This window comes from Natator depressus, chromosome 13 (assembly GCF_965152275.1).
Source record: "Natator depressus isolate rNatDep1 chromosome 13, rNatDep2.hap1, whole genome shotgun sequence".
NCBI lineage: Eukaryota > Metazoa > Chordata > Testudines > Cheloniidae > Natator > Natator depressus.
Genome location: NC_134246.1, coordinates 27,772,341 through 27,915,029, shown reverse-complemented (window position 1 = coordinate 27,915,029; position 142,689 = coordinate 27,772,341). Strand labels below are relative to the sequence as shown.

General features: G+C 47.3%; 4 protein-coding genes and 1 non-coding gene across 6 annotated transcripts; 3 read left to right on the top strand and 2 right to left on the bottom strand.

Annotated features, from left to right (window-relative positions):
- The first annotated feature begins 12,968 nt into the window (after positions 1–12,968).
- TRNAW-CCA (transfer RNA tryptophan (anticodon CCA)) lies at positions 12,969–13,040 on the top strand. The gene has a single exon. It is a non-coding gene; the product is annotated as a tRNA-Trp (tRNA).
- Positions 13,041–16,143: 3,103 nt separating this feature from the next.
- On the bottom strand, positions 16,144–35,472 carry E2F1 (E2F transcription factor 1). The gene is made up of 7 exons (XM_074970325.1): positions 35,150–35,472; positions 29,250–29,340; positions 27,836–28,055; positions 25,518–25,670; positions 23,602–23,716; positions 22,913–23,117; positions 16,144–20,129 (listed from the first exon to the last, which is right to left on the bottom strand). The coding sequence occupies exons 1-7, from the start codon at positions 35,378–35,380 to the stop codon at positions 19,879–19,881; spliced, it is 1,266 nt and encodes a 421-aa protein (XP_074826426.1). The 5' UTR covers positions 35,381–35,472; the 3' UTR covers positions 16,144–19,878.
- A 15,251-nt stretch (positions 35,473–50,723) lies between these two features.
- On the bottom strand, positions 50,724–60,716 carry PXMP4 (peroxisomal membrane protein 4). Its single transcript, XM_074970323.1, is given in 5 exon segments — positions 50,724–55,454; positions 56,319–56,517; positions 57,261–57,323; positions 60,477–60,628; positions 60,630–60,716. Coding segments are annotated over 5 exon segments (765 nt in total). The 3' UTR covers positions 50,724–55,190.
- A 6,841-nt stretch (positions 60,717–67,557) lies between these two features.
- Positions 67,558–96,030, top strand: ZNF341 (zinc finger protein 341). The gene is made up of 15 exons (XM_074969777.1): positions 67,558–67,632; positions 75,300–75,410; positions 76,401–76,588; positions 80,012–80,164; positions 80,956–81,195; positions 82,339–82,534; positions 82,825–82,909; positions 83,793–83,983; positions 84,886–85,079; positions 87,090–87,298; positions 88,362–88,458; positions 90,456–90,588; positions 91,991–92,102; positions 93,434–93,504; positions 94,986–96,030. Exons 1-15 carry the CDS (start codon positions 67,602–67,604, stop codon positions 95,495–95,497), a joined length of 2,523 nt encoding a protein of 840 aa, XP_074825878.1. The 5' UTR covers positions 67,558–67,601; the 3' UTR covers positions 95,498–96,030.
- A 6,844-nt stretch (positions 96,031–102,874) lies between these two features.
- On the top strand, positions 102,875–137,073 carry CHMP4B (charged multivesicular body protein 4B). Of its 2 annotated transcripts, none has more exons than XM_074969776.1 (5): positions 102,875–103,292; positions 128,524–128,701; positions 131,050–131,164; positions 131,578–131,704; positions 136,112–136,152. In XM_074969776.1, exons 1-5 carry the CDS (start codon positions 103,103–103,105, stop codon positions 136,135–136,137), a joined length of 636 nt encoding a protein of 211 aa, XP_074825877.1. In that variant the 5' UTR covers positions 102,875–103,102; the 3' UTR covers positions 136,138–136,152. The 2 variants fall into 2 exon arrangements, with proteins under 2 accessions (XP_074825877.1, XP_074825876.1); XM_074969775.1 differs by lacking the exon at positions 136,112–136,152 and adding an exon at positions 136,304–137,073 and having other exon boundaries at positions 102,877–103,292.
- Positions 137,074–142,689: the final 5,616 nt, after the last annotated feature.

Here is a 142,689-nt window from a genome sequence, read left to right as displayed (position 1 = left end):
GGAGCTGGCCTGGAGGGAGAGTCAGTTAACATGTGTGAGAAGAACAGGGTCCTTCCTAACTAATTTTCAGCATCGATAACATCCTGGCCCTCTCCTCCAGGAGCTGTTGCCCAGCGCCTTGTGTTTGTCCTAGATCAGTAGTTCTCAACTAGGGGTCTGTGGTGAGCCAGTTTCAGGGGGTCCATGGGGCCCAGCACCCTACAAGGCAGAAGCCCCGAGCTCCAGCGCCCCACAGGGCTAAAGCCCCAAGCCTCCCCCAAGCACAGTGGCTGAAGCCCGGAGTGACACCTCCCACCGCACTTGGGCCCTGGAGTTTTTATAGCATGTTGGGGGGCTCAGAAAGAAAAAGCTTGAGAACCCCAACCTAGAGTATGAGCTCCCCAGGGCAGGGAAGATCTAAAGCACCTGGTAAACACATGGCAGCACCACAGAAGTGACTCTGAATGAGAAGAGCACCATCAGGGACGTGGAGCTGCCGAGGACAGGAACCAGGCTGGACCACAAGCTCCAGCAGAACCCAAGAGCAGCTGGGGACACACACAGAAAGACAGACAGAGGGAGGCACCTGGGCAGATCCGTACCAGACCAGGGCCCGGCTACTGTCTCGCTGCACAGCGGGCGTGAAGGGCTGCAATCACCATGTGTTAAATAGAAGCATGAAGGAAGCTGCTGTCCCCACTTCTCCCTCTCTGTCAGAGCTGCAGCTGCGTGGGAAGCAGGGAGGAACGGAGCCCTATATATTCATCCACTGACTAGGTTGTTCTCCCCAGTGGTAACTAGTGAATTCTGAGGAGTTGTGAACAGATGCAGGGGGCAGCACTCCTCCTTGGTGTGGGGATAAGCCATGAACACCACAGCAGGAGAGACCCAGGTACCCACCCGTGTTAGGGACAGGACTCCGACTTGTCCACAGAGATTGGCTCTGCAAAATGCTGGTATTCCGGTAGCACCTAGGGACCGCCACTGGGCTCGGAGCCCCATTGTGCTCCGTGCTGCAGAAAGACATGGAAACAGTCCCTGCGCTAATGAGCTCACTATGGAAAGAGACAAGAAACAGAGGTGCAATCATCTCCACGGTCACACAGCATCTGCTTTAGACCCCAACCCCATCTCCTCTGCCCATGACCCTACCCACTAGACCACACAGCCACTCCGACATAGCAGAATAGTGGTTTGGGTCCTATGTAATCAGGACTATTTCCACATGCTTTATTTTTCCCCTCTCATTATTAATGGAAAAAAGCTAATCTAAGAAAGCGTTCCAGGGATCGTTATCTCAAGCCTTGCATTAGCCATCTCTAGCTGTACGTTGCCAAGGGACCCTGATTAGCCGCTGCCAGCTTTCAGACAGCACAGATTTCTAGCTCCCCAAAGCCAGGCTCTGGAAGGGGCTTTCACCCTCTGCAAATGGATAGGAAAACAGATGTAGATTAGACCACAGCATGAGCCCAAATGTAATTAAAAGCGAGAGAGGGCTAATCTCAGCGTGGGGGTGACTCCACAGACTTCAGGGAGTTTACGCCAGGGATGCATTTGGCCCCAAAGGCATGCTAGAAATACATGTAGAAGTTGGGCAGACCTGGGACCTTTCGGACGGGCACCGGCATAACTGGGCTGCATTTCCTTTGAGGTCTAAGTGGTTTTTCCTCTCAAGCAGCTGAGTTCTAATCAGAGCATTTATCACCACCTCGTACAGAAGGTTCCCAGTGCTACCCTGTGGCGTGCACGGCTATCACTGCAGGTCATTCCCATAGGCATCATTAAGGGCCTGATGCAAACCCATGGAAGGCAGCAGGAGGACACCTGATCCCTACATCGGGAGCTTGAGCAGACCCTGTGTTATCATGATCAATAAGCAATTGGTACATGGGATGCCAGAACAGCCCCCTAGACCCCACCTTGGGCAGCAGCTCAGGCCTGGCGCTTCAGCTGAAGGGGAGACTCCCCTAACACACCCAGCCAGTGGCATGCTGCTGCAGATGGAGGAAGGGAAATATCTCCTTGGGACCCCTCTAGACATCAACTGTTGCCCCCAAGCATGAGATTGCTGACTGCCCTTATCTCTTAGCATTTGAAACTGCAGGCAGGATCAGTCATCCAGTCATTTCTCCACTAGCAGGGCCAGTGCAGCCAATGCCTAGAGCTCCGCCCCACTCAGGGCTGGTAGCAGTGTGTCATGGTTACTGCTCACGATGGCGTCAGGTGGTGTGAAGTGCCTGCTGACTCGGATCCATGGCTCCAAGGCCAGAAGGGACCATGTGACCATCTAGTCTGACCCCCTGTAGAACAAAGGCCAGAGACCTGCCCCAGATAGTCCCTAACGCTTTTAGAACAACATCCCATTTTGAGCAAAAAATGGTCAGCACTGGAGAATCCCCCATGCCCTTTGGTGCCGTGTTCCAGTGGAGGAGCGATAGCAGCTCGAGTCTGCACCCCAGAGGATCAGTGCCCTAGCCCAGGGGGGAAGCATGGTCCAGTAGTTAAGATGCTTTCTGGGAAGCCACAAGACCTGTGTTCAATTTCCTGCTTTGCTACTGGCTTCCTCTTGCCTTAGGCAGGTCTCTTGGGGCTAGGCTCACAAAGGGGACTTAAGCACAGCAATGCCTCACTTCTAGGCACCCTGCTGCCCAGTGGGACTCACAGCCAGAGCTAGGTAACCAGCTTCCCTGTATAAAGCCTGGAGAGCATGAGGTGCCTAAGAATGGGATTCACAAAGGCTGCCTATGGTAGCGGATAAGAAATGCCAAGGAGAGGGGTGGGGCTTTGTCTGATTTGGAGCAGCATCATAGGGTGGAGATGGGCTTCAGCCCCACAGGTAACAAGATCTGCTCACCTCCCAGGTGGGAAAATTATTTTAGTCACATGACCAGAAAGATACGTGTCTCCCTTAGGCCGGGCCTGGGGTATGCAAAAGAGTGAGGGTGCCAGGCTGGACAGATGCTGGGGAAGCCGCAGCAGGATGCAGAATGCAAAAGGCTCCTGCAGGGAAGACCTGATGCACCAGGAAGTTGCACCAGCTAGGAAGGGCTGGGAGCGGCCTTCTAAAGCAGGGAATTGATTTGAACTGTGCAGACTTTATTTTGGGACTTTAAGTTATGTTCTGAGCTTTCATGTTAATCAACCCGGATGCTACAGAGGGCATTTAAACAGGTGAGGGGAAACTGCAGACAGGCTACTGCGGTGCAGAGCCACACCAGGCCACGAGGGAGCGCTCAGGAGGCAGTGACCTGGTTACACTCAAGGACTTGAACCCAGGTTTCCATTCCCCCAGATAGCAGGCCATTGGTCTGACTTGAAGCCGGACCGTCCTGTTTGTGTGTGGTTTGTCCCCTGCCTGGTACCGATATAAAACCAGACATGGTTTTGTCCTGTCTCATGCACAGAGGATTCTGGTTTGGAGAGTGCACCGCTCCAGCATGGGTGGGGTCACGCAGGGGGGGCAGGGACAACTGAGGGGAGGTTGTCCTGCGTTCTGGGGGTGTGTCCGTGGCCACCCTACTCCAGAAGAGTGCCCAAACCACTGGGCTACTGGCTAGATTAAGTGGGGTAGGGCAGGGTCTCTCAGTCTCTCCTCTGATGCTGTTTGACTTCTGTCTCAGTGCTCCAAGGTAGAGAGGCCAGAGCACACGGCTCAGGGTTGGCTTGCACATTTGTGGACAGGAATCCCTTGACATCCCTGGCTGCCTGTGAAAGGGGGGATACTGTAGAAGGCAGGGAAAGGCCTCAGCCCAGATGGCAGGTTAGGCCAAAGCCTTCACGTTATAAGGCCTCAAATCTGTCACCTTCAAGAAGCAACGCTCCTGTTCTTACACACACACTACTGATCAAGCACGAGCTGAAGGGACTGCAGCAGATAGACTCCATTAACGCAGACCAGACAGAGCAGTGCTGAGAAATCCCAGTGCAAGCTCTGCTGACACGCATGCTCTTATCGAGTACTGAGGCCCAGCCGTTGATTGCCTCATTGCACATCCCTTGCCTACGTCTGGGGCTGAATATCAAGCCTGGGAGACGGGGATCCCGCACGCTGCTCATTTAGCGAGGACACAGGCCGTGCAATGAGGCTGTGCCAAATATCAAAAGGCAACGATTCATGATGGCTGCTCATTAGCCACAGCTTGCGCAGGAGAGCTGAAGAAGTGCTGCCAACTCTCGGGATTTTAGCATGTCTCATGCTCTTTTCATTACAGTCTCAACTCCAGGAGTCATGTGATTATGTGAGACTCTCAGCTCTCATCTAAAAAACAAAACATGTTTCTAGCCCTCGTGGCTGAAGGGAAAAAGCTGAACATGACTCCTAAGGGCTCACAAGACCCCCACATTTATTATTTTTTTAAGTCTCATGATTTGGGGAGTTGGCATTGGCGATAGTAAGTTCCAGCCCGCAGACTAGTGGGACCCCTGGAGCCAAGTAATAATCACTAGAGGTTTCTCAGGTCATTTCTCTCCTCTTCCTTCTCTCTTTGCTATAGTATTCTTTACTGACTAGATTTCAGACATTGTGCTATTTCCCAGCACATTGCACTGCAGGGCTTCATAAAAGAGGCAGGCCCAAACTCCTCTTCTGAACTCCCACAAACTTTGGGGCAGTGGGGAACGGTCTAGACTCCGAACACACGTCTAGATTATGTGGCTGGCTCCTTCCTTCCAGCATATCAAACCAAACCCCCGGATCTGAGCACTCCTGAAATATAGGGGAATGAAATCCCAGATCATGCTTCAGGCCGCTTGTACTTCACAAGCAACAAGCAAATCAGTCATAACTGTCTTCCACCCAGACCCCCTTATCCTCCTCAGTGCATGATGCAAACCGCCCAGATTCATGAGTCTCTAAGAGAAACAACCTTGCTGTTTGAATGAGTAGCAAAAGGAAGGCAGGCTTGGCCATTCCATTGCCTAGAAGCAGGGCTCACCTTGGTTTGGATGCCTCTCACAATGACTCCCTTTTTGTCTCCGTTACCTTGAGCCTTCTCTCTGGTCTGGCGCACCTTGTAACGAATAAACGGCTCGCAGCCGGCGTTAGACATGCCTGATGTATCCTGCGGTTTCTAGGGACATTGACTCTTTCTCTGTCTCCCTTCATGCTATTGACCATTTTGTTTCTGTGACTTCTCCTACCAGGGGCTTCACAGATGCCAGTCCAGGTTTATCCCACAGCTGTCTTGTCCGCTTTGCCCAGGAGCAAATGGATCCCAAACACTCAGGGTGACATGACCATAGCAGTCAATGGGAGTCAATGGGGGCTGAGTCAGGCCAGTGTAGATGGCTATGGAACCACTCCCTTAATGACCAAGGCCAGGCAGACTAGACTGGCCACTTCTGCACAGCAATCACACAGCTTTCCCCTAGCAACGAGCAAAAAGAAAGGCTCTTTTGACGCCTTTCAATAGCTTATTGCAGGGAAGAACGAGTCAAGTGGACAGCACAAAGCTCATCCAGAGGGAGCAATTCTGAATTAGTGTCTGCCAGATGGACTGTCAGACCTAAGAGGACTTTTCCATCCTCACGAGTCTATGAGCTACTAGTTAGCAGCTCCCTCTGGTTTCCATGCAGCATGTGGCCGAGACTCCCTCAGAGCCACCTCAATATTCATTGCGCTAGGCGGGGCTGGTCCGTGCACTGCCAGGCAAGCCACTAGGGCCATCACCCCCATCCTTCCAAAAGTGCCATGGAGTCTTTAATGGCCACAAGTGCCCAGAACCTCCAGTTCCGGTCTCCTCAGAAATAGGGCACCTTCCACAGCACAGCACCCCCTAGTGTTAGGCTGGGGCATTGTGACTGCACGGGGGTGAACGGGAGAGTGCCTGTAACTCAGTCACCATTGCCTGGGGATCTGTAGAAATGTAACAGGCTTCTATTGGAAGTAGGGTGACCAGATGTCCTGATTTTATAGGGACAGTCCCGATTTTTGGGTCTTTTTCTTCTATAGGCTCCTATTACCCCTCGCCCCCGTCTCAATTTTTCACATTTGCTGTCTGGCCACCCTGCTTGGAATCACTCTTCAGTCCTGTCTGGTGCAATAGAGAATTCCAGCCTTGCCATGGGATTTTTGAAGCATCCTACAGAATTGCCTGGCAAGGACAGAATTCGCTATCCAGTTCTAGTGGCCACCGCTGAGCGACTAGGGCAGGGACTGGGAGTCAGGAGACCTTGCTTCTATTCTCAGCTGGGGATCCTAGGCAAGTCGCTTTTCCCTCCCTGCATCTTATGTCTGTCGTGTCTAGTTAGATGTGAAGGTCTTTGGGGCAGGGCTGTCTCTTAGTATAGGTATGTGCTCCAGCACGCACCAGCCTAACACAGGAGCCAGTCTAGGGCAACAGGTGACAACTGAGCAGCTGCCATTTGAATTCATTCCACAATGATGAGGCTTAATAGAAGCGACCAAGTTAAAAGCCAGGGCCTGCTTCAGCGGGCAGAAAGCCTCTGGTTTCACCAACGCTACACCACCGTCCCCGCCAGGTCTTCAGCACTTTACAATTAATAGGCTATTGAGAGCAAAGGCCGGGGGCATTAAAAACGAAAGAGGTGATGCTGAGTAATGAACAGCTTTAGGATGTGGTTAAAATCAATGCTGCTGCCTTTAGCAGGAGGCACCTGAATCATTTAGAGAAGCCACAAGGATGGTCCTGGGTTCACAGGGAATTGCAAATGCCATTTAACTGTTGTGATTTACTTCTCCAGCAATCCAGACCCATATAGACCCTGACATGTTGGCCTGGCTTTGCACAGGGCTGCCCCCTGCTGGTACTGCATCCACTCTGCAGGGTTTATTTTCCCTCGCATTCCACAGACCTTGTCTGGCTCTTGCTTTTCCAGCATTAATCTGATCATTAGGGGCCGGGCGGGACTAGATCTGGTCTGGCACCAAAATTTCTGCTTTGCAGGAAATGCCAGGATTTCAAATTTTGTTTTCATCCTGAATCGGGACAAAACGTCAGCTTTCCAGATTTCCTGCCAAATGAAATGGTCGAAAAAAATTGTTTGGGGGGGGGGTTCAATCAAAAAGTTTCATTGAGACAAAACTGAAACATTTCATTTTGATGTAATCAACAAGTTTCATTTCTAAGTAGAGTGTTTAAAACAAAATTAAATAATATTTCGTACTAAACGTGAAACTAAAAGTCACTGAGAAACAAAAAGTCACATTTTGATTTTTTTTCTTCAAAACAAAGTTTCGCTGAAATCAGCCCAGGCCCGTGGAACATTTTGATTTGGATGAACAGGGTTTTCTGATGGAAACACCTTCCATCGGAACATTTTCAACCAGCGTTACTAAGGTTCGGCCTCCAGCAGGGGGTTAGCGGTACTGCTGTAGGGCGAAGATTTTCACTGCTTACAGCTCATCTTCCCCAGCTTCAGACGACACCCAGTCCCTGCCAGCACAGTGCCAGGACTTTGAGAACATTACCTGAGGCACCTAAATGTCCATGTTTGGGCCCAAATTTCTAACCTTTGCTCCTGTCGCCTCTCCATCCTTTCCGCCCGTCTTCTAACAATGCTCCGAATGGTACCAACTTTTGCGGAAGTCACTGAGAGAGGGGGGTTCTGAAGGTCACTGGAAGCTAGATCATCAGTGCATCAACTCTTTCACAGAACCAATAGGGGAGCAATTAAGCAGCAACTGCCCAAAGCATCAACCTAATGTTCAGTTCTATAAAACCAAGAGAGAACATGGTTACAAAACAGCCCTGGAAATGACAGTTTGACATCATCTGGCCAAGAAAAACAAACCAGTTGCCTCCAAACCACTTCCCCCCATGGCCCTGGAGCCTGATAAAGTGACAGATGTCACTAGCTGTGACAAGTGGACTTTTAGCAGAGGGCAACCTAATAATAGTCCCATTATCAAACAGGCTGACTCACTGTGCTGGCTGCTGAAGATTGGGAGGAAACCCTGGATTATTACCTGGAATTGATGCCACATTTACAGACCTAGAGACAATGGGCTCTGACTTTAATAGTTGCAGATGGAAAGCAGCTAAATCATCCTACTGCAAGAGCCACTTATAGTTCCCAACCCCCTATAACTCCAGACGTGCTGCATTTCACGACCCCAGGTGCAGGCCTGCTAACACCGGCCTTCTGAATTCAACCTTGGGGACCAGGTCTATGAAATGGAGACCCAGAATGTATATCTCCTTCATAACTCTGGCCAGCTCCTCGCTTTCTGCGTCAGCCTGGCTGTGCCTTCGCCTCCTCCAGGAGCTGAGTCCTTCACCAAAATCCTGGGATGCCAGGAAGCTGCTCGCTGGAATCTGGCAGCCCAGAGACCCCCCAAAGGATGTATGCTGCCTAGGTGTGCGGGGTGAGGATCAGCCACTGACTGCCCCAGTAAGGGAGAATGCCCAGAGGTTTGTTGATGTAGTCGTTCTTGTTATCAACCCAGGAACTACGCCGGCAATTACATCCCACGGTGACGGACACCTTACAAACACCTAGCCAGATAGGAGCTCCTCTGAGGACTGCCATGCCATGGTGCCACCTCCAGCAGCATGCCAAGCAGAGCTGATGGACTGGTTCAGTCTGTAACAAGGCATGTGCCAGCGGGGCCAGGAATCCTCCAGCCACGTGTTCCAAACATTGATGGCAAAGGGACTCTTTGGAATGGACCAAAGGGCTGCGTCTTATAGCCATTGTGCCACTTCTCTCTCCACACTCTCCATCAGATATGGTGGGGGAGGGGGGAAGTGGGCCTGACCTCTATCCACAAAGGGTGGTAAGTGGGGCAGGGGGAAGGGAGAATCAGCTGTGGAGATCTGGGGGAGGTCTACATTACGAACTTACATTGGTATCCCTGAGTCACTCAGGGGTGTGAAAAATCCACACCCCTGAGAGACGTAGTTCTACTGACCGAACCCCCGGTGTAGACAGCACTCTGTGGCTGGGAGGAGTGCTCCCATTGACGTAGTAGTGTCTTCACTAAATCACTACAGCCACGCGGCTGCACTGGTGCGGCTTTGGACGTGTAGACCGGCCGTTGGGTTAGCAGACAATAAGTAACAAGGTGGGTTTGTGAGGCAACAGTGGCGTGTCTGACGTCGGATCAGAAGGCTGTGTGCTCAGATCATGCTTGAGTCCTAGGCTGCTGCTTTGTTAATTTCCCTGCCTCCCACCCCAGGAGGTTTGTGCTCCCTTCTCACAATGTGTGTGTGTGCGGGAGGGATGCTGGGGGCGAAGGAACCAGTTTTCACACAGCTGGTCCATGCCAGGGTGACGTCATCCTCTTTCATTGCTCCATTGAGCCAAAAGCGAGAGGGTTTGCTCCATGGGTGTCCCTTAGCGCTTGTATCAGCTGGGTGGGAAACACACTGATGAATGAATAACTACATCTGTCAGTCAGTAGACAACAGGCTAACCCCAAAGGCAGGCTGAGAGGGCAGGAATGAGAGGAAAGAAAAATGGCCAGATAGGAATTGCACCTGCAGCATGGTCAGATGCCTTACACACTGAGTCACTAGCCTACCACAAAACCAGCCTCTCCTCTACCAGATGGGCTCATAGGATAGGAAGCCAGACTTTCCTTGCTCTCCCTGAATACAGTTCTTCAGTCAGCTAGGGCATTAGCTGCTTTGTGCAGGGCATTGGACTAGATGACCTCCTGAGGTCCCTTCCAACCCTGATATTCTATGATTCTATGATTAGGTGCCAAAAGCCAAGGTCTTCGTCACTGTTCCCTGCCGACAAGGTGCCCACGGCTATTTTCCCAATCAAGAGCTGGGACAGTTTTGTGGGGACAGCTTTAAGGCCTGAACTAGTTGCTGACCAGTAGGGTTACCAGATAGCAACTGTGAAAAAAAGGGACAGGGGGTGGTGGGTAATAGGTGCCTATATAAGAAAAAGTCCCCCAAAATGGGACTGTCCCTTTAAAAACGGAACATCCGGTCACGCTACTGACCAGATAACATTACACTCGATTGAAAAAGGCGAGTGTGTGTCACAAGCAGGAATTCCGACTGCACAGGGAGTGGAAGAGTGGAAGCTGGTTTCCAGGAAAAAGTTTCTCCTGTCGCCCTCACCAGCGGTGGTTAGCGTTACTGGGGTCAAACAAGCACCTCTGCTAGCACGGTCTCAAGAGAATTTTTTATTTTCTCCAAACACTGTTCAGCTGACTGAGCCCTCATTCCCCTGGACTGTTTGCTCCTGGTGAAGATGCAGCAAATGCAACTGGTTCCAGAATGTATGTGGGAGACCCATGTGAACAGCTGTGAAGGTTCGGATTGCTGACATGACAACGCATCAGGCATCCCAAATTCAGCTGCTGTGTCAATGGGACATGATCTGACTAGCTGTGAGTTTCGGTGAAGAAGCAGGACTTATAGTGAGCTTGCCCTCATGAGGCATTGCAAACCCTTCCCAAAACACCCTGCACTAGACGGAGGCAAGTTGCACAGTGAGATAGCTACTCCTGGCGCACTGCTCTCTGCATCGATGCAAGCGCTGCTAGTGAGGACGCACGCTGACGACACAAGGAGTGGAGGGTGGACAGGCAAAAGCAATGTAATTACTGTGGAGGCCGTACATCGACGTCACTTAGGTTGATTTAGTCTTGTAGTGTAGACTTGCCCCAAGTAGTCTGCCAAAAGACTGTACTTTCCCGCCGGCATGTAGCTGGAGCTAAGAGTCTCCCTCCGGGGCTACTGATGGGGTGTTGTTGAACTGCAATGGTCTGGTTGTTTCTTCCTCCTCCCTTTGCCTGTGGAGTGAAGGAGGCTGAGGCTGGGTAAAGGTTTAGTGCAGTTTGGATGCTGTATTAACTCCTTTCCCCACGGATCAGTGTGCAATGTGGGATTTGGAATCCTCTAGTCATGGGCACCAAGCATGACCCTCTTTGCAATGGAGAAGTGGGCACAAAGGGCTGCTTCTAATGGCAGTCAGTGACTCTTTACACCCTCTCATTTTCCTGTGATTGGGAAAGGGCTTTGCCTGACTTCTAGCCACAAAGGCTAATGGGGTCAGAGAGGGAGAGTACATGTTGGAGATTCTCTCCAAGAGGCCAGAGGCAAACTGGCAACATCAATGACCTTGTGATACAATGGTAACATGTCTCACTCCAGATCAGAAAGTTGTGTGTCCAAATCACACCAAGGTAGTGTGTTTTCTTCTGCTGCTTTGTTCTTTCATTTTTAAAATTTCCCTGCCTCCCACGCCACCTTGGTGGTTGATACGGTCTCATAAGAATACAAGAACGGCCATACTGGGTCAAACCAAAGGTCCATCTAGCCCAGTATCCTGTCTTCCAACGGTGGCTAATGCCAGGTGCCCCAGAGGAAATGAACAGAACAGGTAATCATCAAGTGATCCATCCCCTGCCCCCCATTCCCAGCTTCTGGTAAATAGAGGCGAGGGACACCATCCCTGCTCACAGTGTTCGTGAGGTGGGCAGGGGCACAAGGGGTGGGGTGAAGGTACCAGTCTTCCAGGCTGTGAGCTGGGAAGCTATGTCATCCTATCCATCACCCCACTGAGCCAAAAGCAAGCACTTGCTGGCTGGGAAATAATTCATAAATGAATAACTGCATATGTCCATCAGTAAATCCTAGGCTAACTCAAAAGGTGGGCTGCTAGGGCAGGAGTGAAAGGGAAGGAAAGCCCTCACAGGCATTTGGGATTCTAACCACCACTCTTCAGAGCTAAGGAAGATCTCTGTGAAGCTCAAAACCTTCTCCCACCCACCAGTCGATGATGGCCCAATGAAAGAGACGTTGCCTCTCTCCACATTTACAGTCAGACAGCTTCCCAGGCAGGCTGTTCGCTCAGTTGCATTAGCACAAACGAAGAAACATATTGCAGATGTAAAAAGCCCTGAGAGCTTTAACTGCTGAAATGAAAGCACCTGAGTGTTCAGGGATCTTGACAGCAGTTCCTGGGTCACCAGAATGTGATCTGAGAGGCTGCGACTTTCCATTAAGAAGCAGCAAATGGTGCATTTAGCTTAAGACAGAAGCAGGAGAGCTTTTCCCTGGTCTCAAACCAGGAACCTTTGGCATGTAAGGTAAAAGTGATAGTCACAGCAGTACAACCACTGGGCAGCTGCTGTGGGCTCAGAGATGCACTCTGCTGGAGGGGAACATATGCTGTTGTTTTGGTCTATTCCACCCTCTCCTACCCCTAGATCCCCTTGATATTCCACTAACCCACCAGCCTCCCCTGCCAAACAGAGCTGGCAGTGTAAAGACCCAGCATTAACGGAAGTGCCTCGTTATGTGCCCAGCCTGCACTGACAAGCAGCAGGAGTCGGGAATGAAGTTGGTGTGAGGAGCTGAAATTGTGCGAGGGAGGGACACTCACTCCTTGGCCTTCTTCAGGTGATGGCTGAAGGGTCCTGTGTAGAGCATTGGTGGCTCAGGGGTAGAAATCTCACCCACCCAGCATCAGACCAGCTCTGGTTCCTGGCCGGCACACTGGGCACTCCCAGCTCAGTGTTGATGCCTCCAGTTGTCTCCAAGCTGTGGTGGTCTGGAGAAGTGTTTGTGTTCTCCTCTTTGCTTCTCCAGCTCTTTGCTCTCTGGACTGTGGCTTAGGCTTTGGGCAAAAAAAAGCTGTACTTCCCTGGTATGTGGCTGGGGCAAATATTGTCCTGCAGGGGCTGGTAGCTGTGGTGTCTGGCTGCTTCTTCCTCCCTTTGTCTGTGGAGTTCAGAATAGCCAGGGAGGCTTCAGGTGGATAAAAGTTTGTTGCAGTGTTAAGCTCCAGCCCACCCTGTTGTTCAGTGTGTAATATGGCATTTGCCAGCACGGCCAGGAATCCTCTGGTCATGGGCACCCAGCGTCCATGGCAAAGACCAGCTTTGGAATGAAGAGGGCACAAAGGGCTGCCTCCCATGGCTCTTGGGGCTGTGTCCCTCTTTGTATGCTCCATTGTATATGGTGATGGGGGAACAGGCTGTGCCTGATTCCAGTTACAAAAGCAAAGGGGGGAAGGGAGAATAAGTTGCAGTAGTTTGTTCCAAGAAAGACATGCTAACCAGTGACCTTGTGGCGCAATGGTAGCGCGTCTGACTCCAGATCAGAAGGTTGTGTGTTCAAATCACATCAGGGTCAGGTGTTTCCCTCTTTGATTTTTTTTTTAAAACGTCTCCCCGCCCAATCTCTGGAGGTTTGCAATGCCTTCTTGCAGCCCGGGGGGGTGTAGTAGGAGCAGAAAGCTTGTGGTGAAGGAACAGCTTTAGTATCTCTCTCCACTAATTAAAGCTGCAATATTTGTATGTTTGACTTTCCTGAAGAACTTTTGGGGGAGGAATTACCAAAATCCATCTCCCTATTTTTGCATTTTAAGAGTAACTTTAATCTCCCCTTCATGTCTCTAAAGCATTGCCTATTTTAAATAAACATTCTTCCCCCATTTCATCTCCCACACTGACACCATGTCCCATTATTTAAACATTTTATTAAAACCAGTGTCTAAAAAATTATATAATACATGGGTTGGGAAAAGTGTTTCTGTACATCTGGGTATAGTGCTTAGATTATCCAAAGTTTGTTTTTAAAGTCATAGGATACATAGAGTACATAATCAGCAATAACCCAAATTTCAGTGAATAGATTTAACAATACAGTTTAGATATTAGAATCCGAATACTCGGGGTACATCACTCATGAAAAGTTGTACAGAGATTTGATTGTGGAAAGCAAAATATATCAATGAGTGGAGATTGTCCCTCAGTACTTGAGCATTAGGTTGGTTGTCCATTTAGAAAATACCATCCATGAGGAAAGTATGTTACTTTTCTGACCGCACTTCTCACTGGCACTCCAGCTCATCCCTCCTGGTACTGCCGATGTCAAGTGATGTGTTCTATGTAGATGTCCCTCGACCACCTGATGGCATCCGACATCATGAGTTTCTGCATCAGCTGAGCGTAGCTTTGACCGATTCCACATTCTCTCAGCACTTGCTCGTTACTAGGGTCCCATGAGCCTAAGGCTCCAACGATCAGTATGTGTGTCTGGACCTGGTAACCACCCTTAGCTCTCAAGGTTTCGGCCAGAAGGGCATGTTTCTCTACCTTTTGAGCTTGGGCATCGTGAAAGGCTGGGATCCTGTTCTCGAACAGCACTGTGATGTTCACCATGATGATCTTCTTCTGGTCCTCGTTGGTGATGACGATGTCCGATCGCAGTTGGTTGTAGGTTCCAAGGATGGTAGAGTTTACGGCAACCTTTCCCACGGGTGTCGGGGATGGCTCTGGCCAGGCAATCTTGGATGGCATTGTGTTGCAGCTGCCAACCGCTCGAATGGGGCTTATAGCTACCCAGGACGTGGAGTAGAATCCTGTTTTTACACGGCATGGTCCTCTAATTGGGAAGACTTTTAGCTGGAAAAATAAAGAGGGTCTTGTTAGGGCAAGTATGCTTCCCCATTGTTCCCAAAACTCACAGATTCCTACTTTTTTGGGGGGAGGGGGGCATTCACGTTTATTTCTTCAGGCTTTTTCTGTTCTTTTGCCTGCTAAGTTACAGCTTATCTAAGATCAGGAAAAAAAACAAAACAAAACAAAACAAAAACACACCCTACCTTATCTTGCAAAAAGAAAAGGAGTACTTGTGGCACCTTAGAGACTAACCAATTTATTTGAGCATAAGCTTTCGTGAGCTACAGCTCACTTCATTGGATGCACAAAAGCTTATGCTCAAATAAATTGGTTAGTCTCTAAGGTGCCACAAGTACTCCTTTTCTTTTTGTGAATACAGACTAACACAGCTGTTACTCTGAAACCTACCTTATCTTGGGCTTTGATGATGCTTGGGAATCTTTAACTTCTTTGATGCCTCTCAGGGGAGTGTAGAGTTGAGCTACAGAGCAAAACACCCTAATTCCTTGTGAGCAGCATTTCAGGTGAGGCCTCATGTTGAATTATTTGGTTTGCTAACTAAAACTAAGTGAATGTTTGTAACTCCATGACTGCGTGTGCCTGTGTGCAAACACAAACTTTTTTCTTTTACAACTCCCATGACACTTGGATTTTTGTTTATTTTGTTAAGGCTTAGCCCTAACGGTTAGAATTGTTTGTCTATAGTGAGTTCTGCATTTCGGGTCTCTGTATAAACCATTCACTGATGAATGCCTTTGAAAATAATCAGTAAGAGGAAAATCTTTTCAGCAATAGGTATTTGCCCAGAGTTAATGCAAAGAGCAGATCAGGGCGCCTGCCTGCAATGGTCATAGTAGTGCTTAGGTTTCCTCATCATTATACAGAACCTAGCATGAGGGGGTCCGGAGCAAGCACAGAACGAAGACTGTTCATCTCCAAAGCATCTATTTACTCATCCTTGCTACCCGACAGCACGTGTGCTGCAGAAGATTGGGTACAGGACAGGGCTTTAGGAGACCTGCTTCTGCTCCCGTGTGACTATGGGCTGGTCACTTCATCGGTGTACCTATTGTGTACGCAGCTATATGATGGAGATAATGAAGCTGAATCTCCTTTGTAAAGCACTGGGAGGTCTACAGCTGAGAAGCACCAAGGTTACTGCAGAGGGGGCAGGGCAGCGTTCTAGAACAGTAGCCCAAGATCAAGTGCATGACTGTAGGCAAGGCATAGCCTAGCTGTGCTGAAGTCCCTGGGACTGAACGGAGCTGCCTGCATCCCCATATGTACAACAGTTTTTCAGCAGGAGACAGGTCGCCTCAGGCTGGTAAGTGCAGAGAGCTTGAGGCTCTCACAAGACACAGCAAAAGTGCCAAAGGGCCATCCGCCACTCCGTGTGCACTGCTGCTCCCCCAGCTCAGACCCACAGGGGCTGGGCACTAGAAGTGTAGAAGCTGGGAAGTGCTCAGAGAAATGCTACAGCACTTTGGTGAGCCAGCCCAGCCAGGGCCCTCTCCAGCCCTCTGGCTTCTCAGCAGATGAGGATTTAGTCCAGTGGACCTGCCATGCCCCCCAACAGACGAACAGACACTGGCCAGGAGTTCAGAGACTCAGTAGAAATGTTTATTAAAACACAAAGCACAACAGTACACAAAGCTCGTTAAAAGGCAGTAGATGAAAATGCGTTTCCACCTGTGGATTCAATTGTTCAAAGACCAGGAACTGCAACATAGGAGTCCAGGGATGCAACAGGAAAATCAGCTGCCCAAGCAGGAGAGGCAGTGCTGCCCAGGCACTTGAGACACGGGGGGGGGGGGGGGGGGGGAACCCACTTCTGTTTTCTTCTGTCTTTCTTCTCCCCACAAACATACATTTGGGTGTTTTCCCTCACCCTGGACCTCTTCTTCCCCGGTACCCCAACCTGCAACACTGAGATCTGTTCCAGCCCTATAATCCCCTTCAGCAGAGAGGCCTGTGCCACCTCCCTCTTTGGCTGGGCACTGGAACTGGAGGAACCCTTGTTCTGTTGTGCTTTCAGTTTTATTTAACACCACAACAAACTGTTCCCTGGCTAAGCCTGGATAACTCCCTGATAAGAGGGGAGCCAGGGCACCAGCACAAGTCTCCAGACATTTAGGCCAAAACAACACCATGGATTCTATCCTCTTCCCTCCACCCACCCACACCCCAAAAAATCATCCTCTACAAGGTTTGGTCAGTTTCTGTTCCAGTGCATGTCAGGAATGTCAAAGCTAATTGCATTAGGTTTGCATTGGGATGGGGACCTGGCTGGTCCTCCAGCCCTCCACAACATCCAGGAAGGGGACAGGCTACTGGTGACAGTTCTGGCAGGATGAGATTTACCCAAGACCCACATGGAAGCAGCCTGGAGACGCCAACGCACCCATTTTTCTGAGCCTCTGTTCGTGCTTTGGCCTTGATCCCCAGCTGGAATCCTGCGGGCGGCTCTGCTCACAGCACTCTAGGGAGCAGAAAGCACCTGGGAATCCCATGAGAACCCCAAACCGTGCATGTTCATCTGACCCGCCAGGGATCACCCTTCCCTACACTAAATAGCCAGCGAGTCAGCGTTACCCTTCTGCCAACCCCATGAAAGCTTTGGTTCATGGCCTGTCCAACTCTGTCAGCAAAAGGAGCTGCCCCAGAACAGCCTTTGCATTGGCCCCACCTGCTCTCAGAATCCACTCCATACACAGGATCCCACTTTTGAAGCAAGGGGAGGAACCCCACCACAACAGTTACTTCAGCCAACAGAACGTGCTGCTCACTTGAGCTACTGGCAGGGTCAGCTGCAGCTCCCTGTGCTGGGAAGTAGATTATCTATCTTCCCGAGTCTGGGATGGCTCCGGCACTCATGCAGCCAGCAGGGGTCATACCTGACAGTTAGTTGCTTAAGCTTTGGTGCAGCAGCCTCACAGCCCTACTAGGTTCTCCTGGCACAAACTCTACCTCCTCTGCTCTACTCAGCTGCAGCTGATAGCAGTGTAGTTAAGGTACAGGAGAGAACGGGTAGAATGCTCTACATGGTAGAACCAGGTCCAGTTACAGCACTTCCAGCCTGCCTTCCTCATGCAGCTAGGCCTAGCAAGAGTTTTGGGTGCTCATGACCAGCCAACAAATCAGCCACTCCCTCCAACTCTGCCAGGAGAGCAGGTGTGGGCCCTCCAATGGAAAGGGCCAGGTCTGTGGAGCTTCTCATCTGTATGAGATGTTAAGAGAACGAGCCCATGACCTGGGTACGTTGACATCAGCACACAGTGTGAGGAAACTGAGGCAGATCAGAGCTCCCCCTACCCAAAGGATCCCTATTTCTTTATAAGTGAGAAAACCCCTGCCAGGCCAGGGCCTCATCTGCCAGATTTCTCTGGCAAGAGAAGCACAGAGCCACACAGGAGCTGCACTGGCTGCCATCCCGCCTATGCCCAATGGATGGCTGGGCATGGAAGGGTCCGATTTGGTCACCACCGCTTGACATGGAACACAAAACCCTCTAAGGTTTCCCTGGAGCCTGCTTCACTTTTCCTTTTTATTACTTCTTCGCCCACTTCCCTTCCATGACTAAGCTGCTTCCGCTGCACATCCCCGGCATCTCCAGGCAGAGATTCCCTCCTGCCTCAGATTCGCCTCCCCACCCTTCCCCTCTATCAGACACGTCTGCTACTCCTCATTTCCTGTCTACAATAAATAGCCCGTTCAGCCCACCAGCTTCCCTTCCCACCAGTTGCATATTCTACCTCACAGAGATGCTACAATGCCCCCTGTTCCGGTCCAGTACCCCAGCTAGTGAGCTCCCACACTGTCCCTTCACCTACCAGCCAGCTTTGCAAGTGGTTTGTATGAAAGGAGCTCTGCGACTCTGTATTTAACAGCTGGCACTCTCTAGCCTAACAGAACACAAAATGGCCTCCTTCCCACCCACAGTTCCTACTTCTGGCAGTCGCTGCTTGGGGGGACACACGCACACACACACGCAAGCACACAGAGACCCCTTCCAGAAGCCTCACATGGACCTTCTAGACCATATAAATAATAAATAACAAACTGCACTTGCCATCTGGACATCCTGCAGCACTTTGCCACAGGCAGGGCAGTCTCCCGGGCTCTGTTTGGCAGGGGAGACAGAGGCACCGGGAGGTTAAGTGACATGCCCCAGAACATCTGTGGCAGAGCTGGGAATTGACTCCTAGCTTTTTGTCAGGATCTCTAGACCACAGCTGCCTCCCACTCCGAAACAAAATCCCCTCAGTACTAACAGCTCCGCCCTGGGAAAGCATCACCCTATTTAACTCCTAGCAGAGCGCTAATTCCTACAGAACACAGCTCAGCCGCACACATTCCACCTGGGAAATCAGAGCTGTCCCCACGGGAACAAAACCACACAAAATAAATAAGTCAATCTACACAGGACTCTCCTTAAAGCTCTAACAAGGAACCTTTTAGAACCAAGAGCCAGTGTCATGCTGTATCTGGCCTTCGCACGCCTCTCCCCACTTGGATCCAGGAGCCCCCACGGCCGATCTGGGAATTTCAGTTCTGCACGTTTCCCTTTTACATGGGGAGCCAGAAAGTGGGGCTCTGCCACAGCCAGCTGGCTGTTAAACAGACCCCACCCTTTTTTTCGAGGCATAAGCCAGAACCTGGTCACAGGCACTACCCAATGGGCAGACATACACACAGCGGTTCCCCTGTACTCCACACCAGACTGGCACTCCTCAGCAGGCCACCCTGTCACTACTATTTACATTCCTGAATGAGGGCATGCCTTGCCAGGAGAGGCCAAGAGACAGCTTACCACCATGGAGGCAGCTCTGGCCTACAGGGAATCGGTGCTATGTTGCAGCTAAGCCAGGAGACACGTCTCCTGCTGCCGATCCCACAGCCAAGTTAGGAGACTAGCAGAGCAAAGCCTCATTGACACTGGTGCTCTAGAGGGGCCGCACCCGCAGGGCCAGGTAGTCGCTCCTCAGCAGAAAGATCGTCACTCACAATCGTTAAGGCGAGAGGGGGAAAAATGGCTCCTGCAGCAGGAGGGACGTATCTGGCTCTGCAGCTCGTGGGAGGGGCCTGCCCACAACAACAGAAGCTCTAAGGCAAGAGTCTGAGGTGGTTAGGGGAGAATAAGTTAAGCGGCCTTTGTTACTATGGCAGCGGCCGCACGGGCTATCCCCGCGGGGGCATGGACCACAAAGCAGAGCTCCCCGCAGGGGAACGGGCTTGTGGAGGAAAGGCACATGCGTGAGGTGGGAGGAGACAGCGACAGCGCCTCGCATTCCCAGGAGGGCTTGGAGCACGGCAGGGAGAGGTTGCGAGGTTTCCCACACCTTCCCCCCTTCCAGCAAACCTCACCCATGCAGCCATTCACCATAACGTTCACTACCTACAAACCCCATTTGCTTCAGCCCGTCTCCAGCGTGTCTGCTTCCGAGTCCCAAGCCTCCTCCAGCCACAGAGCCGGAGTCAGCTGCAGCATCACATTCAGGTATCAGCACCCAGGAGGAATGGCCCCGCCCGGCTGTGCGCTCATGGCACAGCGGCTCCACCGGAGGCAGTCAGAAGTCCAAGGGCGCAAAGTCCACGAAGTCACAGTCGAAGAGCTCGCTGATGCCCTCGCCCTCCTCCAGGCCAAAGTGGTAATCCTGGGGCTGGGGCGGAGATAGGTTGATGAACTCGTCCGGGAGGAAGCTGGAGAAGTCGTCCTTGCTCTGCTCCAGCAGAGCATCCACGGAGGCCAGCGGCGAGAGACTCACCTCATCGGCCGCGCACTTCAGCGGCAGCGCGCTCTCCCCAGGCAGGAGGGGCTCTGCAGAGACAGGCAATGGGTCACTGAGACGGGGTGTGCAGAGCTGAAGGACAGCACTTTAGGGTAGCCCACCAGGCTACCAACCCCTCTGCAGAGGGCTGCTGCATTGTCCCAACCCATGGGGGCTACAGCATCTTCCTACTGGACCATCAACCTCCCCATCATCCCATCAGCTCTGCCCAGAAAGGTCTGATCACTAGTTAGAGCCCCAGTGTGCTCAGTGCTGTATGGACACACAGACAGCTCTGCCTCCAAGAGCTCACTACCTACAAGCAGGTCCAAAAGAGACACGATGGCAAGCAGCAGCCAGACCACCAGAGACTTGTGAGTTTGTTGGCTCCCTGCACGTGAGACTGCAGCTTGTTCCTGGGGGAATAACCTGGCCCAGGGGCCATGTTTGTGGGGTCTTCCAGGAACACAGGTTTGGTTTAAAATACATCAGGGAAGAACTAGTCTTCCACTGGCTGGAGTGAAAGGCTACGGTAGAAGTCTGGGGACCTTGACAGGTCCTATTCACTAGAAGGGTTAAAGAGTTGCATTCCTCAATTAATATGCAGACCTAACCCCAGCCAGGCGCCTGCTATGTAATTAATAGCAAGTGTCTAATATCAGCGCCTGTCAATGCTCCAGTAGAGTCAGCAGTTCATTTGCACCAAGGTGATGGCTTTAATTAGAGAGGGGCCGGATGGGGCTTTGGGAGCTCAGCCATGAGTTATCATTCCACAGCTAAGGCCCACTCCTAGTTTGAATTCTAGCAGCTCTGAAGCAGGACAGGTTACTGCTCTTCACATTGGATGTGCCAGTCCTAGCGAGGTAGCTTCCCTCTGCTGGGGGAAGGTTACAGAGAAACCTTTTGCTGGTTTGGCATTACCTGGAGCAGTAGGTGGAACTGCTTAAGCAGAGGTGCTGCCTCAGAGCTGGGCAGCTGCTCTTCTGCCCCTCAGCTGCCCTGGTGTGGGGTGCCGCAAGGATCCTCCCCTGCTCCATGTGCGTGCAAAGCCCCCGGGGGTGGTCTGGGCTGTGGGTGGGGCAGTTCCTTGGCTCTCCTAATAACCAGCTGAGACTGGGGCCCAGGCAAGGCTCCACTGAGGTAAGATGGAGGAGCTGCCAGTGGCCTTGGGTGGCGTCCGGAACAGACATCAGCTCTGGCATTTGCCCCACCAACGTAGGAGGTTTCCACACCTTTGGCTGGGAAGGAGTTAAGTGTGGGACCCACGACTACTTTGAGAATATTGGTTGAAAATGCCCTTTCCCGAAGCTGGCTGGGCAATCAGCAGCCTTCCTTTCTGCGTGCCAACCCCTGGCAGTGACCCGGCACAGCCATCTCCATGCTGGGCCATGGCCACCCGCCCAGCAGAGAGCAGGCAGATGCTGCAGGGCCCTGCCCTTGGAACACATTACAGCGCTGACTCCAGATCTGCACTGCCTGCTCCTGTTTGCGGGGACAGCTCGAGGTGTTCCTCCAGATCTCATGTCCTGAATGGTCCCCCTCCCCCCATCCCAAGCCACTGGGGATAATCAGAGCCCCCGTCATGGGCACTGGAATGGGGAGCAAACATCCTCCCGCCGCACATGGTTAAACAGCTTCACTAACGGGGAGGAAGCACACCTACCACTCTGCAGAGGAGCAGCACAAGCGCTCAGCCAGGGCGGGGTGACAGCTGGACTAAGGAACCAAGCCTTCCCAGAGAGAGCCTGTACCTTGAAACCCAGGGCGGCGGACAAAGTCAAGCTGGGGAGAGGGACGCTGAGGCAGGGAGAGGGAATCTCCCCACTCCTAAAATACCATCAGTGTTCTTAGCTAGTCTGGCTATGCTCCTCACTGCAGCCTGGCTCCGAGGACGGGGAGGCACGTACTCAGCGAGGCACGCCTCAGCCACGAGCACAGTTCTGGGGCCCAGCCCTCCACCAGTCTGTACCTGCGATAAGCGTAGCTGTGATTTAGAGGGCAAGGCAGGTGAACCCCACCCAGGAGTGACTGTGGCCGAGGGCAAACCTGGCCAAACACACGCACAAGGGGTTGCTCAGGCAGAGCCAAGCTGGAGAGCAGCTCCACCGCTACATACACAGGCCTTGGGAAAGAGCAGCATCCTCAAGGGGGCTGGGTTTCCCCTCTGGGATCCCAATGTGTGAGCCGTGCTACAGCTAAGGCACCACTTCCATTCCCAGCCCCTAGCTCCCAGGGCTGGAGCTTCCAGCCCAACAGGGAGTTTTCAGAGCGGACTTAGAAACCAGTCTCTTCCCAAGTCTCAGCTGAGCAGCCATGATTTATAGTCCTGACTAAACCTGTTTGTCCATTTGAGTCATCCAAGTGGGTGGCTGGGGGTTGGGCCACTTGCCAGGTCCCCTCCCTGAGCCGTCATCAGCTATGCTTTGGCCCGCCAGACACAGCCTACCAGTCATCAGAGTCAGTCAGACCCTCCCTGCACCTGCAATATCACTACAGATACAGTACACAATACCCATCTGCAACTGTCACCCACACTGTGCAACGGAGACAGTATTTCCCCCTGTCCCCATTAATTCCTTATATATTTACTACGCTGCGTTCCTGGTCTGAGACACACTCTGTGAAGCTGAGCATTGTTTTGCCTGGCTGGCAGAAGTGCAATTGGATTGTTCCAAACCTGCAGCTCCATCAGCACCCAGAACCCACTAACCACGGGTCCCTTTGAGCTGTGTCTAGTGCTGAGCCTGCCAGACCCCTCCACGCTCACAATGCACTTCCCCAACTGCGAAGCAGGCTCTGAAAACCGGGGAAGATGCCCTGCGCCCATACACACCTTGCTCACCAGGCAGCAATGGCAAGTTCACATCCTGGGTGGGGTGCAGGAGCGGGGATGCTGCTGCCTCAGAAGAGCCAGGGGATGATTCCTCAGCAGTCGCTTTGAAAGGACTCTTGACTGGGCTACAGACCCCAGAGCTGTCTTCTGGGCACAGGAACACGTCGATGGGGCCCTGGGTGCTTTTCAAGGAAACCTGGAAAGCCTGGAAGAGAAGAGCAAAAAGAACCACTAATAGCAAGGGCTTGCCAAGGGCCGAGTGCTTATGTGGCCTGCATGCCCCACAGTCACGCCAGCTCACCGTAGATCCAGAGAGCAGGGCAAGGCATGCCAGAAAGCACAGACCTGCCAGCTGCCACCAGCCCCCCAAAGGGGGAGTGAGCCACCAAGCAACACGCATGGGTAATGGCCTGCTAAGCTCAGGAGACCAGCCCCTTGTAGGGGATTTGGGCCCCTGCCGGGAGTAGCAGCACAAACGCAGGCAGCGTGAAGTGACCGAGGCTGCCAAGGTTGAGGGGTTAGCGTCAGGTGAGCAGTTCATGGGGCAGGAGGCTTTATTGCCCCCCCTGATCCAGGCATCTACAAACAGGGAGCCTGCCCATAGCAATGCGACAAGGTAGGACAGCCAGTTGCAGAAGGACGGCCCCAGGCACTGCTGCAATGGGAAGGGGTGTGGGGGGAGGGGTTACCTCCGCTGGGTCTGAAACTTGCAGCTGGGTCTCTGGAGGGGCTTTTATCACCATCACCATTTGCTCAGAGGGGTCCGCGATGCTGCGGAGATCTTGGCAGGTCACGTAAGCAGAGGTGCGCTCAGTCAAGGAGTATTCACTGGAAGCCTGTTTGGTAGCTGTTCCCTTCCATCCAGACCAGAGACAGCTTTACAAGTTGGCAGTGACTTACTCCATGGCGTGCAGTGATTGGGACAGAGGTGCACTTCTGATGCTCAAAGCACTTCACGTTTGACAGTGCACTCAAGGCAGGAACATACTAACCTCTCCAGTGTTAGAGATGTTCATATAAGTCTGTCCCATGCTCTACCTGATACACTGTAAGCAGTGATGGACTACCAGGGTAACTAAAGCATCTCCACACACACACACACACACACACACACACAGAGTATCTGAGCTGTAAGGGAACCTAGCCCCATCCCCGTGGCCACGTCCAAAGCCTACAACCCCTTTCCACAGCCCTGCAAGAGACAGAAGTTGTCTGAATTATTTGTGCTATGTGACAGTGGCAGATGCCTGATGTACGTGGTTGAGAAGCCACTCAAATCCTGAGCCCCCAGCCCCGACTTAGGGCAGGAGATTAGTGATTTAAGAATACTGGCATCCGCAAAGGCCTAGATGCAGCATTCGTGCATTGCAATTCCCAGCTGCAGTCGTGAACTTCTGACAGCAGCAGCAGCAGCACTTGGGCGGCACAGCAGGAGAAATCAGGTAGCAGAAGGGGATGGGGAATTAATGCAGGTCTGCATGCTCACTGCTGGTTGCCTACAAAGTTTGAACTGAAGTGATCTTCCATGCGATGCTGAATAGCTGCTGCTTGCCAAGGACCTGGAACAATGGCTTCTCCCTTCCTCCCACCCTTCACTAACAAGCATGACTCCACTGCGTAGAAACGGCAGCCCACAGACCACTTACGACAAAAAAGTCCTGTAGGACACGTAACAGTTGTGAGCCGTTAAAGAGAAGAGCAGAAGTGATATGTGGTTTGCAAAGGAGCATGCAAACACACCAGCAGAGCCACAAGCTTAAAGGAACGGCACCCTGGCTGCAGACCGGCCAGCACAGGGCAGGAATCCAGCCCCAGATGTTTTGGTTTACTACAAGTTTTACAAAACCTCAACGTGAACAGAAACGTTTCCACGACACTAGAGATTCACATATAATCAGTTCTGGCTTGAGCCAAAACAACCTGCCTCCCCCACCAGTGTTCACAGCCCAGACCTTGCTGAACCAGAAAGCAAAGCTGAAAGGATTTGCTCATGCTAAGTAAAATGCCCAAGAACGAATCAATGGAATGAACCATGAGGAGTCCGAATTCTAAAGCCCTTCTCCACGTTAGGCACCGGGGGGGGGGGGGGGGGGGGGGTGTCACAGTTAACAGATGCAGACACTGAGACTTTTTAGCTTGCCCTCTTTAAGGCTAGATAAAGTTACCCAATCCCCCCATTAGGCTGGGAATCGGCTGGTATCACCTGAACTGTGACAATAGGCAGCTCTCTATGGTTTGAACAAGATGGTCAGTGGAGACTATGCTACAGCCAAAGCAACCGCCTCACTCGCACTAGGGTGCATGCTCCCAGCCACATGGAGCAAGGAACTCAACACTGCTGCTCCTTAAGGCGACGGGCCCTGAGCCCAGCCTGAGATCAACTGTCAAAACTATCTTCCAGGCACAGGGCTTTCCATCAGCTCAGAGGGGAGGAAGCACAGACAAGACACCACCCCTTGGCCAGGCATGTTTAGCTCCTTGAGGCTACCCTGTAGATTGGTCGCTGGGAAGCTCTTAGAACAGAGCCACACGGAACAGGCATTGCAGCTCCCAGATCTCACTACACAGTAAAGCGGCTCCTGTAGCCCCACTCAGACAAGGATATTGCTGATTCTCAGGGTCCTCAGTGAGGAGCTTGAGCTGGACGGTGCACATCTGGAGGAGGTCATCCAGCTGCTGCTCAGCCACCTGAAGGTCATGGATTTCCTTCTCCAGCACCTGGTACTTACTGGTGTTCCCCATAGCTGACTGGCTGCCCCTAGGAAACAGAACACTTGGGTCAGTCGTGTTCCGGTCCAGGTTGCCATTGTTCTGCAGAGTGACCGTAGGTGTGGGGATTACATTCATCCATAGCCACCTGCCCCCTTACCACACCCATGATGTGTCCCCTCCCACACAGACATATGAGGCTGTGCTCTCTGGCAACAACCCCTTTGTCAGCTGGCAAGCCACGAAATTAGGTCATGCAACAGGGAAAGGTGAGGCAGGGAATTCCACCTCCACCATGGCCATCTGGTGCCAATCAGATAGGCCACAGCAGAGGACTGGGGAAGGGGCTCTAGCTAGTTTGACCCTAAGGGCCACGGCCACTATTTGTTTTCAGTAGCAACCAAGGTGCTAAACACCACTCAACACAAAGGGAAGTGCACCTAAAGCACAGGTCCACACCCCCTCCTGTATCAGTGCCCCCACCATGCACCCAAGTGCAGGGTCTCCCATGCCCACCATTGCAAGCGCCTGCCTTCCCAAGGGGCAGAGGCTTTGCACACTGAAGGGCTGCACCACAGCCTCTTGGCTGATTCGCTCCTTTCCTTCCCAGCCCCATGGCGGGGCACTAGAGGCTATCCTCAATACAGCATTCACTCCTGGGGAGGGGGGCAGGGGGGAGAGCGAGCAGGCGCAGCCTCCTCTCCTGCACGGCCAGCCACTAGGGGACATTCACCATGGACACTACGCTGCCAGTCTTGTAGGCCTGACACCCCCCGACCACATTAGCCTGAGAGGGGACGGGCTGGAGCTATCCTTGAAATTCAGATGCTGCAGGTGCAAATACAACAGCCACACATGACGTAGGCCAGTCGGTGCTCAGAACTGGGAACTGCTCACAGAGCTTCACCCAGGGCATTATTCAGACAGATGCTTGGACACAGGTTCAATAGAGCCATTCTCCAGTGTTCTGGGCTGAGGGCTCAAGCCCTTGCACCCACTATTGTAAGCAACAGACTTGCCATTACTTTAAAATACAGACCAACGTGCTTCCCTGCAACATTTTTAGCAAGGTGGGGTAAGTTTATTTTGATTTTAATCAAAGTCACCCTGAGCCATTGGCTCATTGAGCTGATGCGGCTGAAGCGTGTCAGAGCCAATGGTACACAAGGGAGTAATGCGATGCGGCCAGCTTCATGTCTGACCCCCTTTGACTGCCCTAACCCGATGGATCAGGCTCCTGTTCAGCAGTTGGGTAAACCTCAGTGTGGGACTGAGCGAGCCTCGAACACAGGACCTTCACAATCATAATCAAGTGCCTTAACCACTCTGCCATTGCACTTGAATTTCTGATTTCATGCAAATTAGTACTCTTTTTTAAAGAGCATTTTATGTAGTAAATATTAGGGTTAAAGCACTTGACTAAAACTCAGAACTGGGTTTAATTCCAGGTCTGGTCACAGACTCTCTGTGTGACCCTAGACAACTCACTTCCCCATGCCTTGGTTTCCCCATCTGTAACATGGGAATGATGCTGGCTCAGCTCCCAAGGAAGTTGCAAGGCTTGTTTGTGAAGCTCTTTGAGACTTCAGGCAGAAGGCACCTGAGGACAGTAAAGGGTTGTTCATGGGTCAACAAACGGTAGAGTTATGTACAAAACTGGTCCCTTCTGAAGTCCAAATCCCCAGGGGGGAGTTCCCAGAGAACTCACTGGAGGAAAGGGGAAAAACAGACACTTTAGTATCTTAGTGGAAGCACTTTAATGCATTAAGGGCAGTACACTTGGGGCATTTAAATGTACAGCCAAAAAATGCAGCTCTCTAGCCTCTGACTCAGCTCTGGAGGACTGCACCAGTTGAGCTCACATACTGACCAGTGCCTGGGAATATGGAGCATGAAGGGGAATCTAAGGATACGTCTACATGGCAAGCAGAATCCTGTGGCAACGAGCCTCAGAGCCCAGGACTATAGCATGAGTCCGAGTCTGCAGTGCTAAAAATAGCTGCGTAGACGTTCGGGCTGGAGGTCGGGCTCTGAAGCCAAGCCCACCCTGCTCCGTAGGCTACAGAGTCTGAGCTCCAGCCCGAGCCCAAACATCTACACATTTTAGTGCCATAGCTGCCATTGGTTCTGCTTGCCATGTAGACATGCTCAGAAAGTCCCAACCAGTTACACCCACGCTGGCCACACAACAAAGAGCTTGGTGCTCATACATACAGCCACTGGATGTTGTTCTTGGATTTCTTGGTGATTAGCTGAATGCCCTCCAGGACATTGGTGATGTCATAGATCCGCCTCTTCTGCACTTTCAGGACTTCCGCTGCCCAGTTGAGATCCACCACCCCATCTGGTGACTGGCTGAGCAGCTCCAGGAAACGCTTGGTGGTCAGGTTCAGAGAGGTTTCATAGCGGGACTTCTCCCCAGGAGATTTCACACCTGCGAGCAATTAAAGTTGCTTGTTACATATTTATACAGAAGCGACAACACAAAAACTCAGTGAGTGGAGTCTTCCTTCAGCACACCCGCCTGGCCCCCACTGGAAAGGAGCTCAGCGCCCAGCGTTGGGGGCTCCCATGTTTACTCTAACATCAGGATCTGCTGTGATCCATTTACACAGCGTTTTGTTTTTTAGGTTTTTTTGCCAGCATCTGCAGGTTTAACCCCTTTACTCCCTATTCATCTAGATTAATGAGGATCATTTCCATTTGATATCTGGGCACTGACCCCACTTTACTGTAATCTCATTGCCATTGTAATCCTTCGCTTACAGTCCTTCAGCTAGTTTTCTATCCTTGTGACAGTGCCTACAGGCAAATCAGTTACGGCTTTAACAACCAAAGCCCAGACCTGTTCCATTCACAACATTCCCTTCACACCACTTAAGATGGAGCGTTGCATCTCTCCACGTGCTGCACATCCACCGCTGAAGTCCAGCCCTTTGCAGGACAGCCTGGCACAGACCTGGGTAGTTCGTCTGTCCAGGCGAGACTTGGGATCCCAAGCTCTGCATACAGCGTGTTAATTCTGGTGCCAGTGGGATAACATGATGACATGAAACAAATGCTCCCATGAGGTTCCCAAGTGCTCTAGCCTCAAGGGGCAGGCCAGAACGCGTGAAACAGTCTGTCTTCACCACCAGACACAACTCAAGAGCCCAAGCCCAATTCCAGAGATACGTGAAGTGCCACTAAAAACCTGCAGCTTGATTCCCAGATGGGCTACTGGAAAGCACAAGCCAGAACAGGCTGCGCAGGGACTTAGCTGCTGGGGGCATGCCTACTTATGCCCAAACTAGTGAGAACAGGGCAGGCAGAGCAGGACTTAACACCCAAGAGACTTGAATTTACACCCACCACCCTTCAGTAGACTTGGGCCAGCTGAGGCAGTCCCAGAGCTGGCTCTGCACAGAGTGATGGGGCACGTGAGAGGCTGCAGTGGGTGACGGGGTAGATGCTGCAACACTGAAGGACCTGATCTCCTCCAGAGGGCAATGGACTCCATTGACCCACAGTCCCAACCACCATAGCTCAGCTTGGCTAGGGTTCAGCCCCGTTAGGCCATTTGGAAAAGAGATGCAGTGGCTGGTAAGGACTCTGAGCAAGTAGGGGCAGCAGAAAGTGGTACCTGTACCTTTGACAGGGTTTCTCGCTTTGCCCCGGGATGTCTGGATGCTCTCTGCTGTGTACTGGTGATCGGTTTCCAGATCTAACTTTCTCTTCACCTGCAAGAGAAGGAGGCTTGTGAAGGAAAAGCATGCCACAGATCACCTCCCCTGCAGGTTACCCCTGGAATGGAGATCCAACAGCTCCAGCCATATTACTTCCAACTGAAAGTCATGGCCACCGGTCAGCTATTGGGCCTATGCAATATGAGTTTGGTCTCAGCCTAGTTCCCAGCAAGCGTCTCCTGCAGAAGCCACCATCATGATCAGCAGCCGGACTGGTGGGCTCAGCATAGACCAACATGGCTTTGCTGGTATTTAATGGTAAATGTTAATTGCAGAGTGTCACCAGACTTTGCATTATGGAGCCAAACCACCACCCCAGTAGCAGTTAAAACATAAGAAACATAAGAACGGCCATACTGAGTCAGACCAAAGGTCCATCCAGCCCAGTAAACTGTCTTCCGACAGTGGGCAATGCCAGGTCCCCCAGAGGGATAAGCAGAACAGGTAATCATCAAGCGATCCATCCCCTGGAGCAGGACCAAAAGTTTTTAGATAAAGAACCTTGAACTGCAGGCATTTAACCTTTCAGACAGGCAAAGCCAACCGAAGGGAAATCCCACCAACTAGGCAAAAGAGTGGGGCAGGTGCAACACCTATGGGAGTAGGGAGAGTACTTGAATCAGTGTGGCCTCGGTGCGTTAAGAGATTCTGCCCCCCATGTAATGGTTTGTTAACAGTGTGTGGGTTTGTGCTGGAACAGTGTTCTAGCACTTCTGTTAGGAGCCAGAACAGCATTCCTGTACATCTACTGGTGCCGGGCTAGGCAGCTCCTTTCCCTCCCTGGCTGCAGAACGTCCTCCAAGCTAGCAGGTGCCAGGTCAGCACAGAGGGAGACACTGCAGGTGGGACTGGGGGGAGAAGCGGGGGAGCACGGGGCCAGAGACTCAGAGTCCAGAGCAGAGATGAAGCTGAGCAATACTGAGAGTCGGTCAGCGGGGCCGACTGAACAGCTGGGCCACCCTATGGGGAACTGAAGCCAAGCAAGTAAGGATGGGACGGATCCTGAGGGGAGTCATTCCCTGCTCCCTCAGGCCTCCCCTACTGCCCTCCCATCTGCCTCCCAGATCCTCCCTTTCCCTCTCAGGGCCTCCCCCTGCCCAGGTTCCGGCACTCCTTTGTCAGGGATCCAGCACTGTTTCTTAACTGTGTGGCGCAGGCCTCCTTGCTGTAAGCTTCCACAACTCACTCCACGCTCAAAAACTTAAGGCATCACGTACACACAGGGGCCACCTGACTCAGCAGCCTGTCTCTCTGGTGCTCAGTGCTGAGACGTGAAAGCCCCACAGAGGGGCTGCAAGGATGTTTTTCTGACTCCATGTGATCACCTTATGACTATTGATATCAGCCCTTAGAACTGCATGCTGGTTACGCACCCGGTAACAGGTATTTCTACAGCACCCGTCACCATAGCATCCATATGCGAACTGGGCATTCAGCAAACCCTCATACCATCATCTCGACCATTCCTGGACTCTTTGGTGATGGGCACTATTCAGTGCTTAATTTGTGCCAGGGCTTGCCAAGGCTGAGTCCTGGCACTTCTAGGCTTGGCAATTCATAGCCCCAGCATCTCTGGGCTCCCAGCCAGCCGCCTCCCAGCTTTGAAGGCAGCACCACTGTCAGCAGCAGGGCAGAAGTAAGTTGGCAATACCATACCATGCCACCCTTACTTCTGCGCTGCTGGCAGCACTGCCTTCAGAGCTGGGTGCCTGGCCAGCAGCTGCTGCTCTCCGGCTGCCTAGCTTGAGCCCCAGCAACTCTTTAATTACAAATTAAGCACTGGCACTATTAAAATGCTTCATCATAAATCCGTCCTTCAGTTTGGTCTCAGGTTGCCTCTGATGAAAGTTTGATGTGGAACTGGCATGGGGTTTGGGGTGAGGAGCTGCCTTTCTCCCTTGCCCTGGTTTTACATTTTCAGTGATGTGGGGGCAACACCAAGCTAGAGACCAAAAGCATTTTCCATGTGCTAGAGTTCAGCGGGATCCAATTAGAGAAGACATAATGCTGTCTTCTAAGTGCATCTGAAGGTTGCACTATTCCTCCAATGCCTCAGGAAGCTGCTGAAGGATTCCTGCCATCAGCCATTTGGGAACACTTCAAAGCCAAGGAGTCCTTGCTAAGCAGATGTGCCCCAGAAGAGGAGAAACCAAAATAGGACTGGGAGACATTCACCCACTTGCTTCATGTGAACAGCATTTATAAGAGCAAGCTATCACGAGTGCTCGATGTTTTATAACTCATCGTGCTGCAAACGCCCAGTCTGAGTCACCCACCTTGCAGCCGACACTTTCTGCTGTTCTCTCATAACACAATCCCTTTCCTTTCACACAATTCACAAAGGTACAGACGCAAGACAGCATTATCTATGGGCCCCCATCTGCAAGTATTTCATTGGGTGTCTTATTGGGACCCTGCACCCAGTTACTAATGGGATGGGATTTGTTAGTGTGAGTAGGGAGCTTGGTTCTTTAACTGGTACCCAGCTCATGTGCCACACACAAGGATATAAGCTACAAACCAACTAGAGAAAAGGACCTGGGGATTACAGTGGTGAGAAGCTGGATATGAGACAATAGTGTGCCCTTGTTGCCAAGAAGGCTAACAGCAGATTGAGGGATATGATTATTCCCCTCTATTCAGCACAGGTGAGGCCACATATGGAGCACTGCATCAAGTTTTGCACCCCCCCACTACAGAAAGGATGTGGACAAATTGGAAAGAGTCCAGCGGAGGGCAACAAAAATGATTAGGGGGCTGGGGCACATGATTTACGAGAAGAGGCTGAGGGAACTGGGTTTATTTAGTCTGCAGAAGAGAAGAGTGAGGGGGGATTTGATAGCAGCTTTCAACTATCTGAAGAGGAGTTCCAAAGAGCATAGAGCTCAGCTGCTCTCAGTGGTGGCAGATAACAGAACAAGGAGCAGCGGTCTCAAGTTGCAGTGGGGAAGGTCTAGGTTGAATATTAGGAAAAACTATTTCACTAGGAGGGTGGTGAAGCACTGGAATGGGTTACCTAGGGAGGTGGTGGAATCTTCATCCTTAGAGGTTTTTAAGCCCCAGCTTGACAAAGCCCGGGCTGGGATGATTTAGTTGGGTTTGGTCCTGCTTTGAGCAGGGGGTTGGACTAGATGACCTCCTGAGGTCTCTTCCATCCCTAATCTTCTATGATTCTATGAGATCAAAGCTTTCCAGGGTAGCAAGTGGAGCACCTGACTTGATCATCCAATGGTGCCAACAGGCAAAGCTCCAGCTCAGACCAGCGCTCCAGCTAACTGCCTGGGACCACATGGGCGGTCAGGAGAAGTTGAAGGTTCAAGAGAACTTTAAGACTTTGTACATTGTGACTGTACCTGCCTCTAGCCTCATTTAGCGCAATATGATCTAGGTCACGAAGGACACATTTGGGAAGGAGGAGACTCGGTAATTGGGGCCTATTTTATTACTAGAGGGGACAGCCTGACAATACAGAAAGAGATAGATTAGACAACTCCCTCCTACCCAAAGCATCTCAACTTAAGCGATCAGGGAATGAGTGAGTGGTTACTCTCACTACCCTAGACAGCTGATGGTCAGTTTAAGATACTGAAATCCCAGTGCACTACCGGGAAGCACCCATGGGAGCAGAAAACAAGAGTTCTGCCCCCTTTGCTCATGCACACTAGGGTGTTTAGAGCTTCACCGCCCGCAGGCAGCAGGCTGCAGCCCCGCCAGAGCTGTTGGTGCAGAACAGCCTATGGGCACTGGGCTGCTGATTGCTTATTAAAGAATCAGAGACAGACTGTTTCAGAGGAAGCTCCCATGCACTTTGCAAAGAGCTAGGAGAAAAGCAGCTCACTTTTGTGGCTTCACAAACAAGGATCTTCCTTGAAACGTCAGTCCAACTACACAAACCAGCAGTGCTTCCAGCACAACAGCACCGAGGACCAATCACGCCTTTCCATCCCAGCCACCCACCCACTCCCCACCACAAGCAGGGAGACACCAGACAGGGAAAACTCATTATGGATTCCTGACCCAAACAGTTAAAAAAACAAACAAACAAATGATCAGCTCTAAGGTCCCTCAAACTACAGTGAGAAGCCTCTGGAAGATGGCATGTTTAACTAGCAAAGCATGTTGTGGTCTTCTCCTCTTCCACTCCTCTGTTCCCCGCCCCCATCTCTACTGAACTAAAAGCATGGGGATTTTATTCTGGGACAGATCCACTCACTGACCATCGCCAATGCCAGATGATGGCTTAAAACCGCATCTTAAAAGTGCACAAGTAAAGAAGGATCCCACACAATGATCTGCTTATGCCCTGATGGAGGAGAACTGCAAGCCCTTGTTGCTTTAGCCTCAGTCTAATTGCAGGTGCTACTCTGAATCATTTAAGCGTCTAAGTCAACCTTATGAAAACAATTCAGGAAACCAAAAGAAAGGAAAGGCTCTGCTGGTTCAGCCTTGCAGTTCTTGGTGCAAAATCAGGGTCTAACAAGGCAAGGGCAGACTTCTGCTTGGAGCCCATTGAAGACAATGGGTGTCTGCATGGGTGCAAGGGTCAGCCCTGCATATTTCACAGCACAGTCTGAATTTGTTACATTACAGTAGCATCCAGTGGCTCCAATAACAATGAAGGCCCTCTTGTGCTGATACTGGAGAAGACAATGCCTGCTCACCATAGCTTATCCTAATGATTATTTAGAAGTTACATGCCTGACTATGTATGCCTACACTCCCACACTAGACAAGCAGAATTTTTCAAGACTCTGGCTTTCATATCCTGAAGCATTTATAACACTGCAGACAGCGGTCATGGACATTAAAGGGTCATCACAACAAACAGAGATCTGAGAACAATCTGAGAAGTGTGTAGAGATAGAATCCACTCAATGGATTCAGTTCTGAAGTGGAGCTTTAAGACATTTTGCTGACTGGTGTACGTCCACTCTCAGAACACCCCCTCCCCACCATTAATAATTTACATATTTTCAAAAGCAATCATCATTCCTCTCCACTGTACCACAGTATGTCACTCCTATATGTTAGCTAACAGCTATTTCAGAACCAGAATTTACATGTCCCATTTGAACCTGTTCCGCCTCACTACTTAGCCCTGTAAACGATTAACAGCAGAAATGCTGAATCAGGAACAGACTCAGAAAACTGTACAAGCAACCAATCTCATGTCAGGCCTCACTCACATAGTACTGCCGGTTTCTCCCTTACTCGGGAGCTTTATCACATGAAGCCGGAAGACCAAGAGCAGCAGCCACACCAAGGCCAGCTACTTGCCTTATCTAGCACCAGAGAGAACTGTATCTAGGACAGCTGAATGCAAGAAGCGCCCTCTCTTTCCATGATCTGTAAAAGTGAGGCCCTGGCCACAGGTGGCCCTTTAAAGATCCCAGAGCACTTTATTTTCATGAGGGTAGAGCCAATGACCACAGTATGGGGGAAATTGGACTATTACATCTCCCTCCTTGGATTACCCTGCACTGACGCAAACTTTCTCTCAATTTCCTTTCTTTGTTTTATTTCCGGGGCCCTGTAGAGCACCATCAGGGGATCCTCTGGCCATACAGCATTACCCCGTGCTGTGACAAAGCTGCCACGTTTCACCCCACACAGTTTTAGCAGTGACAAGGGGGGGAAAGGGGCGCGGGGCAATACACGCGCAGAAAGAACTCGCGTGCTCTCCAGGTAGCAAAGGGCCTGATTTTCAGCCGGCCAAGCCCGCCCAGCTCCGGGCGCCTGCAGATCCCCTGGGGGAAGCCGTGCTGCTCCCGAGCTGCAAACCAGAGAGCTAACGTGGCGTTACCGGTGGGCGTCCCAGCGCCGGTCTCTGCGCCGCCGGGCCCGGCCGGGGGGCCTGCGGGGTGGCGAAGAGCAGCAGCTCGGCCTCGCTCTCCGCTTCAGGCGTGGGGAGCGCGTCCGGCGTGGAGATGATCACAATCTGCTGCTCCATCACGTGGAGGCCCCCGGCGCCCCCCAGCAGAGCCTCCAAGTCGGCCACGCAGGCGCTGCCGTCCGGGGCCACCCCCAGAGACATGGTCCGGGCGGCGGGCGCTCACATCCCCGGCGCTCGGGGGAGAGTGGGGGGACGCGCCCGGCCCTGCTCCCCTCCCCGCGCCGGCTCAGAGGGCCATGGCCCTGGGCCGCGGGGCGGCGGCGGCGGCCCGCGGCAGGAGACGGGGCTGGCCCCGGGACACGCGTCCCATGCTCAGGGAGGGCCGAGGCCCGAGGACGCGCCGCCACCACCCGGGGCGGCGGCGGCGGGGCCCGGAGCGAAGGGCGCCGAGGCAGCACCCCGGAGCCTCAGCGCTGGGCTGGGGCCGCCGCAGGGCACAGAGCGGGGCTGGCCGCCGGGCCCGCTGCTCGCCCTGCTGGGGGTCCCTCGGCTGCCCGCGCGCCCCGGCCCGGCCCCGGGTATTGTCCCCAGCTGGTCCAGCCCCGCACGCCTTTGCGCGCCAAATCCTTTTTGCCGCGAAAGCGACCGGAGCGGCGCATCCGCGCTCCCATTGGTTACGCTGGCGGGGAGCCGCCTCTCCATTGGCCGCAGCTCCCAGATTGAGGCGCAGCGCCGCCTTCCCATTGGCTACGACCCGGAGGGCCGTGAGGCGGTGCGGTGACGAGCGAAACGTTCTGACAGCCGCCCAATCGCAGCGGCTGCGCAGACGGGAGGGGGCGGAGCGCGGCCAATCAGCGCGGAGCTGGGGGACGCCGCGCTGGGCGAGGAGCGCTGGCGGGGCCGGCCGGGCGACACGGCCGGGCCCGGCTTGGAGCGGCGCCGCTGCGGGCTGGTGTGTCAACCCCGCTCCCCGCAGCCTGATCTCCCCGCCTGGGCTCGTTCCCCTGCCCGGGGGCTCCCCCGCGCCCGCTCCCAGCTCCTCGGGCCTGCTCCGCCCCGCCTCCCCCTCTGCTCCCGTGGCGCGGGCGGGGCAGGAGAGCCGGATCCAGCGGGGACCCGGACGCGAAGTGCAGGGGTCCGCTCGGTACATTGCTCCGCACGTATTGACAGGGAGCTTTTCCCTTGCAAGAAGCTGAACAGTCTCGGCGGCCAAAGAACTTTTGTGAACCGTAGTAAAAACTGAAAAATTTCATGACCATTGTATTAGATTTAACTCATGTTTTAAAATCACCCAAATTAAAGTTGGCTACTCAAGCCTTCTATGAAGCACTGCATCTACATCCTTCTTGGTTTCTTGTTATAATTTTGCACAACTGTGTTAATGAACTTCTTGAATGCAGTGCGTTCATCTTTGGTGGCGTCTCGTGTGTCTGGTACTTCCATTTCTTCAATTGATATACTCATTAGTTCACTCACATGATCAGGCAGATTTTCAGAACACAAAATTCTAGTCAATGATGAAAAAGAACACGCAACTGTAGCTGTTGTGACTGGGAGCAGCAAGAGATGAATTCCTACTTCTTTCATCCCAGGAAACAGAACACAAAGAACGGATCGAGCCACTAGTGATGATAAAAAAGAAGTTGAAGTCAAATCTTCATTCATTTGTCATATGATATTCCACTCTGTGTTCAAATTCTCTATTCTGTCCTGAGCACATGGCACCCCATTGCTGGTAGTGCCTCACTCCACTCAACTGTTGGTGTTTTATAGGACAGGGATCTGTAAAAGCTACGTAGAGATTGAGTAGAATCTAGAAGTCACTGTTGTAGATTTTTAAGAATCAAGTCTATGTACTTTTTCAGTTGTCTTAACAAACACTTTTTCTTTTGTTCACTTAAGGATTCAATATAAATGCCTTCATTAGTCAACTTCTGGACTGAAGTCTTTGCTTCTTCCTGTACTTTTTCAATGGATAGCTCTCTGATCCAAATGTAGCTTCTGTTGCTGGACAAAGATCTACTATTGTTGTAGCAGATGCCTGGATGGCATTGTTTAATGACCCAAGTGGTTTCAACAGTAGACTTACAAGTGAGAGAATGGCAATAGTCTTCTCTGAACATAGTAGCAAAAAGTAGTCCACCAGCCTCACCGCTTGGATCCATCCCATCTTGGTAAATACTTTCCAAAGTCAGTAATAACGGCTGGAATAATTTTAAGAGAACAGCCAAGGATCGCTCATGAGAAAGCCAGAGGTTTCCCCAGGTTGGACTAATTTGAACTTCGGTCCCAGTGTATCTGCTATATTTTCCAAGATATTCAGTCTTTTTGGACTCTTGCTGAAAAATAATATCATGAAGACATTACATTTATAGCTTTTTTAATGTCTTTTGAAGATTCTGCAGCTCGTTCTAGTGCTTGTTGGAGTAGATGGCCTCTGCAGTGTGTATAGGAGAGATTAGGGTTACGCTTTTCTCTGAGCAGAGCTTGTACTCCACCATGTCTTCCAGAGAAGTTTGCAGCTCCATCAAATGCACAAGCAGCCATCTGTTTGGGGTCCAACTGACAAGCATTTAACTCTTCTAAGATGTGGGTTGTCACAGATGCAGCCAATGTGTCTTCTATAACTTGAACATCTAGAATTGCATCTACTGGCCTACCCCTGACATCAAGATAACGTACACAATGACTTAATACTTGATGCCTATTTGCAGTGGTGCATTCATCAGCCATGTATACAAATTTTTTGAATGTGGTGAGAGAGTTCTTCACTTTTTGAACTGTTGAGTCTTTCACTGTTGCACCGCATGCTTCTAGCCAGTTGAGTTTCTTGCAGAAAGATAGTGAGCATTTGCTGGTCTTGTTCGGAACCAGTGTTCAACTTCAAGATGAACAAGTGACAATGCACTTAACATTGGCCTCCAGTTTGTAGTGTGTGGTATCTCTTGCTTAAATAGAAAGTATGATGCCACAGCCATGTGTGTTTGCATGAACTGTGTTGTGTCCCCAGCATTCCTAACAGCCTCATTAAGTGCTTCTAAAATTGGCTTTGAAAGTGGGTTTATAAGGTTTTCTGCATGTTGATGCACTGTAGAGGCCTGGTGTTTTGCAGCCTTTTCACGTAGTTTGTCAGCATTGGCTTTGCTGATCACAGTTTGACAAACCAAGCTCCTTCACTTTTACCAATTAGAGCATTGGGAAGCTTTCCTTCTTCGTAAGCTTTTTTGCAGGAGGTGCACCAGTAGCCATCTTTTGTAACTTCAATAAATGGGACACTTTGACTGACAAACATCGGGAAATGCCTTTAGGTTTTGGAGACACTCTTTCTTCACTAGGTGGCTGTATTTGCACTTCGGGCTGGTCGGATATAGATACACCACTTGAACCTTCAGATGACATGTTGATATATTCTTGGTTCTTGATGTGTTCTTCACCTTGGTTAGTTTTTGAGGCCTTTGAGTGGAAAAATTGTTGTATTGTTTTTTGTCTTTTCATTTTCACTTTGACCTGCAACATATAAAAGATATGAATAAAGTAAATGTTTTGTTAGGATAATGCAAATTTAACATAAGGATAATGCAAATTACACCAAAACACATAACAGGTCTAGATTTCTAAAAAAATGTAATTTTTTAAAAAATATGTAATTTAAATTGACTTTTGAAAAGTAAGCCATCATGGGATAAGAGGGAAGTCCTCTCATGGATCAGTAACTGGTTAAAAGATGGGAAACAAAGGGTAGGAATAAATTATCAATTTTCAGAATGGAGAGAGATAAATAGTGGTATCCCTGAGGGTTCGGTACTGGGACCATTACTGTTCAACATATTCAGAAAATGATCTGGAAAAGTGGGTAAACAGTGAGGCGGCAAAATTTGCCGATGATACAAAACTATTCAAGATAGTTAAGTCCCAGGCAGACTGCGAAGAGTTACAAAGGGATCTCACAAAACTGGGTGATTGGGCAACAAAATGGCAGATGAAATTCAATGTTGATAAATGCAAAGTAATGCACATTGGAAAACAATCTCAACTATACATACAAAATGATGGAGCTTTTAACACTCAAGAAAGAGATCTTGGAGTGATTGTGGATAGTTCTCTGAAAACATCTGCTCAATTTGTAGCGGTAGTCAAAAAAGCAAACAGAATGTTGGAAATCATTAAGACAGGGATAGATAATAAGACAGAAAATATCATATTGCCTCTATATAAATCCATGGTACATGCACACCTTGAATACTGGGTGCAGATCTGGTCACCCCATCCCCAAAAAAGATATATTGGAATTGGAAAAGGTACAGAGATGGGCAACTAAAATGATTAGGGATATGAAACAGGAGGAGAGATTAAAATGACGGGGAATTTTCAGCTTAGAAAAGAGACGACTAAGGCAGGATATGATAAAGGTCTATAAAATCTTGACTGCTGTGAAGAAAGTGAATAAGGAAATGTTATTTAATCCTTCACATAACACAAGAACTAGCAGTTACCCAATGAAATTAATAGGCAGCAGGTTTTAAAAAAACAAAAGGAAATACTTCTTCACACAACATAAAGTCAACCCATGGAACTCTTTGCCAGGAGATGCTGTGAAGACCAAAACTATAACAGGATTAAAAAAAAGAACTAGGTAAATCCCTGGAGAATAGGTCCATCAGTGGCTATTAGCCAGAATGGGGAGGGATGCAACACCATGTTCTGAGTGTCCTTAGCCTGTTTGCCAGAAGCTGGGAATGAGCAACAGGGGATGGACCACTTGATGATTACCTGTTCTGTTCATTTCCTTTGAAGCACCTGGCCTTGAACACTGTCGGAAGACAGGATACTGGGCTATATGGACCATTGGTCTGACCCAGTATGACCATTCTTAATGTAAAAATTAATTATAATAATAAAAATGTTTAGTACAGAAACTCCCCAACATAATGACTTCTCAAGATAGCAATAATGTGAGATAACAACCGTGGCAAATAATGCATTTTAAAAATCTTGGCCTACTAGGAAACATATTTATATAAGTTTCCATTCCCAGTCACAAATCTAGCATTCTGGAGCAAAGTCACTAAAATATAGTCCAACAAACAAATGTTTATTTAACATGCCCCTCACTTTTCCCTCCACCGCACCCCACTCACTGGTATTGTCCTTGGTCAGTGGAGACTCAGAGTTCAGAGGTGCTTTCACATGAGTTCACCTCCCAGGTGGGGGGCAAGAAGGCACCTTGCTCGTTCCTCCAGCTGCTCACTGTTCGCTCTGGCCACTGCTGTTTGTTGTGCCGCCGTTCACTCCACCACTCTGTTGCCAATGGCCCTGCGCAGTCACCTTCTGCTGCCACCTGCCACTGTGACCTCTGCGAGTTGGTCTCTTGAGGTTCCACACAGCTCTCAGTGATTTCAGCTGAGCTCTCAGTCGGGGAACCTCCCTGCTAGTGCAGACTGGGCCGTCTCTTCCACAGAAACACTGTCCCCACAGCAGGACTAAGCACTTAGACCTGATTATCAGTGATTTCAGCTGCAGTGGTCACTTAACAGAACAAAAGACTATCTATGAAGCCTAATCCGCTCTCTAAGGTGCCACAAGTCCTCCTTTTCTTTTTGCTAATCCGCTCTGTCTTTAAACAGTGGAGAGGGACAGGTCCCCACTCTCTCTCTTGATGCCCTCAATCAGCACAGGCTAAGTGCAGTTCTACTGCCCTTTACTCATACAATAAGAACAACATTTCATTCCCCGCCGCCCCCCCCCCCCCCCCGCCCGCATTCAAGTGATTTGTAACCCAACCCCAGCCAAAATCTATCAAATCTATCACCTGGGCAACACGGCTCTGTTTGCTGGATACCTAGGTAGATTAGGTGTGAATGTAAATACAATCTGGTCATGAAGCCTTTCCCTGCAGCCCCAGCTCATCACTAGCTGTCAGGGAGAGCTCATTTAGACTTTGCTTACAAATCATCATTTGAAATTATTAGGTTGGCCCACATCACCGACATGAATGCACTGACATTGTCATAAAAAACAACAGCTGTATAAGGAAGCTAGTCCATGTTCATACTTTTCAAATCTATTATACTTTTTCAGATACACATATTTTATCATACACTATATATGCTTGTAAAGTGTGTATTAATGTTTCAATTTCAATTCAAATGTCCAAACAGTCACTAAATTGGCATGTAACTAGTTCACAAAACTGGGCGGGGGAGGGTGTTGGGGAAATTCAGGGGGGGTGTAGGGAACATTGTGTCTCCACTCTGTGCCCAACTCAGAGAGAACATGGGTCTTAGATAGCATTCAACTTCAGAGTGTGGCTCTTCAGCTCAAGCTTTTAGCACTGGCAGTCCCTGGCTTAATCCATGGTGTTGGCCGAGACAGAGCCTAGCACATAATCACGAGGCCACACTCTGGAATCTCCTTTCCCAAGGATTAAGTGGTAAGAAAATCAGAGATATGTTGACTATTCTGTGCTTGTGCCTCTATGAAATATGTATTATACAGCAGGTGACGTGCCAGAGTTGAAAAGGCGGAGTAGGAGAAAGATAACAGCAGACTCCTTTAATATCTGTAAATATGCACTGGGCTCTGGTAATACACCCACAAAACATGGCATAGATAGTAACTTTCCCTCCATGTGCATCCCAATGTGTAGGAAGCTGATAAGCTGTTTAGCGAGAAGGCTAAATTAGAAAAGAAATTAACTGGAAAGCATATTTATGAATTGTAGCTTCCCTGGAATTGTAATAACTTACAGAGATATAAAGGCTTGTACATGAAAGAATCCCAAAGTGTTTTATAAAATGCAGGCCAGACTCACTTTAACCACTACGGGAACACAGTTGCCTCTGGTAGGGAACGTGGCAGCTGTTTGATAGTGCACAGCCACACTACATGATAATTTAGGAGGAAAAGTGAAAAAATATTGTCTCTAACAGACTGCAAAGGCGACTTTAAGGAGACAAAACATAATAATCAGGATTGGAGTATGACTAAGATAGGAGGGTTCACCCCCACGCCTGAAAAAAGCGCCATGGGATCTTTACTGACCATCAGTGGTCAAAATCCCCATCTTCTCTCTCATCTGAAAGAGGGACCCACCCACCACCAGCGTAATGAGCCTCTATCATCAGCTATCACTGGTTCATGGCTAACTCAGGAGGAGGAGGACAAAGGAAGCCATAAAACTAGCTTGCCTAGTAGACAGGGATCTTAACTACAGGCTGAGCAAGACTGTACTGGAAACCTTAGGAGTGCACTGAAGTGGGCTCTTGGCAGAGAGGCCTGTCCATTGCTGGAGGTCCGAGTGCATTACAGAGCCCTGATAGCACTTTGGGAGGGCAGTGCCCTAGTTAATACAGGTTTCAGAGTAGCAGCCGTGTTAGTCTGTATTCGCAAAAAGAAAAGGAGGACTTGTGGCACCTTAGAGACTAACAAGTGACACCTGCACTAAAGACCACTCAGGACCAAGAACATGGGGTTGAAAAATGCAGAGGTAAGCAGGTTTCTAAACAGCTGGACTCACAGACTTGTAAGGGCTGTGCTGTCACACAGCAAACAGTCAAGTGCACCTGCTGCCTGATTGCAAACAAGGAAGGGTTTTGATGCAAACACAGGAAAAGCCAGTTGGGTTAAAACAAAACCAGCCTTACTGCTGTGTGCTGGAACCGTGCCCCATCTGCACAGAGAAGGGAGCTGTGTTTGAAATCTGACTCCTAACAAATCAGCTGGCCAGGGTGGAGTCCAATCTAGGCTCAGACAGGTTCTAATTTAGCTAGGGGTCGGGCATGACAGCACGTTAAGCCATGTCACAATGTGCTTCAGGACTAGGAGCTGTATTTTAACGCTGCAGGCAGAGCGGCTTGCCACTTGCCCACTCACTGACTACCAAGAAGGGCTTCGGTCTTGGCCCTTCGGTCCTGCCCGAGCCCTTAGGCTGGAGCCCTGCCTCTTTAACTCCAACCTTTTCCATGGCTGGGATGTGGGAGGCAGGAGACTTCACCGGGAGATAAGTTAATTCCTGGACTGCTGGGTCTAGAATAGAGCCTGGTATGCAGTTTCACTGTACTTGCGTAACAGGCTTCATGCTTTAGGACTCTGTGCTCAGCACTTCTTTGGTGGGAATAATGCAACAGAAGGAGAGCTGGTGTGGTCTAGTGGACTGAGCACAGAGCTGGGTCCTAGAGGGATTCTTAACTTCTTAATCCAAGCCATATCAGTGACTTACTCTGTGGCCTTTGACAAGTCGCTTAACCTCCCTTTGTCTCAATTTCCTCAGTAATAAAGGGGGCATAGCAACCCTTCCCTACCTCAAGGGGTGTGAGGCAGTTGAATTACAGTTTGCAATGAGCTATGTAAATGCTACAGGACAAATTCTCTGCAGATCTCAGCACAGGATTTGGCTACGGCAAAGAACAAGCAACGGTTAGACGAGATGTATGCACATTAATTAATGGTTTTTTTCATATGGGAAAAACTAGGGCAAAGTGGAATGGCAAGAGTGCATCTCCTTTCCTGCAGGAGGCTCTGTAACTTTCTTACAGTGATCTGAACATGCAGTTTTGGGGCACAGCTGGTGCACCAGCTGTTGCTGCCAGTGCCTCAAAAGATGTCATTTTCCCAGCCAGGCAGATCCAGCAGCAGGAAGCTCAGAAACGCCAAGTGGAATTAAAAAGTTTATTTTCAAATCCATGTGGCAGTTTATTCAGGGTGAGCAGAGCCTCTTAACCTCTGGGACAGACAGAACGGCAGACCCAGGAAAATGGGGGCAGTGTCTTTTTAACTACGCACTGCCTTGTCGTTTCACAAGGAGGCTATAATTGTACATGAGAGGCGGCTGGGCAAGTTATCTGGGATTTTTATGAATTATAACATTGCAAAGAAAATCCACACTAACAAGTGAATGAATCCCAAACTGCAACTGCAGCAAACTCAGGCATGAAAACAGGGAGGGAGGAAGGAATAATTGTATATTCCTGTCCTCAGTCTTTAAGGTCACAGAGGGAAGATGAACCTGCCCCTTTCCCGTCTTCCTTGTACCATTTTGATGGATGGAAATTAATCCCAACCCTGCACCTCCTTTGTGTCTGTATCAAGGCAAAATGAACCTCCCTTGCCTTCCTTTCCACACCATGGGGAGAAGAGGAACTTGCCCCTTGATTCTGCAACATTCATAACATTTGTAGCTTTGCAGTGTAAAATAAAACGATTAAATCTCATCTGTTGGGGCCACAGCAGATCAGGGCCAGGGCCAAGAAGGAATGTTCCCACCCCCTTTTTGCACCACTATTAGCTTTATGCACTATCAGTTGTTGAGCTTTGTTTTGTTTGTCTGTGGGTTTTTTGTTTGCCTTTCCTCTGACGCATCTGGCATTGGCCACTACTGGAAGCAGACACTGGGCTAGATGCATGATCGGAAATGATACAGCTACTCTTGTGTTTCTAGATACTTAACTGGAGGGATGCAAACCGACGCACACCAAAGAGCTCTGCTCACTGAATCAATCCATGGTACTAACCTGGCCCCATCACCCAGTACCGGAGTGCCTCTCATTCTTTAATGCATTCATTTCCCCATCACCCCTGCAAGATAGGGAGCAGCTATTATGCCCATTTTATATGTGTGCAATTTGAGGCCCAGATCCACAAAGGGACTTTGGTGTCATTGGTGCAGAGAGAGAGAATGACTCTGTAGCCTGGGGGTTAGGGTGCCGCCGGGAGGAAGGTGGGAGACCCAGGACCCAGTCGCTCTGCTCCTACCATTAGTTAATTCTTTATCTGAAGTGGAATAGCTTCAACAGGAGAGACTGAGGAAGCCCGAGCCCAGAGTCTCCCACAGCCCACTTGTCCAAGCACTCTCCTGAGAGGTGGGAAACCCCTGTTCAAATCCTTTCTCCCCATCAGACAGAGGGGGGATCGGACCAGCCTCCCCGTCCCAGCTCAGCACTCTAACCACTAGCCTGAAAGCTATAAGGGAAACCCCATGACCACCTCCTCCTCTGTCCACATTTTGAGCTGGGCTTGATTCAGTTGGTGGGTATGGATCAGGCCCTGCAGACAAGATAGGCAGGGGAATGCCTGTCTTCCCCTGGCTTGTGGATCACACTGGGGCTTAGATGGGAGATGGACCTCTGGTTCGCTACAGTAAGGCAATGCGCATGCTCAGAGGCCAAAACATAAGCGCCAAGGGCACTTACAGAGCACAAATGTAGGCGCCGGGTGAGTTTAGCTGCCTGCAGGGTTAGACAGCAGCCGAGTGGGGATTTTGTGGATTGTTGTGGCACCTCAATCTGGGGTTTAGGTGCCTCAGGACCTTTGCTGATATTGACCAGAGACACTAAGTGACTTGATTTGCCAAAGGTCCTAGAGTCTAAGTGGGATGGGAAAATGCCCAGTACTGTTACCAACATTTCAGACATCTCCAATAAGAGCAGATTTCTAAACTACGCTGCTCTGATCCCTGCCCTGGCTACCTGCCAGGAAATGCATCATCTTACAGGACCTCCCGTTAACACTCAAAACTCCTAATGGGCTGGGTCCCACAGCTGTTTCCAGGAGCTTTGAACCTTGCATACCATCAGCCAGCCAAGGGCTGTTAGGTTTGTAGATTTTAAAGCCAGAAGGGACCATTATGATCATCTCTGTGACTTCCTGGATAACACAGGCCAGAGGAGTTCACCCAGTTATGCCTGCATCAAGTTCAGTTACTAGGCATCAAAATGGAGCATAACTGTATTTTTTTAAGACACTCAATCTTGAATTAACTATTTCAAGAACTGGAGAATCCATCATATTCCTAGGTAAGTTGTTTCAATGGTTAATTATCCTCATTGTTCAAATGTGCACCTTGAAGAAAGACAGAATCCTGGTTTAGCAGGCTATTCTCAGTGCTCCCAGCTGAGCCCCCTTTAAACTGGGCTTTATAATGCTATTTACCAAAGCTCTTGCCACAACATCACTAATACAGGGGGGGAAAAAAAAAAACCAAGAAGGTTCACTTATGTTCCAGGCTGGGGTTTCTTTGTGCGGAGTGTCTCAAAGGCATTGGAGTACAGAAGTCCTACAAACACAATTATTATTTAGGTTGCTGCTCTACGTTCTGGTTTCAGTGGCTTGTTAACATGATCTCTGGCTAACTGGATTATCATATGGATTGTGCGGAGCTGTCACAGTCCTAGTTTGCTGGAACTACTTCATCAGTTTGGGAGGTTGCTTTCCCAGCTGCTTCCCCTGGCAGAACTTGTATTTACCACCCTTTATAGGAGATTGTCAGAGGCTGACCAATATTACACTCTGGGTCATTTAGGGCACATCTACACTGCAAAGACCCCAGTGAGTCTCAGTGCCTAGGTCAACTGACTCGGGCATGTGCTACAGGGTTAAAAATAGCCGTGGAGATGTTCCAGCTCAGGCTGGAGCCACGTCTCTGAGAGCCACCCCATCACCAGTTTTCAGGGCTCAGGCTCCAGCCCGCTATGTGGCTAGTTTTAGCCTTGTGAGCCAGAATCAGTTGACCCAGGCTCTGAGACTCATGGCCACAGGGTTTTTTGTAGTGTACATGTATTCTTGGACAACTTGCGGAGCTCTAAGAGAATGAGCCTGGAGCTATGAGGCAGGCAGGCCCCTGCTCTAACCACACAACTGCCACCAACTCCCTGATTATGTTGGATCATATTAAAGAAGTTCTGTATTAAAATCACAAATGAGTTTGATTCCCCATAGTTTAAATTCCAGGGTATTACTAATTAAGAGGTCTCTTGGTTTTTGGTACTGTTTCTCTCCCTCTCTGTGTGAAACTTGCAAGCTGCTAATTGTGTTAGTACATTCTAATACGGAGTCTGTTCTCAGAGCAATTCTTTGTAACAACAACTACTCACACAGAGAGAGACTCAAAGCAATACTCTGTAACAACAGAAACAGCACCCAGAGACTCCCTGCCCTTTTGTTGTATTCATCTCGCTTTGTTAACAATTGTGATTAATATATAGAAGATGTATGTGGATGGACGCTTGGTATGGATAATAACTGAATGATCAGGGAGGTGCCAGCCTAAGAATCCACTGTCCATCAGCTGAAGAAGGCATCAAGTGGAAATAACCAGAGGACCCCCGGAGGGCAGACTGGAATCCACCCAACAGCCTCAAGGATGGGAGAACCAAAGAACAAGATAACATCTGGCAGCACAGAGCCGTCAGGACTGTGCCATCTGCTGATTGATTCAGCAACAGCATGATGAAGCAATTCCCATAGACTGGTATAGGAAGAAATTCCTATACAAATGGACTCTAGAAAGTGAGAACTTTGGGGTCTGATTCTGCAAACCAACTTCCAGGAGCATCAGATGAGCATCTGACAAGGCCCCGCTCCCTCCTCATGTCCAGGCCACCTGGCCAGTGGCTTGGCATGAGCAACTCTAAGGCTGGTAACTATGAAAACAACCTTGCAGAACCTCTGTGTGCGTGTGTATGAATGAATGTGTGAATAAATATGAAATTGAATGGAATGTTATAGCTATAACTAACTGCTTACTAGGATTCTTTCTGTATTCACAATAAATGTGGCATTTTGCCTTTTCTCTTTTAATAAGATCCTGCTGGTTTTTATTTTATTGGTATAACAGGTAGTCTTTGACTAGCCGTGTCTCTTCTTTGCCCCAACTGCAGCCCTTGTTTTAGGGAAGCAGATGAGATTTTTCTGGAGGCTAGAGTGGTTATGAGGATCAATTCAGGTTTGTATGGCACTTTGTCCAAAGAAAGCACTAGGCCAGGGGGTGGGCAAATTCCGGCCTGTCTAACATTTCTGTCTGGCCTCCTCTGCCCCCTTGCGATCTCCGAGTCCAGGCTGCTAAAAGTCCCATGGTGCAGTGGGGCGCTCAGGCAGGCTGCCTGCCTGCCATGGCCCCATGCTGCTCCCAGAAGTGGCCAGCTACTGCTGGCACATCTCTGCGTGTCCCTGGCATGGGGGGGGAAGCGGCTCCACGTGCTGCCCCCACCCCCAGGACCATCCTCACAGAAACCTGCCAATGGGTGCTGCGGGGAGAGTGCATGCGTGCATGCATGGGCAGCGCACGGAGACCCGCTGCCCCCTTTTCCCCAAGGGGCGCACAGAGATGTGCCAGCAGCAGCTGTCTGCAGGCGTTTCTGGGGGCAGCGTGGGGCCACAGCATGCAGGCAGCCTGCCTGAGCCCTGCTGCGCCGCCGGCTGGGAGCTGCCTGTGGTAAGCGCCTTCTGGTCGGAACCTGCACCTCGCACCCCCTCCCGCACCCCAACCCCCTGCCCCAGGTCAGAACCCCCTGCTGCACCCAGACTTCCTCCCAGACCCTGCACCCCCATCCCCTGCCCCAGCCCGGAGCCACCTCCTACACCAAACTCCCTCCCAGACCCCACACCCCTTCCATTAATGTAGTAGAAATGTGCAGCCCATGACAATTTACCAAAATTCGTGGAGTGACCCCCCTGCGAAAATGATTGCCAACCCCCATGCTAGCCCCATGCTAGCTCTCATCACTTCTAGATCCTGTTTTCCAGTGGGACTTTTAAAGAGTCCCATTCCCTGCACTTCTTTGTGGATCCGCATAGAAAGGCCTATTTTTCTCCAGACAAATGAGGGCCAGACCCTCACTCAGGTTCTGTAGGTGGTAAAACTGATGGCTGTACTGTGCCCTGTCCCACTGTATATTGCAGCATCTTTCATCTCTAGTGCTGGTGGATTCTGCCCAGCCCAGCCTCACTTTCAGAATATGGTCTTCCCTGCATTTCTAGAGAACTCATTCATTATGGGCTTGTCTACACAAACCCCTCCAGCAGCCCAGGAGGGGGGGTCTCTTGTTGGCACAGGTAATCCACCTCCCCAAGAGGCCGTAGCTAGAAATCTCCTGGCGACCGAGCCCTGTCTACACCAGGGATTAAGGCGGTTGTGGATTTTTCACCCCCCCGGGCAATGCAGTTATATTGACCTAATTTCCTAGTGTAGACCAGGCCTTAGGGCTGGCCTATACTGGGAACTTACATCAGCATAGCTCAGGGATGGATGAAAAATCCATAGCCGAGAGATGTAGCTATGCCATCCTAACTCTCCCTACAGACAGTGCTAGGCTGATGGAAGAATTCTTCTGTCAACCTAGCTACTGCCTCTTGGGGAGGTGGATTACCTGTGCCAATGGGAAAACCCCTCCCATTGGCGTGGGTTGTGTCTACACTGAAGTGCAGCAGCTGTGCCACTGTAGCGTTTCAAATGTAGACAAGCCCTAAAACAATATCCACTATCTCTATCCTATCAGCTGGACAGCCTGCCATAGCAAAACAGAATATCACCTAATCAAAGCTTCAGGATCAGGTTGGTAACAGCCTTTGGTGTTTTAACCTGAGAAGGGAAAGAAGATCACATTGAAATAGGATTAGAAACAGCCCAAATTGTAAAAATCCTTTATCTTGAACCCACTTTATGAAGTGGCACTGTTACAGTAGCAAACAAGTCTGGGTCTTATCCTTAGAGGTGCTATGCACCCACACCTCTTTGCCTTCCCTCCTTCTGAAATCAGGGCTTTAGTTTACTAGTAAGCATCACTTTTTTAAGTCAATTAGCGTCCTGCTAACTAACAGCTGCAGTTGCTGAGATAGTTGGCATCTAAACAACACTTCTCCACTGTAGATCTCAAGTTGAAATAGGCACCAAGATCGCTATCTTACCTCTGGAGAAAATGAGTCACATGCTCAAGATCACACCGCAGGTCAGTGGCAGGAACAGAATCCAAGTCTCCAGTCTGGTGCCTTACCTACTGGACCATGCTACCTCCATACATCTGCCGTTGCCAAGGGGAAATATTTGTGCAGGGACCGGGTATAGCACTCCAGGAAGGGACCAAGACTGAGAGACCCACTCCTCCCTCTATGTGCTTCTGTGGCAATTTTAGGTGAATGGATCACTCCACGGCCAGGGCTGACTTAGGCCACAGCTGATCTCTGGCAATTGCTCCTGGCTGCAGCCTGCTGAAGACCAGGCCTGGCCATCTTCAAGATGCAGTACAAGACTGATTGAAAGCAGGTCTTTCAAAGCTTCTCTTTGTTACTATTTCCAAAGCTAAGATCTACTGGACACAGTTACACTTCCCAGTCTGTACTGATCATGTGTAGCCCAGGAGAGCCCACCTCCTTCCCTAATGTTAGGCAGAGATGAATCACAGCAGCAGTTGGGCATGTTGCTGCCAGCGTTCACAGCTGCTAAAATGTGAGAAGGTTCATGCTACCAAAGATACAGGTAAATTTTAACCCCAGCTCATCTCTGCAGCCAATGTCCTCCCCCAGCCAGCCAACAATACCATTGTTATGAGTCAGGGAGGCTAACCTCTCTGACCATGTCGTCTAATTGGCACTGACTACAGGACTGGGTAATGTGCAACACAAATGGCTCCAGGATTACACTTTTTTCGCACAGTATCTCTTTACATGGCATTAAGGATACTCAGTAATTAAACTTCAATCACTGAACACAAGAATTTAAAACAGATGGACAATCATTTATTTATTAAAGAGTGCAAAACATTATACTATCCAAAGATGCATTATACAGAAACCGTGCTCAAAAGAGGCAAACGGGATATCTGCATAGGACTGACACATTGTCCGTAGGATGGAGAAGATGTTTTATGGCTGTGGAGGCAGATACGTCCACTAGCTGCCATCTCTTTCTTTACCGCAATGGTGTTGTTTTACAAGCAAGCAAGACTTCCCCCTTACCACTAAACCAGTCTAATTACAATAAATGGCTGAGATTATGTGTTTAATGCATTCTATATTACCAAAAAATTAGCTAAGGTTTCAGTATGAGACAGTTTCCCATGCAGTAATTGTAAATAAAAATACACACAGCTAGACTGAAAAGCATAGAAACAATTCTCTAGTTATAGCATCTCTTGCACTTAGAGACCTCCCTTTGCCCATGTTACAAGTCGGCCATACAAATGTAGAAAATTGACAGCAAAAGCCCCTCAAGCTACAGAACACTCATTTTAATTATAAAACCCACATAATTGTGCGTACTGAAAATTCACAGCAAGTTCTGCTTTCTCCTGCCGGCTGTATTTCAAAGTCAATATTAGAAATAGCACAGACTCCACTGACATCAAGGTCAGCTTGACCCCGGAAAAGAGTTTTTCAGATGGCAAATAATATCAATCAGTAAACTGTTTCCTAAGAGATCACATTTGCATTGAGTCAGTACAAATGGGTTTGGAGAACAGACATTTCTTCTAATAGGAGGGAATTTCCACTAAGGGAGCTGACAGTATGTGGGCTTAAGTCCACAAACAATGAGCCAAATCCTCAGGACTGAGGGGGCTTCTTTGTCTGCATTGCCAGCATAAGCCTCCCACAAGGGTGGCTTACTTGGCCCAAAAGGATCACTTGAGCGTAGGGATGATTCTGAGGCAGTGTAGTGTTGATGGAGGGCTGTGGCTGGAGAAAAGGGAATATGGCTGATGATTCTGGGCTCGGTTTTTGGTCTCTTGTGGACACTGTAACAAGGCTCAAGTTTGTTAGAGCAGTTTGAGGTCTGCTCTAACACAGAGGGCTAGGGGATAGAAAGTCATACAGCACTACGATCAGGCCTCCTTTCCACACCAACCTCTGACCTGTGCGCTTTGGCCATTTCAGTAGATCCGGCCCTCTATGTATATATTTAGTATTTGGATAGATATGCTGGTTAGTAGATCAACATGCTATGCACACAGCATGTTACAACAATTGCAATGTTTGTAAGCACTTCTCAGAATTCTCTCCTGCCTCTAAAGTGGCAAGCTCTAAAGTGACAACTGACAAGCATAGATCTTCCCCTTCAGAAATGCCCTTCTGCCCTAGGTACTGTACTATCCAAGGACCAGATAAGTTGTCAAGGTATCAATATATCCTGAATCCATTTAGATTGCTCCCCTACTTGCATATACAACCCCTGAAGACATTCCTCTGCAATATTAAGGCCATGTCTACACTATGGGGCTATACTGGCACAACCCCAGGACTGTAATTATTCCGGTATAACGTCATAGTGTAGACACAGCCTAAACTAATGTGGAAGGGTTTTTTCCCCCATCGATGTAGGAACACTACCTCTCTCCGCAACAGTAACTAGGTCGATGGAAGCATTCTTCACAGAAAGCTTGGTCTGTGAAAACATTGTTAAATCATGTAATGTTAGGATATTTGGCTTTCCTGAGCATTTAAATGGTTCAGATGTTTAGTTTCCTTCACAGTTTGAATCAAGTTGGGGAAGAAGATTTGAGCCAACTTTGAAAAGTGGGCAAGTATCATATTTAAAATGTCCTCTGGCTTCTGTCTCTTTGTTCTGCCCACTGATATCCCAGAGGTACACCGACCTGCTACTACACAGCTTTGTTTATAAGGGAGTCCTGGCAAGCCAAGGTCTCATCCCACACAGTGCTGAACCTTCCCTGACGTCGGGGCGAGTGAGGTGGTGTTAAGTTCCTCTCAGAATTTTTCCCCCTGGTTAGAAGCAACAATCCAACTTCGGGTTGTGATAAACGTGAATTGTGTTCATGTCTGTTTTGATTTACAGAGACCAGGACTGGAAAAACAGTGTCTCCCTTTCTCATTCTTGGGGGCTGGCTGTTTTGCAGGTGGTTTCACAACTATCTCCTTATTTCTGTTTGGTTTTAATGCTAATAAAAGGAAGAACAGAAACAGAAGACTGAATTCCCCAGACAATACAGTGGGGGAGGGGGAGAGAGATGAATGTAATGTATGTATTCAGAAGTCTGCAACAGACAGAAATTACTTCTAGTTCACTTCCCTATTACACACTGGTATTGTTCTGTCACTTCAGGGGCATAAGGGCTTCATCGCCATCTATCTGGTTTTAGTAAGAGTGATGTGTGCTGGTACCAATGAAGAATTGTTCCAATTACTTCCCTGGAAAAGGGAGTAACTTGCAGTCTAATGTCCTATCCACACAGAGCAGGAAAACAACCATCTTTAAAAAGCACAGCTAATGGCCACTGATATGTAGAACTTGCTACTGTGGTGAAATTCCAGTTTGGCTTCTGATGGCAGCAGCTGGCTCTGTGAATCAGAGCTGCAGATGGTTTGAGTCTCAGATTGATTTACCATGAAAGTGAAGCTAGCACTCGATTCCTAGAGAGAAGGGATTTTTGCAGGTACTGCTGAGATGATGCTAGAACTCTAACTGACAGGAGTTTGGTTATACAGTCATGAAAGAGATGGAGATGATAATGCCAGAGCATAAAAATGACCAGGTGAACAGCAATAAGCAGTTCCCTGAACAGCTGAACACGCAATTACAAGTGTTTGGCAGGTAACTATAGAGCTTCAGATCTGATATAATTATCACCAACAGAAATTTTAGTTCATGTTTTTTAGGGGAAATAAGCATGGCTTTTACACTGAGAAGTTAGTGTCTTACACAATCAAGAAGTTATCGACTTCTAATGACACAGCTCACGTAGGTGGCGGTCTGTGTGTCTTGTTCTACAAGTGTATGTAATTAATGAGGCAACCCAATGGTAATTTATAAACCTGAGAATTTTTTTCTGAAGATTTTGGTCAATTATACCATAGCTGTCAGGTCATAGATTTGGAAGAGATTTTCTGAAATCTTGTCAAAAATATCACCACACAATGAGTCAGCAAAAGACGCAATCTTTTTTTCTACACTGAGAACTTTGAACATTATCAAAGACACTTTAATTCCAATTAAAGAGCAGCATTCAAAACATAAGCAATGCAAAGATATCAGCCAACTATGTAGATGAAGACAGTGATTTTAAAGAAGCAAGAATTTGCCTGTAATTTGAGAAATTTAAAAAAAAAAAACATGAAACTTTGTGATTTTTTAATTGAGTGATAGATTTTATATAGAAAAATAACAGAACTAGTCACTAATTCTTGCAAACCAAGAATCATATGAAATACTGATCACTGGTCCAACTCAAGTATTCAGTATATGATCTAGTAGTTTGAACAATTAAAGGAGTGGTCTTGATTAGGTCCAGTGTAAAATATTAACCTTTTGGCTAAGATCCAAAGATAGCTTCAATTTACACAGATATATCCTCCTTCCAGGGGACAGAAGGGAAAAGTAACACCATGGGCTCAACCTCTTTTTAATCCCTCGCTTGTAAAATCTTCTTACAATGGATTTGGTTAGTTCTCTCTACTGTATGGAATTCATAGTCCAGGCACAGAAATAAAAAGGTGCTGTAATTAAATAGGGGGAATAATTAGTGAAACATCCTGCACTAGATAATCCAAAGGAATGACAAAGACTGAGCATAAATGGTGATTCAAAGCACGAGGTACCATGTCTGTCCCAAAGAAGCCAAATGCTTTTAAATGCAAACATCCTATTATCTACATGGGGGCAAACTGCACAGAAAACTCACTGAAGAAACACAGCTTGTTTAGTCTGGATTTCCAATGCTTCACAGAAATCAGGACCTTCTTCTGACATGACACAGCAGATGACAGATAAATATATCAGCTCAGAAAAGACCCAACATATAGAGAGATATGGCTGGAAATCACTGCATTCCTTCCACTGCTAACACAGTGGTCATGAGAGGCATTTCTAGCACGTGAGCATTCCATTAGTCCCCTACTGCATATTTTGTTTCAGTATCATATAAACTATAGTCACAGTTTACTTTCGAGCCGTCAAGGTTTAAAATCAGTGCATTCTTTAAAAGTAATTAACTATTACAATGTGGGGAACATAATGTCTCTTGTAGAAAAGAATTTTTGAAATCAAATTAATCCAGGAACATTTTGCTCTTGTTGTGGCACTGGGACAGGTTTCTGTGGAGTCCCGATGTGGCCAATAGAGAGCCAAGAAAAGATCATTAGGTTATTCACAACATTTTGGCCAAGACACAAGAGGGAAGTTTGTTGGACAGATCCTAATAAAAAGTGCGTCAATCAAGGGCAGCAGAAAATCCTTTCCCCGTTGTTGCTGGAATGTGCCATTATTCAAAGATCGCTGGGGATTAGCAAATTACTTTTGAGCGTTGCTTTTGTTATAAATAAGGAAGTCAGAAATGTCGTGCCATACGTTACTGTCGTCATACAGGTAAGTCATGGAAGATTGCAGAGAGGGTTGGAGAGTGTGCCGATGATATTCAAAGAGCCACAGAACAATCCCCCAAGTCACAGCAGCAAAGATCGGGAAAGGGTCCTGCTTGGGTTCTGGGATATAACCCTTCTCCACTGCCAGTCGGGACAAGCCAAACAGAATACGAGACAGCAGGTACATGTTTATCTACATAAAGAGAAAACCCAAGGAATATTAGCCTAGTAACATGGCTAGCAAATCTGACCAAATCAAGCAACTTGGAAATTAAAGACATAGAAAAAGTTAATATCTGACCATAGTTTACTATATAATTGCCTTCAACATTGTAGTGTGTGTTTGTATCCTCCTAACATGATTACTGTCCTGCTTTGTTCATTGGCAGTCTAGTTCTGCTGAGCAATAGGTTTCATCTGGTACCACATGCTATCACTTGGAAGATCAGTTGTATTAGCAGTAGATGCTGCGTTGCTAATACACTTCACAAGGTGGAGTGAAATCAACTTCCCAAGAGCTCAGTCAATTGGCTCTGCATCTGCATTTTAAAATCCAATTTAGATAAACTGCATGGGCACACTTATATCAGTTTCATACCATTTATATTGGTATAACCTGAAACTGTACATTTTACTACGTCAGTTAAACAAATATAAGCCAGGTTTAAATCAAATTAAGTGTGTCCAAAGAGAGTTCTGTGGCAGTTCAACTATATCAGTTTCAAATCACAACTTCAGTTAAACCAGTGCAAGTCTATGCGTGGAACAGGCCGGCGTGGCTTTCCCAAGGCTATCCCGCGAGTCAGTGGCAGAACTGGAAATACAAGGCAGGTCACAAGGCTCCCAATGCTGTGTGCACTACCCACTGATGTAAACTATTTTCCTCTAGGCTTTGACAGTAAACAAGCTAAATATGAAAGGTGGCCATATCACATTAGAGCATCACTTACAGCATCAGTCCTTTTTTGTTTTTTAAATCCTAGTCTAACCAGCTGGTACACAACATGTTTTTTGGGCAAGGTCAGAAAGATAAAACTCCACAAATACATTTGTTTACCTGGCTGTTGATATGATTGTTTTCACCAAACACTAACCAGCCTCCAACACAGGCTGCTACGAAGGAGTGCAACTGAAAGTTCTTTCCCTGTAGTCGGGATTGCAGCGCCATCAGCCCCTTGTAAGTGAACACAAAATACGCCAGGTTTCGGGAATGAGTGTACGTGGCCTGAGCAATCGCTTTCAGTTTCTCTCTTAAACTGAGCAAAGGAACAAACAAACGTTAGTAAAGCAATAACGTGGCCATCACACTGTTCACTCTGCTGGTACCTTGTCTACTTAGACTAAGGTTTTTGGGTCAAGAACATTCTACCTCTCTGCGTAGAGCACCTGGCACAATGGGGCCTATTCTTGGTTAGGCTATAGACACTACTGTAATACTTTTCTTTTCTGAATGGGCTCAACAAAAACAAAGCTGTGAGGATGGCTCATTTCACTGCTAGGTCACTGATCAGAATCCAGTCGAGGTCTGTGTGTACACTGATGATTTATCATCGTTCCAGAAATTGACAGCCAGCCACTGGAGCAGCTGCATCAGCAAAACCGCCCGGGGGCTTTCCTTGTCTACACAATTTGCACTGGTGCAGTTTAACCCTGCTTGAAACAAGGTAAGTCCCACTGGGACTAACGGCAGTTCTCCTTGTCTGCCCTAGTTGTACTGGTGGCTGGCCCTCTGGGGAAAATCCCCAATACTGTATAACCAAGGCCTTACCTCAGAGGTGAGATATCAGCTTCCTGAATCTCTGAAACAACAGGCTGCATTCTGCTTGTCATTTGCATTTTTAAAAAGTCACATTGTGAGATTTTCCCATTTAGTTATGAAAACAAGTATTTGATCTGAACAGGTCTGGTGTTTTCAAAGAGTTCACTTTTAAAAATGGATGACTGTAGCATGCTCTCATCCTTACAGAGAATGCCAGAAAGGAAGAGCTAATGTCTGTACCTTCCACTCTTGAAGAGAAAGGTCATCACCAGAGCATGGGGGGCACGGATCTTTGCTCCATAGCTGCAAGAGAAAAATTATTACATGCATACACACAATGTTTTCAGAGGGCTTTTTATTACTGTAAGCCAACTATTGATCTTTTAATCCTTATATTATAGTGGAAATAAACCACAAGTCATTGGTTGATCAGCTTAAGTCAATTTCAATACAGAGCCTGATAATTCATTCAATGGGTTGGTAGCTTTATTTTTTATTTATACGGTATTTACAGCCAAATAGCCATAGGCTAAGAGACTGTAACTTAAAAATAATGAAGGCAATTAAACCTAACACATTCCAAAGGGGAATAAAACCAAACAACCTCAGCTGAAGTAAATAAAGAAAGAAATGCTAGCTCTGAACACTTGAAAGGGCATTAGCGCCTTTACAAAAAAAAATAGGCCATGAATGCATCAATAGAGCCCTGCACAGATACAAAATTTGTATCCGATCTGCAAAAATGATCCACGGATATCTGCAGGGCTTTAGATGTAAACTTTGGATCCACATCCATCAGCGATCTGCAAAAATGGTCCACGAATATCTGCAGATATAAAGCGGATATCCGTGGATTTTCAGGGCTCTGTTCATCATTCATAGTGCTAGCTATCTTTATTAAGTGCTCAGAGCTATACAGCTAAGTACTCAGTTTATCCTATTCCAAATGATGCAATTCAAAAGTGGATCAATGGGCCTTCTACACGTCCATGTTTTAACCAAAATGTAACTTCATTTCACAATCCTACACAGCTCCCTGCTTGTTGATTTTGGAATACTAAACCTCAAACCTGCAGAGAGAAAACATTCATCAGGCCGCAGAACTCATCTCATTTTTCTTCTCCTACTATTATTCTCGAGCTCCAAGTTTAAATCTTGGCAGATGATGGAGTTGGGCTTTATGGTCTAAGATCTGAACGATTTTAATTATTGTAGCAAAAACATGAGTCACGAAATAAACTTCTTTCAGTCCTCTCTCCAGTTTCTTACAGTTCCTAGGACTGCACTATTTTCCCCCTTAATTTGAATTTATTTCCCCCAGATTAAAAAATCCTCCAAAGTGTCTGCATATGGGGTGTGGACAAAGATTTTAAACTCTGCAGCCTAAAATTAACTACCTGAACATGTAGCCTGATTTTCAGAGACGCTGATCACCCAGAGCGCCTTCTGAAACCTATGGGAGCTATGAGTGCTCAACACCTCAGAAAGTCAGGTGCTTTAATATGGTTTTAATTGCCTAACTTTAGGCATTCATGTTTGAAAACATTGTTTTTTATTAAGATAGACTTAAAACAGGGAAAGTATCAGTAACTTAAAGGGAGAAAATTAAAAACAGTATGTTAGAATATATACTTTTAAATCTCCCCCACACCCACCTCCTCTTCACTGCTTTAATAACTAGCTTGCCATACTCTGACAAGTTTGGACTGAATCTCTGGCTACCTGACCATGACTCCCCCACCCGCTCAGTTACTACAGACAAGTGGGAGCTGGCAACTGGGGCTTGCCTACATGGGCCGGCAAAACACACCAGGATGGTGTGATTTGTAAAGTGCACCAACAGGTCATTAAAGCAACCGAAGTACTTTTTAGAGTGCACCAGCAGGGTCACACAGGGCCCTTAGAGCACAACACATTAGTGCACTTCACAAATCACAGCCTTTGGGTGCATTTTGCCAGCACCATGCCAACAAGACCAAAGTATATGTTTTCTTCCCTAAATAAAGATAAAAGGCCTAATTCTGCTTCCACTGAAGTCAACAGAAGCAGGTATGGCCCTGCTTTTAGAAATTAAGCCCTTCTTTGGAGTATTTTTTAAACATCTGTACAACGTATGGTCTTTATTCACAGCTCAAGTGAATGCAACTAGAACTCCTCTGAAAGGTATCAGCTAAGAAACAAACAAAGATTATAAATGCTCTTCCAAGGGGCAAAAAGAATTGCCCTACTGTATTGTATTGCCCTACTGTTAATCTGTATTCGCAAAAAGAAAAAGGAGTACTTGTGGCACCTTAGAGAGCTTATGCTCAAATAAATGTGTTAGTCTCTAAGGTGCCGCAAGTTCTCCTTTTCTTTTAACATATCAGAATACAGTTCTTAATTATCCAAAAAATGTGTGGGTGGGTCTATCATAACCTGGGAGCAGCAATTTTGATAGGACTGTGCTTAAAGTGCACCCCACAAGGACAGCTTGACTTTATTTTATTTTTTGCTAGGTCTGTGACCCTTTGTAATCCACCTTTCTTGAAGCACTGCTGGAATAAGCTGTAAAGAGCTCCTCAAATTAAGTTACAGAAGCTGCTCCCTGAAATGCATGCTTCCTCCAAGGGAGGTCGCCTGTACCGCAGCGGACTTTGTTGGGGCAAGGGACAATCCTAGGGCACCCTGGGTATGGGCCTAGGGAGAAAACCCCCTCCCACCTCACAAGCACAGCGTGTGTGTGCGCGCGCACGCGGCCTGAGAAGACAGTCGAGGAGGGCCTGGAGGAGAGCCTCCTCCCCACCAGGCACAGCCGGGCACGGGTTAGCAAAGCCTGGAGAGGAGAGCCCCCCACAGGCACAGCCCGGGGGGGAGGGCCTGGAGAAAAGAAGGACCCCCCACAGGCACAGCCTGGGGGAGGGGAGAGTCCGCGTCGTCCCCCCCCCCACACACAGGCACAGCGTGGGGGAGGGGAGCAGGGCCTGGAGGGGAGAGTCCGTCGTCGTCCCCCTCCCCCCCCCCACACACAGGCACAGCCTGGGGGAGGGGAGCAGGGCCTGGAGGCGAGAGTCTGTCGTCCCCCCCCCACACACAGCCCGGGGCAGGGGAGCAGGGCCTGGAGGAGAGAGCCCCCCCACACACACACACACAGGCACAGCCCAGGGGAGGGGAGCAGGGCCTGGAGGGGAGAGCCCCCCCCCACACACACACAGGGACAGCCCGGGGGAGGGGAGCAGGGCCTGGAGGGGAGAGCCCCCCCCACACACACACACACAGGCACAGCCCGGGGGAGGGGAGCAGGGCCTGGAGGGGAGAGCCCCCCCCCCCACACACACACACAGGCACAGCCCGGGGGAGGGGAGCAGGGCCTGGAGGGGAAAGCCCCCCCCACACACACACACACAGGCACAGCCCGGGGGAGAGGCGTTGGGCCCCGCACCAGGGGACGGCAGTAGGTACAAGGGTGACCCCGCTTACACCGCTCCGTTCCGGAAGCCCTTGAGCACGGCCAGCGCCGCGCGGTATCTGCGCCGCTGCAGCAGGGAGTTGACGGTGTAAAGCAGGGTCTTGAGCATCGCCTGGGCCCCCATGGCCGCGACGCTCCGACCGGTGGGGGGGGGGGGAGGGGGCCCGCTTCGGCAGCGCGCAGAGCCAATGGGAACGCTACTAAACAGGGTCCGGGCGGGCAGCAGGCACCACAAAGATGAGGTTCCGCATCTGCGCAGAGCGAGCTCAGCCCATCACACTCGTGTGGGCTCCCTCAACTGCCTATCAAACCTTCTGACAAATGGAAGACGCTGCCCTGCCCCTTTAAGGAGGAGATATCGAAAGTGATCTTGCTATTGGGGAAAGGTCCCAATACTGCAGCCAATCACAAACTTCCCCTTCCTCCAGGTCTGTTGCAATTGGCCAGAGCAGAAGCGACTCTCTTCCAGTGAGGATTGGTCCTTTGGCTGGCCGGCCGCTGGGTGGCTCTTTTGCTGCCTTGTGGGGCCGGAGGTGGGGGCTTGGAGCGCCATGCCTGGACCCTAGGGCGTGTGACAGCCACTGGGGGTCCCCGGCCCATCCCTCCAGCTCCCCAGGCGGGGCCACAGGCATGGCTGGGGAGGTTCGGGCTGCGGCGCCCCAGGCTCGGGCCCTGCGTCTGACTGGGCCAAGTACCAGTCGCCCAGGGGACGGCACAGAAACCCTGTGCTGGGCACGAAGGGAAGTCTCTTCCTAACCTCTGCCACTTAGTGATGGGTTTAGTTTAGCAGCCTTCTAAAAGAAAAGTATTCTCTCCACTATAACCACTGATGGTCTCATTACCTCTGGTCTTTTTTTGAATTCTGTGAAACACATTAGCTCAGTGTTGCCCAGTGACAGTGAGTTCCACAGGTTAATCGTGCATTGTGTGACACTCCCCTGGCCGACAGCCTGAGAGCGAAGGGCTACGAGGTGCAGATGGATGCCCTGATTGTCAGAGTCCTTGGCGCCTGGGACCCCTGCAACGAGCATGTGCTGCAGACCTGCAGGATTGGTCGACGCTATGCCCTGCTCATGTGGCGCCTCATGGTCTCTGACACCATATGATGGCCCAGCGACATCTACACCGCACATATCACTGGCCACTGACAGTACCAGGAGATGTGAGCCAGAGCGACGTCATGCATCGACTATGAGAAAGGGACTGAGAGACTTTGTTCGTTGGACCATATGAACTGGAACCATAAACTCACTAAACATTAAATCTCACCAAATGAGGGTCAATCCATTCTCATCATCGTATCCCCTTATTATACTCCACATCTGAACATAGCCATTATATGAACAACATACCTTCATATCTCAATGTCTGTACTTTGACCCTTTAAGCTTTTACCCCCAATCAGGGATATTGCAGATTATGTATTCCTTATGCCATCCAATCTTAAACTGAATTTCGCACCCCTTCATAATCTGTACCTTATTCCCTGATAACCAGACACTTCTAAGCTTAAACTCTGCACTGTTTACTTTTTTTTTTAAACATCATCTTAATACAAATTTTTAAACCTGAAAAGGTCGTCTTTTTGCCAGTTTTAAATGTATTCTTTCTCTCTAGGCTTGGCAGAATCTGATTTTTATTTTAATTTTGACAGATAATATCAATGTTTATTTTTAAGCACATTTAAAGCATATTTTTAGATTAATTTTTTGTGTTGTGTAGTTGTGAAGAATTATTGGTTTTAAGCTTTTTTATTTTTATCTATTTACATTTTCACAGTTGTAGGAAATCATGGAAGGGGCAGACAATAATTAATGACAGTAAATGCTGAGATTCAAAAAGTTAAAAGTTTTATAAACTCTTAAAACAAATGGTCAACATCATATGGCAAAATGTAGAAAGTAAATATCTTTAAATGAGCTCTGATAACATTGACATTAAAACATGTTTTATACACATGAAGGTCGGACTCTACTAAGTTCTCAAGCAGGATTTTTCTTATTTTGCCTAACTGTAAATTTCTATCATCGATAAGAATATTTTTTCATAATTTTATGTGTGTACAGTGAAATCAGTGTTTACCAACATTTACCAATAAAACTCTAATCCTAAAAGCGTAGTTTTATTGAATAACCCCTTATTCTTGTTTAGAGAAAAGTTTAATAGAAGCACTTCATTTACCTTCTTTATGCCCTTCGTTAGTGTGTATACCTTTTGTCATATGCCCCCTTATTCATCTCTTCTCTAAACAGTTCAGTCTTTTCAGTCTCTCTTCATATGGAAGTCTTTCCGTACATCTAATAATTTTTGTTGCTCATCTCTTTACCCCTTCAGGTAAATCTACTGACAAAGCCCTGTTTAGAATTAGCCAATTTCCTCATTACGACCCTTACCAGTTCTACCAATTTTAATGGCATAAGTCTGGGATCCATCTATTCTACCAAGAAGCCCCTATGATTGGTCAGTTACTATGTTGTTGTTATGTGTATTACCATAGCACCCACTCATGGACCAGGACCCCATTGTGCCAGGTGCTGTACAAACACAGAAGAAGAATAAAACAATAATACCTAACTAAATATATGGTGATAGTCAATTTCATCACTCTGGCTGTCTAGGTTTGGCTTGATTCTACCTCTAGCCAATTTCATGGTGGGATCAACTAATTTCATTATCATCCTGAACTGTGGAATCAGCCAGTTTCACTGTTGCAGCACTCAACAGGCTTAGTGGATTTCACCAGTGTGTTCCCTCTATTGTATGAGAAATTTTACATCATCATCTCATTGATTTGTTATGTTGTGCTGTTACAACGTAATCAGTGGTGAGCTGGAGCTGGTTGTTAAAGTTAGAAGCCCTTTTAGAACCGGTTGTTCCGCGAGGGACAACCAGATCTAAAAGGGCTTCTAAATTTAACTGGCCAAAAGTGGCACCTTAGGCGCCAACTCCATGGGTGCTCTATGGTGCGGCAGCTCCCCGCCCCAGCCCCAGCTCACCTCCGCTCCGCCTCCTCCCCTGAACGCGCCCGTCTCTGCTTCTCTGCCCCACCCCCGGCTTCCTGCAAATCAGCTGTTCGCGCGGGAAGCTGAGGCAGGCTGAGAACCAGGCCGCAGCTTCGCACTCAGGCCCAGGGAGGTGGAGGTGAACTGGGGCACGGAGGGGGGCGCGAGAAGGGCCACCCGTGCCACAGCAGCTAACCCAGGGGGCGCAAAGGGGAACCGCTCCCCGCCCCAGCTCACCTCCGCCACCCTCAGCCTGAGCAGGAAACCGCCGCCTGCTTCTCAGCCCTCCCAGGCTTCCCGCTGAACAGCTGATTCGTGGGAAGCTGTGGGGGGGAGGGCATGGAGAAGCAGAGCGGGGCAGTGCATTCAGGGGCAGAGGCGGAGTGGAGGTGAGGTGAGCTGGGGCCAGGCGCAGGGCGGGGAGCTGCCGGTGGGTGCTCTGCACCCACCAAATTTTCCCCGTGGGTGCTCCAGCCCCATAGCACCCATGGAATCAGCACCTAAGGCGCCACTTTTGATGTGATCAGTGGGGGGAGCAGCTGATCCCCCTGCTCCCCCCCAGTTATGCTCCCCCGCCCCTATGAGCCAGAGGGACCTGCCGGATGCTTCCTGGGAGCTGCCGCAGGTAAGCACCACCAGGACTCCCCACCTTGTCCCCCGGCAGGTGCCTCTGGCTCTTAGAGGTAGGGTGGGCACCCACTACGATGGCCCACGAGACCCTCCTGCCCGGTTCTGGGGGCAGTCAGGGGACAGGGGAGAGGGGTGGATGGGGCAGGCGTCCTGGGGGGGCATCAAGGAATGTGGGGGGGTCAGATGGGGCAGGAGTCCCGGGGGGTGGGGGTGGGCAACGACCCCCTCATGGGGTGAGGAAGGAACCCGTTGTTAAGATTTTGGCAGCTCATCACTGAACATAATCATCCCAGAACAACTATGTTTGGGAATGCAAACACCAAAAAGGTGGCAAACCCAACAGCGGAGGTCATGACAGCACAAGCTTCCCTTCTCATTACAATGTGTCTCCCCTGGGTTCAGGAAAATAATCCAGCACCTCTCCCCGCATCAGGTACAGTAATGCTGCCAGCATTCCCCCACTGGTTTCAAGTTCCTTTTTTCTGAGAGAACTCAAAAGGTGATACTGGCCAACTGCTGTTCTGTCCTGAGGGCTCTCTCATGCAAGGCTCTGAAGCTTTCTGTCCTCTTATTACGTGTGTGTATGAGGCAGTTAGGAGGGTTGGGAAGGAGTTATGGCCTGCAGTGTCTTTAGAAGGACTTTTCTGATGCTGCTGAGGGATGGAGATAAAGTTGATTGCAGCAGTTCACAGAGGAATACCAGCACCTGTCATGATGGGAGATCAGACTAAGGGCAGGGTTATAACTGATTATAACTTGTTTTGGTCTTATCAACACAGGCAAGATCAAAATGTGTTATAACATGGTCAGGGTAATACCACGTGTTTAGCAGTGATTAAAAGTGGTAATATCTACCATGTAAATGGGCCCTAAACCAGGAACACCCAAAGTGCAGCCAGAGGGCCAAATATAATCATTTCAAGATTCTTAAAGGGATCATATTTAGCTCTCAGTTTGAACATTTGTCATCCTCTCTCTGTAACTGCCGGTTTTTACTGCTTGAATTGAACCAACAAGAAATTTCTGTTCAACAGGGAAAATGCATGCATCAGCAAGTATTCTAGTCCTGGGTATCTATTTTTACTAACAGTAAATGTAGCTGATACTGTTCTTGAGTTCCTTAGAAGCCGTCACTACATCACTTGTTGGTGCTTTGTTGGACATCCCTCCACTAAGGGCCAAATGCTGGTCCTATTGAGGCTGCTGGGACTTTTACCAGTGACTTCAACAGGACCAGCATTTGACTCTAAATGGTCAAGCTGTATCCTGAAGGGTCCTTCCTGGTGGCCAGCACACTGAAATATTTTGAGAAAGAAACAGTGGGGGACAGGTGGTGGGAGGGAAGCTGGGTTTTTCACAAAGTGGTCTGCAAAATGAAGCAGTTTGAGATCTCCTATATCATTCACAGACAAAAAACTATGTTAAAATAGAATCAAGGTTGAGAATGTATCTATTAGTTAAGGGTAAATAACATTGCAGAGATGCTGTAATTATCCCAAAACCAAGCATTATAAATCTTAGCATTATTCACAATTAAGGTTAAACTTAAAAGAAACCCAAATGTGCTAAGATAAGAAATAGACAGTTAAGACACCCAAACAACCTTAGCTCTGCCCTGTAGTGATATGATGCAGTAACCACAATTATGATTAATGCTCTTTGGTGGTTGTAGTTCCCTTTGCGCTATCACTAGAGGGCACAGTAGTTATTATTTCAAGCACTGACACCCAAGCTAGTTTGCAGCCATAGAAGCTGAGTCTTAATCTACCAACGAGAACTTTTGATACACATGTCCAGTCTAACTCGACTGAGTCATTACAACCAATAGACTTGTTGAATGTCAATTGCCTGTAGAGGAGGGGAGGTTGAACTATATAGGCTATCACAGTGACTCCAATTAAAAATTACCTGAGTTATTGTCTTGAGCTTGTCTGTAGCCAATACAATTATAGTAATTAGATACAATTGCTAATCACTTAGGGTGGGATCTCTAGAATGGGGCTGCAGTGTGCATGCTCAGACGCTGAAACATCTGTATCTAGGGATTTTTACTGCAAAAACAGAGGCGCTGAGCAAATTTAAGTACCTACAGGGTTAGAGAGTAATGAGTGGGAGTTCTGTGGATTGCAGTGGTGCCTAAAAGCAGGACTCGGGCATTTAAATACATTTGTGGATCCCACCCTTAGCCTATTTATATCCTAATTTCCTCAAATATAGCCTATGCACAAGATCTGTTACGTTTAACCATATGGAACCTTTGAAGTCTGTTATTCCATTTTTAAGATCGTTCAAGACAAAGGGCCGTTTTTTAAAAGGTATTTAGGTGCCTAAAGATGCAGATAGGCACCTAGTGGGATTTTCAAAGGTACCTAGGGGGTCTTACTCCCATTGATTTTGGGAGTTCGATCTCTGGGTGCTTTTGAAAAAATCCCACTAAATGCCTATCTGCATTTTTAGGCACCTAAATACCTTTAAAATTCTGACCCAAAGAAAATACTGATGAGATGCTAGATTTCTTAAAGAACCAAGTTTCTAATGAATTATAACTCAAACGAATTCACAGACTCATATGTACATTCTCAGCAAATTCATTCTTAAAGAGTGCTGTGAGCCTGGGGAGGAGAGATTCTTTGTTTTTACACACACAACAAAGAATGTGAATCCCTTACTTTACTCAGCTTTAACTATGGAGTTGTAACCCGGGCCTCCATAGTTAGAATAGGACACCAGCTATTGGCAAGATGAATAAACCAATTTCAACGCGTCAGGTTAGGATTCAGGCCTGCGTTGCTGGCATCGTATACTTTGTCAAGAAATCTTAAACCAACTTTGGGGGATGAGGAAATGGCCACAAGGTTATTTGCACCCCTGTGAGTGTATGTGGCTCCAATTCCTACCAAGGTACCATTCTCAGCATGAACCACTGGGTTTTCATTCTGCCAAGCAACTGCCTTTTACAGGGCTACGATTCTGGAGCCTTTCAGCGCTCTGATGTGGATGTTCCCTCTTGTAACCACCGTTGCAAAGCGGCCCCCGGGGCTCGCCCCGCTCCGTGCTCGGCGGTCTGACTCAATGGTGCTGCACGGTCCAGGCCGGTCACGTCTCGGGCAGTTCTGTGGCCGTCCTCAGGTGAAATGCCAGCGCCTCGCCCTTGCACCTGGCCGGCTCAGCGGCCCTGTCGGCAGTGACTTCCCTCCACGGGGTGTTTACTCGCATACGGATACTCTAGTACCCCCACAAGGGCTTTATTCCCGACAGGCATCCCCCTCCCCGTAGGGCCTTTGCTCCACATCTGGGCACCCCATTCCCATAGGCGCTTCACCCCCCCCCCCCCACAGGGGCACCCCTGATCCCCCGCAGCGGTTTTACCCCCCATTTCCTGCTCCACCGCCCACCCCCTGCAGACCCCGGCGCGGGGCTCCCCCTGGCGGCCGGCCCGGCGCCTCCAATCCCTTCCCACAATGCCCGTTCAGGCGGCTCGGGCCCGGCCGCCGCGGCTCCAAGATGGCGCAGGCGATATTCGAGGCGCTGGAAGGTAGCGGGCTGCAAGGCCGGGTCGGGCGGGGCGCGGGGCCCATACGGCACCTCCCGGGGGCGCCGCAGCGTCAGGCAGGGCCGCGGCTCTTCCGCGCCGGGCGCCTCCCCTCCCTCCGCTGCACAGGGGCTCGGCGGCCGCGGGGCCGCCCCAGGCAGCCCGGCCGCCCGGGGGAGGGTTCCTGGAACAGCCGCGCACAGAGGCAGGAGGCTGCGCCACCCTCCCGCTGCAGCCGCCCGGAGCAGTGTCACCCTCATCCCCGGGGGAGCCGCCCGGAGCAGTGCCCCCCCCCATTGGGGACCCCCTCGCCATAGACCCGGCCAGCCGGGAGCAGTGCCCCCCCCATCTCCCCGGGGGAGCCGTCCGGAGCAGTGCCCCCCCCACCTCTGTGGGGACCCCCTCGCCATAGACCCGGCCAGCCGGGAGCAGTGCCCCCCCCATCTCCCCCGGGGAGCCGTCCGGAGCAGTGCCCCCCCCATCTCCACCGGGGAGCCGTCCGGAGCAGTGCCCCCCCCATCTCCACCGGGGAGTCGTCCAGAGCAGTGCCCCGCCCCACTCCTGGGGAACTCGTCCATAGATCTGGCCTGCCTGGAGCAGTGCCCCCCCATCCTAGGGGAACCCCCCCAAGACCTGGGCCACCTGGGAGACCCCCCCAATCTCCTGCAAACCCCCCTAGAGATCTGGCCTTGTACAGTGCCCACCCCCTGGGGAACCCCCTCCAGAGATCCAGACTGTGTGGTGCAGTGCCCCCAGACCCTCTCAGGAGACCCAGCCTGCCTGGAGCAGTGCTCCCCAGGGAGCCCCCCACCCTGGGAAACCCCTTAGAGAGACCTGGCCCACCTGGGGCAATGCCCCTCTGGGAACCCGCACAGAGACCCGGCCCACCAAGAGCAGTGCCTCCCTGGGGAACTCCCGCCCGCCCATGTCCCTTCCTGGGAGACTCCAGGGCTAGGAATACCCTTTCCTCTCCTGGGATAACCCAGCCCCAAGGGCCAGGGAGACCCCTTTCCATTCTGGGAGACCCAGCTCCTGTATGTCCTAAGGAGATCCCCCCACACATCCCGAAGTCCCCCTTCCTGAGCCTGCAGGACCCAGGGAACTCCTCCTGCCCCTCTTACTGATTGACCCAGCCCCCTCCTCTGGGGAGTTGCTGTCTCCAATGAGACCTCACCCCATCCTCTCTTCCTAAGAGAACCCCCAGAGCTCAGAGAGCAGGCCTTACTCCCTGGAGATGCACTTCCCCTTTCCCTGTAGGGCTGGGAGCCAGTTCCCTTTCAGCTCCTCAGTAATAAATGTGGATCTTTCAATAAGCACTCTGTGACATTGGTTCATTATGTGCTGTAAGTGGCAGTGTGGATCAGGTTGGTAACGGATGGATGCGGTAGCTAATAGATTCAAGGCCAGAAGGACCATTCTGATAATCTATTCCAGTAGTTCTCAGCCAAGGGTACTCGTAGCCCTGGGGGTACACAGTGGTCTTCTGGGGGTACATCAACTTGTTTAGATATTTGCCTAGTTTTACAACAGGCTACATAAAAAGCACAAGAGCAGTGAGTACAAACTAAAATTTCATACGACTTGTTTGTACTGTTCCATGACCTATACACTGAAATGTGAGTACAGCCCAATATTTGTATTCCAATTGATTTATTTTATAATTATCTGGTAAAAATGAGAAAGTAAGCATTTTTTCTGTAATAGCGTGCTGTGACACTTCTGCATTATGTCTGATTTTGTAAGCAAGTAGTTTTTAAAGTGAGGTAAAACTTGGGGTATGCAAGACAAATCAGACTCCTAAAAGGGGTACAGTAGTCTAGAACAGTGGCTTTCAACCTTGGGGCAAAGATGTACCTTCACATCTGTTAGGAAAGCACTTAGCTCAGTGCTGGCATTACACACAAAATGAATAGTCCATGAGACTCAGAACGTGAAACTGGCAAGGCAAAAGAGAAATAGACCAGTCCTGTTTCAATGTCCAAGCCAAGAGAAATCCAAGAGGTAAACAAAAATCAAAATCAGTGGTCTCCCACTGGGCTCAGGATCCAATTCATTTACTGCATTTATCTGGCCCTAATGAACAGATTCAGATTCTGCAGAAAGCAAACTTTCATTAAAGAAAAAATGGGGCTTTTAGCGCTTATGATTGTGAAGAAAATCTTCCAAACCTGACTATCATTTATGCAAAATGGATGCAATGTTGTCTTCCTCAGTCAGCAGACAGAGTTGTTTCAGGCTGATATGTGAACTGCCCCAACCATCTCAAATGGGTATTAATTCTTAAGATTATTGATTAAATTTTCAGATTTTCAGATAATTTAGGCAATTGTGTACCTAATTTGTGAAATTACAGCAATTATATTTGCGTAACTAGTAACTCCATGGGCAAAAGATCAGATTAATGAGGAGCAAAATGGTGGGGGTCCTAAAATTGTCTTGCATCACTTTTCCCACTGAATGATGCTAATTGCAACTTTAATATTATTGTAGTCAATATTCTACTCTTGATCTCTGCTCAAGCCTCCTTCTGTTTTCTCTGGGATCAAGGGTATTATGTGGCTCTAACCCAGAAGATCCGGCCACACACTATCATTAAAAATTAGGTCTGTCAAGCAATTAAAAAATTTAATCACGCACCCTGTTAAACAATAATAGAATACCATTTATTTAAATATATTTGGATGTTTTCTACATTTTCAAATACATTAATTTCAATTACAACACACAATACAAAGTGCTCAGTTTATATTTTTGTTACAAATATTTGCACTGTAAAAAACAAATAATATTTTTCAATTCGCCTGGTACAAGTACGGTAGTGCAATCTCTTGATCATGAAAGTTGAACTTACAAATGTAGAATTATGTACAAAAAAACCTGCACTCAAAAATAAAACAATGTAAAACTTTAGAATCTACAAGTCCACTCAGTCCTACTTCTTGTTCAGCCAATCGCTCAGACAAACAAATTTGTTCACATTTGCAGGATAATAATGTTACTCTCTTCTGATTTACGTCACCTGAAAGTGAGAACAGGCATTCGCATGGCACTGTTGTAGCCAGTGTTGCAAGATATTTACGTGCCAGATGTGCTAAAGATTCGTATGTCCCTTCATGCTTCAATGCGTCTATGCTGATGACAGGTTCTGGTTGATAACGATCCAAAGCAATGCAGACTGATGCATGTTCATTTTCATCATCTGAGTCAGATGCCACCAGCAGAAGGTTGATTCTCTTTTTGGTGGTTCGGGTTCTATAGTTTCCACATCAGAGTGTTGCTCTTTTAAGCTTTCTGAAAGCATGCTCCACACCTCATCCCTCTCAGATTTTGGAAGGCACTTCATATTCTTAAACCTTGGGTCGAGTGCTGTAGCTATCTTCAGAAATCTCACATTGGTACCTTTTTTGCATTTTGTCAAATCTGCAGTGAAAATGTTCTTAAAATGAACAACATGTGCTGGGTCATCTCCGAGACTGCTATAACATAAAATATATGGCAGAATGCCGGTAAAACACAGAGCAGGAGACATACAATTCTCCCCCAAAGAATTGTCACACATTTAATTAACGCATTATTTATTTAACAAGCGTCATCAGCATGGAAGCATGTCCTCTGGAATGGTGGCTGGAGCACAAAGGGGCATACAAATGTTTAGTATATCTGGCATGTAAATAACTAGCAATACTAGCTACAGAAGTGCCATGCGAACACCTGTTCTTGCTTTCAGGTGACGTAAATCAGGAGCGGGCAGCATTATCTCCTGTAAATATAAACAAACTTGTTTGTCTTAGCGATTGGCTGAACAAGAAGTTGGACTGAGTGGACTTGTAGGCTCTAAAGTTTTACACTGTTTTGTTTTTGAGTGCAGTTATGTAACAAAAAAAAAATCTACATTTGTAAGTTGCACTTTCACAATAAAGAGATCGCACTACTGTACTTGCATGAGGTGAATTGAAAAATGTTTTTTGTTTATCATTTTTACAGTGCAAATAGTTGTAATAAAATAATATAAAGTGTGCAATGTACACTTTTATTCTGCTTTGTAATTGAAATTAATATAATTGAAAATGTAGAAAAACATCCACAAATATTTAATAAATGTCAATTGGTATTCTATTGTTTGACAGTGCGATTAAAACTGTGATTTATTTTTTAAATCACTATTAATTTTTTTGAGTTAATCGTGTGAGTTAACTGCGATTAATCGACAACCCTATTAAAAATGTAGTCTGGCCCCCCTCACAGCCTGATCTTGGCATTCCTGGCATGAATATTAAGACAGGAATTAGGTTTTTAAAATTTTTGAGCTTCAGTAATTTAAGGTGTTTTAATTATTAACATAAACTCTTAAAATAGAATTCTAGGTGTCCAATTCTCTTCTCACTATTCCTGCTGCTTGCTTATTTCCACTTGGACATTGCAATAGACTTGTAAGTTTCACACTCTGGTTCTGATGCACTAGCAGGAGTTTGCAGTGTTGCCCTTGCAAATGCTGCAGGGGAATAATTGTAAATATGTGCGTGTATTTTAAAATATTGGTTTCTCTTGAAATAAAACAAAACTTGCATTCTCCTGCAATATTCAGTTCCCTACAGTATGGAAAAGAACGCATGGTGGGTTTGTAAAGGAGCATGAATTGCATAACAGCTGCTCTCCCCTCCCTTCCCTGGAGTTGCAGAGCCAAGCTGTTCTCATAGTCTTCCCTCCTATGTGAATCTGATAAGAGGAGGAGAGTATGCAGCATCTGCCACTGATGAGAAGAGGTGCAGCTGACACAATGACTTATAGATAAGGCTAAGATTTTGTCACAGATATTTTTAGTAAAAGTCACAGCCAGGTCACGGGCAAAAAAAGGAAAATTCAGGGAAGCCGTGACCTGGCTGTGACTTTTACTAAAAATGTCTGGGACAATATTGGGATCTGCGGAGTTCCACACTGCCTGAAGCAGGGCAGCTGCAGAGAGGCTAGGAGCCGCCTGCAGCAACTGGGGGCTGTGGGGTACCTGCAGCTCCAAGGGCCCATGGTGCCCAGGAGCTTGGGGGTACCCTGCACCTCTTGGCCCCCTGGGTGGCGGGGAACCCTGCAGCTTCCCACTGCTGATGTCACGGATTCCGTGACTTCCGCTACCTCTGTGACTAAATCATAGGCTTACTTATAGATATGCTCCTCGATTGAGGAGTGGGGGAGGGGAAGGCGCTGCACCCACCCTTCTCACCTTTATTCATAGGGGTACTTCTGAAGCAAATTGCCCGGCCTCCAGCTGTGCTGTCTGCCCAGCAGGTGTAGGAGATTCTTCACCCTACATTCCGCCTACCCACATACAGCAACAGTACTGGGATTCTGGGGGTTGCCATGCTGCTCCCTACAAGCTGGCTTTTTAGAAGGGGAAATGAGGAAGAGAGACCATATCTCATTACAGATACAGAATGGTGGCAGAACTTCTGGGACTCCTATCTGCTTCCTGATGGGAATGTGATGAATAAAACAGACCATGCCTCAAAATCAATTTCTGGGACAAGGGCTACAAAATGGATGATCTCATCTCCTATTTAACAGTTAAAATAATTGTTTAGAAAGAACACCCCCAAGCTTCCATTAGGGGTTGTTATTAGATATATTGTTATTTGTTGCAGTGCTATGAAGTGTGATGGGTACTTTACAGACACAAGAAACAGCCCCTCCTCTGCAGAGCTTATGATATAAGGTCCCAGTCCTGCACGTGTCACTGAATGTAGTGCTTGGGACTGGGAGTAATCCCATTGATGTCAATGGAGCTACCCCCAAGAGTGAGTCCTATGCTTGGCAGTAAATGTGTGTAAGATGGAGCCATAGGTTCAAATGAGACACAACAAGGAAGTTTAATAAAAGGAAAGGAAGGGGAGAAATCGAATGGGTCACAGGCAGACTGATCATGTTACTCAGTTAAGGCATCTTGATGGTTCTGTTACTTGAGTATATTAACTAGCTCCATGTGGGTGATACAGGAGTAGTGAGTTCTTAGCTAATCTTTAAAGTACTGTGTATGTGTGCAGTTGGTGAGAGTCCCTCTCTCTCCCTTGTGGAGGCCCCTTGGCACCCGGGATGTCACCGCGGCAGACCTGGAGAAGTTATATCGTGCAGATCTAAATACTCCCCTTGCAGCTTCTGTTGCACATGATATTCTTCGCTTCCTGCCCTAAACCCTGGCGTGGAGAGGATCCGTAGGAGGAATGCAGCGCAGCTTCTCTGTGATGATTCCTTATGTCTTTGCAATCAGTTGCAGGATTTTCAAGCCTCTCCTCATGCTATTTACTAATTGGCTTCTCATCAGGATCTGCCCGTTAGCTGTACTGCTTGAAAATGATTTTTCCTTGTAAGATTATTTGCTCTTTTTTATTGTGGTGCAGCAGTAGCATCACCATAGTTAAGACTGCGTTAGGGTTCAGTATTAACAGGAGCTTTAAACCTTTAGTTTGTAAAAATCTCATGGAAATGGCAAAAAGCCAAAACACAGAATATAAACTGAGTACTGTTCGAATTTTTCATGGTTTGATGAAAAATGAATTGAATCACACCCTTTTGGGCAGTGACTTCACCCCTTTTACAAGAAATCTAAACCGCTCTGGGAGCTGTCCTTTGGCTGCTTTTTGTTCCTAGAGTATCAGTTATACATCATTAGTGGTTGTCTACAGAGTTTTTAAATAACATTGTAGCTGCAATGGAAAAAAATATTTGTGCTAAGGTGAACCTGCCAATTTTTAATTGAATGGCAAATCTGCCTCAGTGTGAATGCCGTCACTGGCTTCTGGGGAACGCTAAAATGAGAAAGACACTAACTGAGGGATTCTTTATAAATGTTGCTGTAGCTTAAGGGAAAGTTCCTTGAGCTGGCAAAGCAGAGACCACAAGTTCAAATCTTACCTCTTCTAAGTGCTGTTTCAATTCCCTACCCTTATTATTGACTCGAGCCATGAACCTTGACCCAGAAGACAGGGAAGAACTGCTGCACATTCCTTCCCTTTTTAAAAATTTGTTAGCAGAGAGTTTATGCAAGCTCACTGCAGGGCCAGAGCTCAGGTCTCTTAACACAACAAACCCCAAGTCTCAGCCACTGCACCACATGGCTTGTGAGTAACTGTACCAGCCTGAGTTACCCTCTGTGTGACATAGTGACCTTAAACTAGTCTGAGCTTAAAATCTATGAAATTCCAAATGTTCCTGCACCTCCAAGTGGCACGTGCCACTGATCAGACCCCCTTCTGCAGCTAAAACTCTTCTCCCTCCCTGGGAATAGCTTCCCCAAAAACCAGCTCTCTCCTTCAGCTGTCAGATCTTCTTTTGCCTCTTCTTACCCACTCCTCCCATGACCATATAAAGAAAGATGAACTGGCTTTCTGCTCTTAGGATCTGGTTTCTCTCTTAGGATAACTAGCACATAGACTAGGTGGCGGGGTAGGGGGGAGCGGCAGCTCAGTGAAGGAAGAAGAGCTAAGCGGGAGACATGGGGCCCCTGAGAGGGAGCCACTTTTCAGTGTTACTCGTTTAAGTTGTGTTTACTGTAGGATACGTTCAGATGGTGCAGAGTGAGATTTCAGACTCAGTGAACCAGTTCTTGTCCCGGAGGGCCTGCTTGGATGTCCCAAGGTAGGGCTGTGCTTTCCTTCTAACGCTTGCTTCTGTTTCTCTTTTAGGAATGGATAATCAGACAGTGCTGGCTGTTCAGTCCCTGCTAGATGGTCAAGGAGCAGTGACAGATCCATCCGGTCAAAATGTCAACACCTCCACCACCATCCAGTCCATGGGTGAGCCCCTCTCTTCCTTGCATGTGCAAGTAGAAAGAGACTCTTGTGGGCTGCCTTTCCTGCTGTGCCCTCTCTCCCAGTGGCCATCAGAAATGGTATGGCAGAACAGTTGTCCGCAGACGGTTGGTGGAGAGTCACTGCTATGTGCTAATTCCTAAGGGCTCATGGTCAGTTTAGCGAAACAAGGCAGAACATAAGGGGAGAGAGGGACCCGACAGAACATGCTGTGTGCTGCCTGTCACAGACTTGGTGCGGGTGACCGGAGGAAGAGAGGGTGGGTCACGTTTGGTCTCAGCAGCAGGTCCAGGCCATGTACCTCAGTAAAGGCATGAAGGGAGGGGCACTTTCTGTATGTCACAAACCCCTTGCTGCAATGAACACTCAGGTTGCTCAGTTATTTGGGGACAAATCATTGTGTAGCTAATTTAGGTGAGCAAGCAGGGTAGTTGCTGGCTTAAATGCCTATGAAAGTCTGGCTTTTCACTTCAGCCCTTTATCAGCAACACTGGGCTCCAGAGCTGCTCTCCCCAAAACCGGAAGGCGTAGGCCAGACAGCATTTTATCAGGGCTCACTTGGAAGATGCAGAATTATTCTGTGACCTTTCCCCAAACACACACAAGTGAACGCTGTGTAATCAGTCTCTCCCGCCTCCATGCACTGCGGCTGATTGTTCTGTCTAAAGACAGCCCAGGCTGATCCATGTGAGCCTTTTTGACGTACTCGGAAGGAGCTAGAGGAATGCAAAGTTCAGTTATTTGTTTCTCATCCTCAGCAGGACATTCTGCAGCTAGAGCTCAGCTGACAAAATAGCTGAAGCTGCACAAGGCAAAATAGAATTCAGCTCACCCCTCCCCTAGCTATGACAGCAGGAAGGCACCAAATTGTATCGTCCCTTTTCCGACCCTAACCGTAGTTGAAGGTAGCTCCATAGTCTGAGGAGGAGAAGGATCCTGAAGCCAGATCAATGATCCGTTCCCTTCTGATTGCAGATGACGAGGACGTGTTTCTGTGTGGGAAGTGTAAGAAGCAATTCAACTCACTGCCGGCGTTCATGACCCACAAGAGGGAGCAATGCCAAGGAAACACCCCCTCACTGGCCACTGTCTCGTTGGCTACCAACAGCGTGTACACTCCGTCCATCACATCTGTGCAGCAGGCTCAGAGTGCCAATCGGCAGGTAGCTACACGGCATGCTTGGGGGTCTCTGCGCCACTGACTTTGAGGGCAAGAGAACCCAGGGGTGAACGTTTACTGAATCCAGTTACACCTGGCTAGTGATCTCACCCTAGGGAGGCCGGGTTCGACCCACCTTGTTCTTATCTCTTGGAATCTATTCGAAAAGTCCATATAATCCCTTTACTATAGGCTTTCCTTCAGAACAGATGTGTCACTGCTCTTGAACAGCGGGTCAATAAAGAGTTTAATCTTTTATTATAGAATCACAGAAAGGTAGGGCTGGAAGGGTCCTTGAGAGGTCACCAAGTGCAGCCCGCTGCACTAAGGCTGGACCAAGTAAACCTAGAACATCCCTGACAGGTGTTTGTCCCACCTGTTCTTAAAAACCTCCAACAATGGGGATTTCACAACCTCCCTGAGAAGCCTATTCCAGAGCTTAAGTGCCCTTCTAGTTAGACCGTTGTTTCTATTATCTAGCTTAAAGCTCCCTTGCTGCAGATTAAGCCTATTACTTCTTGTCCTACCTTCAGTGCACATGGAGAACAATTGAGCACAGTCCTATTTATATCTGCCCTTAACGTATTTGAGGACTGTTATCAAGTCATAGAATATCAGGGTTGGAAGGGACCTCAGGAGGTCATCTAGTTCAACTCTCCAAGTCCCCCCCTCTGTCTTCTTTTCTCAGGACTAAAAATGCCCAATTTTTTTAACCTTTCCTCATAGGTCAGGTTTTCTAAACCTTTTATGGGTCTCGTTGCTCTCCTCTGGACTCTCTCCAATTTGTCCACATCTTCCTAAAGTGTGGCACCCAGAATTTGACACAGTACTCCAGATGAGGTCTCACCAGAGCCAAGTAGAGCCAGACAGTTACCTCCCGAGCCTTACATACCCCAGAATATTAGCCTTTTTAGCAACTTTATCACATTGTTGACTCATATTGAATGTGTGATCCACCATAACCTCCAGACCCTTTTCAGCATTATGACCACCAAGTCAGTTACTCCCCATTTTGTAACTGTGTATTTGATTTTTCCTTCCTAAGTGTAGTACTTTGCATGTGTCTTTATTTAATTTCATCTTTCTGATTTTCAGACCAATTCCCTGATTTATCCAACTCCTTTTGAATTCTCATTCTGTTCTCCAAAGTACTTGCAGCCCCTCCCAGCTGGGTGTCATCCACAAATTTTATAAGCATACTCTCCACTTCAATGTCCAAGTCATTAATGAAAATATTGAATAGTACTGGACCCAAGACTGATCCCAGTGGGGACCCCACCAGATATGCCCTCCCAGTTTGACAGCAAACCATTGATAACTGCTCTTTCAGCCAGTTTTGCACCTACCTTATAGTAAATTCATCTAGATCACATTTCCCTAGTTTGCTTATGTCACGTGGAGCTTGTCAAAAGCCTTACTAAAATTAAGATATATCACGTCTACTGCTTCCCTCCTATCCACTAGGCCAGTAACCCTGTCAAAGAAGGGAATTACATTGGTTGGTATGATTTGTTCTTGACGACTCCATGCTGGCTATTTCTTATAACCCTATTATTCTCTAGGTGCCTACAAACTGATTGTTTAATCATTTGTTCCAGTATCTTTCCTGGTATTGAAGTTAGGTTGACTGGTCTATAACTTCCAGGGTCCTCTTTGTTCCCCTTTTTAAAGATAGCTACTATGTTTGTCCTTTTCCAGACCTCTGAGACCTCACCCATCCTCCCAGAGTTCTCAAAGAATATTGTTAATGGTTCTGAGATTGCTTCAGCGAGTTTCTTAAGTACCCTATAATGAATTTAATCAGGCCTTGCTGACTTGAATAAATCTAACTTATCTAAATATTCTTTAAACTGTTCTTTCCCTATTTTGGCTTGTATTCCTTCTCCCTTGTTTTTATTATTAATTGTGTATCTGGTCACCATTAACCTTTTTAATGAAGACTGAAGCAAAATGACATTAAAAACCTCAGCCTTCTTGACCTCATTAGTTTTAGCTCTCCTTCCTCATAAGTAAAGGACTTACACTTTCCTTCATCTTTCTCTTGCTCCTAATATATTTAAAGAACTTCTTTTTATTCCTTTCATGTCCCTTGTGCCTTAGCCTTTCTGATTTTTTTCCCTGCCATTCCTTTGTTCTCTTCATTAGCCATTCATCCATGTTTCCACTTTTTCTAGGATTCATTTTTCTAGGATTCCTTTTGTTGTAGGACTCTAGTTCTAGCTCGGGGTGCTAGTATTGTGGGTCTGTCTGGCCTGCTGCTTCCTACATGACTGGCTGCCGCTTTCCATATGTGGGGGTGGGCCTCACTCCCACCCTGTAGCTACATCTAGCTCCCATACATAGAGAGAGGGTGCTGGATGTGGCATCCTCATCCCTGGATCTGCCTCCTAGTTCCTTCAGCGCCCAGTCTCCACGCACGACTCCGTATATCCCAGTGTGCCATGTGTGGGGAGAATTAAAAAAAACAAAAATTGCTGGAATTAAAAAAACCAAACATCTTCCCCCTACCCCAAACCTACCTTTTGCCGGAATTGAATCCATGCAGCTGTTCTTCTGCCACAGTGCTCCTGTATCCCCTCATACACACGGCATACTTTCTGCTCTCAAATCAACCAAAAAGATGGAATTCTCCAGTAATAAAAAAAAATGTGTTTTTTCCACCCTTAAAGTGAATCTAGCCCTGGGGAAAGGTGCTGTCGACTGTGGAGGCATCAGTTCTCACCGTAACCACAGAACAGGGACGGTGTGAGCAAAATCTTCCCCCCATGCTGTCGCCCCCAATGTACCTCAATTGTGACCTGGTGGGACCACCTCTAGGGGTGAGAAGGAAGTACAGTCTTCCTGGCCATCTCGTCCCTGGCCTTTCTGATTTCACCACGTCACCTGGTTAGTCAGAGCATTCCGCTGAAGGTCTTAATGCAATTTGTTCCTCAGTTCACCTTTAATAACCATCATGGTTTGAACTGTAAACCCATAGCCAGCTCCCTATCCCATCTCCAATCCCCTGAGCCATTAGGTCTCCCAGGATTGATTCGTTCGTAGATTCTGAGGCCTGAAGGTACCACTGTGATCATCTAGTCTGATCTCCTGTATCGCACAGGCCAGAGAACTGCCCCAAAATAGTTCCTTTTGAACTAGAGTGTTGGAAGGTCTAGCTCTCGTTTTTCTGAACAGTGGCAGGTCTAGCTCTCATTTTTCTGAACAGTGCCAGTGTGGTTCCCGATGGCAGGGTAGACCCATAGGCGAAGAGACAAACAGTAGCAACCAGTAGATCTCTAGTGTGGCCAGTCGACTGAGGAGAGCTGGAGGTAGCAGAGACTCATCGGTTTAGTAAAGAGCACATCCTCGTTCCTTTCCTGGGCATTTCAGAGATTATTTCTCTTGTTCTGATGTTGAGCCCCACCACTTTTTTTTCCCATTCTTTCAGCAAATTTCCACATACATCACGGTTCCTCCATCTCCGCTGATCCAGACGCTCGTGCAGGGGAATATCTTAGTCAGTGATGAGGTACTGATGTCAGCCATGTCAGCTTTTACATCCCTGGACCAACCAATGCCCACGGTGCAGCCCTCCGTGCAGGTAAGGGGAGTGCATTTTCCAAACAGACTGAGTCCCTGGCTGAATAGCAGATGGAGCCGAGAATTCTGGCTAGCAGCGCCACCTGCACAGTTCAGAGAGCTGGTTTGATGTTGGTGCCTGGGCACCTTCTCAAAAACAACAGCAGAGGTCAGGTTGGAAAACAACAAGTGATGGGCCTATGCCAAGATCTGCTCACTCACACTGCCTCTCGCAGCAGATTGTGCTGCTCTTCATAATACAGTCATCCCTGCTTCTTTCTTGTGTGCTATGATCCCCCGTGAAATAATGTGCACGTTACCGTGTAATCATCAGGGACCATCCATGTAACGACCAGGGAGATCAATGGGACGCCTCCCTCGGAGCTGTTGTTTAATGCTGTCTGCAGGCTTGGGCAGGTGTCCCTGCACTGGTTACCCTCTTCGCATTCTGAGGGGTTTCCTTGTACCCAGAAGGACTACAAAGAAAATGAAGCCAGTGCTTGGATTCTAGAGCACAAGATGACCATCAACAGGGAAAAGTGGCAGAACACTGAGCTGCTGCATACCCTCTCAGTCTGACCCCTGCACGGTATATAGGTGGTTGTTGGATTGCTCATTCCTTCCTTAGAAACTAGATACTGTATTCAGTAAGGTGCCCACATCTGTGTCAAAAAGGGCATTTTGCCCAGAGTTCGCTTTGTTTGCTGATCTGACAGTGAATTATGAATGATGTCATGAATGAGGCTTCTGCAACTCCGGACCTGTGCTGCATTTTCAATGTCTTCTCTGTCTGTCTCTTGTTCCGGTTTTCAGAGCAGTTTGAGTATGCACACTGGAGCTGGGTACCTTTCCCAGCCCCCTCCTCCACCGCCACCCCCACCTCCTCCTCCACCTCAGCCCCCACCTCCTCCCGCTCAGACCCTGGGAGCACTGGGACAGCCCAGCACTGGCGGCAGCCGGGTGGTGGAAGTGTACAGCGCACCTGCTCCTCTGGCAGGAAACGGCACAGTGGAGATACAGACGCTGGGGATGCAGCCCTATCCGCCCATAGAGGTAAAGCCATGTCCCTGGCCTCATATTGAGAGCGTGGCCATGGGTCATCCCTCAGATGCCGCTCTACCTTCTGACCAATACACGACACTTAAGGCTCCTGCAAGCTCATTTCACAAGTTGGGGAGAAGATGCTGCTCATGAGTCAGCTGGATTAGAAAGGCAATTTGTCATAAAATTAGTGAGGGAAAGATGTGTTAGGTTGTCTGGTAATCAGTGAGTATTTCCTCTGCGGGAAAGTCATGATCAGAAAGATGTCAACAAGCTGAAGGGAATCGGGAGAACACGAGAACGATTAAGGGACCGGAGGGATTGACTTATGAGAAGAGATTAAAAGAGCTGAACACATGTAGATGTGTTTAAGGGGGGGATTTCCTATAACTGCCTGTGAGTATTGGAAAGGGTATCTGCTGGGAAGGCAGAGACTTTGCAAAGGGATTGAGCTAGGAGTAGTGCGCCAAAACTCAGCACAGGAAAGATTAGTCTGAATATCAGAAAAAATACCCTGACAGTGAGATTCCTCAGGCAGTTAAATAGTCTCCCAGGGGAAGTGGTGGCAGCCATGTTACTTGAGACCTTGAAACAGGACTGGGGAGTATGCGGTAGGAGACGACATGCCAAACTTCTCCAGATGCCTTTTCAGAAAGGGCCTCAAACTGTGTTACTCCAGATTGATGACTCGGTCTGCTTTGCTAACTAAACCCTTCGCCTTCCCAATAATACTGTCAGTTTGTTTAACTGGAATCTGCACAGCAGAACTTCCTTCAGAAATCTTCATGGAGTTGGTAACAGGAGCTTGAGCTTTCCACCTTCAGGGTCACAGGTTTGAATCCAGACCAGGCTGAGGGTGATCAGCTCTGGAGAGCAGAGAGACAGTTCCAAGGGCTAATCAGGAATAGCTAGCTCTTTGTTTTGAGAGATTATACTTTGGTGTCCAAGTCTTGCTAATAACTCCTGAATACTTGGCAAGGTTCAGTCTGAGAGCTGCCCTTTGTGCATTGGTTTAGCCTCCCTTTGGTTAGAGAAACAGATTACCGGTTTGATCCAGTTAGGCAGGACCCTGGACTAGACAGACTAATGATCTAGTATGGCAACTTCTCCACGGATTTAGCAAATGTATTTTCACTCGTGATTGCATTATTCCAGGTGCCAAGCCAGTGTGTGGAAAGTCCTGTGTATCCCTCCCCTCCTGTGTACAGCCCAGGGAAGCAGGGCTTCAAATCCAAAAGCACTAATATTCCTGCTCCTTTGACCAATGCATCCGGAGGAAACGTGGCCAGTTTTGATTCCACCTCAACCGCCAAAAATAGGCGTTCCAAAAATGACAGTGGGCTGCAAGAAGGTATGTCTCCTTATGGCCAGCTCCTGCTCTAACCCCTAGACCATCATGTCTCCATTGCATGGCACTTTTAGACTGGAAGCTCTTGAGACTCTGTTAGCAAATGTACAACACAGTGTACTCTTGCTGTGCTATACAAAAAATCCTATACAAAAAGTAGAATTGGCACCTATTATTGCCCCATGGGACGAACTCTTGTGTTGTGGCCAGTCATATCCAATCAAATGTTCTTTGGTCCTGAATGCAATTGAATTGGGGTAGCGAATTCCCATTATGCACTCTTTCTATTTCAGGGAAACCTAAGTCCCCCAAACTGAAGTGCACTTATTGTGACAAGGCCTTCACCAAGAACTTTGACTTGCAGCAGCACATCAGAAGGTAACAGTGAGATGCTAACCCAGATGCGTCAGGGATGGCCGAATGGGGCGGGCTGTTGATTGCACAGAAGGCGTAAGCTGTAACTGTATCTTTTACTTTTTGAGTATGAGCTGGTTTTGGAGTCCTCTTTGCTCACTAGCTGATGAGAACATCCACGGTTCCTGTTCCCTGGATGCCCAACCACCTTCATCTCCAGAGCTGCCCCTTGGGAGTGAAAATCCAGAGTGATGCCTGAAGAGGAAGGATAAAAGCTCTAGTCTCAGCCCCTGAGCAAAGATTTAAAAGCTTGATGGGCAGCTAGCAGGAGTCATTTAAACTCCAAGCCCATCCTGGGGCCCCTCACATGTTGAACACCAAGCATCAGAAGTGGCTTCTGGGCCTGGAACAGGAAGAGAGAGCAGAAAGATCTCCCTCCCTGTAATTTGGGGTGGGGGGAAGAGAGAGAGAAGAGGACAGGGTTCCCCTCTTCCTAGTCTGGAAGCAGAGTGGGAGGAAAAGAAGGGATCCCCTGATGCTGGAGCAGAAGAAAGGGGTTTTATTTTAAGCCAAGCAATGGTGGTCAAGTGCCTTATTGGGGCAGTGCAGAAAAACGTGATGATAAGTGTTCCGACTTCATTGCAGAGGTCCTCCCCACCCCCAGACTACTCCTGGGCTTTAACTCTGTGTTCTGTATGTAAGGCCTGTTTTTCCTGCTCCACCCACAAAATCCATTGATGCCAGTTGATCAGGTTCCCAGCCCTTTGCTGGGGATGCCCAGGGGCTAATCTGCCAAGCAGCGAGGTTCTCAGTTCACTCCTGGGACAGCTGCCCCCTGTGATCCATGCTTACAGGCCACCACCTCCTGTCATGCATCTTCACTGATGTGCTGCGGTCTGCCCTGCAGCCACACAGGTGAGAAGCCGTTCCAGTGCATCGTGTGCGGCCGAGCCTTTGCGCAGAAGTCCAACGTGAAGAAGCACATGCAGACCCATAAGGTGTGGCCGCCGGGGCTCGGGTGCACCATCTCCCGCAACTCCATCACGGTGCAGGTCATGGCACTGAACCCCAACCAGCAGGAGGACGAGGAGAACCCAGGTGTGCTACCCTTGGAAATTGCCTACTAGGAAGCAGAGCGACACTCCCAGGATCTCTGAACACTCCTCATTCCCAAAGCTCCTCCAACCCATGTATCCCTCATGTTAGCTTCCTCTGGAGTTAATGCCAGTGCTGACACTATCTGGAGACCGAGCATTTAGCAGCATCTATTAGACTATTGCACAGATCAGACATGTGAGCTAATGCAACCCTGTGTGCTCTGGCTTGCCGTTCTGCACTGCTCAGGGTGGTGAAGTCTCGTCTAACAGGCCAGGCCAGAATTCTCTTGGTGTGGAGGAGCTCCCAGCTGGCATCCAGTGGTGTAACCAATGTTTACACCAACCTCCCCCGAACACTGGCATGGAGGGTAGGGCCCAGCTCTGCTAGTTCTCAACGGGTATGTGGCCCTATAGGGCCATAACCAGCTGGCATAAGTTACAGAAGTGTAGGGGCTGCTCTAATGTACACTGAAGCTAGGCAGCTAGTGAATCAGGGATGCGTAACTGGCTAGCTGATGCCTCTCGTCTCCTGCACTGAGCAAATCTTGATGGAGGAATGAATATGGCCGTAGATCGTCAGGGGCCCGTTGAGTTCTCTTTTCAATGAGACAGCTGGAACACAGCTGGGAGCATGACAGGTAAGAATAGTGAGTCACAGAAGGGTAGCCAGAATAATCAGGGCCCTTGATAATCTGTTGTAAAGGGAAGGCTAGGGGAATTGAATTGTCTAGCCGGAAGAATTGGCACTTAGGAAGGGAACTGGAGGCTGGCCCAGAGACCAAAGCTAAGTGTCACATGGCAATGGAGGGCTGGGGCCTTAGTCAGTTTTCAAAGCTGTTCAAAAACTGACCTCAGGAATGCTTCAATTTGTCTTTCTCTCTGTGCCTCTGCCCGTTTCTCCAGGCTTAAGCCAGGCTTCCAGGAACTCTCCCCAGCAGCCTCAGGCCATGGCCCCTGCAGAAGAGAGTGAGGTTGGCAAACTGGAAGCCAAGCAGGTTGTCCTGATTGATAGCTCTTACCAGTGCCAGTTCTGCCCCAGCAAGTTTAACACCTATTTCCAGCTCAAATCGCACATGACGCAGCACAAGAACGAGCAGGTGGGTGACACATTGTGGACACTCGTGTTTGTGGGGCCCGCATCGGTAATCAGACTGAGACGTTAGTTTGGCTCCAAGTGGCCTTGGTCTAATTATCAGTGAGGATCAGGTAGAAGTGGAATGAACATGGCAGGTTCTCCCCAGCACAAGGAGAGGCCTGTCTTTGTAGAGTGCTTGTGGCTCTGTTATAATCAAGTGCATTCACATCATAAAACCGGCTGCTGCAGTGCTGCATTTTGCTTCTTGGCTCTTCTTGTGTGGGTCTGGATTGGAAAAGAGCAGCTTCAAGCAGAGCCCCAGCCCTGCTGTGTTGCTTGGAAGAAATCAGCCAAGGGGTGGGCTAGTTGGCAGCCGTGGAGAGCTGGAAAAACCAAATCCAGAACACTTTAAAATGGTCAGCAACCATCGAGCTGTGGAGTAGTTGCCTATGGAATCATGTGATCTCATTTCTGTTACTCTTATCCTCCATCTTCTGGCCTGTCCCACTCATTTGCTGTGTGTCTTTGGCAAAGACTGCAGCTTTTGGTGTTTACAACGCCCAGCAGGCAGGGGCCACGATCCTGACGGGGGCCTCTGAATGCCACAACAATAGAACTGATCATAAAAAGCGGTGGACTTAGCCCAGCTCAATGGGAGGGAGGGCATTTGGATTTACCTGCTGGGGCTGCTGCCTTGCTCGTGGGTCCCCGTTAGCCTCAGCGGTTGTAATGTTGAGGCTGCATGTTCCCAGAGTCTTGGCTGCCCGTTGGGAGAAGATGCTATCAGGGAAGAGCTCCCCAGCATTTGGCTACCAGCTGGCTTTCAGTGTGTGTGTTACTGAGCAGCTCTAGTGTGTTTGGGCTAACTGGCCTTGGAGATGGCTGAGTTTCCTGCTGCGTGGGCACAGTGAGGCTGGAGCACCAACACCATGAGTTACCCCTGGGGAAGAGTGAAATTAACTTTCACTCTTGTACTCCTTGCTGGTAGGTGCTGTCCATTTCTTTAAATCTCAGATTTGACCCATAGTAACACTGGTACAGTGTGACTGTGACCATTGTGTCACAGAGCTGTTTTATTTAAAATCTTCCGCCACCATCTCCAAGAACTTCTGAACAGAAGGCAGTTAACACATTTAACAATGGCGTGTGCTCCTGCTGCTGGCACCGGGTGGGGGTTAGTGAATGGGTGCTGCTTTTGGAGTGCTGTTCCCATAACTGATAGTGCATAAATGGCAGCTGTGGCACGATGAGACACTCTGGGGACTGAAATTGCTGCTTTTGTTCATAAACACAGCCAGGCTAATTTAGCGCTATCCAAACTAGGGGAAAGTTCATGGGTCCAGCAAGAGAGGAAAAAATTAGTAGCAATAATAATTTGACAGTGTATAGTGTGGAGCAGATTTTCAAGGGCACGGAGGGAGGTAGGGCACCTAACGGCCAATGAAAGTCAGTGAGAATTAGGCACCTGACTGCTGTTTCAGAGTAACAGCCGTGTTAGTCTGTATTCGCAAAAAGAAAAGGATTACGTGTGGCACCTTAGAGACTAACCAATTTATTATGCTCAGATAAATTGGTTAGTCTCTAAAGTGCCACAAGTACTCCTTGACTGCTGTTTGAGGCTTTGGAATCTCCCCCTGTATCTTTAATTCATGGATCTCACAGTGATTTAATTAAACTCCCAATGAGTAGGTAAATATCACCATCCCCCTGTTACACATGGAGAAAGTTGAGGTTAAAGGTGGGATTTTCAAAAGAACTTTGGTGGTTTAGGAGCATGGTTCCTAGTGGCTTTCAGTGAAACTTGGGCTCCTAAATCACTTAGATGCTTTGGAAAATTGCCCACTCAATGACTTGCTGAAGGAGGCAGTATCAGAGCCTGCAAGAGCATACAGGAGTCCTGAGTCCGAGTCTTACGCCCTCACGCTTGAGTACACCACATCTGTTGGCAGGGGAATCGCACTGTTTTTATCGCCAATGTGCATCACTCTAGTAGCTCTTCCTTCCTCCCATAAACCCCTACCTCTTCCTCCAGGTGTACAAGTGCGTGGTGAAAAGCTGCGCTCAGACATTCCAGAAGCTGGAGTCCTTTCTAGAGCACATCAAGAACCACCAGGAGGAGCTGAGCTATCGCTGCCACCTGTGCAGCAAGGACTTCCCCTCCCTGTATGAACTGAGCGTCCACCAGTACTCCCACAACCTGCTGCCCCAGCACAGCCCCAAGAAGGACGTGGCCGTGTACAAGTACGGTAGCAATCCGAACGGTGGTTACCAGGCGCAGTAGGAGAGAGTGACAGCCTCGCGCTTCAGGCTGAGTGCGTGTGCTCTCAGACCAAGCGCTGAAAGGACACGAGGGGAAGCATGTGGGACCTTGTTTTCAGCTGCTGGGATTATATTGGGTTCACGTGGTGCATAGCTGAGTGCCCCGCTGCCTGGCGACTGTGGCCAAACACTCTGTGCGCAGAATGTGAGTCTGAGGGCTTAGGTGCCACGGGTGCAAATGTGGCTGTTGGTGTTCACTGTATTTACATATGGAGAGTGAGCGGGCTACCCGGGTGAATTAATCACAATCAATATCTACAGTAAAAGGTGTCACTTATGTACCAGTGCGGTGGGCGTGGGAGCTGTGTCCAGGCAAACGTAGCCGTTCCACAACAGTCTCATTCTCTCTTTAAAGCATAGCGAGCTTTGTTGACCTGGAAAGCTGATAGATGGTTGATGGGGGGAGCAAGTGAGACTCTTGTGCCTTGCTCTGTGTTCTGTGAACAGCACTTACAGTGCTATGGAAATGCTGATGGGAAGATTGCAAGTAGATTGAGGAGCACAGTGACTTCTTGGAATGCATCTGGGAGCCTTGTCTGGATTATATACTATTATATTATGTGACTGCTGCTCCTTAGAAAGCTTGTAATTTCTAGTTGTCCTTGCACCTGTAGAGAGGCCGGGGTTCATCTTGCAATGAGTTAAGAGATGAGTGATTTTCTCTGAGGGCTTGGCTCTGTTTAGGTTTGATTTTTCCCCTTGCCCCTCCATTCTGTATTTCTTGTAATGGGGTAGAGGAAGGATTCTTAAATTAGCAGAAGCCTTGAAGTGGAAATCTGGGTTTGCAAACTCATGGGGTTAGGATGGGGGAGCGGGTTATTGCTGCTCTCCAAACACTTTGTGTTCTGTTACTGTTTTTAACCAAACATTGGGAAAACTGAATAGAGAATGTACAGGGTGGATAACTCTCTGCAAAGATAGCGTATGGTATGGCTGCCGCGGCTGGTCCTTGCTCACATGCTCTCTTCTGTCTCTCCTCATTCAGGTGTGTCAAGTGTGTCAATAAATACTCCACCCCAGAAGCGCTGGAGCACCATCTGCAGACGGCAACGCACAACTTCCCCTGCCCTCATTGCCAGAAGGTGGGTGGGGCTTTTTGCACGAGATGACCCTGGAGAGATGTTTGGGTTTCTGAGGGGGATGGGGAATTCGTCTCCCTTTCCTCTCCCTTTCTACCTCAGTACAGACTGGCAGGTCCTCTAGGACTTCTCAAGAGAGGGAGGAGTGTTCTGGCCCCCTTGTCTCTCTAGAGCAGAGTCCATTCCTCCCCACAGTGCCAGCTTTTCTGCTGCACCCCATTCACTGATCAATACACTTTTCTCCAATTTCCTGCCATCCCCTCAACCCTGCATCATATTGAGCCCCAATCCTGCAAAGGGTTGAGTGCCCTGAGCCCCAAATACTCTATTGACAGCGAAGGACACTCAGCACCTGACAGGATCTGACCCTTTTACAGTACAGGAATGCTGGATGTTATGCTGGCCTGCCTCACCTCCCAGAGTCAGGGATGGCTACAGGAGCGAGGCCGGCTTTAGTGTGGTTTCCGTGGTTTCTTGGCTTCTCCTTCAGCCCCCACTGTGACCATTAGCCTGTTCCCTCCTTGAACCACTAGGCACATCCTGCCTACAGGAAGAAGAATGCAGAGCCCCAGCCTTGCTAACCCATCGCTTGTCTCCCATCCAAATAAACCTCTATGTGCCCCTCCCACTGTTGTCCTCTCCTCTTTTGGATGAATGCTGTGTGTCCTTGGAAAGGACAAGCTTGTCCTGATAGCGTGTCTGGAGCTGGACGCCCAGGCAGCCTTTGGCTGTGGACGTTCTGATCACATCACCCCCGGGGGTTGAGGGGCAGAATTGCGGGCGTTGAATTCTAATACACTTTGTTTGAAAATCTAGACTAAAATGTGGACCCTTGCTCCTCTGTTTATAGCTAAGGAGGTGAAAATCCTGCAGTGGGGGCAGGAACAATCTCAGAGGAATGACCACTTTGTACTGAGGTAGTTCGGGAAGGGGAAACGCACACCCGCCATGGTTAGTAACCCATCTTTCTTTATGTGTCGTCCTTTGTCCCCGAAAGAGACAGGTGCTCTCTGTGCAAGGCTGTAGCCATGTTAGGGTTAGCTTGCTGCTTTTCACGTCTGCATGTAGGGCAGTCCATTCCCCCTCTCCCATTGATCCTTGGGGGACTTCCCAACACACGGGCAGCAGCCTGTGACTCCTGCTGTTGGAAAGCCCTTTAGCTGGGCAGCGTTTTTTTTGCTTCTGAGTTTGTGAGTTACTAAGATTGCTTCTGTGCGGAGGGAGTGTAGCGTAGTGGTGAGCATGCAGCACTGGGAGCTAGGAGTGCTGGGTTCTCTGCCTAGCCCTCGTGCGGACTGGTGGCATTGTCGTCAGCAAATCATTGGACTGGTGTGTTTTAGTTTTCCCGTGTGTGAAATGAACTGTTAATAATGTCGGCATGGCAAATGTCACCCATTAATGGACAAATGCTTTGGAACCCTGTGATGGAAGATGATTGGGGGATGCACAATACTGTTAGTACGAAGTGCAACGGGTCCCTGCCACAGTTGGTCTCAGTACTACCCCCAGGAAGTGGGCAGAGTGGGTGCTTCTCAAATATTCCCTTCTTGTTATAAAAGCTATTTCCAGGGGTTGCAGCCTGCACAGCTTTAGCATCTGAAGCTGTTTTAAAGCTGTATTTGTGTTTTCCTCATGGAGTTCTGCAGGCCTCCCCTTAGGTTTTATCTAGGTAAAAATCCCTCACCCCTTGCATGTGCTCCCTCAGAGAGTGCTCCAGCCCCGTATGGGGAGCAGGCTTTGAGTCTGTGGGAGCTGCTGGGCCGGCCCCGCAGCCCAGGAGGGATTAATGCTGTGCCCAGTCTGGTCAGGCCTTTTCTTCAGGGCACCATTGATTGGTTGCACTGACAATCTTCAGCAAACCCCAATATCTGACCCCTGACAAACTACCAGCCCCAACGCATTCTTAATGGGGCTCTGCTGAAGAACAGGGCTGTCTGGGTCCCTGGGTCTGACAGGGGCAGACCATCCTGTTACAGTCCCCTCCTTTTCTGTGCTCACAGGTGTTCCCCTGTGAGAGGTACCTGCGACGGCACCTCCCCACGCATGGAGGAGGGGGCAAATTCAAGTGCCAGATCTGTAAGAAGTTCTTCCGCCGGGAGCACTACCTCAAGCTGCACGCCCACATCCACTCAGGTACGTGCTTCCTCGTGTATCCTCTCCGCTGCGTCGGGCCTCCTTTCTGTCTCTGGGGAACCCCCCAAGGGGCAGAGCTGTCTGGATGGTATTTAGTGAGGATCAGTATTCAGTACTCTTTTGATTCCGTTCCAGGCTAGCCAGAGTAAGTAGTGTATTACACAACCTTTGGTGCCGACTGCTTTTCAGAGTAATACCGTGCTGCTGAGACAAGGTTAGCTGTCGAACCAGCTTGGCGATCTCACATCAGCACCAGCTGGGTGATGGGAGTGCAGCACACAGCCAGCCTCCTCCCTTCTCAGGCTTGCTGGGGCTAGCAGCGCTGGCCTGGAGGAGGAGCACTCAATGGGCAGTGTAGCCATCCATCCATTGGCCGGAGGGAGCATTACTGACAGGGGGCCTTTCAGGGAGGAACTACAGCAGGGGTTCTCAAACTGGGGGTTGTGACCCCTCAGAGGTTATTACGTGGGGGGTCGCGAGCTATCAGCCTCCACCCCAAACTCCACTTCACTGCCATCATTTATAATAACGTTAAATATAAAAAAGTGTTTTTAATTTACAAGGGGTAGAGGTGGAGGGGTCACAATCAGAGGCTTGCTGTGTGATGGGATCACGAGTACAAAAGTTTGAGAACCACTGAACTACAGAGATAGGTATTGGAGTGGGAAGGAGTCACTTCTTTCTGTACTCATGATTCGGGCCTTCCTGTCCTGCTTTGGAATCCGAGCACACCCAAAGGCGCTCGGGCCTGATGGCGTGTGGGGGGTTCTCTCTCTGAGGCACAGTGCTTCACGATGATTCGCCTCTGGAGGCTTAACTCTGTTTTTATTGGGCTGGAAGATGATGCTTTCCTGTGACTCCTCTGCCTGCCCTGTCACAGCATGGGGAGCAAGTGACGCTGGCAGGTTGGAGAAGCTATGCTGTCTTCAGAAAGTGGCAAAGGGACCTGCCATTTGGGGAGGGAAGCGGAGATTTGTCATAGTCTCCTGTGCCCCCTACCCTGAGTGTTGTCGCTTCATCACCTTTGGGCTTTCCACACAGCTATCTCCCTGGAACCTGCTGTTAACACGCTAGGGACTGGCCATTCCCCTCGTCTGGGGCTGAGCACACTTGTCAGCCCAAGGGGTGAGGAAATACGCTTGACTCCATAACCAGCAGGGAATCCTTCTGCTCCTTCAGCTCTGGGCCAGATGTAACTAGAGGAGAGGCCTTCGCACAGCGTGGCTATCAAGTCTCTGTGCTGAAGTGGGTGACCCAGCTTGCAGGGAATATCACAGAGCAGGAAAGCGGAGACTGACGCTGCTGCCCAAGTGGAGGGACTAAAGGGTTATTAGAACAATGATAAGCCCTGAGGCCCAGTGCAGCCTGTATGTCCCTGACAGTGTGTCTCTGTCCTGCGCAGGTGAAAAGCCCTTTAAGTGCTCTGTGTGCGACGCAGCCTTCAACCGGAAAGATAAACTGAAGCGACACATGCTGATCCATGAGCCTTTCAAGAAGTACAAATGTCCCTTCTCGTATGTACCAAGTGACCCCTGGCAGCCAGGAGCAGAGCTGGCTTTGTTGTTCCTGAGATCCCACTGGGCTTTGGGAAGGAAGGTCTCCCTCAGTCTGCACAGTGAAAGGGATGTTATAGGCTCTCAGAGTGTGTGGATAGCCCATATTGAGTGGCACCAAACAACCCACTGCTTCTTGGGGAGGCTCCATGCCCTAGCAATTTTGAGCAGGGAGCTGGGAACCAGCAAGTTCTAACCCCAGCTCCTACCACTTGCTTGTCGCAATCCCTTCATCTCTGCCTCATTTTCTCCCTGTGTAAGATGGGGCTGATCCTACTGCCTCCTGGCGAGGTTGTAAGGTTTTATCACATCACACTGGTAGAGCACTTAAAAGTGCTATGTATTATCGAGGGGTTGCCTGAATGTGTATAAATACTATGCGCTCCGCCCTCAAAGGCAGTGTTGCCTAATGCATGAGGCACTTGGGAAGGTTTCTTAGTTCCACTTCAAAATGTCTTTAAAGCTTTGACTGAGATATGCCCGTCCCACTCAGGGTTACATCGTGTTGGCAGGACAGGGTGGGGAAGATGCCCCTTGCTCTCTGCATGGATAGAGATCTTGGGGCACAGTCTGGTGCCTTTCACTGGCACTGTGTCCACTGAATGCATCTTCTGTTTAAAAAATGTGGAGCCTCTCAATAACTGTCCGTGGTCCCTAGGGGTGGGGGGCGTCTGGCTCGGAACGTGGGAAATGGTTGCCCTCACTGCTTGGGCTGGAGGGGTCCCCTACCCTGAAGGGAATTGAGAAGACATCAGTTACTATGACAAGAGACTGTACACAGAGATACATCCTATCTCCCAGTTAATGTGGAGTGAGATGGCTTCAGAGCCTTGGTAATGCTGGGGCCAGAACTCCAGCCATAGGCCCTTGCACATCCCAGCACCAGTGGGTACGTTTCAGATACAAGAGAGAGGCCCCTGGCATAACATGGTCTTTCTTCAGTGGCCTCAATTCAGTTGGCTTCTCCCCACTCCTCTCCCATCCCAGTCAGTTTGCAACATTTTGCCCCTGCCTCTGCCTGCAGCTGCTTTGAAGCACTGTTAATACCGCTCTGTGAGGGGACCCTTGACAGGCACCGCGTGACTTTCCAGTGGAAACCATGTGCATCCACATCGCAGCACTCATCTTGAAATTGTGGGGCCCCTGTCGTAACACCCGGTGGATACACCCTGAGCTCTCCGCGGCACATGGGTAGTGAGGGATCGTGTCTGATAGCTAATGTATGTACCTCTTTCTGTCCTCACCACCCCCAACCCGATTCAAGCTGGTTACTGGGATTTTTATTCTTACAGAAGCCACACGGGCTGTAATAAAGAGTTCAACAGGCCAGACAAGCTGAAAGCTCATATACTCTCCCATTCTGGTAAGTGGGACTGTAGCTCTCCCCCTGCTGCCCATAGCTGTGAATGAAAATGCTGCTTGAATTCAACCTAAGTGCTTAGAGAGCCTGTTAGGCAGGAGGCCAGTGTGCATATCTCCTGGCTTTATTTTTCAGCCAGAGCAGTAGTAGGGGTAAGATGCCTACGAACTGTCAAGTGAGTGGATTACTAGTACCCTTTATAGCAGTGAATAGTAGGACTCTTACCCTTCTCGGCACTGTTGCTGGATAACACTAGTCTACATTGATTCCACCCACTAAATACATTGTCCTAGAATCCATAGAAGCAAGAGATGCCAAATCCCTTATGAAATCAGTCCGCTCCATTCCCCGACAATGCAGGATTCTTCCCTGAAGGATACTCTCCTGCTTTGTGCAGCTATGACTTGAGTGATGAGACATCCACCACCACTTCCCGCGGGAGATTTTCCGCAGTCTAATGTAAGGAGTTTCCCATGCAGTAAAACTAATAGTGTCACTCACTGGTTCTGCAAGCAGCCCCTGGCTTTGGGATTTCTACCTCTGCTCCTGCAGGCCTACTGGAAGAGCCCACGTTCTGTTTGCAGCTGTGTCTAAGATCCATGCACATTTGAGGCTATACAAATAATAAACAATGTGGCCAGCTTGGGATATAGGAATTCTGAAGCAGAGTCAGGATATTAGGTGTGCTTATTTGCATATTAATACCCAGAATGCTGTTTCTGCCCCATACCCAATAATGTCCCCATATCAAAAGTAATCTCTTGGGATTCAGATGAGCATTTGTCTGAGTTCCACATCCACAGCCACACCCCTAGAAACAAGCTCCCAGGGAGCCTCGCAATTCTTGCCTGACAAGTAGCACAACTGTAGATCTCTCCCTCTCCTGTCTCTGTCACGTCCAGAGCCCTGGACAGAGCAGCTGGATGGAGTATGCACTGAAGATGCAACTGATGGGGGGCATCAGTTTGTTCCTCCAATGAAATTAAGGAGTTTCAAAAAATCAGTTCATTTTCTTTACGGTTCCTAAACCAGGCAAATCTTAAGTTTAAGAGCATGTGTTTCACTTTTGACTGTGCTCTTGTGCAATTGCTTTCATGGTATATTGCTCAACTCCCTTTAAGGGCAGGAGCAATGCTGTCCTTATGATAAACCCTGAAATTAGGGTTCCAAATCACTTCAGGCTCCAACCTGCCATACACATTCTCTGCTTATGTGCATTTTTTTAAAAATAGAAAATGAAAAAATCTGATCTCTTTGGGGGAGGGGGTGATTGTTTTAAGCAGTAAAAGCACCAAATAAAAGTATTTGGGGGAGCTTTGGGTGGGGATTTTTGTCTTGTTTTTGCCAAGCAATAGTTAAAAAATTACTCGGCTTTGAAGAGCAGACACAACTATTGAGCCCCGTTGCAGTGCGATTAATGGGTCCATCCACCCTGTAAGGAGGGTTCTGTAACTAAGCTCTTTCTCGTATTGTGCTTGGCTTAGGAATGAAGATCCACAAGTGCCAGTACTGTAACAAGTCCTTCAGTCGACGGGCCCACATGGTGGAACATCAGCGCTCACACACTGGAAACTACAAGTACCGCTGCCCCACTTGCAGCAAGGGCTTCACGCGCCAGAAGTATATGAAGGACCACAAGTGCCGGCTGAACTCACCCAAGGACAAAGAGCTTCAGATCAGGAAGGCCCAGAAGAAGCGGGGAGCTCGGCGGAAGGTGGGCCTTCCTCTTCCCGGCCAGCTGGCCCTGGCAGAGCTGAAGGACAGTGCAGAGGGGGAGAACCCCCGGGAGAGTAGCCCCAACAAAGAACAATTTCGGGAATCAGACGCAGTCCTGTCCATTGTGGTTGGTGGGTCGGCAGCTGCAGATTCGGACCTTGTAGTCCCCGGCCAGCCCAGCAGCATTGCTTCCAGTCTTGCCCTGGCAGAGTTGCAGACTGGCACAGATGTGCCGTGCGCCATGCTGGCTGTCCCCGTTTACATTCAGACTACGGACTGATAAAACTGTGACCTGTGTGTGCTTGGTGAGCGGTAGGGGATCCGCATTTTCTTCACCCACTGCTGGGGTGGCCAGACTCATAGTGAGATGGGCTGAAGTGTCTGGATCACAGTGATACAGAGATCAAAACTCTTAGGGATGGAGATGGGTAGGGGAGATAATGACTTTCATCTCCACCTACCAAGGTACATGACTCCATAGAAGCCAGTGATGGCCAGCAGGTCTGGAGGGGAATGGTTACATTTTCTTGTCCCCGTTCAGCACTTGTCAATGCGGGGTGGGGTGACGAGGAGCCCTGAATCAGGGTGGGAAGAATGGTAGAGACCATGAGCAGAAAGCTTTGCAAATCACCATCTGCCCCATTTATGTTTTCATTGTAAAATCCATATATATGGGGATATATATCTATATATATATGCCTATATATGGGGAGGGGCATGTCCAAGTGCAAATACATGATCCTTCCTCTGGAAGCAAGTGCATCCTCATATCCTTTGGGAACATTGTTCATAAATACCCTAATAGACACTGCCAGTGTCTCTCTCATCTGTGTGTGTTAGCAGAAAGGCTGTATTATCTGTACTGGGTGTGTATAAACACGATGGCCCTGATGCTGCAGCTGCTCTGCATGAAGTCAGGGGATGGCCAGCAGCTGCGGCGTTGTGCCCACAGTTGTGTGCCTGAGTGCATGTACGTGTGTGTTCTTTTCTTCTGTTTGAAGTTCTCACCGCGATGGTCACTGTATTTTAGCTCTTCTATGTCACTCTTTAGCCAAGGATCTCAAAATGTCTTAGACACAAATGAGTTAATCTTCACAACAGCTAAACATTCCTCCCATTGTCCAGCAGGGAACCACAGCACGCAGGTAAGTGAACTATCCCAGCTGACACAGGAAGTGCAGAGCTAGGGCTTGAAGCCAGATTGCCTGACTCCAAGTCTGCTGGTCTACGTGCTACCCAGTGCTTCTCCACGCTTTCCCTCAGAGGTGCTGGAACTAGGGATGCTGGGGGTGCTGCTGAACCCCGTGACTTGAAGTGGTTTCCATCGTACACTGAGTTTACAGTTTGGTTCAATGGTTCTCAGCACCTCCACTGTACAAATTGTTCCAGCATCGCTGCTAGCTATTAGAATTGCAAGATTTGCGGCTGTTATCAGACTGGCCAACTCCACAATCAGCTCCAAGTTGTGGGCAGCTTGTTGGAAGCTCAGTGTGGCAGCCAGTGAAACCCTGGAGCAGGTGTGTCGTCTCAGTGCCTTATGTTACTGTGATTCAGCCTTCAGTCCAGCACTTGGTCATTGACTGCATGAACAGTGGTTCCTTCCCCACTCCCCTTCTTCCTCACCCCCCTGCATGTGACTGGAATAATCCTGACTTGGCAAATATATTTCTCCCCCAAACCCCTACCCTCTGCAAAAAGTCAAGTGGTTGTTGGAGGAAAACATCTATCCAAAATGAGAGGAAAGTAGGGGCCATGGAACACGTGGTGAATGAATGAGCCCAGAAATCTTCCTCTTCCTGCTAGGACCTTGTAAGGGAAGGGGAGATGTGGTTGTGGGCTGCTGTGTTTTGCATTAGTTTCACTGCTTTGAGCAGATGTGACAATGTGTTGATGGGGATAGCACGGCTATGGCAGAAGGTGTAAACTTCTGAGTAACGTGAGGCCAGCCCTGTAGTTAGTGCTCTGTATGGCCATGGGAGAGACCACGTTCAGTTGCCCGCACTGACTCCTGCTCCTTGCACCAGTGGAGCCCTTCACTCCATGGGGCAAGAGAGCTTCTCCCAACCCTCTGTCAGCTGCTCTGATTATGGATTTGGATTGATGAGCACCAGAGGGACTCCCCTGTCGATCCTTCTCTGACCCAGAGAAGCTCAATGCAGGCAGGTGGAAAATTAATTTAAAATGAACTTAATTTAGTGCTGGTGAAGGGCCACATGGAGAGCACAGGAGACCAAAGTTCCGCCTCCACAGAGCAGGTAGGACGTGGGCAGCAAGAGCTGCAACTCCTTCCCTCCCCGACCTGCTGGGATCCCCTCTGCAGATGAGTTTCCATTGCCCAGCCAGTCTTCAGCCTCCTTGTTGTTCTGACAACAGCAGAGCATGCCTGAAAGAGATACTTCACTTGCCACAGACAAGGCCCTGATCATTAGGAAGGAGAGCTTGAACGAGAGCTCCCTCTCACCTCTTACCCTGTCCTCTTTGGGATTAGCTCCTACACTAGATTCTCCATTGCTTAGTCTAATGCCATTTTAGATTACTCCGGTGCTGGCACTTCCTTCTTGGATATCTTTTCTGTGCTGGGGCCTGGATTCAGAGTAAAAGTCAATTGGACAACAGTCAGCATTTCCAGCAGTAAGGCTTGGCCTTGTCAGCGCTGCAGAATGCCCAGGAGCCTGTAGGAAGGCTGTGGTGTTGCAGGCTCTCATTTTGGAGATGTCCAGTGTTCAGAAAAGCTCCTGGCAATGACGTTTCCTTCCCCAGCCTCCTTCTTGTCTTATACATGAGAAGAGCTTGTAGAAAATCTGCTGAAATGGTGCATAAGTTTCTGACAACCAGAGCAGTAATAATAATGTTACTGTGCAATGGTCTTCTGGACCTCACTGACCACGAGCATCCTGTCCTGTGTGCAGCAGCTCGCTCACAGCGAGTCGTTCAGGGATGTCCTTCCTGTCTCCTTGTGATGTATTATGCTAAACTAGAGGCAGTAATGCACAGACATTCTAGATAGAACATAGCTGTCTTGTGCATCCCAGGGCAGCCTGTGTAAGATTGTTCCCTCACAGCACATGCTCCAGGGCTGAGTGACGGGATGATGCAGCCTCTACCCCTTCCCTTGGGAGACTATTGCACAGTCTAATGCATCTCCTGTCAGGGTGTTTCCTGCTTCCCATCCTACAGGTTCCCTTTGCTCAGTTTCATCCTCCTGAAGTACTCCCAGTGCCCACACAACCTTTTCGGTATTTCCTGCTGCTTTTGTCCCACCGCCTTCAAGCATTTTGTAGGAAAACTTTTCATCTGTTTCAGAGGCAAGATTTTATTTGCCTAAAAGTTTGTTTGAAATACCCAGCTTTCCAGACAGAAGAACCACCACCAGGAAATGGTTTGCTAAATATAGCCTGCTTTCCCTCTCTATCTGCCCACATTGTAAGGCGTAATTATATGGCCGTTAGCACCTATTGCAGCATTACAGTCATCCCTGGTTTGAGACTGGTATGTGGGTGTCTCATTCTTCCTGTGTGTATTGTGGCAGCCCAGGGATGGCCTTCCATTCTATGCTCTGTTTTCAACCAGTTGTGATCGTAGGGTAGCCAGTCAAATGTTCAGCAAGATGCTAAAAGCAATTTTGCCCAATCTGCCTGTATTGAAAGTAATCCAGGTCTTAGAGAGACAGTACAAATAGAACTTCAAGTAACATAATTTTGAAAAGTCAGAGGCTGAGAGATTCTTCATTGTTTTTCACCTGTCTGTGTCTTGGAAAGCTGCCTTATTTTATTACCCTTACATCCAAAAACTAGCACTGACTTCCAAGTACCAGCTCTCCACCCAGCTTGGCTGGTATGCTTGCTCTTCGAGAGGGAAAATCTAAATGCTTAAATAGAGAACGGGGTTTATAGAGGTCTTGGAACAAGAGAGAAAACGAGCTGTATTTATAGTGGAGCTTCTGTCTCGGAAGCTCTGAGCATGTGAGGATCTTGCATGGCTGGTGGAGGCTGCGAAATCCAATTACGTCTGAGGAGAGACAATATGTGACTGTGTGTCAGAGCAGCAGGCTGTGCCATCTCTCAGGCTGCACAGTAGCAATCTGGAGCTGTGACAGCTGGTTCCACAAGCTGCTGTAATGTCCTGTTGAGAATCCCTCAAGAAATAGGTAGATATAGGTGAATCCTATTTCCTTCTGCTGGACAGAGATAGAAAGATGATTGATTTGTAATTTTTTTTAAAGACGTTCTCATGTGCCTGCAGCTCTGCTGCCTGAAATTTAAACTCAAATGTTGAAAGAGATCTGCCAGGAAGAGACCATGGTTTACTTTAGAAAAAAGTCCTCTAAAACATGTGATCTTTAATTGTCTTTATTTTTAATAATATTCTGCATATATACAGAGGAGCAGTGAAGAGGGCACAGTGTAGTGTATTACTATAGGATTTTAAAGCCCTAGTCATGGCCAGGATCCCATTGTGCTAGGTGCTGTACAAACAGAACAAAAAGCTGGTCCATGTTATACCAATAAAATAAAAACCAGTAGGATCTTATTAAAGGGGAAAAGGCAAAATGCCACATTTACTGTGAATACAGAAAGAATTATATAAGCAGTTAGTTATAGCTATAACATTCCATTCAATTTCATATTTATTCACACATTCATTCACACACACACACACACACACACACACACACAAGTTCTGCAAAGTTGTTATCATAGTTACCAGCCTTAGAGTTGCTCATGCCAAGCCACTGGCCAGGTGGCCTGGACATGAGGAGGGAGCAGGGCCTTGTCAGATGCTCATCTGATGCTCCTGGAAGTTGGTTTGCAGAATCAGACCCCAAAGTTCTCACTTTCTAGAGTCCATTTTTATAGGAATTTCTTCCTATGCCAATCTATGGGAATTGCTGACATTCCTGACGGCTCCGTGCTGCCAGATGTTATCTTGCTCTTTAGTTCTCCCATCCTTGAGGCTGTTGGGTGGATTCCAGCCTGCCCTCCGGGGGTCCTTTAGTTATTTCCACTTGACGCCTTCTTCAGCCGATGGACACTGGATTCTTAGGCTGGCACCTCCCTGATCATTCAGTTATTATCCACACCAAGCGTCCATCCACATACATCCTCTATCTCTATTTTAATCACAATTGTTAACAAAGCGAGATGAATACAACAAAAGGGCGGGGAGTCTCTGGGTGCTGTTTCTGTTGTTACAGAGTATTGCTTTGAGTCTCTCTCTGTGAGTAAAAAGAAAAGGAGTACTTGTGGCACCTTAGAGACTAACCAATTTATTTGAGCATAAGCTTTCATGAGTTACAGCTCACTTCATCGGATGCTCTGTGAGTAGTTGTTGTTACAAAGAATTGCTTTGAGAACAGACTCTGTCTTAGAATGTACTAACACAATTAGCAGCTTGCAAGTTTCACACAGAGAGGGAGAGAAACAGTACCAAAAACCAAGAGACCTCTTAATTAGTAATACCCTGGAATTTAAACTATGGAGAATCAAACTCATTTGTGATTTTAATACAGAACTTCTTTAATATGATCCAACATCCCTGTCTCCAGGAGCTTACAATCTAAGTGTAAGATAACAGATGGCTACACATGGAATGAGGGGAGAATACAAGAAAACAAAGAGACAGTATTGGTCAACATGCTACGCAGGGGTCTCCGTTCCTGTTCCCTCTTATTTGGTGTGACCTTGCTCAAGTTACTTAAACTGAGCTTTCACACTTCACTGGAGTTAGCAGGGATGAATACGAACCATTCTGTCAACTTCCCATCTGCAAAATGGGTCTAATACTTACCTCACAGGCATAACATGAGGATCTGATTAATGTCTTTATTGTGTGTAAGAACCAGGCAATTGTTAGTATTATTCTTTACATTGTGCCTTTTGTCCCACACTAAACAAAGTGCAATGTTAATTCTACACAAGAATTGTGTCCTCTGTCACTGAAATGCAGCTGCCTCTAGTGTGGAACATGACCACTTTTTAGCATTATAGTATCATTTAGGTAAGGCACTAAAAAGTATATACAATGAATGTGTCAGGGGAGTTGAAGGACCCAGCAAAATTGAAATTAGATCACAAAACTGGTGCTAGTGCCCCTCCAAGAAACAGGCACCGTAATGATTATACATCCTTAGGGCATCAGTGTTATGTCACACCTGAAGGATGGTCCCCTCCTACACCACCAACACACCCTAGCACCATCCTTGGACATTAATTCAACAGTGACTCACAAAGAAGATCTTCCAGGACCACTGTCTGTAGCACCTGCATTTTTCTGTGAAGTTTCTCATGGTATTATTGACTTGGCCCCAATCTGTCGGGACAGCCAACCTGACAGTTGTAGGTGGTCTAACTCTTGTATGTTTCCTATTACTATGGCAATATTAGAATGAAAGCTGGGATCTTTTATGTCCTGCTTCCTCCCCACCTGAAAGATGAATTAATAACTAGGGGGTGAACTCCCAGAGTTGGTGTGGTTTACCGCTCTCTCTCCTACCATTCAGTCTTTTCTGTTCTGCAGGGATAGGCTCCAAGCCTCTTTAGGGATAACTCAGTGCCATAATGGTGTTGCAAGATCAAGTCTATCCTTTCCTAATTCTCCTAGATTGGCTATGAAACAGTCCAGCATGGGTTGTCTAAGCATAATGCTCTGCTTGTTTTTCTCCAGCCACCAGTTATGAGGGCCTAGGCAAAGTGTGGTGGTGAGTGACGAAATGCTATGACAACTGGAGCTCTAGGAATCTTTGTCATAGATGAGATCAGAGTGGAGAAACAGAAGTAGGGGGGAGTGAATTAACCAAGAAGTGGCTCTTATTCAAAGTGTGACTAAACCCACAAAGTTTAGTACTATTCTGATTTACGGTTTGTCTAACCATAGCTGCCAGGAGTCTGCGGCGCGCCCCAGGCAAAGAAGGGGAGTGACAGGATGAGGGCAGAAGAAATTTTAGAGATGTCCAGTTAGTGGTTTGGAGAGGAGACCCCTGGAGTTACAGCATAGCCAGGGCCTGGTGGTCTGGGAGCCCCCTGGGCCCGAGCAGCTCTGCCAGGGCGCTGCTCCGCGCTGTAACACGTGTTAACCAGCCGCAGCCCGTGTAGACAGGTGAACAGGCTGCAGCCCAAGCCGGGGGTGTCCGAGCGGGCTCCGGTTGTTATGGATTCAGCGCCCCGACCCGCCGCAAGGGACCGAGCCTGGAGGTACCCGGCCCCTCGGTTCCCTGCCCTAGGCCGCTCCCTCCTGCCGCCCGCGCCCGGCAAGCTGCGGAAAGGCCGGAAGTCTCAGTGCGGTCGCTATGGCTCTACCTCTTACGTCACGAAGTTTACTACGCTGTGTTCATCACATGATGATGATGTAATGGTGGGTGACGGGGCGGGGGGGGCTCAATGTGAAATTCAGCTCCCTCGGGGTAACGTGAGCGTTTGAGACTACAGCTCCCAGCATGCACTGCTGCCCCAGGGCCAGAGCCGAGGTGGGGATTACCGCTCCCACCATGCATTGCTGCCCTAAAACGAGAGCAAAAGTGGGGACTACAGTTCCCAGCATGCAACGCTCTCCTCAAGGCGAGAGCGGAGCTGGGGACTACAGCTCCCAGCATCCCCTGCTCGGTTCGGGCCCCGGGCCCGGGGGCGGGGTGCCGCGGTGCGGGCTGGGAGACGTGGCGTGGGCGGGGAGCGGCCGTTGCCGTGGTGCGGAGTGACGGCTGCGGGCGAGGCGGTGAGTCAGGAGGGCGCAGCCGAGGCTGAGGTTCGGGGGCCAGTGTCTTCCGCGCGGCGCCGGGCGGGGAGCGGCTGTTGCGAGGTCTCGGCCCAGGGCCTCTCCGCCGTCCGTCTCCTTGCCCCCGCCGGGCCTGTCTTGCTTTCTCCTCCTGCTCGCTGCCCGCCGCGGCCCGGCCATGTCGGGGATGCTGGGGAAGCTGTTCGGGACGGGCGGCAAGGGCGCCGGGAAGGGCCCGACCCCGCAGGAGGCCATCCAGCGGCTCCGCGACACCGAGGAGATGCTCAGCAAGAAGCAGGAGTTCCTGGAGAAGAAGATCGAGCAGGAGCTGGTGGCGGCCCGCAAGCACGGCACCAAGAACAAGCGGGGTGAGGGGCCGGGGCGGGTGGCGGCCCGCCGCGCAGCGGGGTGGAGCCACTGGTCCGTGCTGGCTGGGCGCTGGGCTCTCCGGCGGTCCCTGCTCTGGGCCTTCAGCCCCGAGCCGTGGCTGTGCCCTCCTTCAGCACCCAGGCTGGAGTGCCCGTAGGGACGGGCCTTGGAGCAGGCTGGGCTGGGGATACCTTGGGGTCCCAAGGCCCTGGGCATGGCGTGAGAACCTGCCCAGAATATCACTTCCTTCTGGCCAAGGCTCAGCCCTCTGCTCTCACAGCCCTTGGCACGGGTGGGACTGTTCTCTGATCTGCGGTGGGGAGGGGCGGTGGCCACCAAAGTAGCTTTATGTCTGTCCTACTGATCTCTAGTCCTAATATGAATCTTGATTCCTTGAACAGTCCATCTTGCTGGTGGGTTATAGGATTAAGTTCCACACGCTATTGGCATTGGCTGCCCTGTCAGGTGAACTATAGGATCATTTCTTTTTAGGTACACTGGAGAGCGATCCTATCAAATGGTGACTTGTAGGGGCTACTTTCCCAGGCCTTTGTTTTATAAAGTTTCAATTTAAGTTCCATTTATATTGGTTGACTTACCTGCTACCAATGCCTGGAGACAGAACAAAACATACCACGGTCTACCCTCAGTTCATTGGACCTATTCTCTATACACTGTATGATGGAGTATGTTACTTATACGTTCTTTACAGCAGAAACTCTATATAAGTCTTTCTGTACAACACAAAACGCTGTGTGCATTTAGTAAATTTTAACCAGCATTCTGTATGTGCATGAACATTAGGGAAATATTTAGACTTATACTCTGACAGTGGACCTGTTGCTGACAGTGGGTCTCCCTGCACTTGATTCTGCAAATGTTCCACTAGTGTGGATGAGACAAAATTGTCTTCAGCTTCAGTGCAGTGGGACTTAACTGCTGATCTTCTAAAACTGGTCCATTTGAAAATGTAAGTATTCCTTTTTGATATGGTAGGTGTAAAACCCATTGGCGGTAGCATGATCTAGTGGTTCCACTGTGGGATTGGTTGTCAGGACTAGATTCTAGTCCTGATTCTGATTGTATCTTGCTGTGTGATCCTGGGCAAGTAACTTCCCCTCTTTTTGCTTTGGTTTCCTGCCTGGAAAATCGGGATAAAACCTAATAGCATTGTGAAACTTAATTAACACTTGTGATTTGAGATCCTGTGATAGAAGGCACTGTGTTTGTCCTTGAGTATTTATTGATCACTTTGTTTTAATAACTGGGTAACTAGGAGCTTATAAAGCTGTAGTAGACAAATAAAGCTGTAGAAGATCCCCAAAATGATTTTATGGGAGGGGGAGGTAAGTGGGGCTGCCATGGTTGTGTCTGAGGGGGCGGGAATCTGAAAGTGTAAAACTTACGCTATATTAACAAATTTTCATCTATAATGGCAATTAGGGAAGGGCAGGTTTTTAGCTTAGGAAGTTGTTCTAAAGTATACACTTTATCACGTGATGATTATGTCATGATGGGTGAGCGTGGCTGGTATAATGCTGACTTCTATTTCCGTGTAGAAGATAGCCTATTGGAATGTCAGAAAGATAATGCAGAGTTTGAGCTTGGGTGCATTACTGGCAGTGTCTTACAGTTGGGAAACTTAACTTCAAGTAACCAGAAAAGTACAAAAGCTACCTAGTATGCAGGTCCCTGCTGGTTTAGAGCAGACTTAAAAAAAATAACAGGTTAAATCAAAGAATTTGAAGAGATCTGTTCCAGGGTGGATTTGATTTAAATCAAATTGATATAAATCATGATTTAAATCACTAGTCAGGAAGACGCGATTTAATCATGGATTTCTACATAAAAGTGCATTCTTGTTGGTTGTTATAACCTTAATACATATTCTTCACAATTCAGAGATAGATGTAGGTTTCATTTTTAGAAGGTACACACTATACATTTTTAAAGTGATTTATTTTGAAAACTTTTCAGATTAGTTTTACAGCTATATCAGAAAATGAATGATTGTTTGGTTATTTCATTTACCAAAGGTAATTGCAGCAGATACTTATGAAGTCACTGGGAGGTGAACTACCTCCAATTCAACAAGTTAATCATTTAATATTTGGAGGATTTTCTTGCCATGCTGTATTAGGAGGAGAACATCACCAGATAGACATTTAAATTGTTCTATTTAACTAAAACAGTAACGTTATGTATTCTGTTGTTTTTTTTCTTCAACAGCAAACATATAATAATTTAACAAAAGCATATGCATTTTTGAATCTAGTTAAACAAGATTCAAGTTTTTTCAAATCAGGTTTGGTTTTGTTAAAATTGTTTTTAACTAAAATAGTTAAATGAAATATATTTTTTTTAAAAAAAAAACAAAAATTAAATCTACTGTCAGCCAGGTCAACATGAGAAACTTAAAATATTGGCTTCTGCAGATAACTCAGTCATTTTCACCTTCATTTTCCTGTTTGCTCATAAATTGGAAAAGAAAAACAAGCTTTCCTGCTTTTTCAGGTCCCAAACGATTTCTCAGTTTGGAATGAATTAGTCCGAAGTGAGAAAATATTCTTTCTACACCAGCAGAAGCTACAGCTGTTAAAAGTGAGATTATCACTTCAACAGTCTCTGAATCCAAGTGCTTAAGTGACTTCCACCAGTTCACTGGTGTGACTTCCTTTAAAACATCATCAGCAAACATATATTTCTTGAATGGTTCTTATTCCCAAACTGGGTCTCTCTTGTGTCCTGCTGCCATTATAGGTTTTCCCTTCTAGTGAGAGAATGGTATAGTAGATCTCAAATCAACGAAGGGTACACTCAGAAAGACCTCAAGACTTCTGGAATATACTGCTCAAACAGTTTCACTTTTGTTTCTTCTGCCTGTCCCTCCCTTCTCACATTTATCTCCAGACTTCTTCTCCTTGTCCAGATCTATTCTGCCCCCAACAATCTTCTATTTATTGAACTTTTTGAAACTTTGCACTTTTAGAGAGAGGTAAGGGATTGACTCTCTGTGCACATTTGCAGAGGGACAATAGGGTTGATGTCTGTTATTTCTCATGTCTCTATATTTTATTTTATTTTATTTATTTTAAAAATATTTTTGCTGTTAACAAGCATGATCTCTGGAGACACAAACCAACAGTTTGAGAACTGCAGAACTAAGCATCTCTGATGGTATCTTCTAGACTGAGCACTGAGTCCCATTGGGTAGATAGAAAGATTAGCCCCTGGAACCCCTTAAGAACCCCATAAGATTGAGTCCCTAATCCATGAACTATTGGAACTCATTTACAAAACTTTTCTTAAACATTACATGAATATATTGTATATTGAATATACAAGCTTCTGAGCTACACAGAGCTGCTCTTCAAGTTTGGGAAAGGTACTCAGAATCCCAGCTAAATACAAGGGGGACATTGTTGAGCATAAGTAAACACATATTTTAAGGGACCCTTCAAGATGAAGAGGCTCGTTAATCCTGTTGCAGTCATAGGACAAAAAGGGGGGGTTAGTGGATTCCAGAGTGTTATAAGAAGTCATAAATCCAGTATCTTTATTAAAACCATGATTTTTAGTGTCTAGCAAAGTTATGAATTTAAGCTCCCAGGCTCATCTTTTGAAGATGGTGTTCAGATTTCCTTTGAGGATGAGGACTGAGAGTCAGATATGGAGTGGTCATTTTGTGACGTTTTCCCCTATGGGTGGTAGGGTGTTTTTGTTTTGTCATTTTTCTGTGTGAGTTCCTTCGAAAACATAGCGATAGTCTGGTTTCACACACACCCCCGTCCCAACTCCTGGATTGCCTGCTAGCTCCTTGCCCGCACTTCCCAGGGTTGTTAGGTGACCTTATTTCCCTAAACTGAAAACAGGACACATAGGGCTGGCCTGAGCCACCTGGCGTTGCTGCTCACCTCTTCCAAATGTTCCTCCATGCCCCATATTGAGCCAAGTAGCAGAGATGGGGCGGGGGGAAAAGGAATGAGTATGGGCTGGGATCTGGGCAGCAAAATGGTGTGAATGTGTGTGAGTACTTTTGAGCTTGGAGTCAGGCAGTGAAACTATTGGACTATGATCCAGCTAGCGGTGAGATGCCCCTTTCAGGGCTGGTATAGCAGAGGGGCAGGAAGGAGGCGCCAGGTAGTGGGAGGGCCCAGGGAGACTCCAGATAGCAGCCTGGGGAGATGGTGGGAGGCTGGGATGTGACAGAAGCAGGTCCCTGGAGATGGACAGGGAAGGGAAAGAGGCTGGTTGGGGTGGGGACTGGAGAGGGCTCTGGGAACTGGCCCCAAAGGACGGGGGATAGGGAGGACATGAGGCCAGGGTTGGGGGCTCTGGGGTCCACTCGGGGGCAGGGGACATGAGACCGGGTTGGGTGGGCTCTGGGGACCGCTTGGGAGTGGGGGTATGAGGCCAGGGTGGGAGGTTGGGCTTCAGGGTGGGGAGCACGGGATGGGGACTGTTCGGACCACAAACATGGCTCTGCATGGCTCCGGCTCAGCTTCAGCCCACACGCAGAGGTGACACGTAGCTGTGGCTAGTAGGGGGGCACGTGTCCCCCCGTTTCTTGGGACACCCGGAAGCCAGCGACCCTTCTCCCTCCTCGGGACAGGGAGAGCACTGCTGCCAGGTGGAGTGCCCCTCCTTGCTTCCCCTTCAGAGGTGCCTGGAGAAATGGTGGGGGGAGCATGTGACCTATGGATGTCCTGCCCACGCATCCCCTCTGCCCCATTGGTCCACTGAGAAGTGTCTGGCAGTCTGGATTCGGACTGGAGTCTGCCTATTGACTACACTGGTATAGACACTGGGTTGCTTACATTGGCTGTCAGCCTGGTGCTGGGCTTACGGCTGGGGCCTCCCCTTACCCCGCCGCTGACAGCCTGAGCTTTCAGCTGGTTGGTGGGTGAAAATCCACAGACAACCAGTTTTTCATGGTGTAAACTGAGGACTTGATCTTATGAGGTGCTGAACACCTCAGTCTCTGGTTGAAGTCAGAAGCTGAGGGTGTTCAGCACCTTGACAGGCTTAAGCAGTGTGTGAACTTCACTCTTGAACATGTGCCTGGTTTTTGTTGTTTAAGTGGATTTGTAGATCTGTATCGAATTCTGTTTTGTACACATGTAAAAGCAATATGTGAGCCAAGCCATATGGGTGGTTTTATTTCAGTTATTTGACATCATTCATCAAAAGTAAAGCAGCTTAAATGTATGTATAGGGAATTGAACCAGCCATTTGAGAGAGGACGTGATCCTATGGATAATTAGTGCTGTGACTGGTTTAGAGAATGCCAAAATGTCAACATTTTGCTAGAATTAGATTCCAACCATATCTGATGCATTAACAAGGATTACTGATTTTTATTTTTTTGTATTGCTAAATATGCTTCTAATACTGATATTTACTAGATTTTTCCATCCTCACCCCGAATCCTCTTTTAGGCATGTACACCAGAAGTCTTTTATGGAAAGGGCAAAACTGTTCTGTGGCTTAAATTTTTGTTATAGCAGGCAATCCGTTTTAGGATGTGTTACGTTTTAATGCAAGACTTAAAATATCAATACATATAACTTAAAGAGTGTTTCATGGGGCCAGCATTTTCAGAGCATGGAACTGGAACCTAGGAAGTCCTGACTTCTGAGCCCAGCGGTAACTGACATACTCGATGACCTGGTCAAGGCACTTAACATCTGCCTCTGTCTCCATTTTCCTTATCTGTATAATGGGGATAATGCTCACTTTACTTCATAAGGATGTGAGGAGATTTAGTAAATTAATATTGGTATAGCACAGACTCAGTGCTACACTTAGATTATTTTTGTCACAGATCCAGCATGAATACTTTTGTTATCATTTTTTTCCAATGTGGGAAAATAATTAAAATTTCTGTTGGCCCACTCACCAAACGTAAGTACAAATTCTCCAAGCTGAAGGTGAGTATGAGACATAGGTTAGCTTTAACTCTTGTGTACAGACTTCCTCAAAACACAGTAATCAAATGTTTGTGTAATTACGTTCTCTTCTTGTCTGTTTTTTTTCTTTGTGCATAAGAACTTTCACTATATTCCACTTTCGTCTGTTCATTTCTCAGACAAAACTTTCATGGGTTTGATCTGGAGATGTTCCAGTGGCAGACTGGATGAGAGGATTGACTTTGTTTTAGAGCGAACAAGAGCTGAATTTTGATGCTGAAAGCTTTCCTCTGTGGTGAAAACTTCACATCTAGTGCCCTATAGGCAGCTAGCCATAGTGGAAAAGGTGATTCAATTTACTAATTTTAGGTTTTTGATTATATTACACTTCAGGCTGCAAAATGGCCTGGGTGGGCTAGTCACCAAATGTGTCAGGAATGAATAATAACTGAATAATCGTAATTTGTAGCCTTCAGGAACAACCTTACTGTGCTTGCTATGGAAATTGGTGGTTCGGTGCTTAACGGGGTGTGATAAGGAGATAGTGTGATTGTGTTTACAGCTGCCTTGAAGCTAAGCTGGGAGCTATAAGCACCTGTTGAGCTGATGTCAGACAGCTGAGGATTTAACACTTCTTCATACAGGAAGTCTAGGGAATATTGATTGATGTCTGAAATGATGTCTGCTTAGCTTAGAGCAGGGGTGGGCAAACTTTTTGGCCCAAGGGCCACATTGGGGTGCGAAACTGTATGGAGGGCCAGGTAGGGAAGGCTGTGCCTCCCCAAACAGCCTGGCCCCTGCCCCCTATCTGTCCCCTCCCACTTTCCATCCCCCTCAGAACCTGTCACCCATCTGCCCCCCCCCCCTCGGCTCCTTGTCCCCTGACTGCCCCCTCCCAGGACCCATGGGACTCCACCTCCTGTCTAACCCCCCTCCCCGTCCCGACTCCCCCCCATCCCCTGAACCTCTGCCCTATCCAACCGCCCCCTAGTCCCTGACTGCCCCCAGGACCCCTTGCCCCTTATGCAACCCCCCCCCCCCCCCCCGGCCCCTTACCATGCTGCTCAGAGCAGCATATCTGGGAGCCACGCCAGAGGCAGACACGCTGCTGTGCTGCCCTGCATAAGCGCACAGCCCGGTCGCCCAGAGCACTGCCCGTGCGGTGGCATGGCTGCGGGGGAGGGGGGACAGCAGGGGAGGGGCCAGGGGCTAGCCTCCTGGGCCAGGAGCTAGTTTGCTCACCTTTGCCTGTAGTTTGCCCACTTCTGGCTTAGAGGCAATTCTTGATTTAGTCCTAACTGGAGCACAGGATCTGGTCCTAGAGGTGAATATAGCTGCATCACTTGGTAATAGTGACCATAACCTAATAAAATGTAACATCCCTGGGGAAGCGAGGGATGAGACACCACAGCAGCACCCCATGGTAGCATTTAATTTCAGAAAGGGGAACTACACAAAAATGAGGAAGTTTTTTGTTTGGCAGCATTTCTGCCCACCCGTGTGTCCAAGGTTTGATTCCTGTCATGGTACTTCATACATATATTTTTATACTGCTTTGCAGTTTTTCCATAGATTCATAGACATTAAGGCCAAAAGGGACCTCCTGCATAATGCAGACCAAAGAACCTCACCCAGTAATTTCTGCATTAAGCCCATAACTTCTGTTTGGGCTATAGCATATTTAATTTGCCTAAGGCAGTAGTATCTAGTAGTCATAATCAGGATTAGAACCCAGCTCTCCATTTCCCCATATCTGTTCTAATAGCCTCACTGTTTAGTTATGGGCAAGTTACTTAACTTTGAAATGAGGACATTGCCTACCTTACAGGGAAAGGTCTGTGGAAAATCTTACTAGGTTCTTATTAGACGGAGGCAGAAGTGAAAGATAAGTTGGAGCCCATCACCGAATGCCATTAGCAGTTCCCTGGTGAAAGCTTTGCATCTACCCACAGCTGCAAGGTGGAGAAGGATTGGTGCTTGGATTCTTACCAAAATGCTTTCCCAGGGCCCTGGGGGGGGGGAGGGGGGAGACTTTATCTCATGTATTAGCCTCTGCCTAGGGGTGATAGATAAATAGAAGCCCCTGCTGTTGAGAGGGAGGAGCTTTTTTCTCTCCCAACCCTGATCCACTTGGCTGCTGTAAGGGAGTCTGGGCATCTACTGTTCTACTCCTACCCAGCCTCTTAGGTGGTGGTCCCCTCTGAATAGCCTCAATGACAACCTCTGCTATTTTCCTCTGGCAGGCTGCGAAATTGACATGATTCTAGTCAGTAGCACTGTTACCCATGGGAATCTCAAATGCAGTAGGGAACTGACCAGACCTCTGTTAATTTCACACTCCAGCTGTATCCCAAGACTGGGAGCAATAGATGATGCTGGCTTGTCTTCTGCATACTTAGGAAAACACCACTTTATCAGGTCACTTTTGGAATGGTTTCACACCTTTTTGAGCAATTGTTGATGTCACCCCCTCAAAATTGCCAGGGACAGCTAGTAGATGAGTTTTTCAAGCCTTACACAAGAGCAGTGTTAGGTTTAATTAAATTAGTGGTTTGAAATGCTTTGCAGACCTCAGATGGAAGGTATACAAATGTGAAGTATTCAAATTCTTGGTTTCAGTTTATGTTGCCGTTTGTTCTGATAAGTTTTTATAGGACTCATTTCAAAAAAATTCTTTAATCATATACAAGGACTTCTCTTTAATTTGTACAGTAATTAACAGTCCACTCTGACTTGGCAGTGAGGAAAGGAATATTTGTGTCTTGTATCATAGTTGAACAACCTGGTAATGTGGCTTTTTGGTGGTAGAGTTGTCTTCTATATTGTTAGGATTCATAGCTTTTTTTTCTAATTGGAAACTGAAAGTTGATCAATCTGTATACTATTTAATATCTGTATAGTAGTGTTAAACATGTTTGGTAGCTTTTAAAATGGAAACAGTCCTACCTGTGTACTAGTTACAGTATGAAGCTTTTTGAGCTAGAAAAATCACTTACTATACATAGTTTAGCTTGGTGAATGATGCTTCAGAACTTCATCTGTTTGTCATTCTGAAACATTTGGGCTTGTATGTACGTATCCGGAGCTCTGCACCTTGGTAAAGTGTTCATTTTTAAAGGAAAATTTTAGAGATTCTGTGTGTCCAGTATAAAGCTTTTAGGCATTCAGCTTTATTTCTAAACCAGACTCTGCAACTTCACATGCTTAAAGCTGACTGTTGTTCCTCCTCACGCTGGCATTTAAGTTCCAGTCAGTGACCAATGAGGAATCATATTGTCATTGTCTTCTCTGACTACTTCCTGGATTGTACGCCGTCCCTTTCCTTCTCCTTTCCTTCTTTCCTCCTGCCAGCGTACGAATGGTCTTGTGCTCTTTCTCTTCTGTGCAGGAAGCGATTGCAACAGCATTTCCTGAAAGCTTGGTTTTTATTCTTTACAATGTGGAAAACCACACAGTTAAAATGGAAGGTAAGTACTCTGTCTGCAGAAATGTCCTGCAGCCTACTGTGCTAGGCTCCAGGTGTTCAAGGATAACATTTCAGTTACAAGTGCCCGAAAAGGAAAGTCTGCCTCCATTATAACTATAATATAGCTGCTATTGTGCCATAATCCACAGAAGTGATATGGCACTGATGTTGCAAGGTTCCTCCTACGTCCCAGAGGGACCACCTCACCTCTGGGACCGAGTGGGGAGTTGAGGTGCTGGCTCTTGTATCATGTAAGCAGACACTTGTCTAATAGAAACTGGACTTGGACTGAGATAAGCACTGCTTGGTACATGCCACAGAATGACCAATTATGCAGAGGTGAATGTTCTATATCTCTGTTACTAATCCCCCTGAGCCATCTGGTGCCCTATAAAATCATATTTAAACAAAGATTGTGCTCAGTGGGTGAGATTAAAATCAACCATCTTATCCGATTACTTTGCGTATAACTTGTTGCTGTTGGGCTCTTATACTATTTTAGGGAAGTTCTGTGGCCTGTGTTGAACAGGAGGTCAGGCTACATGATTACAGTGGTTCCCTCTGGCCTTGAAATCTATGCTTTGTTTTTAATGTATACATGTAGTGTTGGAGAGCATGTCAAGATTTGTTTTAATTAGAATCTCATCTCAGGAGTTTCTTGACATGTTGAAGATAAATTGCTGCGTCTTGCTAGACTGAGAGATCCAGAATAGTTATCTGAGATTTTAAAATATGCTCTAACGCTGCCAAACCCCGAGTCTGAGACACCCGCTGTTTGTCCTTGCTGCCTTTGAAATGGGATTCTGTTGATGATTCAGACTCTGTGATGTGAGAACCAGGAGTATGGACTCAAATGTGTACAGAACAGCTAAATTAATGCATGCTTTTGTTTCAGTTGCCTAAGTTTTTATGTTAAGTATCTGTGTAGAAGACAGTTATACGGTAGTAATCTACATCTTTTAGATATTTTTCAAGTATTCATTACTCTGGTGTTTAGGGTTATTATGTGGATGATAGAAAACAGTGAGATCTGTCCAGAAGAGAGAGGCAAATGGAATAGATGGGTTTAATAAATTAGTCCATTTTATATTCTCTCTGTATGGTTGACAGTTGGTATACCCTTATTTTGAGGTTGCTTTTAGAGGTTTTTTTCCTTCCAAATATATACATTTGCCTCCTTTGTTTGTTTTAGTGGGATGTCTGCTTCTGATAAGATACTGCCTCAAGATACTACTCACTTTCTAGAGTGAAGCAATGAGTAGGTTTAAGTCTAAATTTCTCCTCAGTCTTACTGACCAGAGATGTTATATCTTGAGTTTCCGCTGGGCCAGGTGTCTTGCAGTATTTTTGTATCAAGTATCTGATCCTGTTTTCTGTGGTAAAGAATGGTAGCTGCAGGACAACAGAGATGGATCTGGGTAGGTAGTAGATAGAATCATGAAGGTCAGGCTCGGGACGGGGGGAATCCGGTAAGTTCACTTACCTGCAGATCTTTACGGCGTGTCTGTTTCTGTATTAAGTAAAATAACAGAACTTCAGATTCTTCACAGTACTTTTTAATGCAGACAGTTCTTCTGTTTTCCCCAACCCCGACACATTTTTCGCTTCAGATATCAAAATTGGATTTGTGGGTATATGAAACCCTATATATTCTTAGGTTCTTCAGGGTTTTTTTTTTGTAAATTCTAATATGCTACCAATTGGGGCGTTTCATAAAATTCAAATAAGGTACTTTAAAACTGCTGTAAGTAAAAAATAAAATGTAAAATGCTAAGGCCCTGAGTCGTCAAGCACTAAAGAAGGTCCCTAACTTCACGCACAATGAGACTACTCAATCATGTAAAGGTAAGCTTTGTGGATAAGTGTTTGCAGCATCTGGGGCTAAAATAGTATTTTTATTGAAATCTTTTCTTTTTCACTTTAAAAATTGTGGACGAGTTTATAATGAAAACTTCAGACTTCTATTACATTAATAAAAAGCTATAGTGAACTTTTTTTATATACAGGCCAAAATTTTCAAACATGAGTCTAAAATTCTGTTCTTAAAGTGGGATTTTCAAAAATACCTACGTGACTTGTTGCGTTGACTTCAGATTGCAAACCATGGTAGAGGAGGATAGCCTGACTGAAGCATTTCCCGTTTTCTTCCCTTGTGGAAGTTCCTGAATTGAAAGGTGGTGGTGGCTGCAGAGATAGAATGACTATTTGGTTATCAACCTTGTCTTTTGAATCTGTAGCGTTATCACTGTAAGGTTGTTAATGAGGCCCTGGATTCATCTTTTTCATCATAGTGGAGCATTTGAGTGTGAAATTTTAGTAGAAAAAATTTCTCTGTAAAAACTGAAATTCTGCTAAAAAGTGGGAAAATAAAGAAACAAGAATGTGCTATCCACTTTGCAACGGAAGACCTGAAAAAGGAAACAACTAGCAACATGTTAATAAGTCTGACTTTAAATTTAAAAATCTCCCTCTTTTAAAATGACTTTCAAGCAATTGAAGCTGACATTCCAAATCTAGCTGCCTCTGATCCAGCTGCTTTTTATTGGTCTTGTCTTCCCTCTGGGAGAGCAGTAAAGAGGCCCTTGGGAATGAAAATCAGGCCCTAGGTCTACTTAGTTTGGAATGGTAACAGGATAACAGATGTATTAGAATAAAGATACCGAGAAGTTAGTGCTCCTGTTTACAGTGTCACATAATAATAGGGTGACCAGATGTCCCAATTTTATAGGGTCAGTCCCAATTTTTGAGCCTTATTCTTATATAGGCTCCCCCACCCTTGTCCCGATTTTTCACACTTGCTGTCTGGTCACCCTACATAATAAGAGCCCGGGATCAGCCAATTAAATTAAAGGCAATACATTTAAAACTAATACAAGGAAATGCTTTCTTTTAGTGCATATTAACTGATGGCATTTGCTGTTATAAAGTTTTACTGAACCAAAGAACATAGTAAAATTCAAAATAATTAGATATGAATGACAAGAAGATTTAGTTGAATTCTGTCCACCATTACATTATATAGGATAATTTTATAATGGACAGAAATTCTCCTGCTTCAGGTCTAAAGCCAAACCACAAACTGCCAAAGGTTAGGAAGAAATATATCCTGTAAGCTTGTTGGTGCATAATTAATTGTGGAGGCTGTAAAACTTTTCTCTAGTATCTGCCACTATCTGAAATAAGATATTGATCTAGATGTACTGTTGGTATGGTCCTGTATGATCGTTCTTGTGTGAGGGTGCATTAGAATATTTTTGCTGTTCTTTGGTTTAATTCTCTCAGTGAAGAGAGACCATCATGGTCTTGTGAATGCTCTAGTGATGAATCTTTGACTTCAGTCGATTTTTGTTGTTTTCTGTAAATGGCAAAATTCTAAACCCATTGGTAACTATCTCCTTGTATCAGCCCAGACCTTTTTTTTTAGGAGGTAGATATGGAAATCTGTCAGAGCTTTCTACATGATCCTGCTATAGTGAGCTAACAATCCTTTAAAATGACCACTGAACAAACTCGTGGTTTAGCATCTTTCTAAGCCTGTTCCCAGAGTCCTTCCGTGCACAGAGCTTCTGTTGAAGTCAAGGGGAGCTCTGTATGCAGAGGGACTGAAGGATTGGGCTGTTAGTAAATGCAAATATCTATTTTCTTCAGAATTTTTTTTGCACAGAAGCAAAACCACTTTGGGTAATCCTGTAATAGACACACCCTCTGCCCCAATATCTGCTTCCCAAAACCAGCTGGATTTACAACCCTATTAAATATTGCAGTAATGTCTGCAGGCCCAGGTGCTGTACTAACAGTTACGCGCTCACAAATATATACTGTGCATAACAATGTCTTTATTCCACATGCTCTAATCTCCAAAGGAAATGTTAGGTTCTATAAAAATAGGTAATACTAGGTGTACTAAGCACTTCCCAGAAAACCCATCAGGTCCCTGCCCCAAAGACCTTATCAAATACAGCCTCTTAATCTAAAAGAGTGAGAATGTTTGAAGAAATTGGTGCATTGACAAGAAAACTTAAATCTGTGTTCCCTTCAGATAGCTGTACTGATGGTTACTTTAGCATCAAATAATTTTTTGTCTTGTGTGGAAATTTGTCTGGTTAGTCTAGAGAATAAATGTTTAAACATAATGTGTGGTTACAGTTGTTTCTGCTTGAGCAATTGCACAGTAAATTAAATTGGGTATTAGGTTATGTTGTCTGCTACTGTAATTACTATCCTGGAAATAGCAACGGCTTAATTAAATATGCAGATCCCAAGGGTGGGCTGCCTCTTTCATAGCTGCCTAATGTAATAGCAGTCTTCATAAAGAATAAAGATAGCTGTTATGTTTTGACTTCAAACATGCTTCTTTATTTTGTGTGTGAGAAATAATGAGATGCTAGAGGAAAAATTCAGAGGTGTCTGTTTTTTGTGCACTTGTATGAAGTGATTATAGTGGATTTGGGGAGAAGAGGAGCTACTGTCATTACTTTCTGATAAAATATTTATAGTTTTGGCTTCACTGTGAATTTTTTAATACAATTATATTATCTACCATGACAACACATCACAGCTTAAAATGTATATGTGCAGATAGCAAGGACTGTTCCACAGGCTTTAGAAAAAGATGGCAGAACTGCTCATCAGTTTTCAGAATTAAACACTGTAGTTAAGTTCATATATAGAATAGCTGTAGATCAGAACAAAAACATCTTGAATACACACCTCAGCATAAATCCTGTGGTGATCCTAAAGCATTGATTGCAATATATAAAAAGCCTGCTACCACAACAATAGTTGTAGTAAAGACTATAATTAGTTTCCTATATTAAGTTGAATTTTTCCCCCATGTTAACAGTATTTTCCCCATTCCCTTCAGGTTTCTTGGGTGTGGTGTTTGCCAGATAGGGTGACCAGATGTCCCGATTTTATAGGAACAGCCCCAATATTTGGGGCTTTCTCTTATATAGGCACTTATTACCCTCCACCCCGTCCCTATTTTTCACACTTGCTAGAGGATATTTTTTTCACAATTTCTGGTTAGCCACCCAAGAGGCTGGTAGATATGAGAAATTAGGTTTTTCACTGTTGGACATTTCATAAATTAAAATACTCCAATCTAAGACAGCTTATTCTTTTGAAGTATTGTTTTGTTCTGTGCTCAAGTGAAATAGTGCATTAAAATATGAGAAAGTTGCTTTCCTAATTTGGTGTTTTTAACTGAAGTGGCAGCTCTCTGCAGAGTTCATGAATTAGGACAAGCAGAATGCTTGGAGGACTTCTGGAAGTGTGTGAGAACAGCTTAGAATCAATTCTGCACACTTCAAGTTAAATGTGGCCTGTAAAGAGGAAACGCTTTCTGGGTTTGTACCGTTTTGTTTTGGGTCACGTGTAAAGGAGGTCTGAAACATGGGCGCCAATTCCGTGCGTGCTCCAGGGCTGAAGCACCCACAGAAAGAAAGAAGTGAGTGCTTAGCAACCACTGGCAGCCCTGCCAATCAGCTCATCCCCTCTCTCCCTCCCTCCCAGTGCCTTCTGCTGCGGATCAGCTGTTCAGTGGCATGCAGGAGGAGGTGGAGTGGGGGCAGAAAGAGGTGGGGCAAGGGTGGGAGCTTGGGGTGGAGTGGGGGAGGGGCCTTGGGCAGAGGAGGGCAGGAAGGGGTGGAGTGGGGGCAGGGCCTGGGGCGGAGTGGGGGTTGAACATCCCCCGTGATCTGAGTAAGACGGCACCTATGGTCTGAAAGGCTCCATCTCTCCTCTCTCCCCTTCCTTCTCCATCCCAAACACAGAGAAATGTTTATTTTTACAGTAGAAAGTCACTGCCCAAAATTTTGTTAACTCAGTTAAGGCTGCATGGCGGTGCCTCATACCCTTCCAAAACATTGACTGCATCTACAGTAAAAGCCTCTAAGAACCTGTCCTTAATTGAATGGGTGGAGTGTGGCCTCATATAACTTTGTGTGGCATTTAGTGGTGGTTAACAAAATAAGTTTTTAATCCATCTGAATAAAAATCACTTACTCTCCCAATCAGGTTTCACTTCTTTCTATCTGATGTCATAAACCTTAAACAAGACTTGGATTTTTTATATAAAGAGAAAGTGGGGGAATTAAAAACAAAACAACCTCCTCCCATTTTTCAGGCCTCCTTGGTATATCACAGAGATCTTTTCAATTTTCATCCTTCGATGGTCACCTTTAGCACAGCTGTCACCTCAGATCTAGTTTAGTCTACATATTTGGGTTCCAGTCCTGCAGTTGAATCGTTATGGTGGACCTTTGCTAATCCGCTATGCATCTGTTTGATAACCTTGGAGAAATACAAACCGTGTCATCATTATACACCAATTTACTTGTGGTTACAAGTGTATGAACTCATGGTGTGGTTTCTCCATTCTTTCAGAGAGTTACAAGTATGAAAATTGTCAGTGCTGCAGTTTCTGAACCATGTAAAAAGTGAAAAAGAGGAGGAATTGTGGGGTATCAGGGCTAGATCCACAATAGGATTTAGGTGCCTAAGTCTAAAACTTAGATCCTCAAAACCCCTGCTCAGCTCCTGCTTAATCCTGTAGGCAGCTAAATTCCCTAGGCACTTAAGTTTCCAGTGGTAAAGTCTCCTAGTCACCAAAAAATCTGCCACTGGACATGCATGCAGCTGCTTCAGTCTGGTTACCTAGCTCATGCCTGAGCTCCAGTGGGATCCTCAAACTAGACATTGCCCCATCTGTCTCACCAGCAGAGCCCATGTATGCTCAGAGGCTGCCTAACAGATCAGGCCCCATACAAAGCAGTGCTGTCAGAAGAAGAGGTGGTGGTGCCCCCTTACAGCTTTTAGCCAGTGGTTAGGGAACTTGCCTGGGATGTGGGAGACCTGGGTTCAGTTCCTCCATCTGCCTGATGTGGAGCAGGGATTTGAACCCACATCTCCCGAGAGCTCCCTGAACACTGGGTTCTTGGATATTCTGCAGTAGGGCGCTCAGTCCTTCCTTTGTAATCGTTCCACTCAGTATAATAGTCACTGGAATGGGGACTTGAACTTGGGCTTCCCACTTCCCAGGTGAGTGCCATAATCACTGAGCTAGAGAGTCATGGTCACTCTTTCTCTGGCCCCACAAACTATTTATTCAAAGTGGAGCAATTTCAACAGGAGGGACCGAGTCCTGCCCCAGAATACCCCATAGCTCAGCAGTTTGGGCTCTTTATCCCAACATGCCCTCAGAGTTAATAGCATTAACACGACTAACTGTCCAACATGAAACACTTTTAAACAAAGTTTGATATATGGAGACCTCAGACAGTTTAATACCATGACAATGCATCAGGAAATTTATGCCAAAAATGAGAAATTTATTGATTGAAATACACAAAAGGAAAAGAATACAAACAAGGCAAAATACCGAAACAAATTGAGTGATTATGCAAAATAAACATAATCAAAACCTGTGAAACCAGAATCCTTTTTGGAGAGGGTGAATGTTGGTCTTTTATTCTGTCAAACAGCCTTTGTTGGTGGGGAAGAAAGGGTTAGTTCTGTTCAGTTTTTGAGTTGGGAACGCTATTTCTTTCTTCCTTTAGACAAGACAGACACAGAAGGGAGAGAAGAGGTAGAATAGTAAATGTGGGGGAAATGCAGCATTTGTTGATCTTCTCAGGACATAGGGCAGTTGGTCAGTCACAGACGGATAGTTTGGGCTGGGCAGGTCAGCTATGACCAGTGGTGAGCTGGAGCCAGTTCGCACTGGTTCGCCAGAACTGGTAGTTAAATTTAGAAAAATTTGGTGGGTGCAGAGCACCCACCGGCAGCTCCCCGCCCCGGCCACAGCTCGCCTCCGCCTCCTTCCCTGAACGCGCCGCCCCACTCTGCTTCTCCCCCCCCCCCCCCCCCGGCTTCCCGCGAATCAGCTGTTCGCGTGGGAAGCTGGGGCAGGCTGAGAAGCAAGCGGTGGCTTCCCGCTCAGGCCCGTGGAGGTGAGCTGGGGGGGGGGGGGCGCGAGGAGGGCTGCCCCGCACTGCAACAGGTAACCGGGGGGGGTGCACGTAGGGGAACCGCTCCCCACCCCAGGTCACCTCCGCCACCCTCGGCCTGAGTGGGAAGCCGCGGCCTGCTTCTCAGTCCTCCCCGGCTTCCTGCCGAACAGCTGATTCGTGGGAAGCCGGGGGGGGGGGGGAGCGGGGCGGTGTGTTCGGGGGCGGAGCGGGGCGGTGCGTTCGGGGGTGGTGAGGTGAGGTGAGCTGGGGGCGGGGAGCTGCCGGTGGGTGCTCTGCACCCACCAAATTTTCCCCATGGGTGCTCCAGCCCCGGAGCACCCAGGGAGTCAGCGCCTAAGGCGCCACTTTTGATGTGATCAGTGGGGGGAGCGGCCGCTCCGCTGCCCCTAGGAGCCAGAGGGACCTGCCGGATGCTTCCTGGGAGCTGCCCCAGGTAAGAACCGCCGGGACTCCCCACCTCGCCCCCTGGCAGGTGCCTCTGGATCTTAGGGGTGGGGTGGGCACCCACTACGGTGGCCCACAAGACCCTCCTGCCCAGTTCTGGGGGCAGTCAGGGGACAGGGGAAGGGGGTGGATGCGGCAGTGGTCCTGGGGGGTGTGTGTCAAGGAACGCGGGGGGGGGGGGGGGTTGGATGGGGCAGGAGTCCCGGGGGGCGGGGGTGGGCAACGACTCCCTCATGGGGTGAGGAAGGAACCCGTTGTTAAGATTTTGGCAGCTCATCATTGGCTATGACAGCTGTTTCTCTGGACCCTATCTTGCCTTTCTAATTAGGGACATTATCTGTTTGGTTTGGCCATGTCCCCCCCCATCATTGGTAGTACTTAGGCCTGTCAGAGCTGGATGGGCCATTTCATCTTGTGCAGTTGATTTCAGGATCAGGTGAAAAGCCAACAGAGGGAGATAGGAGAGGAGGAAGACAGTGGGGGACAGAAAGGGACACATGAGACAGGAAGACTCAACAGGAGCTCATATGTACCTCCTTGGTTGTCCTAAGCAGCTCCCTGTTCAGCATGCTGGCTTTTGTGGATCCCTTTATTAGGTACCTATCTCTTCCATGCGTTGTATGGGGAGCCTGGGCTGAGTATTCCACTAGGCAGCAGGATGTGTAAAGTTAAGTGTTGCAACACTGAGTCTAAGTCCCCTTTGTGGGGGTCTAGCCTCTAAAGCCACAATATGCTGTCAAGATTGAATGAAGTAATTTTGGCTCTCTTGCTTAGAGTGGAGTAGTGGCTTGGGAATGTATCTGACAGATCAGATTTGAAATGTTATGGAGTCTCACTCTGTGGTATGACAAGTGGAGGAGAGCTTGAGTTGTTTATGGTCAGTGGTAGTTCATAGACCCGTAGCTGCAGAAAGGGGGCTGCGGGTTAGTAGTCCCTATTAGAAATGGAGAAGAGGAACTGATACATCAGTGGATAGGTAGTGGACAGTCACTGATGAAGCAGAAAAGACCAGTTAAAACTGTTTAGTCCATTCCCTTACTGATGTAGGATTGTCCCTTACTGCACACTTTTCTGTATTTTATCTAATCTAGTTTTTTGTCTCCCAAATTAAAGGACTTCTGTTACTTCCCTTGGGAAGCTCCACCACAGGTCTGTAGACCTTAAGGTCAGGAAACTTTTCTGATATTCAGTCTGCTTTCTTATTACTCATGGTTATACCCTAATTTTACTAGTCTTAACAAGTTGTCTCCTTTCTTGGTGTTTCTATCCCTTTAAATATATGTACGACGTTACAGTGACATGACTTAGAGGCCACAATTGCTTGGCTTTGTTGCCATAATCATTTGCTGTCTATCACTTCTAAGTCAGGTAGTCCTGTTTACAATACACAGGCTTCCGAGTGGATTCAGGGCACAGGCTAGTGGATTTGATTGCACAGTAGAACTCTAGTGTGTCTGGGAATTAGACTTGAGTTTTGTCTGCCACTGAGTCTGGCCTATTAAAGCAGCCTGCAAACATCCTGGGAATGTACGTTTTTCAAGGGCAAACAATCTCACTTGTATCTTGATGGTTATTTTATATGCTATAGATCAAAAGTAAAAAGATCTAGATATAGATTAGAGTTAATAAGGATATTTTAATTCCATCTGAGTTTTGGTTCAGTACCTAACATAAATACTGGTTGGGCATGTCTGTTTGGAAGACGTAATGTTCTCATGTGAAAGATCTGGTGGGGATATTCTTGTGTAGCACAGAATGTTCTCTTCGCTTGTATTCACAGTCTGACTTCTGTGCCTTAGTTTATCTGTGAAAGCAAAGCCATGAAAAAGCAGAGCTGATTACTGCAAAAAAAAAGAAAAATCCTGAATGCGAAATGCATCATATTGTAGGGGGATAAATGAATTAATAGAGCTCACAGGAAAAAATGAATGTGAAATGACCCAAATTAGCCTTTCAGAGTCTCATAATCTCTCCAATTTAATAAAAGATTCCAGTTGTAAATGGTATGAATTCTAAATTGGATTAAAGCATAGTTGTGGAAATGTAGCTGCTATTAAATGACCTCTAAATAAACTACAGTAAGGTGCATTCCTCTGAATTAGAGACATTTCAGTGTCTTGTTTGACCTTTTTAGTACACTTTTTTTAATGCCAGGTGCAGTGATATTTAATCAGTTGTATAATGTCTCTTTTCACTTCAAAAAAGTGCTTTGCATCTAGATGTTAATTGACTGGGTAAATATTACCCTGAATTGTCCAAGTGTTGAAAAGTGTGGTACATGTGTATATGAGTAAGACAGCACATATTTGCTCCTACATTCCTATTTGTGTTCCTTCCCACCTCAACATCATTGAAACATAGAAGTCTTTTCTACCATTTTCTCATAGCGTAATCCTGCAGCAGGCAAAATGGAAGGGACTATGGAAAACTTGAGTAGTGAGATTTTTAAATCAAGGTCATGACCACTACTAGGTATAAGGACATTCTTGCTGTTAGAAAAAATGTCAGGGGATAACATGGGAAAGTAGGGCTAATGCTGGGGCATGGACTGTCCCAGATCAGGACACTACAGATTGACCGGAGAACCAGGGTTGGAGAGAACTTAAGAGTCAACTAAAGCTTACCTGAGACATAGCACAGAGCTTTTCATATGCAGGAGCAGGAGCCTGACTTATTAAACCAGAGATTTACCACCAAACAAACAAAAAACCAAGGGAAATTACAAAACAAAAAAATCTCTAATGATTTAAGATTAGTAAGTGCAATTAGAGTGAAATACGTTGAACAGACACTCCTGTGGTGGGAAGGGTGGGCAAGAGAAGAAAATAAAAATAAATGGAATGGAAATAGAAAGATATGGTTACAAAATTCTGGTTAGTACCCTGACATCTAGTTCATCCACACGCACAATGAAAAACACATTCTCAATGTTTAGTGCCCACATAGCCTGAGTTCTGCCCTTGTAACAAAATACTCCCAGTAAGTACAAAGTCTAAACGAAGCTTATGTATTTATCTCATAGCTTTCATTAAGAACTGTACATAAACTATAATACCGTACTTCTGTTTATACAACAGCTGTAAGAAGTCTGGCCTTGCAGTCTACATATTCCACAAAATCAACAGTTCTGAACTTCCTACCTTTGTTTCTCGGATTTCTTATCGTGCTATCACCACTGAATACAAGCACATCCAAATAGCAGGCTTTTCCTTCTGAGCAAGATAATGTTATCCTTCCCAAAATTAAATTGTATTTAGTTTGTTTATTATCTCTAATATTTGTTTAATGTATTGCACATAATTTTATGATATGGCATAAAGCAGTCACCAATAGCATCCAGCATGATACTGCAGAAGAAATACTTTTATTACTTGAAAGCCCAGTCAAACTCCCATTCATACCAAAGGAAAGACTACTGCTATTGTCAATGGAATTTGGATTGGTCCTAAAATAGGGACATCTGTCAAGTGGGGGAGCAGGTCACAGAAATATTTGTTTAGCAGTGTGTGCATGAATTGTGCAAAGCTGGACTCAAAATGGGCAATGTGACCTCTGTTTGATTTTCATACCGGCTGTTTAGATTGTTTCAATGGATGTGATCAATGGTACTTTTGATTTGTGCTTGGCAGCTTTAATTGTAACTGTACCTAGTTTTCTGTTTTGTAATGTGTTGCAGAGTAGTGATGATATAACCCGAGGGTTACAAGACTAAAGGATTGTGTAGTGTGCAGCCACCCAGAAGCCTTGTCTTGATGGGTTAAAAAGGTGTGTTTTCAACTGAACACAATTGGATAACTCTCCTTTTACCCATCAAAACAGGACCCAACAGTACATATGAGGCCCCTGTAAATTTACAGTCAGCTTCTAGGAGATCAGCCCTGTCACCTGTGTTGCAGCCACTCCTTCATCTTATCGCTTGAAACTGTCAGTATTCTAGAAAAGATGACAAGGGAGTCTCTCTCTCTTCAGGAAGGCTATAATTTTGGGGTAGGGGAGGGGGAATCTCCCCCACAATTCAGTTCTAGCACTACAGCGAGGAAAGGCAAATTCTGAAATAGCATTTTTAGGGGATGGGTTTTAGAACTGGATTTTGGAAATTCTCTGTTTTTTCTTCACTTCTAATGAACATGTGTAACTGACAAGTTCGCTGTTACAAACTGGCCCTCAACCGGATATTGTGTGTGTGTGTATATATATGTCTGAGACTTCTCAATTATTCATTTCCTACACCTTTCCCCAGTAAACTTCTTTTGATCCGACTTTCACAGAGGCTAGAGACTTGAACAAAAAGGACATGCATGGAGTGAAATGCAACACAGGTCTGAATTCAAATGTTAAGCTGTATCTTGGAGCAAAGAACTGCAGTCATCGGGTTAGAGTCTGAGTAGATGTCCAAGTTGATTATATTTCTTAAGCAGATAAATGTTCTTATTAAGTTACCAAGTCTATTGTATATTGAAGAACTGGATTATTGATCTCTTTGGCAGAGGTAGCTGGAAATAACATTTAGGGTAATTAATTGTTTCATCCAAACAATGACTCTGTCAGAGAGGTTGTGTTGTATCTGTCAGCCGAAGCACAGGTTGGTTGGTTGGAAATAGCTAGAAAAGGACCTGGATGGAGGGAGATATAATGCTTGGTCATGGAGGGGCAAGAGGCACTTATTTCTAATGTAGATTTTTTTATAATGTATATTTAAGGGGATAGGTATAGTAGGAATATTCCTACGTGGTTGTGCCCAATATTTTACTGTGTGTGTTCCTTTTTTCTTCGTGTGATGATACCCAACCAATCTGACCTTTGGTAGGCCCTGTTCACACTACAGCCTGTAATCAAATTTGTAACTACTTACAGGCACTTTATATCCACACTACAGTTGGTCATAAGTTTTTTTTTTTTTTATTGTAATGATTTTCAACAAAAAAAGTCCTTTGCAAAACCAAAATTTTCTGTGGGGAAAAACTTTAGTTTTGCGCGCACACATGCATGCGCGTGCACACACAATTAGTTTTGAGCAGGGAATCAAAATGATGGTTTCCCAGTTGCCTGCTTGGAAGGTCTCTCTTGACAAAAGCTTTACAGGTGGCTGCCATCACTGAACGCCTGACTCTCTGCCTCCCTGATGCTCAGCTTAGCTCCCCGGGTGCATGGGCACTCTGCCTGTCCTGCTGCTGGGCTGCAAGGCTCTTGTCAATGTCACTTTCTCAGAAAAATTAAAAATTCCATGTTGGTTCACCTGAAACAGAGCTTTCCTAAAATCCCTTTCTGGGAAAATGTCGCTTCTTTGCCATTTTTGTCTCAGTTTGGGATTACATTTTTTTTTTAAAGAACACGTAATTTTTAACAGGGAGGGATTTCCATTTTCCAGCCAGCTCTAATCCACGTACATCATGAATGATTGATCCAGAGCAGCTAGTTGAGTTTCACTTTTGCCAGTGATCTAATCGGGTGGTGGCATCTTCCTGTAACTGGTTGTGCGCACATGTGCGCATGCACTGGGAGTGAGGAGTGGAGTGCTTAGTGTTAACTGAAAACCCTGATCTGGTTTGTGTATCCAGTTTGACTGGTTCTCCTTCCTCCCAGCTCTCTGTACAACAGTACATTCCAGACTACTCAGACCCATGTGTTGGTGTCACTCTGTGGATTTCGTGCAAAGGTATTGTGGGATAGCTCATCTGCCCTTACTTTCATTGACAGCACTTAGTGATTTCTGTTCATGTTTGTGTAGATCTAGAAACAAACACAGCAGGAAAGCTGCTGTGCAGGCTCAAACTGGACAGGGTTACAGATAAGGAGACAGCACCTCTATTGGTTACAAAAATCATGTTTAGAAGGTTCTGTGCGGGTGGGTCCTTACACCAGGGGAGATGTCAAGAGTGTTTATACAAGATGAGCTTTCCTTGACCGCCGCTCTTATTCAAACAGGAGCGGGACCAGGACATGACGTACAGTAGAACCTCAGTTACGAACACCTCGGGAATGGAGGTTGTTCGTAACTCTGAAATGTTTGTAACTTTGAACAAAATGTTATGGTTGTTCTTTCAAAAGTTTACAACTGAACATGGACTTAATACAGCTTTGAAACTTTACTATGCAGAGAAAAATGCTGCCTTCCCTTTATTTTTTTTAGTAGTTTACATTTAACACAGTACTCTACTGTATTTGCCTTTTTTTTGTCTGCTACTACCTGATTGCGTGCTTCCCATTTCAAATGAGGGGTGTGGTTGACTGGTCAGTTCGTAACCCTGGTGTTTGTAACTCTGTATAGAGTACTTTCTCCCAGTCACTCCTGCCTACCTGCAGCTGCTGCCTGAGCCTGCGGCATAGTTAAAACCATGTTTGGCAGTTACTGTACCATGGACTGCTGTGTGTTCCATGGGAAAAGATGGAGGAAGATGTTACTTTTAAAGCTTATGTTTTGAGACATGGTATTTGCTATAAAACACAGTACTCTGTAGCACAGAGGTGCGCAAACTATGGCCCACGGGCCACATCCAGCCTGCGGGACCGTCCTGCCCAGCCCCTGAGCTCCCGGTCGGGGAGGCTAGCCCTTGGCCCCTCCCCCGCTGTCTCCCTCCCCCGCAGCCTGAGCACACCGCGCTGCCAGCGCTCTGTCCCACCGCTCTTGCCGGGCAGCGCGGCGGCATGGCTGGCTCTGGCATGGTAAGGGGGTGGGGAGTGGGGGGTCCCAGGGCGGCAGTCAGGGGACAGGGAGCAGGGGGTGGTTGGATGGGTCAGGGGTTCTGCAGGGGGACAGTCAGGGAGCAGGGGGGGTTGGATGGGTCGGGGGTTCTGTGGGGGGCAGTCGGGGGACAGGGAATGGGGGGGTTGGATAGGCGTGGGAGTCCCAGGAGGCTTGTCGGGGGTGTGGATAGGGGTTGGGGCAGTCAGGGGACAGGGAGAAGGGGGGTTGGATAGGGTGTGGGGTCCCGGGGGGCAGTTAGGGGTGGGAGTCCCAGGAGGGGGCGGTCAGGGACAAGGAGCGGGGGTTGGATGAGTCAGGGACTCCGAGGGGGGCAGTTGGGGGGTGGGAAGTGGGAGGGGGTAGATGGGGGCAGTGGCCAGGCTGTTTGGGGAGGCACGTTCTTCCCTACCCGGACCGCCATATAGTTTTGCAACACCGATATGGCCCTTGGGCCAAAAAGTTTGCTTACCCCTGCTGTAGCATCATCCATGCTGAGCATCTAGACTACCAGTGTTGTAATTGCTGGTTTATAGTCTGTATTTGACATGAAGTGGACATCAGAGGCTTGGCCACTATGACATTTGTTTAGGTAGGAACAACAGTAAGAAATTTTAATTAAACTAGAAAGACGAGCAGATGAGCAATAGAATGAATTAAACATTGTTCTGTGTTGTGAATGGAATTTTGTACACATTTGAATGGCTATTTTGGACACAAATAACATACATCCTGTTTTGGTTTTGTTTCGTCTAGCTGCTCTTCAAGCCCTAAAACGCAAGAAGAGGTACGAGAAGCAGCTTTCACAGATAGATGGCACGTTATCAACAATTGAATTCCAGAGGGAAGCCCTTGAAAATGCCAACACCAATACTGAAGTGCTCAAGAATATGGGCTTGGCTGCTAAAGCTATGAAAGCTGCTCATGACAACATGTAAGAAATTTCATATTGTATCCTTGAATGAATGTCCACTCTATCAAAATCAAACCAGAAATTATAGAAAGAGAATAATGAACCGGGTCCAGCGCAATCTGCTAAAATGCTCTGCATCATCTTGGCGTGAAATAACTGATTTTTGCAGAGGTTACAGACAAAGTAGTAAAGTATTTTTAAAAAGTTTAAAATATAATACTGGATGCATTCGCTTATTGATTGAGCTACAAAAGACTGGGATTTTTCAACCCAGAAACATTTTGTGGGGTATGAGGCCATTAATAGCGCGCACACAATTTTTGTCTAGCTAAAGGATAGTGTCAATAATAGTCTGAAGTGGTTTCAGCGATGTACCGGTCACAGATCCATCTAATACCTGAACACTTTTTAAAAGGGGTGTGTAGTCTGTTCCTTTTTTCCTCTACTCAGTATAATTTGTAGACAAAAATGACTTTGAGATGGATTTATGGTTGAGAGTACATATTAGTAACTAAGGGTAAATTACATTACAGATGTTGTAATTAACACAAAGCCAATATTAGGAAACCCAGGAAACTCTCAACTAAGGTTAAATTTAAAAGAAATCCAAACCTGTTCAGATATAGGAATGTAGATAGTCTTTACTCAGCCATATAGTGACCTCATGTTATTAGGGCATTTTATTGTTTGTGGTCCTAGATTAAATTAAACTGATTTTTAAAGATATGAGATTGTTGAAGAGTGCCTCAGATTTCTCTTCTCTCCTTTACCCCCTACAATCTCCTGCATGCATACCCTTCATTTCCCCCCTCTCTTGAGTAACTCTGGTGCAACAGGTAACTTTGTAAAAATTTTTGCTGTTTTTCAGAACAGAAAAGCTTTCAGTTAGAAAAGGCTGGTGCGTAAAATATTCTCCAGAGAAACGTATGAAGAATTGTACTCTTTCAAAATGACCTGCATCCCCCATTTTTTGCAATGACAATGAGGCCAGGTGCTGAGCTCAGTTAATATGCCCTCTTTTCAAATGCCACCACATTCCATTGCCCTCAATGGGAGTGAAGGTGAACTGACCTCAGGAAAGATGATAGCCCCCTATGCTGTCAGGAGGCGGAGAAGAACACCGAGGGATAGGTGATTAGATGCAATGGCTATTTTTGCTAAGAGCCATCTGTTGCTTCAGTTCCATTGAGAACAATGGGGAAAAGTGGCTATTTTGGAAGAGGGCAGTTCTTTGTGGAATTCTCTGAAGTGTATTGAGTTCCTGCCCCTGAATAAACTTGAATACGGAGAATGGGGGTGTGTGTGGAGAATGACAATTCTAAAAAACAAGAAAATCCTTTAAATGTAATCCATGCACAAGATTTCAGTGAGTTAAGTATATAGAAAGTTGTAAAAGTCTGCATTATTCCATTATGGTCGTTGGGGACATAAGTATGACAAAACAAGTGCCAGGTTTCTTAAAGAACCCATTTTTAATTTAATTAAAACTAATTAATGAATTTGTTTCTACATTTTTAGAAGTCATTCTATGCTCGGAGACTAAGGAGTAGAATTTTGGGGAGGACATCTTGTATTTTTCATACATAAGAGGTTGAATCCCAGTTTCAAGTGCAAAACTCAGCTTGCCCTTAACTGTGGACTTGACACTGCTGCTGATAATTTTTTGTCCTGTGAAGGCACTTTTTTTCTTCCAGCCTTGACTAAAGCAAATAGATCTGAGTTACACTAAGAATTAGAGTTCAAAACAAACTGATAATTGGCTCTTGATGGCTTAAAGGATTGGTAATAGGGTAACGGAGCCTTTCACCCCGACAAGTTAAAGCTGACCTAGATCTGTAGTAGTAACCAAAAGTAGTTGCTAGCCAATGGGCTGCTTGGCTACCTATGTGAAAGGATTTTGTGGGATCAGTCCATCTCGCCATGTGTTTATATCTTTTCTGAGGGCAAATGGAAGCTTTTGTCCTCCAGGGCTCTCAGTCCATCTTTCAGCACTAAATTTCTGCCAAAGAGAAAAATTTAAGAACAGCAAACCGGTGATTTCTAGAATCATTAGGGAGGTAATCTGCTGGGAATGAACACCTCCTCCTGCCCAATCCACACAGCAGAAATGGCATGTGCTTTAGAGGAAGCTTCATACCTTTCTGCAATGGGTAAAAATGCCAAGATGTTGGCAGGGAGTAGGGATGGGAGATTGCTCAGGGTGGAGCAGTTGAGGGAAAAAGAGCTGCAGTGGCTGGAGATGTGAGGTCATGCACAGCTGAAATGCCATCACAGTGTGGAATTAGCATTGCCACAGAATTAGCAAATGTAGTCAGTGGGCAGTGCAAACCAGGCTAATGAGCTAACATCATGTACTCTTCTCTTTACAGGGATATCGATAAAGTAGACGAATTGATGCAGGACATTGCAGAACAGCAGGAGCTGGCAGATGAAATTTCAACAGCTATTTCAAAGCCTGTAGGATTTGGGGAAGACTTTGATGAGGTAAAACAGCTCAAGAGTTACACTGTTTTAATTAAAACCCATCTCTTAGTGATCTGAGTTCTGCATGCATTCAGACAACAATGTAAGTTCTAGAATGTAAAATTTCTCCTAGCAAGTGGTCTCTTCCACCTCTGGAAAATTGGGCGCATGGCAGCTACAAAACTTGGATGGGACTTCAACCCCCCAACGTTTTGGAGGCTTTTGGATCAGATAATTCTGTGCCCAACAGAAAGTGAAGCCATAAATTCAGATCGGGGTTGAGACTCAGACCTGCCCTCACAGTTTGAGGGTCATGTGCTGGAGGGTCATTTAGGCCATCCCCTGTAATAATATACCTAGCTGAGTCTGTCTGTGTTTGTGTTACTTAATGGCAAGTGTGATCTGAATCCTTCTTTTTCCCTTTACAATACTAGGATGAACTGATGGCAGAATTGGAGGAACTAGAACAGGAAGAATTAGACAAAAACCTGCTGGAGATCAGTGGTCCCGAGACAGTACCACTACCAAACGTGCCCTCAATAGCAATACCATCAAAGCCAGGTAATTGTCTGCCTTTGCCAGAGTCAGCTTGGTTCATTAACATGTGCATTCATCAAATCAGCAGCTCTTAATAAGGATTTGAATTTTGAATTTTCTGGCTACAAGCAGCTTGTAGAGTTAATGTGGGATTCATGAATCACATGATGTGTTATTCTCAAGGAATCCATCTCCTTTCATTAGAGCTATGAAAATTAATAGCTGTAACAGGAGCAGTTAGCATGTATTCCTGCACTTCCAGTTTATCCTATGATATGTTAAACAAGGTTCAAGGCAGAATGGAGATGTAGGAGGAGGAAATGCAAGCTGGGAGTCTTGTACTAATGGCAGCTAATTTAATGAGAAGCAATCCTGACAAGACCAAACACAGAGGTAAAATCAAGGGAGACTTGAGTGAGAAATAGCCCTTGGAATTTAGTCTTCCAAGTTGGTCTCAGGGCTCTGATTGAACCATGTTTGCAGGTCCTTGAGTCTGCCTCTCATCCCTGTACTGGGAAGCTGTGGTTTTACATAGCTGGCCCCTCTGTTTTCATAGCACCTGGTCTTGGGGGAATACTGCTGACTCCTGATTACCCAAGGTGCATGGGGTCCCTACCTTAGGGGTGGCACTCAATCAGATGACACCAAACTGAGTCTTGTGCAAAACCTTGGAGCAAAAGCCTCTGGGGAGGCAAATTACAAGGACAAATCCTGGTTGGTGCAGGTGCATTACTAGTACATAGAGAAGCTCCACACTAACCTGATTCTGCTGTGGTGAGGTTCTTTGTTGGTTCTGCCATTGGGTCCAGCCTCCCACGGTTCTTGTCTATGAAGCGACCACTGTTGAATGGTGATGTGATGCATTTCTTGTTTATCAGGTGTTTTTTTTTTTTTTTTAAACCTGGGATTTGTGGCAAGCTGCATTTGGATGGCAATTAAGAGTCCATTAGAAGTACCAAAATAGCATTTTAAAATTTGTTTCATTTAACTAATAAAAACATCTTAATTATGCTGTATACATAAAAAAAAAGTTAATACTTTTTTTGCATTTAAAACTGACCTATTAAACAAAGGAAGTATTTACTGTAGTTAGTGAATTGATGGATTGTTTCTGGTCACCATGAGCCAGATTTTTCAAAGATATTTTAGTGCCTAGCAGTATTTCTGAAATTATCTAAGCAGGCTAAGTGGCTAACTCCCATTGAAATCAAATCCCTTTGAAAATCTGGCCGTGTCCTTCAAATTTTTAGAATTAAAAGATCTAAATCAGAAGTTAGGAATTGTAGGAAATGGATAACAGAAGCAAAGTGACACAAGGAGAAATCTATGGCCAGCATTGTTAAGGACAATAAGGAGTTTTAACAATAAGTTATAACAGGAAGAATCTTGACAATGGTATTGGTTTATTAGTAGATTGAAATAGTAGAATTAGCAATAATAATGCAGAAAAGGCAGAAGTGTTCAATAAATATTTCTCTTCTGTGTTTGGGTGAAAAAACATGATGTAGTCCCATCATGTAGTGATAACGCTCTTTCCATTCCACTAATATCTCTGGAGAATGTTAAACAGAAGCTATTAAAGTTAATACTTTTAAATCAACAGGTCCAGTTAACGTGCATCCACGTGTTTTAAAAGAGCTGGCTGAGGAGCTTGCTGGAGAGTTAATGTTGATTTTCAATTAGTCGCAGGGCACTGGAGAAGTTTCAGAAGACTAGAAGAAAACTAATGTGCTAATTTTAAAAAAGAGTAAACAGGATGACCCGGGTAATTCTAGGTCTGATATAGGTCCCAGGCAAGATAATGGAGTGGCTGATATGGGAATCAGTTAATAAAGAATTAAAGGAGGGTAATGTAATTAATGCCAATCAACATGGGTATATGGAAAATAGATCCTGTCAAACTAACTTGATAGCTTTTTAAATGAGATTATAAATTTAGTTGATAAAGTTGATTTCTGAAAGGCGTTTGGCTTGGTGCCACACCACATTTTGATTAAAAAAAACTAGAATGATATAAAATTAACATGTCGCATGTTAAATGGATTAAAAACTGGCTAACTGATAAGTCTCAACATGTAGTTGTAAATGGGGAATGTTCATCAAGTGGGTGTGTTTCTAGTGGAGTCCTGCAGGGATCAGTCCTTGGCCCTATACTATTTAACATTTTTTTTTATCAGTTACCTGGGAAAAAACAAAATCATCACTGATAAAGTTTGCAGATGATACTAAAATTGGGAGAGTGGTAAAAATTGAGGCAGACAGGTCACTAATACAGAGTGATCTGGATCACTTGGCTAACTGGGCGCAATCAAGCAATATGTGTTTTAATATAGTTAAATATAAATGTATACATCCCAAAACAAAGAGTGTAGGCCATACTTACAGAATGGGGAACTCTATCCTGGGAAGCAGTGACTCTGAAAAAGACTGGAGGGGATCATGGTGGATTATCAGATGAACATGAGCTCCCAATGGGAGACTGTGGCCAAAAGAGGTAATGTGATCTAGGGATGCATAAAGACGGGAATCTCAAATAGAAGTAGGTTATTTGACTTGTATATTTGGCACTGGTGCGACCACTGCTTGAACATTGTGTCTAGTTCTGCTTCCCACAATTCAGGAAAGATGTTGTTGTCTCAGAGAAGAGCCACAAGAATGATTAAAGGATTAGAAAACATTCCATATGGTGATAGACTCAAAGAACTCAACCTATTTAGTTTAACAGAGAGAAGGTTACGGGTAACTTGATGACAGTCTACAAGTACCTATATATAGAGAACAAATATTTAATAATGGGATCTTCAGTCTAGGAAAGAAAGTTATGATACGATCCAATGGCTGGAAGTTGAAGGTAGGACAAATTCAGGCTGGAAATAAGGCATAAATTTTTGACTGTGAGGATAATTAACCATTGGAACAATTTACCAAGGGTTGTGGTGGATTTTCCATCACTGATAATTTTTAAATCAAAATTTTTTTTCCCTAAAAAATCTGCTCTAGGAATTATTTTAGGGAAGCTCTCTGGCCTGTGTTATTCTGGAGGTCAGACTAGGTGATCACAATGGTTCCTTCTGGCTTTAGAATCTGTGAATCCTCTTCCCACGTGGTGGTGGTTCATAGATTGAAAGAGGAAAACAAGCTTTTCTTCTTTTTCAGCTCAGTTAGCTTCTCCACTTTGAATGAACTAGCCCAAATGAAAAAAATATTTTCTCTGCACCTTCTAGCTAACCTGAAACCAAAAGTAATTAAGGCAAAAGCTTTTCTGCACAACAAACTAAAAGTACTGACATCTGATAAATTTAAATACCAGCATTTGCTCCATTATCAAAACTGAAAATACAGATAGTTAATGCAATGTAAGACATTGTGCCATATTTATAAAGCTTCAGTTGATCTTAAAAGTTAATTTCTCCCAGTTCTGTATATAATAAAAAAAAGCATCCATAATTCATTAAAAACTTGAGTGCTGACTGATGTAGCATTTTTCATTTAAATTATTTTAATAGATCATAATAAATGTAAGGCTCAGCATATTTTGTCATAATTTCACATTTAATCTTTACAGGCTTATTTTAAAAAAATATTTAAATACAAAAATTCAATTTGATATTTTTAAAAATCAGTTTTTATTTATCCTGATTTCTACTCTTCCATGCCTGTTTAATTTGGGGGGCCCTGCCAAAGAAGAGAAACCTTAAAACAGACTTACCATCCCCGGACTCCTCCCCTTTCAAGGGTTGTACTTCAGGAATTTCCCATTTGTGCCAGCTTTGTTTTACAAATTGCGCGCGCGCACACACACACACACCCATACTGTAAGCTGTCTGGATTCATTACAGGGAGAGAATGGATATCTTTAAAATTAAAAATAATTCTCTATCTTGCTGCATTCGGAATTTCTTTGGGGAAGTGTAGTATTTGGAAATTTTTAAGGTGAGATTTAGTGTTCTACATCTTCAAAGCACTGTACAGTTTTTAACTACCCTTCCCAATATTTCTGTAAGGTAACTATTGCCTTCATTTTCAGAGAGGGAAACTGAGAGAGGTGAAAACAGCACAGGAAATCTGAGAGATCCTAGGCCAGGACTTGGTATTTCCTGGCTCCCAACTCATCTGTTCTTCCAGCTAGTGCTGCGCTCAAATCAGTCTAAGACCAATAGCCCCAAATCCATAGTGGTTGGTTTAAGCATGCTGAGCAACAAGAAACCAAAAGGTATTGGCATCCATTGCCAAATGGCTACTGCTTAGCTAAATAAACTCTACATGGCTCTAAAGGAGTTCCTAAAATAAACAGGTCTACATCTTCCCATGCTTTGAGATTTGGTGACTGTGACAAATACGGGCAATGCTTGTGTATCACTCTGATTAAAATGCACATTTTCATTCTTCTCACAAACCATTTTCTTTTCTCTTTTTGAAATATGGCCTCAGGAAGTTTAACCCTGGCTGGCTTTTAAAATGGCACATAAGTCTTGTAACTGAAAACCTCATGTGGCATATTTGCTCTTCTATGGGACCTAGTGCCTTGTGCAGTCCAGAGTCGCATGTCCAGGTGAAGCAGGACATTATGGGGTTACATCAAGGTATCCGCTCCTCACTCTTCACACTCTCTTTATGCTACAGCCAAGAAGAAAGAAGAGGAGGATGATGATGACATGAAAGAGTTGGAAGCTTGGGCTGGAAACATGTAACTACAGCAGCAACGGCTTGGAAAAACAAAACAGACTTTGGCCACCTGTTCTAGGTGCACGTGTAGTGTGATGGGGACAAAACATTCAGCAAAATGTCTTTTATCTCTTTAATCTTAACCCAAAGCAGTGGGCACTGCATCGCTGTACTCTGCATAGCATGGTCTGCGCAAAGAAAACAAAGGGGGTCGGGGAAATTTGCCTGCAGTTGATGTTGAATTTCTGTAAAATAAAATGTATTTGCAAAATCCAACGTTCAGCTTCTGGACTATGCTAATGCCACTGCTGGATCTTCATCTTCTAGAGTTTGGGGTGTATTGAATCTAAATGACCTGAAATGCAGCCTGTAATTTTAAGTCAGTTGAAAGTGTGTCTGGAAGTCTTGTAAGGCATTTAAAAAGGAAAAGTCATAAGCCACCATCGGCTTCTCATGTTTAGGTATAAGAATGCGTTAGGTTTTTAGTTCTTTGCACTCTATATTTATTTCCTTTGACTGTGTGATCACCTTCTATCACTGCACTGACCTAGTCACTGTTCCCATTTTTAATTAGTGAAACTGATTTGAAATTGATAAACACTACCTTGGAAGTAAGGGAGATTTACACTTAAAATCCAGCTGTACATTTTTTCTATGTAGCAGTGCAGTGTTCATTGCTATTTGTGGTAAATGATAACCCATTCAGATACATGCATACATCTATTTTAATTAAGAAACTATGGTTTGCACTGTATTAAATATCTTGATTAATTTTCATTCTCGGCTAGTGTCGTCAATTATCTAATTTTATTAGATTTAAAGACATTTAATTTACATTAAATTTGGTTTCTGCTCTTGCCTGATAGAGGAATAAACAGACTCTTTGGCATCAGTTTATCTTTGAGTCCATAATTGTAGCTATGGCAGAATTGTGACAGATACAGAGTCAGGTCATTTATCATACAGACTCCAATCTTAGCTGAGCAAAATGGTTGGGCATGTTCCTGTAACTCAGTTACTCTTGACTGTTTTAGTGTAATGATATGCTGGAACAACAGATTGAGACCCCAGTGAGAGGGCCCTAGGAGCTGCTGTATTCTAGGTAGAATCAACTGATTTAAAGGCTGAACATACAGTTTTGGCTTTATGTTTCTCTGCCTACCCTGCTGTAAATTATAATAAGAATTTGACATTCATGATTTGTTGCATATTCTGTGCTCGTAAGAAGATCTTGTATTTTACAGCACTAATATTTCTATTAGGATTTATGCTTTGACCACTAAATGCAGTGAGACTTCTTGCTGGAAATTTTGCACGCCTACCTGAAGGTAAGTCGTTACCTTAACATCAGTATTGTTACCTCCGTTACTGACACCCAAGTCCAGAAACGCTGAATGGAAAGAAGGCAGAGGCACAGGTGGCAGAACCGCTAACTAACTGCTCCCAAGGTTGTGGAGGGTGGAGCTGAGTCACTAATATGTGCCTGTCTGGACCGTCACCCTGTTTCTTCAGACAAGAAGAGAATGAAACTCCTGCAATAAAAAATGACTGCCAGAACTGGAACTGAACACCGTAACTCCTGTGTGGTGGTGGTTTTTCTGTTGGTCAGGCAGCCGGAACGATTCAGTGTTCTCTCTTGCAGCTCTGCACTTTTACCTTCACCTTAAGAAGTCTCCTCTGAAGACTTATTTTGGTCAATACTATGTGTCTATCTAGCACATGTGCGGTTTTTTTAATTACTTGTCAGGAGCCTTACTTCTGCTTTGTACTCCTGACTCTTCTTCTCCCCTTCTCCTGCCTACATCAGCGAACAGCCAGAAATTATAAACAAGGCTCTTAAACCTGGTGCTGTGGGTGGCACGGCTGTAGCGCCACTGGCCACCGGTGCTCCAGGCAGCGTGGTAAGGGGGCAGGGAGCGGGGGGGTTGGATAGAGGGCAGGGGAGTTGGGGGTGGTGGTCAGAGGATGGGGAACAGGGGGGTTGGATGGGGCAGAGGTCCCGGGGGGACAGTCAGGAAGGAGAGGGTAGTTGGATGGGGTGGCGGGGGCAGTCCGGGCAGGGGTTCCAGGGGCAGTCAGGGGACAGGGAGAAGGGGTGGTTGGATGGGGCAGGGGTCCTGGGGGGGGTGGGGGGAGAGTCGGGGTGGGGGGTCCGGGGGTGGTCAGGGACAGGGAGCAGGGGGTGGTGAATGGGGTAGGAGTCCTGGAGGGAGCCGTCAAGGGGCGAGAAGTGGGAGTGGGGGGGGGGGGGGTCAGATAGGAGGCGGGGGCTGGGCCACGCCTGGCTGTTTCGGGGGAGACAGCCTCCCCTAACCGGCCCTCCATACAATTTTGGAAACCCGATGTGGCCCTCAGGCCAAAAAGTTTGCCTGCACCTGCCTTAAAAGAATTAGCAGTTTTAGCAGGGTTGTGCCAGCTTTGTCTTGCGTATCCACTACTATATATTACAGTAGCCAGACAGGAGAATGCTAAATCCCTCAATTCACCTCTTAAAGATGCAATTAAGCCTTTATTTTTCCAGCATAAACAGTTGCACTAGTGAAAGCTTAGTTGCTTTACTGTATGTACGTGCAATACCAGCAAAGAACCTCCCAGCATTCACAGTAGGGGAAAAATGTGATCCAGCCTTGTGGATGTCTTTAATGCTTTCCTTCCCCGCGCTTTGAAAAACCTGAAGATGTTACTTACCACATTTTGAAAAGGGCTGAATTATCCCCACTGTACAGATGGGGAAACTGGGACACAAATTTGTGGCTTGACCTTAAGGTCATTTAGCAAATTAATCAGGGAAAACTAGAATGACAGAGCGATAGGTCTCTGAAGCCCTTTTGTAGCTAAGTGCTGTCTGGTGTTCAGGAGAGCCTGTCATCCTATGATGAGTTCCCTAGACAGTTCTGTTCTTCAGTCACATGAAGTGCCTATTGTTTGGCTTCGGAGCACGAGAATAATGCAGAGTAGTACTGAAGGCTGGCCTAATCCACTGGAAGCTCCCTGGTTGAAATGGCTTCACGTGCACGGCTGCCGCCTTCCCTGAATTGGCCTGCGTAGAGACTTCCTGCTTGGGTTTTGTTTGCAGAGACACCACCCCTGCACGTGCCAGTTGCAGAAGAGGAGTGGTCAAACCTCAGCAATAACACATTCCCCGACTCTTGTAGTTGGACTTAAAGAGAGGCTGTCACTCTTCAGAGCCCCACTGCACTTCCTGCGGGTGAAATCCCATGAGCCGTCCTTCCATTTTAAGGAAGGACAATATGAGGGTATAAATGCTATCTCTTTAACTGCCACAAAAGGGCTGCCGTAGGTATGTGCTTCTCCCTTTACCAAAATAGCTTCTTCGTCCATGGCTAAAGGCTGAGTGAGTAGGTAACTGGTACCTGGTTTTGAGTAATGACCTTTGGCACAGCAGAGATTTGCTGGTCCCAGCCTGTAGTGTATCCTTGGATCTCTCTGCCTCTCCAACTTCCAAAGCACAGACTGTAACAATTTCTCCTTCGAGTTCTTTACGCAGAGTGGTATTTGCCCATCCAGGTTTGGGTGGTTCAGTTAATACCTTTGCACCCAAAATGAACCCACGGCAAAGGGATGATGTAGGGTATAGCCATGTGGAGAATTGAAAAGGCAACTCCTGCTCCCCGCAGACGTGCCAGGGTATTGCTCTGGTCTGCAGCTTTTGTAACACAGAGCAAGGAGCACATTTGGATTTTTCTCAATCTGCTTAGTAAAGGAAATTCTTACGTCTGTTGGAGTGACCATCCACATTCATATCCCTTGAGTATTTGTGGCAATAGTGAGTCCTCTCCAAAAGTACCAGCGAGGGTAGCTACTCCTAGAAAATGGCAGACTAAGTATTTCATGTAAATTTAAATAAACTAATTCTAAGAGGATTTGCATCTGAGAGTTTTCCTATCTCAGAGCGTGAACAGCGAGAGTGTTGGGCTGCCAAAAAGCCTTGCTTCTTCTGAAAGCCCTTGAGGGGGACCAGTAAGAGTGGAGGCTTATATGGTTGGAGGAGTGGTGTAGGAAAAGTGTGCTGATGGAGATTACTTGATCAATCTTTGATTTTAGGCTGTGAGGATGATTTAATCCCAGCTCTAGGCAATAGAAGCTAGCATGAAACTGGAGAGAGAGGAAGCAATAGCTGGTTTCATCTAACACCTTGGCACTGATTCTGATAACAAACACGTATACTCATTTGGGGTATCTCTGTTCTTGGTGCTGGGGCTGCCTGGACAAGGGGGCTGGCTGCAGGAAAACGTCACCCTCTGGTTCAAGGAGAGCAGTTTGTGCTGCTTGTAGGAGGAAATAAAAGGAACTGGGGAGATAAAGGCCCACCTTGGCAAGCCGACACCTGAGGGATTGCAGGTCTGAATGCAGGCCTTGAATCAAAGGATGCAGACTAATAGACCATGTAGGAGTCCTGGGTTAGGAAAACATGTAATGCTAACCTGGTAAGGACTGAACTCTTGGTAGCACCACTGAAATCAAGAGTGACTTAAGGGGGAGCTCCTGCAGGTGATAACAAAGAGTTAACGATAGACTTTGTCCAGGACCACTTAAAATCCATGGTTCACCTAGCTGGTGGCTAAGATTACTTTATATGGGTAGAGTTCTTTGATCTTGAACTTTTTCATCCTCTTTCCCCTCTGGGAGCTGAAGTAGTAAGCTCTGCAAACTGCTTTCACAGGTTTCTTACCTATATACCCCACTCCTGGAGCTGAATTTAGGATGCAACCGCACACCTCTGCATGGGCATAAGGCTACAAACTCCCTGCCTGGTGAAAATGTTAAGTGGGTTGTGGGGGGCTCTCACTAGGCACCACAACTACAAATCACCCTCCTGTTTGTCTTGACTAAGCGTCATTTACCCTTCCCTGATTAGTTTAATTTAAAATGACCTCACTTGGGTCAAAGCCCTTGACGCTGAGTACAGTGTGAACATTACTGGATGAATTAATGGCATTTCTGTTCATTAGCTGGCAGTTAAATGGTCCACTTGGGCCTGGGCTACACTTAAAATTTAGGTGATCATAGCTACAGTGACCAGGGGTGTGAAAAATCTGTAGTCCTGAGTGCCGGAGCTATGCTGACCGAACTCCAAGTGTAAACGCAGCTAGCCCAATAGAAGAATGCTTCCACCAACCTAGCTAACATTGCTCAGGGAGATGGTGTTCCTACAGCAACAGAAAAACCTCCTCCTATGGGCGTATCCTACAGAGTTATGACAGCATTGCTCTGGACCTGTAGCTATGCCTGTATAGTCCCCGTAGCGTATACATGGCCTTTGTTTGTGGACTGCAAGGATCATAGCTCCAGTACTGAGAGAATTAACGGCTGTCTCCTTTCTCTCCATGTAAATGGAAGTGGTTCACATTCAATATACTGAGGTGCCGTATCTGGGTCAGTTAAGCTTTGTCTAGGACAGGAAAGCGACAGCCAGTGTCAGTTCCAGGTGTGACTGGACTGAACTGCTACCGAGCATGTTTTTAACGACAAGCCTAGCGAAGGACAGTGCTTGTCTCCTCTCCAGAAAGCTTGGGTAAGAGCTGGGTCCTGAAATGGGGTTGAAACTTGTTTGTTTTTTTTTGTCAGCACTTGTAGCTAAATTAGGTTCAGCATCCAATGGGCCACACCTGTTGTCAGTAACAGGTAACTTTCAGAGTGTAAGCAAGGCTTCAGAGTTTAACCTGTTCCTTGGTCTCAAATGCTGCTTTGGTGTCTCTCAGGGATTAGTGGTATATGGTAGTAAAACATTTTTAAAAAAGAAAAGGTATGCAATCATATACCCAGTAGAGAAGGATGTCAGTGATCAACAGTGCACAGCAATCACTATCCTGCTGAACTAGCCCCCAGGGCAGTACAGCCGGGCCAATAAAAACATGAATTCAGAATTGCAAAAAAGCACAATTGGTACTGGACCTTGGTCTTCTGCAGCAGAGGGCAGCTCCACTCAATGCACAGTTAACCTGTGGAACTCATTGTCGTGGGGTGTTGTGATGGCCAAAAGTATAACTCAGTTCAAAATAGAGCTAGATAAGTTCATGGAGAATAGGGCCATCGGTGGCTATTAGCCAAGATGGTCAGGGTTGTAACCTCATACTTAGGGCTACCCTAAACTTCTGACTGCCAGAAGCCAGGAGGGGAAGACAGGGGTGCATGTCTCCAAAATTGCCCTGTTCCGTAGTGTACGCTCCCCCAGAAGCTCTGGGACTGTCAGAAGACAGGATACCGGGCTAGATGGACCATTAGTCTGAGCCAGTATGGCCATTCTTATGTTCCAGTAGCAGAGAACCCTCTGTCCCTATGCAGGGTAGACTGATTTGGTACCGAATCAAGGCAGAATGAAG

Bases quoted from the DNA above. Each gene is read 5' to 3' on its own strand.
- E2F1 (XM_074970325.1), bottom strand. From the start codon at position 35,380: ATGTCTCTGGGGGTGGCCCCGGACGGCAGCGCCTGCGTGGCCGACTTG. The intron at 25,671-27,835 runs GTATGTATGAGC...TCTGTTTCCTAG, and splicing joins AAGAACAACATCCAGTGGCT to GGGCAGCCAGTCAGCTATGG. The intron at 20,130-22,912 runs GTGTGTATGGGC...CTGTCTCTGCAG, and splicing joins ATTGCTGCCTGGTGAGCAAG to AGCCCCTCCTGCCTGGGGAG.
- ZNF341 (XM_074969777.1), top strand. From the start codon at position 67,602: ATGGCGCAGGCGATATTCGAGGCGCTGGAAG. The intron at 75,411-76,400 runs GTGAGCCCCTCT...TTCTGATTGCAG, and splicing joins CACCACCATCCAGTCCATGG to ATGACGAGGACGTGTTTCTG. The intron at 92,103-93,433 runs GTATGTACCAAG...TTATTCTTACAG, and splicing joins AAGTACAAATGTCCCTTCTC to AAGCCACACGGGCTGTAATA.
- CHMP4B (XM_074969775.1), top strand. From the start codon at position 103,103: ATGTCGGGGATGCTGGGGAAGCTGTTCGGGACGGGCGGCAAGGGCGCC. The intron at 103,293-128,523 runs GTGAGGGGCCGG...TGTTTCGTCTAG, and splicing joins CGGCACCAAGAACAAGCGGG to CTGCTCTTCAAGCCCTAAAA. The intron at 131,165-131,577 runs GTAAAACAGCTC...TTACAATACTAG, and splicing joins TTGGGGAAGACTTTGATGAG to GATGAACTGATGGCAGAATT.